The sequence below is a fragment of the Artemia sp. Qi Xiang Cuo genome, chromosome 8, assembly GCF_049724085.1.
Source record: "Artemia sp. Qi Xiang Cuo chromosome 8, ASM4972408v1, whole genome shotgun sequence".
Classification (NCBI taxonomy): Eukaryota; Metazoa; Arthropoda; class Branchiopoda; order Anostraca; family Artemiidae; genus Artemia; species Artemia sp. Qi Xiang Cuo.
Genome location: NC_142801.1, coordinates 78759659 through 78903837, shown reverse-complemented (window position 1 = coordinate 78903837; position 144179 = coordinate 78759659). Strand labels below are relative to the sequence as shown.

The following is a 144179-nucleotide window of genomic DNA, read 5'->3' as shown; positions in this document are numbered from 1 at the left end:
GCGAAAAAGAACAACATTTGACCTATTTTCATAACACTTATAATTTTACGACGAATATTTTAAAAATTATTGAATATTCTGAGAATAAGGCCTTTATCCTCCCTCTAATGATGTCCCATTGCTCACTACCTATGATCTCCACTTATTGTCACATGGTTTACAGAATAGATCATATTTTACGCCCATGCCTCCGGTTTACACCAATGAACTTAGTGCATAACTCAATGGGAACCATAGATATCGACAAAATAATACACGCATTTAAGGAAATATAATAATAATAATAATATTTCCTCAAATAGGGACTTGGGTGAATACACACTAGATACTCTATACACAAATTTAATTAAAAATGATCTTACAAAATATAAAAAAAAAACAATAGACATTAACACAGAACCGGTCACAAAAAGACTTTTGAGGTTAGCGGCTAAAAAGGCTAGATTAGCAATAAGAACGTGTTTTAAATTCATTTTTCTTTCATCTCATTGAATCGCCGTGTTTTACCTTACTTTTTATCAGTCCTGGTTGAACTTCGCTGAAGTAAGGATGCTAGGACTGCTTTGAAAAAAAAAAAATTTGGTTTTATTGGTCGTTTGTTGTGGCGAGTCTTTTTTCTTTTATATATTTTTGTCTTGATGAGGACGGCCCTTGGACATAGGGTCGAAATATTCATTAAAATTATCTCCACTGTCTTGCAAAAAGATTTCCCTATTGTTCTTCGTGCTTTTGTTGTTTGTTATGGGCATTGAATTCTCCTTAAGTGACTCTGTTCTCCCAATTGAATTAACACTTAGTCCTCGCTCTTTACGCTGAAGTTTGACTTTTTGTTACGATTATTTAAGAATGACTCATGAAACACAAGTGCCATTTAATTAGAATAATAAGCTTTTTAAAAAGTTCAGAAAAACTTTAGTGTAAAGAGCAAGGTATTAAGGAGGTGGCAACCTCCTCATATTCGTAATAATTTCTTTTAGTTTTAATGTTGATCCTTACTTTCAGTTGAAAAAACTGAAAGTACTTTCAGTTGGTGGTCTTTTAGTTAATTTTGATCGTTTTTTAAATAATACCGGGAAATCCAGCTCCCCCTCCATGGAAAATATCTTCACCATGAAAAATTCCCTCGTGGAAAGATATTCCCATGTTACCCCCAGCCAGAAGGTTCCCCCTCCCGAAAAGTAACTTTATACTTCTCAATAGCCAATAATATATGAAAACAATCGGCAAAGTTCATAGCTTGTACCCCTTTCCCCCGGGGCTGTAGGGGGTGAAGTCATCCTCAAACACATAGTTATTAGATCTTTTGACTATGCTGAACAAAAGGGTTATCTCAAAATTTTGCTCTGAAGATTTTGGGGAGAAATGGGCGTACGAGGGGGGCTAGTTGCCTTCACATCTCTTTGATCACTTAAAATGGGCACTAGAACTTTTAATGGTACTGTTCTATTAGCTGTAAAACACGTGAGACAGACACTCGAGAAAAGTAAAGACCAAATGCCTATTACCCGGTATCCTCCCATCTGACGCTGTATAAACAAGGGGTTTCGGTACTATCCCATTATAAGGGCCTCTCTAAAAAGTCAAGCTTGGTTAATGCTAATGAAATAAAATAAAATAGGATGAATATATAATAGTTTAGAAACAAATTTGTGCTATATATTTGCACATTAGGGGGGGGGGTGGGGTGTAAAGCATAATATATATTAAATACGTAACCTAACCTAACCTAGGTACCTCCCCCCCCCCCTAAACCCCAAAAAACCACAGTGTAATATCGTATTAGCAATGAAAACCTTGCTATCATTGCCTGCTCTATAACCGTTAAGACCAGTGATGCCAAACGTGGTACAATTGTACCATTTTGGTACATTTCACCTCTACTGGTACAATTTAATACAATCCCATAAAATATAGTACATTTAAAAAAATTATGGTACAATGTGGTTTAAATTCAGTATTTTTGTACCTATGTGCGTATTCTTTCATCTACAAATATTTTATTTCACCCTGATCTGTTCAGCATAGTCAAGATAAGAGACAGACAAGCAGTCACCTATTTTCCTTTTTTCGTAAACAGACACTGCGCTTCCGGCGTCCAAACGTCGCAAAACATCTTTCTGTGTATCAAGCAGGGCTTCCACTCTCGAATCTTAAAATTCGGGGACATGCCTTAAAAACTCGGGGAGTTTTCAGGGACAAGTCTTCAAGATTCGGGGAATTTTGGGGGAAAAAACACAATGGAGTTTCGTTGCGAAAACTCGGGAGTCAAAAAATTTTTTTAGCTTCGGTTTCAGTCTCATATAGGGCTTGGATCCACGTAGTAAATCAGGCCTTTTACAGAGTAGGTTTTAGAGCCAGAGCACGGGATTGGAAACAATAGCTGAAAACACTTATTGCTGATATTGCGGCAAAAATTGTAAAAAAAAAGTGAACTGTAAATACCAGTAGCAGTTTTTCATTAAGTCATTAATCTCAGCAATTCATTAATAATATTTAAAAACAAATATTGTTTGCAGTTTCTAGATATGTAAATTAAATAGACAAAATTCAACTTATAAATATGGGGAAAAATTAAAACTTAAAACAAATAAGAATTAAATTAAACAAGCAAATTTAAACTTAAATTAAAAAGGAATTTTTACTACAATTGACACATTATTGGTTTTTCATGCTGATTCTAAGGTTTTAGGTGTTTACCCCCCGGAAAATTCCCCCACGGAAACAACCGGAAAGTACTCTCCCGCTGAAAATACTTCCGCGATAAATACCCTACGGAAAAAACCCCCGCGGAAAATATCCTCTGCGGAAAGTACCCCCACTGAAAATACCATCAGAAAATACCCCCGCCCCCCCCCCCCAGCGGAAAATACCCCCTTGACACATGCATTTTTTTTTCATTGTTTGTTTCTACTATAGGCCCTTTTTTTAGCACTAATATCTCATATCTAAGATCTTACATCTTTCTGCAAAGATTGTTGTTTTTTAACTCATCTTTGTTCTAGGATCTTACAGCTCACTGATGTTAGCAAAAAGTCTGAACACCGCGACTGTTCTGCCATATAGAACAATTATGAGAGAACTTTGATGATATACTCATCATTCTTCTCATACCGCTGATCAGAGCAGAATGAGGGAAGACGTTTGCATAAAAACAACAAAAGAAGTAAGATCTTAGTTCAAAGATTTCACTTTTAAGCGTTTTCTGAAAAGAGATGCAAGATCTTAGCACATTGATGAGTGAAAAAACGGCCCTTATGCTTTCCTTTCTTTTGGTTACCTCATAATTACTATATAGTCACCGATTAACCCCCACCAACCCTGCAGCCATCCATGTTTCAAATATAGTACTTATTGCAGTCTCATTTTTATAACCAAGGCACTAGACCAGGGCACTTCGTATCGAAGGAGTTGTCATAGAAACTTGGAAAAGGACCCATTCGATTGGAATGGCTAATGACCTTTTTAATAGTGGAAAGTGATTGGAGGACAACTAATCCTCCTCAAAAACCCACCCTCCCATTTGCCCATTATGTTTAAAAACTAAATTTTGCCCTAATATTAAATCAAGATGAACTGTGTTAATGCTAATTCCCAATAAGGCATCTCAGCAGTATCCCAAGAACGACTGAGGGTATTATGTTCAAACTTTCGTGGCTACTTCTGCTCTTAAAATTTAACCAAATCAAAATAGCGTAAATGTATCCCAACCTATCAAAGAGAGTAAAAAGATTTTTTTGCTAATGATGTCAAGTTTTCTATTTCAGGTCAACTAGAGGAGGTATGAAACTAAATTAAACACTAATATTTGTGTCCAGATTTTTAAAAGGGTGTATGTTGTTAAAAATTGCTGAAAGTTTTTCTCTGGCATACAAATAGCAGGCCAAACTATAAAGTCTTAAAAAAGATAAAACATTTAAACTATTATTTTCTATTTCCCTGAAAAGACTATGTCAATATAAAACGAACCTAAATTAATAAAAAAAAAATTCACAAAATAAGTTTTTCAATAAAAAGTAAAGAACTCCATTAAACCAAAAATGAGCAAAAATAAAATAAAATAATCTACCAAGCGTGAAACTACCACAAATCAGCATCGATAAATAAATGAAACCCAAAAAGAAGAAAAATTACAATAAATAAACGAGTCAAACTCAAAGTGAGCAGAAATTAGCATGAGCAGGGCTCAAAACCCTTATGCCTTCCCAAGGCCAGAACATAATTTAGACTTACTGAAAAAAATACAAATGAAAGTGCATTGTCAGTAGTAAGCTTGTATAAGATTTGAAACCTACACGGAATCTTACACCTGCGGCATGGATATACAGTGCAGTTTGACGTGCACATTGCAAAAAGCGACCAATCCTTTTATATTATATACCTATGAAGTGAACAAACACGTTTTGGAACTATGGTTGAGAATGTATAACGCAGCCAGATTGGGTTTTGAAGCACTTTCATCATAACATTTTTTTTTTTTTTTTAATCGAAAACTAGAAGTTGTCAAATTGCGTAATCAAAGAATGGTCTCATTCTAGAAATACCGGTTTACAGTTGGTTATAATCATTTTTTTTTTTTGCTATATATATATCGAACAAATCGGTCATTTCTGGGTCAGTTGATTAATAGAAGTTGAAATAAGCATATAAGAATCAATTCACTCATTCTAAATGGACAATAAAAGAATTATATTGGTAAGTAAATATAAATTATTCGTAGACTAATATAACCTTTTTATTCATATCTATCATTTGAGTTTCACACAGAAAGGGGAACTTTCTGTAAATATGCGAGCTATAATAAGATTCATATGTTCATAACAGCTGTTTTGATTAGAAGGCTGTTTTCTCGTGAGATTACATTTCACTGCACTTTAAACAAACTTAATGAGACGAGCATTGTATGTACGCGTGTGTATTTACTAAAGGGGGTAATTATTGTTGAGAAAAAGAAAGGAGTTGGGGGAGGGGGTGAAAACTATGCTTTTTTAACTATGATAGTATTAGGCTAGAAAGCAAATAATGTTTCAGTTAAATCTTCAAAGTTTTACCTTCATGGAAAGGAAGGGATGGAGCATTTTAAATGCTCTTATTTTTGAATTCATTGATTTTATAGGTGATTAAGAGGCTTATGATTAAGGCTACAAGCTTTGCGTAATTCTAGACGGTTTGAAAAAGGCGTGAATTATGTTTTGGATCGAAAAATAAGCTATTTCCGTAAAATTTGAACTAATAAAGGTTTTTGACCGTAAACTCTAGTTTTTTGTAAGAAAATTATGGAAAATACTTTTCTCTGGCTCAAATTTGAATCTTTGGTTTGAAAAAACTCCAGTTTTGGATCGAAAAATAAGCTATTTCCGTAAAATCTGAACTAAAAAAGGTTTGTGACTGTAAAATCTATTTTTTTGCAAGAAAATTATGGAAATACATTTCTCTTGCTTAATTGTGAAACTTTGATAGGAAAAAAAAGTCCAGCTTTGGATCGAAAAATAAACTATTTCCGTAAAATCTGAACTAATAAAGGTTTTTGATCGTAAACTCTAGTTTTTTGTAAGAAAATTCTGAAAAATACATTTCTCTGGCTCAAATGTGAAAATTTGGTTAGAAAAAAGTTCAGTTTTCGATCGAAAAATAAACAATTTCCGTAAAATCTGAACTAGTAAAGGTTTTTGACCGTAAACTCTAGTTTTTTATAAGAAAATTATGGAAAATACATTTTACTGGCTCAAATGTAACTTTGGTTAGAAAAAAGTTCAGTTTTGGATCAAAAAATAAACTATTTCCGTAAGATCTGAACTAATAAGGGTTTTGACTGTAAACTCTAGTTTTTTTTAAAGAAAATTATGGAAAAATTAACCCTAATGAGAGGAGTGTTCTATTTTTAAATGTCTTTGATGAAAGCAAATAATGTTTCAGTTATATCTTCAAAGTTTTACCTTCATGGAAAGGAAGGGATGGGGCATTTTAAATGCTCTTATTTTAGAATTCATGGATTTTATAGATGATAAAGAGGCTTTTATAAAAATCTCACTAATTTCCTTTCTTCTAGAATATGATTATCATTTACTAAATTTTTCTTCTTTTTCAAGGAGGATTCCGGCATATACTCTCCCCCTTAAAAGAGAGCAAGAGGGAACGATGTCACACGGATGCAAGCTGCAAGGACCTCCATCATAAGATATACCGGCTCCTTTACACATATTCTGGGCCAGCCATTGATCACTCAACTTTTAATGCCCGGAGCCTCTGACGCCAGTGCCAGCTCTGCGCTACCTGCGCAAAGCTCTATGCAACCTGGCAGAAAATTGAAAAGAGAGTGGGCGGCTTCTCATAATGCCTCAGCCCCGTCTACTCAAGATCGCGAGGTTGCCCCCCTTCATACTTTTCCAGGACCTTCAGGTACACAAGTGCAGTCAGAATTTGGAAATGTAAGCATTTTTACCTCTCCTTTCTACTTGCTTATAGAAATATCTACCTATTTCTTTCCAACTTTTTTTTAGCCTTTTCTTTTCGCCATTTTTTCAACACTGTAAAAGTGTGTGTCAGAGATATTAAAATGTTATTTTCGCTATAATATTAATCCCCCACCCCAACCATTGTTTTAGATTTCTCTGCTCCCTCCCCTCAGAGATACCTAAATATAATGTAATTTTTTTTTTGCTTGTCAAAAAAACCGCGCTTTTGATATTAGTAAAAAAATCGCATTGTCTATGCCACACCAAACTAGCGAATATTTATCGGGGGGTGGGGGGGGGGCTTTTTAGGTGTTCAATTTTTTTTCAGTGTAATTAAAAAAAATAACTAAGTTCTATTTCGGCTACTTTATATGAAGTGAGGGGGCAAGTATTTAGTTAAAATAAAGCTAGGAGGGGGAAATTAAGTTTTGAGGGATTTTTAAAAATGGTACTTATTTAATCCTCGGTTAAAAATCTGACTTTAAATGCTTCAGGAGAAATAGTCTATTGCTTCTTTCGGAAATTTCTGGGGAGGGGGTGGGGGGAATTATTGAGTTAAAATAAAGCTAGGAAAGGGAAACTTAAGTTTTGAGGGGGGTAGAAAAATGCTACTTATTTAATACTCCTGTAAACTTCTGATTTGAATTGCTTAATGATAAATATACTTAAGCTTCTTTGCGACCTTTCTGGGGAGGGGGTGGGGGCAATTATTTAGTGAATATAATGCTAGGAAAGGGGAAATTAAGTTTTGAGGGAGGTATAACAATGCTACTTATTTAATACCCCGGTAAACAACTGACTTTAAATGCTTCATAAGAAATAGAATTATGTTTGTTTCTGAACTTTCTGGAGTTGGGGGTGGGGGAATTATTTAGTGAATATAATGCTAGTAAGGGGAAAATTAAGTTTTGAGGGGGATGTAAGAATGATACTTGTTTAATACCCTGGTAAAAATCAGATTTTAAATACCTCAAGAGAGATAAAGTTATTGCTGCTTTCTGAACAAGTCGCAGTTCTTTGACAAATATTTTCTTATTTTACTTTATTGCTATTAGTTAAAAAATTGTATTGCGTATGCCTCACCAAACTAGTGAATATTTATCGGTGCTTTTTAGATGTTCATTTTTTTCAGTTTAATTAATAACATAAAAGTAAATAGTGAAATTTAGAATTAACTAAGCTCAATTTTGGGTACTTTATATTGGGTGATGGGGTTGGTGGGCGAGTATTTAGTGAATATAATGCTAGGAGGGGAAATCGGGTTTTGAGGGTGGGGTGAAAAATTAACAAAGTTTTTTAACTTTGTAAAATAATGGTTATTTCACATAGAAAATAATCCTTTTTCTATAGATTAATGAATTAGTAGCGCCAGCAACATCAGGTCATGAAGCATCCATTTTTAGTCGACCTGAACCAATCCTCGCACCACCAATGGAGTTTAGGGATGAGCCTACACTAGTTCTTAATAATATGAAGTGGCATAGAGGTTTTTTAAATGATTGTTTAGGGAATATGGACAGCCTATATGATCTAACCTGTGACATTGACAAGGTGGAGGACCCGGAATGGACAGATAGATTTATGAGAGAACATTTAGATGACGTTAGTAGTAGTACTAGTGCATCTAAACCGGGTCCTCATAAAGAAATTCCGTCACAAGACAATACAGGCTGGCTTGATCAGCTATCCCCAGACACCCTGGAAGACATACAAACTAGCCGAGAGGATTTCATGCCTCGTCCATCCAATGCGATTGAACAGACTGGGGGTAGTGCTATTGGCAATTCTATGTCACCCCCCACCATTATGGTTATTGATACAGCTAGTACTAATAATGATATAACATCACCACAACTATCCCCACTTCCACATTTTTTTCTTTCCAACTCTGCCTTGCACCATACAAAAGTCTACAGCGCCAAATTCGGTGACCCATTTAACTCTTTGATGTCAGGGGATATAATAACACATTCCGTGGAAATTAGCCATTTTTATTTTAAAGAGATTTGAGCCATTTTTGAAAAACAGATGGGGGTGTGGGGTGGGGGTTAGTTTAATAGCATCAATGGCACTGAAAATTTTTTTTTAAATAAAAATGCGAGTGAGCTGTATTCTAAATACTTGCATTCGGAGATGTTGGCAATTCGCCCTCATTTATCAAATTATGAGGAGTTTTTCTTATATTGGGTTAATAGCATTCAAACTAAGTGGGAAAATTATAACGAGGGAGTAGCGGGTTAGTGGTTTTATTTATTAAGGTCTTAAATGTTAATTTTTTAAGATTTAAAAAAAATTTTATTTTAAAATGTGGACATGGGGGCGGGGGGACAATTGAATAAAATTATCATTCAGATTTCGAGGGATGTATAGGGATAAGACAAATCTGTTCTGATACGAGGCTACAGTGTTTCAAGTATGCATTTTAAATTGCCACATACAGACCTCTTTGAATAGATGCATCTAAGAAAAAGTTGGATGAATTGGCAGTTGATGGTAGGGAGGGTTCAAAGTTCCCCATAGTAGATTTTAATTGTTTAAATGGTCAATTTCCCGTGAAATTAAAAGGAATAGATATTTTCGAGCGGGCTAATGCATATTTAATGATTGGTGTTATGCTGTTGCAGTATAAAACAGAATTTAAGGAGGGGCACCGTTCCGATAAGAAGGGCGTATTATTTCCAGTGAGGCTCCTTCAATTGAATCAGTGGAGCATTGGGTGTGGCTTCTATACATGCCACCCACAGAGCCTGATTCAATTGGACATTTTATCTCCAATTACTGATATTAGTAGGGTGTTGGGGGAGGGTTAAAAGGGGAATGTATGTTATTACTGTCCAACATGCCTCTCAAGATTTTGCTCTAATTTAAAGTTAAAGAATCACATGAAACACTTTAAACGTCATGGATACCAGGCTGTGGAGACGGTAAGTGGAGATAGAGCGATCTTACGTTTTAAGAATTTCCAAAACACGCTCCTACAGAGCAATAAAATCGCTTTGGACTGTGAATTCCGAATCACAGACGAGTACGATTCGTCAAATCCAAATCGTGTTAAAATACATGAAGCCATAGGGGTCTCTTACGCTCATGCGCAACGAGATAGTGCTGGATGTAGTTGAGATGTTGGGCGGCGAAGACTGCATGCGCTCGGCATTGGTGAGTCTAATCAAAACAGCGAACGGTGCAATTTTGCGCCTTCGTTACACAAACTATCCTATGCTCCTATCACCAGATGACAGATTGGCCATTAAAAATCGTAAAATATGTTGGGTTTGCAAGGGGGAATTTAATGATGGTGTTGGGAATGGAGGGAGGAGGAAGGTGATCGACCACGATCATTTGTGGCAGAAAAATACATCGGGGGGAGTAGCTTTAGAGGGGTAGCACATCAGAAGTGCAATTTAAACATTAGACAGCAATATTTCGTACCTGTTTTATACACAATTCCAATTACGACTTAAAGTTTGTTCTACCGGCGTTGGCCCGCATTGCCAAGGGTGGAGTTGTAGATGACGCATGGATAGATGGTTCTTTTTTATATAATGTCATACCCAAATCATCGGAGAAGCTATTGCTGCTAGAATTCGTGTGGAAAACAGTTGACAAGGGTAACACGTGCCTGAATAAAATCCGTTTCTAAGACTCTTTGAGCTTCTTCCCCAAATCCTTAAGTAAGTTGATTCAGGAAAAGAAAAGCGAACATGTTGATAGCTTCCCCTCCTTAAACAGCACTTCCCCGGTGATAAAATGTGTGAATTTTTAACGTGTAAGGGCATATATGCGTATGATTATTACATCTCTGCCTCGAGGCTAGATGAGGTTTCATTACCGCCCATTGAAGCTTTTTACAATTCTCTTACTGAGAGTGAGTTCACCACTAGCGACTACGAATTTGCTAAGAGGGTTTGGGCAAAGGGCAGATGTAAAAATGGGTGGGATTATTGTAAACTATAATTGGCCAGTGACGTACTCACTCTTCTGGACATTGTGTGCAAAAATACCGATAAAATCTATGAGGAATTTGGGTTGGCTTTAGGTTATTATTTTTCCAGTCTTCATCTGGTGATGGACTTGATACTTAAAATCAAAAAAGAAGAAATTGGTCTGATCGCCGATGTGGATCAGCATCTGTTTGTAGAGAGATCAATGAGGGGTGGGTATGTTTTTGACGGGGATCGTATAATGAAAACTGATCCGACCGGACAGCACACCGACAAAAAGTCAGACGCAGTTTTTTTGGATATGATTTCCCTTTACCCATCGGCAATGTCTCATTAATGTTTGCCTTGTTGAAATTATAAACGGCTTAACAATACATGTGCTTCGATTTTTCCCAACATCGCTAGCTTTGTGGAGAATGGGACAGAATAATGTTTTTTTGTAATTGACGGTGAAATACCCATGAAAATCTCTGACTCTGTGAAATACTTTGTTTTCCCGTGCATGAATTGGCTAGTAGATATGAACTCTCTGAGCCCCTACAATTTATCTTTAGTAGAGGAAGGGAACATGCACTGGGTACCTTCAAAAAAAAACTAATTGCCAACCTCAACCCGAAACAGAATATCGTTGTTCAACACGTGCTATTGAAATAGATGGTGTTCAATGATTTCAAAGTCACAAAGATTCATAGAGCCCTCCAATTTAATCAAAATCCTTACATGAAAATGTTTATTGACACCTTTGTCAGTAAGCGTTCACAAGCAAAAATGAAAGTTGAAAAAGAAGTCTATAAACTCATTTTTAACTCAGCCTTCGGTAAAATGTGCGAAAGCGTACGAAACAGAACCCGATGTGACATTGTAACCAACCCCAAAGATTGTGCTCGAATCATTGCTGATCCAAACTTCACATCGTTCACAATCATAGACTCTAATATGGTTCTCCTACATCGTAAGAAGAGAAACATTGTTTCAAATAAAAATATTGCAGGCGGGATTGCAATAACTGAAATATCTAAAACACTCATGTTGTCTTTTTATTATAATGTATGCAAGGTACAGTGGCCGATTGTGGGACAAGTTCAAGTGTATTACGGGGACACTGATTCACTCCTGTTAAAAGTACAGACTGAAAATCTATTGAATGATTTGGAAAATGGCGAGTACATTCGCTCATAAATGGACTACACCAATTGGGATGAATCCCTCTACCCAGAGCTAATGAAACGCCAGGCCCCAAATCAATTGGTAATGTTAAAATCTGAAACGGGTAGCGATCTGATATCCAGTGTTGTGTTTCCTGGGCCGAAGGTATACTGTGTGGAATCGCACAACAAGGTCCCAGGAAATGCTGCAATTGTTCACTGTTCGCTCTCATCATGAACAGATTTCCGTTACTTTGGTTCTACACAATCTCTTTCATCAGAGCAAATACATGCGAATACTTGCATTGAACTGCACCTACTATATCATCTACAGATTTATTTGTGATTCTAGCTCGAAAATTACTCTCAATAAGCAGATATACCCCGGCATCCATAAATTGATGCTCTCAGCATACAATCAGGCAATTAATTATCCCTACGTGTGCATCTTAATGGATAGTTATCAAATTGCACCCGAGAATATGCGCGTACTCACATAAATTTTTGACAATGAAATTACAGTATATCTCCCCGTGAACAGCAAAAAGACCTATTAGTTGCTATCATGACACTGAAGAAACTACATGAAAATAGACATTTATTTTCAGTTCTAAGCACTTCAAAACCCTCGCTTAGGAAAGCCATACTCAAAAACGGTATTGACAATGATTTCATTAATCTAATATCTGAAATTTGTTTAAATTTGACCGAGGGCAATATTCAACTGCCAGAAGTAGTTAAGCAGCAGGCAAAGCAACATCGTTCCATTATACGTACATTGGCCTCTTAAAAGAAAGGAGAGAATTTTAAAAGGAAACTTCTTCTTCAGGCGGGCGGTTGGTTTTTCACACTTTTACTGCCAATTATTGTAGGACTTGTAAACAGTTTTCTCTAAAGAATGGCCAAACCCTATAAATTGACCCAAATAGCATTCGCTCTTTCACCCGTGGAACACTTTGAGGTCAATCTGAGTAAATTCTTGGTCAATGAGAATATTGAGGATGATAAAAAACTACTTTTACTTCAAGATGCACTTCTCCGAGTGGACAAACATAAACCTTATCGTGTGAAGACCAGTGGTATTGATCACAAAAAAGAATCATCTCCTCAGGATTCTGCTGCTGCTGCTGCTACTGGAACACAATTAATGAAGGAGGAATTGGATTCATTTGTGTTGAAAATTGAAAATCTAATGCCGCACTCATATCGTTAATAAAGAAAACGACTCCTAACATATCTCATGGAAAGTGGTCATGATCCTATTCAAGTTGATAGCAATGGAAAGGGGATTATAATTCAGGGCAAGAGCTATAATCTACTTGATTTAATCTATGATATGGTTATAAATCGTAAAGAACTATTATCATTTGACGCTCATCCATATAACTTTCTAAATAAATTAAACTTCCCCAAAAGCCTTATTAGCAATAGACAAATTCTAAAAAAATTAAATGAACATGCACCCCTCGTCATCATCAACACCATTAAAATATGAACATGAAGAAGAAGAAGAAGATTTTAAATCAATCTTAGAAAATACTAACACACCTAGTGGAAACTTGATAATGGTGAGGAGGAGGATCAGCAAACAATTGATAGCTAGACAAAAGCGAAAACGTATCAAGTCAATATCACCATCATCCCCATCGCCAACCACTAGCATACAAAAGGGTAGCGGACGTTACACTACGTGTTTACGTTCAAAATGGTTGAAGTTCTGAAAGGTGTTTATGAAAATATTGGTCAAGCGGGGAGTTTAAGTTCCCCCACCACTCTTTCCAAAGTCACTGGTGTTCACATTAAAAGTATACACGACTATCTACAAAATGAATCAAGTTACACTCTGCGCAGAAATCATAGACTTCGTGCTAATCATTATCGAAAAACTGTTCCTTTTTCCCATTGCATATAATGCAAGCAGATCTCCTAACTCTAGATGAGATTCAAAGACGTCACAATACACCGTACAAGTACATTCTACTTGCAATCAGTGTTTATAGTCGTTATGCATATGCAATTCCATTGTGGTCAAAGAGGGGCGTTGAAGTTGCTCAGGCTATAGAAAGTATTTTCGTATAGGGTTCGTTTAAAAAAATTCAAACGGATCACAGTAGTGAATTTATTAATCACTATGTTGCAAAAGTACTAGTGAAATATAGTACACTGCTCTATCATAGTCATAGCCCTATAGAGGCTGCATTGGCCGAACGACTGATAAGAACTATTCGACTTTTAATTTCAAGATATTGTACATTTAAAAATACAGCTACTTTTATTCATGATTTAGATAAAATCATTTTGATTTATAATCAACGAGCCCATCGATCATTTTCCAAATATACGCCAATGGAAGTACGTCATTCTGATCATGAAAAAATTGACAACTTTCTTAAAAAATATTCCAATGAAACAATTGTCAATAAAAAAAATGCAGTGTTGGTAATACTATTTGAATTAATAGAACCACTAATGTTTTGAAAAGGGGATTTACTTGTGGTAGACAGAACTTTTTAAAGTGACAAAAATTCTAGACACTAAACCCATAACTTATCGTCTGCGCGATACCAAAGATGAAGAAATTATCGGTGGCTTTTATGACTATGAACTACAAAAATTTAAAAATAATAGTAAAATCTATCAAATTGAAAAGATATTAAAGACTCGTACTCGCAGGGGTAAGAGACAGTTACTTGTTCGGTGGCTAGGATACAACTCTGATTTCGATACTTGGATCGGTGTTGAAGATATTGACAATGCCCAATGAATTCTATATAAGATTTTAGTCAAACGTTTCCGATCCTCTCTAAAATGATTTTAATACGACAAGTTGTTTTCGGACGAGACTCTCCCCCGTCATCAAATTCGATGATGAAGCGTATAAAGTGTCTCTTGTTGATTGTATTCTCAAAAATACCTATGACATCCTGAGAAAGGATCGTGTGTATGATATAAAAGTTATACCATTCGATTGGTCACTCTTTGTCGAGTATGAATGAGTTTAAGCACTTAAATCTAGCGAATATTCACATGTCAGATTGAAATATATTGAATATGATGATATGAGAGATTTGTGTCGCACAATCAATAGAAAAATCTCATATCGTAGGAATGGTACATTCCATTTTAATTATTCAATGGAACACGATAGGATTTACATTACCTCACCTGTTGACACTGAAATAATTATTCTCAATGATAATCTGAGAGACGTTCTTGGCTTTAAACAGAATATGATCAATGCGGAAAACAGTGACTCCGTTTACGGGATGGATCAAGTTATTTTTGCTGATTATCAACCTGGTTTTGCCTCGAACTCTTGCATATTTCTCTATGCGTCCTTTGTGGAAACATCGAGAGTTGGTAATTCAAATTTCCCCTCCTACGTGTTTTTGAACGAAAAACAACTCGCGAACTTGTTCATCACTATAATATAAAGTATCTTCGGTATGTTCCTTTAAACACTCCCTATTTGGAACTGTGTTAACGTGTTAACTGTCAGTTAACGCTAAGAAGTGAATTGGGTGATCCTTTAGCAATAACAAAAGGTTTAGCAATGATTACATGTCATTTTCGACCCATTGTCGGCGACACCAGCACCACCTAAAATGAACAATAGAAGAATTCCATTTGTCTGTCCCGATATCGATTGCTATGTTGGTGCTCTGAGTCCACGTCAAATAGGCAATGGATTGGACAATTACAAGGGGCGTACTACAATGTCTGGCTATGGTCTTGGTAGCTGGTTTGCTAGGCTATTTCGTTCTGCACCACCCCTTGCCAGAAAATATCTTGTACCAGCTGCATCAAATTTTGCTGCCTCAACACTAATGAACTGGGGTTCGGGTAAGAATTTCAAGTGTTAAGAAAAAGAGAGTGTTAAGGAAAATATTAGATCTTCAGCAAGAGCCGTTGGTGAGCAATTAAAATCTCAGAAAAATGGGAAGGGATTAAAAAGGATGCGTGTACGTCATTCACTCATCAGTCTCTACCCAAGCGGGAAGCAAGGGAGATCAACAAAGACTTTGAGGAATAAATCAAAGAAGACCAATAAGAAGAAGAGAAAGAAAAGGATTGTTAGATCAAAGAAGGAATTCTTCTCTTAAGATGACTTATCTCCCCCACAAGGAAGCACATCCTTCAATCAGTTCATCATTGGTTCTGTTCAATGCTGAAAATGTTGATGTCAGTGTCAAGTATGGCTACTATGAACAATTTCAACCCCAGCAACCCCTCTCAGAAAATATACACTTTCAAATATTTTCCAAGAAAGGCGATTTCATTGGTTTTTGATCAAAATTTATTGATTTAATTGTTGTAGTAAAGAAAAAGTCAGATAATATAGCCCCAACTGCTGCCGACGGTTTCTTCTATGAGAACTGTATTCTACACAGTAAATTCAAACAAATTAAACATATTTATTAATGGAACATGGGTGAGCACTAGCAACGATTTAGCCCACTATGCAAGCTACATACAATTTATGATCATGACACCAAAGGCATATAAGGAGTTGAGAGGACAGTCATTGGGCTATGAATATCGATCAGGTGTTGATACTGACGGTGAGTTGACTACTGCAGTGAGCCAGGAGTATCATTTAGTTGGAAAATTAAATCATGAGATATTCACTATATCCCAATTTTTGCGCCGCAATGTCAAGATTGACAAAAAGCTGCAACTGGTCTCATCAAATTTCATTTTGAGAAAAACACTTCCTGCAGCACCCGATGCAAATATCATTATCACATCGGCAATTCTCCACGTCCGAAAACAACAGGTTTTGAGCTCTGTTACATTGGCAGTGGAAAAGCTAAGTGCCAATGGCAACAACAGTAAACCTCTTGTCCCTCATACAATCACCAATCAACGTCGTATTGCCGCTGGTTCTCGTAGTTGTAGCGATTCATCATTTATCAATGGAAAAATCCCATCAAAACTCGCTTTGGCCTTTGTGAAGAGTGCAATGCCGTTGGATCCTGGACTGAATCGCCCCATGATTTTAATTTTTTCGGTGTATCTAGGCTTGTGTGCAAAGTGAATGGTATTCCACTGTACACTCTATCATTTGACAAAAAATCCTATTGAACTCTCTACGAGTTGACCATGCAATCCCTAGATCATGACTCTCAACAATTTGAAAATGGAATAACCGATTCAACGTTTTCAAAAAATCATGGCGTAACTGTTTTGGACTTGTCGGGGACCCAGGATGTGAGCATAGTACGAACAGGGAATGTACGTTTAGAGTGCACATTTGCCGATGCTTTGACTGAGAGTATCACGCTAATATCATTGAGTCAATTTGAAACCTATTGGGAAATCAACCCCGACGGTAGTGTTCTACTAGACCTAGCACCATGAACACAAACCGAATAATCAACGTATTTAATATGGATCCATACACGTCTCAGTACAAGTCCTATTGCATACCATCGGACTTCTTTGAAAAAATTCCAAGTGTTAACAATACCCTAATCATTGTTAATAGCAGTCCATCGACTTTGAAGACAGGCCATTCGCTATGCCTCTTTCAAACAGCGAAGAATATTGAAATTTTTTATCCTCTTGGCTTATCGTATAAATTCTGCACTCCATATATCAGCATCTTTATTGAAAGTGGTGGGAAAACTATTATTTAAAACCAACGAAGAGTACAGGATTTAACGACTAAGACATGTGGTTTTCATGGACTACTCTTTTTCATGTTCTGATGTCGTGGCTCTACCTACAAGCAGTGTCTCGAAATCTACGTTGACTTACCTCGATTGAACGACTTTCTAGTGTAAAATATACTTACAAACGTTTTTATTATAGAATTTAGTACTCTAAAAATAAAATATTCTAAAAATGTGTGTGAAATTGTTTATTAATAAATAAAAATGTATGTACATGATAAACACGACTTTTTCTACTCTTTAGATTTCATCTTCTACTAGGTATAGGTATTTTTCGATAACAACTAATGTGGGTAGATTATTTGAATTCACAGTATACTTATCCTGATGTGCTGCAATGTCAGGGTCTCATTTTCTACAATAAAGTGTAACTTCACTCTTGTCATATCTCTTAGTATAGTCAATGATACTATTCTCATTCATTCTGTAGAATTCACAAGTTTCAAATTGCTTGTTTGAAGCAATGTCACAAACAGTGTCCTCAAGTTGCGTATCACATTCCGTCACAGCCAAATAAAAATCAGTGGGCTTATAATCATAATACCCATTGTCTTCACAACGATGACGTAGAAACCAAATTCTTTTGTTGTTCCAACAGTTGAATCGCTGACCTGGCTCCTTCTCCCAGAACAATCTAAAACCACGACGAAACCGATCTCGTAGCAATAAACTAAAATCACGCTTAGGATACTTTCCAATCATATCAGGATATGTATTCTCTCCCTGATTGCATTTATCATACTGGCAATTCGAGCATAGGTGCCCTCTAGGATGAGAGTCACACACCTCTTCAAGACAGGAATTACAACCTTTAATTTGTACAGCATATCCGCTATGCAATTTACACGGATTACATAATCTGCACTTTTCATCATACTCATCAATCATTGTGCAATTCTCACATGATGACCAGCTGCCCAGTGTGTAAATGCATAGTGGACATGTATGGAACATTTTTTCATGTGTCGACACTCTCACTGCCACAATGAAACTGAGCAACCAACAACAACAGATTGAGTGGGATAGAGAGAGGAGTAAATCATCCTTGAACACCATCTTTCTCATGAGAAAAAAAGTCCTAAATTTCTAAACTAGTGTTTAAAAGCATATCCACAATATCATTTTGCCGTGTCGTGATTAATACATCAATAAATTGTGTAAATGCATTTAGACAACAATGTAAAAGCTTCATGCAGTAGTCTAATGATGGAGAATCAGTTTTCATTATACCGACAAGTATTCCCTGAGAAAATGTCTTCCTTTGGATAGACGGCTCTAGAAAATCATCATCTAGAATCAAACATTTTTCCATAAACACTAGATTCCCCATGATTCACTCTTTCTCAAATCTATCCATTTTTTAGAGTCCTAACACTCTCACAACCAACTTCAGACTAACCAGAATTTTTTTTCAACTCTAAAAATATACGCTAGTCTACTATAGAAAGAAAATTATCTTTGATATAGAAACAGTTTTATTGAACATAAGTACAACAATAATAATCACTGATTCAATTTGTTTTCATCAATATATTTCACTAGCGCATCTAATGCTGCCTGAAGTCTATGTATAAGCAAAGTATTCAATTTTTCAGAAAAGTATATTTGCGGTTCGAATATAAATTTGCCCAACGATAACACATATATAACGTGCATATCATCCAATTCATGAAATGGCCAAAAGCTTCCTGTTACTTCCACAGCCACGTTTAATACTCGTATATCTTTGGTGCTGCCGGCTCCACCATCTAACCCCAATAGTGTAAATGCTCCACTCATTTTCTCTACTAATATCCTCTCAAATAAACTATTCTCCCTGAATTCAATTCTCTTACTAATATGAATTGCAATGAAAATCACTCCTTTTATTCGAATCCAATTACTAATCAAGTTATCGTATATGGAGTAACCTCCGCTCTCTCTGATTGGCCCTAAAAATGGGTGTTGCCTCAAAAACCAGTCTGGTTGCGTTATACAATCTCAATTATACTTTCAAAACGTGTTTGTTCACTTTATAGGTATATAATATAAAAGGATTGAATTGAAGTTATCAAGTATTTTACAAAAGGTTGTATAGGTTGCATCAAGACGCTGGGTAACTGTAGGACAGAGAAAAGTCAAGACATATAGTCCAAGTAACTGAGAGGCAAATGTTTAAATGGCTGGGGCACGGGTAAATGGCAGGAGTATCCATGACTCTCTTATTGAACACATACTTGTCAGGTTAGTTTTTGGAAAGGCATGCCTGCCTAGAGTCTTAGGCATGCTGATTAAGAAGTCAAAAAGAGGCAAACAAGGCACACCCGCCTATGGTCTTAAGAAGGTCACGTCAAACTGCACTGTATATTCATGCCGCAGGTGTAGGTTTCCATGTAGGTTTCAAATCTTATACAAGCTTACTACTACTATTGTCAGTTTAATATACATATACTGATGTTTAGTAATCAAAATGTTAATGTTATTTGATTTATTAAAGTTATTAAAGTAAAAACATTTATATTTTCTCTGTAAAGTGCAAGTTAATTTCTGGCCTTGGGAAGGCATAGGGGTTTTGAGCCGTACTCATGTTAATTTCTGATCGTTTTGAGTTTGAAAAAGTTTGCTAAGGTTTGCCAAGTTTATAAATGGTCGTAAATGGCCAAAAAATGTAGTAAAATGTTTCTCTTGTAATATATGTTACTCCGAACAATTTCTTCAAGTATTGTCAGGAATAAAGTACTGTATTAGAAGAGAAAGAAGAAATAAAGGAATGGAGAAAGAAAGTGAACGAAAATGTCTTGTGCAAAATTTTCATAGATAGTACTTTACGTCACCGACAATCCGCGTGTTACGCGAAAAGTAACATTCGGAAAAAAATTTGGTATATGGTACATTTTTTTGTCTTCGGTACATTTTTCATGTAATTTGTGGTACATTTTGTTTTGAGGTGTTGGTAACACTGGTTAAGATGTCAAAAACGGGTTTTATTATTGCCTACTCTACAGTGATTAACCCAAGAGGCCCGCTTAATGGGATAGTACCGTGGTTTCTCACTGCGGGAACAATATTTAAACTTTAGTTTTTTGGGGTTTAGGGGGGAGGAAGGTACCTAGGTTAGGCTACGTACTTAATATTTGCTTTACTCCCTCACCCCCACCCCTCAATGTGCAAATATATAGCCGAAATTTGTTTTTAGACTAGAATATTTGTATCGTATTCTGTTTTATTTCATTAGCATTAACCAAACTTCACTTCTCGCGTGTTTTATAGCTAATAGAACAGTACCTTTGTAATTTCCGTTTAAATAAGTCCCTTCCCGATATTCTTGGTTTATTGGTTCTATGTGATCACCCCTGGGAAAAAACAACAACAAACAAACAAATAAACAATTTTTGCAGATTGGAACTTAAAACTTCTACAATAGGGTTGTTGCATACGTTAAATCAAAATATGTGATTTTCATTAAGATTTCTTAAATTTTAGTGGGCGTTTCTCTCCTTTTTCGAAATAAGGCAAATTTTCTCAGGCTCTTAGCTTTTGATGAGTAACATGAAACTTTATGAATCATATATTTTTTTGGAATCAGCATAATAAGCCAATTCGGTACTTGTTAAAAATTCAGAAAACACGTGCGAGAATTGTATTGCGAAGATCAGATAGGCATTACCCGGTATTTATATATGAGACGCTGTATAAACTAAGGGTTTCTCACTCAGGGAACTATATTTAAACTATTGTTTTTGGGGGTTTAGGGGAAATAAAAGGTATCTATTTTAGGTTAGGTTACGTATTTAATATATGTTATGATTTAGACAGACCCCCCCCCCTAATGTGCAAATGTATAGCCCAAATTTGATTCTGAACCATTATATTTTTATCCTATTTTGTTTTCTTTGATTAGTATTAACGAAACTTCCCTTCTCGCGTGTTTTCTGGATTCTAAACAAGTACCACCAATTCTTTTGAAATGTTTATTGATGTCAAAATTTAGTTTTAGACTTTTGGTTACTATTGAGCCACATCGCTCCTTCCTTACAGTTTGTTACCACGAAATGTTTGATATATTTAGCAACCTCGACAAAACCAAGAAGAAGCAAAGCAGCCTCGAAGAAGCAACTTCGACCAAACCAAGAAACGGAATAATGCATGCAAAAAATTTGATTTCAACATATATTTTTACATTAGGGGTGGGTACAGTAATGTGAAGTACTTTTTGGAATGAATTAAGTATTTGTTTAGGATTTTTAATCAGTTAGTGTCACTCGGGCCCCGATTTTGACTCCTTTTTTTAAAGGTAAAAAAAGATTTGTTGCGCAAATCAACATAATGTCAGGCCCGCTCACTCACCTTTTTCAGAAATCCCTTGATGAAAAGTGTATCTCGCAGGATTGGCGCACGGCCCACATAACCCCCATACATAAGGGTGGCAGCAAAGAAGACGAAAAGCATTACCGGCCAATCAGTGTCACCTCTGCAGTCGGGAAGCTACCAGGAGCGATTGTTAACACTGCAATCCTGAAACACTTGACAACCAATAAACTATTCTCATCATGTCAGCATGGCTTTAGGTCTGGTCGGTCGGTTGAAACAAACTTGATTGATTCTTATAATTATATCACCGATCTTCTAGACCAGGGGTTCCCAGTCGACATCATACTACTCGATTTGACAAAGGCATTTGACAAAGTCTGCCATAAAAAACTTTGAATCAAGCTCTAAGCTCTTGGGGTGAGTGGTTGTGTGGTTGAGTGGGTGATGCAGTTCTTAAGAGATAGGAAACAGACAGTTAAAGTATTTGGTGAGGATGGAGGGACGTTTTTCTCCGAGGTTGCCACTGTTGGAAGTGGTGTCCCCCAGGGCACAGTTTTGGGTCCGACTTTATTTAATATATATATAAATGACGTGCCGAAAATGACGTGCCGAAAATGACGTGCCGAGTCTTGATTGAGAGTTCAGAAGAGACACTTCTCCTGTGATTCATGTAATTTTGCAACCGAACCTGTGAACAAAAATGTAATTAATTAATGTTTTTGATAAGACTTCTCTTGTGAATTATTTATAATATGGATACCTGCAATTTTGTAACCTAACCTTTTAATAAACCGTGAATAATTCCTCTCTTTGATAAGGCTCGTGAATGCTTCGACTTTAGGTGACCCACTAATCAATTTAACTTTTTTAAAATAGTGAATATTTAATTTTTTGGCAACTGAATAGTAAACACTAAACCAGATTACTGGTACTTTTCTCGTTATTGTTGACTATTTTGAATATATTGAAAAACAATTTCTAATTAGTGTTCGAATTCGTGATTTTGAATAGCTCAAATGTTTGGAAAAAAGGAGCCTCCAAAACAACCTCCTCATAGGGATATGAGTAAGTCACCATTTCAACCATCTTCAAAAGCCCTTGCTAGAACCCCCCTAAAGCTGCGAATGTACCAGCGACCTCTCTGAAGAGTATTCATACCCTAAACATGGATACCACCCAATGTCCATCCCCCTCAACAACTGATACTGAAAAAGATGAAGAAGGCTTTAAGATAGAAACTCGGCTAAGCGTAGAAAACAAAAAACAAAAAGTCCAACAGATTCAGCAATAATACATCTAACCCATACCACGAAGAACTCTTCAAGAAACTCAGCCAATTTCCCCGCAATTATCCAACTATTTCCCGAATCTGATAATTGCATGGTTAACAACCGTGATCTACCTAAGTTGTGAATTTTCCTCTTCAAGGCCATTTGTTGCAACTTTAATATGAATATAAACAAATCAGGATCCCTAGATATCCTTTTGAACGATCCCACATCAGTGAAAAAGGTAATGGAGCTAAAAAGTGTTGAAAATGTTGTTGTCAAAGCCCACCTGTGGTCCCCAAGCCCAATAAAAACGAAGATAGTGCTCTACAATATCCCTATATCATTTCTAAACTCGGACCTGATGGAAGCATTGATGAATGAAAAAGGTGAATGCATTCCGGTCTCTAGTGTTCATACCCTTGGTCGCGAAACCACGGAAACCTCAAACTTTAAAACTGGTTTGTTTGAGCTTCAAGGACAATTTAATATTGACAAAGTGTTCCTCTTTGGCCAACAAAAATCTTTCAAGCCTTACAAAGAAAAGTCATTACAGTGTATTAAATGTCTAAAGCTTGGTCACTCAGATAAATACTGTAGAGAGGATTCCAACATTTGTAAGATTTGCCTTGGCAAGGACCATAATGAGTCAAACTGTCAATTTGACCCAATATGTACTAATTGGAAGGGCAAACACCAGTCCCTAGATAAAGGAAGCTGTCCCAAATATAAACAAAGGGTAGAGATACTAAGAATAGCAAAAGAGCAACAACTTCCAATCCTTTTTGTAGCAATGCAAGTCCCAAGGACACCAAGAGTCCCCCGTCCCCCAACAGGCCTCAGGCAACCAACAGCCCCTGAACCACCAACAGGCCCCAGGCAACCAGCAGCCCCCAGGACACCAAGAGTTCCCAATGCTTCCCCTAGTCTTGAAAGTTTTCAGAATAATCTCATCCGAGACAAAACTAATGCATGGTTCCCCTTGATAGCAAGTGCCCCCCAAAAAAAACTGAAGAACCACCTTTCGGAAAATCCTACGCAAGGAAAGACATCAAAACCGACAAAGCTACCTGGAATTACTCCCCACAGATTTCACACAGTTTCTCCAAATGCTTTGGAAGATGAATCAAACGTGTACTTTAAATTAGCCAGCTTTACAATTACCTCTATGCTCATCTCCCAATTAGAGTTACCCAATCAGTTGAAATGCATTATTCTGAAGAATTTGGCAAAAAATCACTTTGGCGAGACCATAGTTTCCGAAGCAGAAATTCAAATTGAGAGTGTTTTAAGCCAACATAGGCTGATTGAGTCACAATCAGAACGCCTGACGACTATTTAATGTGTGACTTTTCGTTTTTAACTAATTTATCCCTTTGCAATAACAGTGTTTTTAATTATCCCGATATAGATGATAATCAGCATGCCAACCCTATAAGCAGCCTCCCTGGTACCTTAACAAATGCTAGTTGTAAATACCTTGATATTTTCGATTTTGCTACTAATGTGAAGCCAAAACTAGTAAATAATAATTCCCTTAATGTTCTTTGTTTCAACATCAGAAGCATCCGGGATAAGTGGCTCAAGTTTAAAGATTTAATTTCAATTAATGGTGTCTGCCCTTTTGATGTAATAGGATTAACAGAGACATGGCTTTCCGATAATGATGACACTAGTGATTTTCTACTCCCTGGTTACCAAATAATCCATATGCCCAGGAGATTGACTAAGTGTTCTGGTGGTATCTCACTTTACATCCGTTCGAATGTAAATTTTACCAGGCTATCAGAGTGCGAATCTATTTTCTCTACACAACTAAATCTCAGATGTATTTATTCAATAATTGTTAACATAGTTATCGGCCAAAATTCCTATATACTCTCCTTATTTTATAAACCTCCTCCATTTCCGACCTCATGTTTTTGTAATCTGTTTGATGATTTTTCTAATTTTATTAACCTACCCCATAAAAAGGCAATAGTTCTTGGGGACTTTAATTGCAACCTACTTAATGTTGGTAAAAATATTGAATCTGACACTTTTTTTGAATCGGTAACCGCGAGTGGTCTTCTACCCACAATTTTTTCCCCAGTAGAGTCGATCCTGTGAGATCAAATTCAACATTAATTGACAACATTTTTGTATCCACTTCCCTGGGAAATGACCTGTCCTCAAATATAGTATTTTCGGATCTGTCAGACCATTTTTCTATTTACTTGTCTCTACCTTCGCAACCACTACCTCTACGGTCTAGAATTAATATCCCAACACCTACTCGAAACTACAGTTCTGCAAATATAAACCATTTCATCGATTGCCTAAGAACCACTGACTGGTCTGATGTCTTAAATTGTCACGAGGTAAATTCTGCCACAAATGGTTTTGCGCAAAGGCTAAGTGAGATTATCCATTCAACTTTTCCTATTCGTAAACCTAACCGGAAAAATATCCCTATTTGCCCCTGGATGTCACATAGCCTCATTGTCTCCTCATATCGTAAAAACAAATTATATAAGTTAGCCTGTAAGACCCGTAGTGATATTGACCTATCTAATTATAAACAAAATAAAAACTTATACACTAAACTCATCCGTGAAGCGAAGAAAAATTATTATTATACAAAAATTCTCAATTGCAAAGGAAATCTGAAAAAGATATGGTCCACCATTAATGATATACTTTCAAAAAATAGAAAATCAAAGTCTATACCTATTCGCCTTAAAGACACAAATGGTAGATTAATTGACCCTTTACATGCACCTGATGCATTTAATAATTATTTTTTGAATGTTCCTCATACTGACTCCCGCTCCTCCGCACAGGCTGTATTCCCTTGTTTCAATTTTAGATCCATGTTTTTCTGCCCAACTGATAGCAATGAGGTACTTCAAATCATCGGTTCTCTCCCTAATAGTTTTACTCCTGACTGTCTTGGATTAAGTAATAAGCTCCTGAAGACCATATCTCCTTTTGTCTACGAGCCCATCAAGCATATTGCCAGTCTATCTTTAACCCACGGAGTTTTCCCTGATTTACTAAAGTCAGCCATTGTTATTCCAGTTCTTAAAAAGGGCGATCCAACTGAGATAGGTAATTATCGTCCAATCTCAATTCTTCCTGTTATATCCAAAGTGCTCGAGAGAATCATCTTCAGACGTCTGTCTCCCTTTCTGTTTGACAGTCAGCATTCCGTATCCTTGATTTCTCCTCACCAATATGGCTTAAGGCCGAAATTTTCAACTTCTCATGCTCTAATTGACGCCACACAGTTCATACACTCACAACTTGACCTTAAAAAAACTGTATTGGGCTTATTTTTGTATTTTTCTAAGGCCTTTGACACGGTCGATCATAGTATTTTAATCAGTAAATTAAATAGCTACGGTATTCGTGGTGTTCCCCTCTCTTGGTTTGATTCTTATCTATCTGGAAGGGTACAGAGTGTGAGCCTAGGTGGAGTATCCTCTCAGCCCTTACCTGTTCGGAGGGGTGTCCCGCAAGGCTCCGTTCTGGGCCCTATTTTATTTCTCCTGTATATCAATGATCTTGTTATAGACCTGGGCCCTTCAGTGTATCCTGTATTATTTGCTGATGACAGCAACTTCTTCATCACTGGCACCAATCTACCATTGGCAGTAACCTCTGCCCAAGTCCTTCTGAACAGAGTCCAGGCGTGGTGCCTTACGAATAACATGACCATTAATAGCAAAAAAAGTCAAATAGTGTTATTCAGAACCCCCTACAACAAAGACGTTATTCAACCTGCTCTTGGTCTCAGGTACTCCTCCGACATCATCCCACAAGTGGAGGTTGCCAAGTTTCTTGGTGTATTTATTTACTCATGCTTGTCATTCTCTAATCATATTTCTTACATCACAGCAATAATTTTGAGACAAGTAGCTATGATTAACCGTGTGAATTTTTTTTCTTCCTCCTGACATCCTAGTTACCCTCTATTATTCCTTTATTTTTCATTACATTTCTTATTGCGGATCAGTTTGGGGAAATACAAAACAGTCCTTCACTAAAAAACTCAAATTTCCCCAAAACCGTGCCATTAAAGCAGTTTTTAGGCTTCCCCGTCTATATCCAACTCGTGATTTGTATTCAGATTTTGGCATAGCTCCACTTGATCAAATCATACAAAAACTAAATTTATCGCTTGCTTACTCTGCTTTCCACAATAATCTTCCACCTCAACTCCTAACCTATTATAATATTAATAATTCGGAAGCCCATTGTCTCCGTTCATCCAATAGAGCCTTTAAAATTCCTAAATGCGTTTCTAGTGCTGCCCAGCAATCTCCCATTTACAAATCTATTATTCAATGGAACAAAATTCCCTCCAGTGTTGAACTAGCCACAGGTTTCTGCAAGTTGTATAAAAATGTAACAAAACTTGATGGTATAATTTAATATTTCCATTTTTAACAAATTTGCTCTAATTAGCCATGTTTTATTCTTCGATTTTTTTTTTCTATTTCAGTGTTACTTTAATTTTTTTTTTCTCTTGGTCCTTAACAAGTTATCTTCTAGGATCTATATTGTTATTAATGTTTGTGTTATGTTTTTATTCGAATAAATTGAATTGAATTGAAAATCCTAAACAACAAAGTAAGCCTCTACGCTGATGACTCGAAACTTATCGGTCGTGCAGACACAGCGGAGAATATTAAGTCGATCCAACTGGACCTCGATACATTCACTCACTGGACTAATATTTGGAGGCTTGAATTCAACGCATCAAAATGCAAGACTCTACACCTTGGGAAGAAAAAACCACACACTCAGTACCATATGGATTGTAGGGATGGGTCCCGAAATGCAATTTCCAGCAGCCACGCGGAGAGAGATCTTGGTGTCCTGGTAGACGACGAATTGAAATTTCATATTCATGCACAAGCGACTATTGCGAAGGCTAGTCAGACTCTTGGCTTAATCAAAAGAACGATCACTAGCAGATCTCCAACTGTTATGACCAAGCTATACAAAAGTCTAGTTCGACCAAGGCTAGAGTTTGGAATGTGTATCGCATGCCCAATCAATAAGACAGACCAAGCAGCTCTAGAATCAGTCGAGAGGAGGGCAACGAAATGTATTAGAGACTTCTATGATGCCCCTTATCCATCCCGTCTCCGTAAGCTTAGAATACAATCTCTAACATATTGTCGCAAACGAGGCGATGTGATAACAGCATACAAGCTTCTAAATAGTGAGGCTACCATTCCTGGCCTTTTCCAACTAGACAATTCAAATAGAACTCATGGTTATTCTCAAAGGCTTTTCCGGAAATGAGCCAACACCACACTAAGGAACAAGTTCTTCTCAAATAGATTTGTCAGCTTGTGGAACTCCCTTAGAGAAAAAACAGTAACCTCTACCAGCGTGGATGCGTTCAAGTCATCAGTGGATAGGGAGTGGCTCAACAAACCGTGGTGCACCATTTGGGACGCCACAGATGATGATTAACTATTATCACTGAAGGTGGCGGACACAGGATTCGTCCTATCGCTAGCAAGTGCAATTTAAGGTAATTTAAGGTAATAGTATCTAGAGTGATTGCAGGGGTATTTGAATCGGAGTATGCAGTCAAAATTGGGTTGAAACTTTCTTAAACAAAGCACCCTGTCCATGAAGGCTGAAGAGATCTGGAGAGTTTCAACATTATTCATTGATTTAATGTGTTAACAAGCTGAGAAACTAATGTGGTTGTATTGGTTCATAACGTCCTATTGCGTAGTTATCGAAATTTTATTATTTTGGTTGTATTGAAATGTAACACGAAAAAATTCTTTTAATAAAACGGTGAACTAAGGAACGTGTATATTAAAGGGTGTCTACAGGATGAATGAAAATTGATATGAAAACCAGTTGGATTCTAGGCGATTACCTCCCCCCCCCACAGGAAAAATAGGGTTTGGTACTTGTCTAGAATCCAGAAAACACGCGAGAATGACGCCATTGAGAAAGAAAAAACATATTTTCAGAAAAAAAATATTTTCTCTGCCTTGTGAGGTGTTGCTCACTCCATGAAAAAGATTTAAACTTTAAGTTTTTGGGGTTGAAGTGGCAAAAAAAGGTATCTAGGTTAGGTTACATATTCAATATATGCTATGCATTTACCCATCATCCTCTAATGTGCAAATATATAGCCCAAATTTGTTTCTGAACTATTATAATATCATCCTATTTTGTTTTATTTCATTAGCATTAACGAAACTTCACTTCTCGCGTGTTTTCTGGATTCTAGACAAGCACGTAGGGTTTTGCCAATTTGAGAATTTTATTTGTGTTGTGTTTTTTTTTAGTTTCGTTGAGAAGATCTAAGGAAAGTGAAAAAGTGTAGTTTACACACCATAAGTATCTTAAAAATTCAGAACGAAAAAAATCACAAATCTATATTTATTGAAAGAACTTCCATGTGAACGTCTACAATTTTTGGCATTAGCGGACACCAAATTAAAAAAGAAGAAGAAGAAAAAATGTAGATGAAAAATCATCAAAATTAAGCTAAAAACATATGGCACCAAAAGTTTAAGAAGCTTTAGTTTTCCTTTGAAAGCATAGTTGGCATTGGGAACCAACACGTTCTTGTTGTTTAAGTTTTTAAAGGACGAAAACGATGTCAAATTCTACGAGTTTCTTTTATACCTTCCAAGTGTAAAACTACCCGAAATCACCATTCATAAATAAATGAAACCCAAAAACTAACATAAATTGCAATAGATAACCAAGTAAAACTCAATTCGTGCAAAAGTTAAAAAAATGGGCTGACAACCCCCGTGTCTTCTCAAGACTAGAAAATAATTTGCAATTTATAAAAAAAAACGTGGATTGTCAGTTTAATATACATATTCTTATAGTTATTCCTTAAAATCTTAATACTTCTTTATTTATTATAAGTAAAAAGGTGAAAACTTTTAAAATTTATTTTGTTTTAAGTAAAGTGCAAATTATGTTCTGTTCTTTAGAAGGCATAGGGGTTATCAGCCCTACTCATGTTCATTTTTGCTCGTTTTGAATTTGACTCGGTTATTTATTGTAACCTCTGTTTGTTTTGGGTTGATTCATTTATTGGGATTTTTTATAAGGGATTTGTGGTAAGTTTTACGCTGTGGTAGTTCCTCCGTGGAAATTTTCGTCAAAAAGAACCCCCACCCACCCACCCCCTAGTTGAAAATTGCTCCCGCAGAAAGTTCCCTCTGGAAAGTATATCCCAAGAAAAATATCCCCCCCCCATCTACAGAAAGACACTATACAATTCCAACCCAGTAAAAACTTGTACAACTCTCCTTAACATCTCCACATCTAAAATTGAGTCGGCAAGACAAATAAAAAGTTTTTAGAGGAATTCTAGAACATTCCCTCAATGTAAAATTGCCCCTGGAAAGTTCAGCTCCCGGAAACTTCCCTCCCCATGGAAAATTCTCCCTGTAGGAAATCTCCACAGGAGAAAGTTCACCCGCCCCCTTTGAAAAGTGTCTGCATACTTCTCAATAGCAAATGCTATGCGTAAACAATTGACAAACTTCATGACTTACAGACCTCTCTCCAAGGGTAGTGAGGGATCATGCTATCCCCATTCATAACAATCCATCTGCCCATTCACCTAAAATTACATAGAAACATTTTTGTTAAACATTTATTTAAAAAAACAACTATTGCTGTTCGAAAAATTTGAATATTCAAATTTTTTCCAAAATTTCAGATATAGTATAAAAGTACTCCTAATATTAACGATTAGGCTACTATATCTACGTCATATAAAATCGAACTATAACTAATTAAGCAAAAAAAATGTTTTCCAAAAAGGAAGTTTGCAAAGAAAAATCAAGTCATATTAAATCCTAACATTGGCAGAAGTAAAGTCATATAATAATTTAAACTTAAATACAACCAAATAAAAACTACTATCAATTAAAATGAAACTAAAAAGGGATTGAAACCAATATCAATAATTATATCAAACAAAGATAAAAGATACTGCCGTTTATGAATAAATGTGTGGCGATGAAATTTTTAGGGCTATAGTTATAAGAAATAGGGACTGAGCTTAATTGTGGTCATAAATATTGACCGCGTCAAATGTAATATCGTACCTTAAGGCTGCGAACTTACACTTTATAAGTTCTCCGATAGCGCCACTTATAGCGCTAAAGATTGTGCCAACTAGGCTAGCGCCGCCCTCAATTAATGGGAGAAAATAAAATGTGTAGACATATAAATTTGGCCTCTTTTTCTTGAGCTATCTGGAGATCAGATTCCCTGGGAACGTCCTTGGAGATTTTGCGAAATAATTATCTGTTTTTAGACTAGATGCAGACATATAAAATGAAATAAACACAGGTAAAACAAAATAGATTTATTGGGACTTACATATTTAGGTGCATAGCAGTGAGTCACTTCAAACGACAACAATAATGACAGAAATATAACAATCAAAGAATTGCCAAGATCGTACGCCGAGTAATTCTGTCTAAGCGGTCCTGATTCTACCTTACGAATCTCTTCAAAAAGCACTTCTACCCCACTATCAAACGTAACTTTTTTTCCTTGCGCTGTGAGAACTGGCTCACAATTGGCCCGAGTGGCCCCAAGGATGCGAACCCTTCGTTCAATAATACGTCTTAAATATTTTTGATGATTTAGACGTTCACACGGTTCTTATCGTTTAAACTTCCTTAGAAATATTGTGCTTAGCACCTTTCTTATTGCTCACGGTCTTAGCGAAATCGAAAGACTGCAGTTTTTTTTCTTTGTTGATTAAGGACTTTTCATTTTTAAAACTAGGTTTAACTTGATTATTGGAAGTTAGAATTATCTTTGGAAAGAAGAAACTTTATTTTGGTATTTTAAACAAATCTCAGTTTACTCACGGTACATATGGATCCGCAAACGAAAAATATTAAAATGAATAATAAAATGAAGCTTGAAACGATAAATAAGATTGCCATAAACAGAGGTAGGGCTATCAACCGCCGAGACCTCCAAATGCCAAAGTGTCACCTGAACTTTCTGTAAACAAAATATATTTTATAGCTGTCTGTTTATAATTATAACACTGATATTTCTAAGACTTCCAGAAACTGATATTATTATATATCAAATAACTGGTCCACTTTTATTAGTAAATTTTGATTAGCCTCGCACTATTACTTTTTGTTGTTTCGCTGTTATTGTTATGACGAATTGAAAATTGTCTGAATCACCGATAAAGCTCTTGCAAGATCTTCTTGTCTCCTAGTGAGTTAGAGACCAGGTAGCTCTAATGAGTTTAATATGGCCTTTACTTTTCTTTAGAAAACTTCTTTTTCTGCAAGTTTAAAAAAATTAATTTCTGTTCGTTTGTGATTGCCAAAGTTTAAAGTTTTTCATAATTCCCTATTTCAAAATATTATTTTTTTATTCTAAAATAAATTCTTAGTTTTGCTAAGAACTAATAAATTTAACTGAATATTGGATATACAATGATATCAATTGCTGAAAGCTCACCAGCTCAAGATTTTGTTTAACCCAGGCCAGATTCAAAGCTTTGACGCCTCTAGGCACAAGCGTTTTTGCCACTCCGTTTTTGTAAGATTTTCAGAGAAATCTCCAAAGCTTTGGGAATAGTGGAAACTGCAGGGCCTAGTGGGTCTATTAGTAAATCCTGGTCTGGTTTCACTACAATTTTCATTTTATTTTCAATATTGTAATAAGAACAAAAGAAAATATTTGTAATATTATTTCTTTAAGTAAAGCACCCAACACGTAGTAGGTCTCATATACTTTTCCCGTTAGCGAGACGGACAGTAACCAAAATGTTGTTTTTATTAATTCTACCATTCTGTAGAATTACATAACCCATACTCCCTTAAAACGACCGCAGTCTAACAACCAATCCTTAATCCTATTCTCACTTGTGTTTGAATTCTGTTCTCCCAATTATTATTTTAATAAAAAAAAAGGTAAACTAATTTTGCTGAACTGTGTAGCCACTTAAGTAAGATAATGACAATTTTAAGTAAGAGAATCGGTTATTTAAATAAGAGAATGATACTTTTATCCTTAGAGTAAGGAGCGACCCGGCTCAATAGCAAACGAAACTCTAAAAAATGTTATTTTCATATCAAATATATATCAAAAGAATCGGCCTATTATGCTGATTTCAAATATTTAAGTTACATTAAGTCTAATTATACCCATCAAAGGCTTCGAGCCTGAGAAAATGTGACTGATTTTTGAAAAAAAGGAGGAAACACCCCCTAAAAGTAATAGAATTTCTGATTCAGCGTATCAGAGACAGGAGCAGATCCAGGATTTTCTTAGGGGGGGGGCAAAATAGGTTGATCCGATAAAAAAAAATTTAGGGGAGGGTGGGGCGCAAAATAGGTTGAGCCGATAAACTTGCGTTAGGAGCAAGTTTAATTAACGCCAACTTGAGTTAATTAAGTAAATTACACTACTTTAGACTACGCTAGGGGGGAGCTTTCCCCCTAAACCCCCACCCCCTCCCCTGGATCTGCCACTGATCAGAGAACCCTACTGTAGAAGTTTGAAGCTCCTATCCGCAAAAATACGAAATTTTGTATTTTTTGCCAAAAGAAAGATCACGGATGCGTGTTTAATTGTTTTTTTTTCCAGGGGTGATCGTATCGACCCATTGGCCCTAGAACGTCGTAAAAGGGGCTTATTCAAACGGAAGTTAAAAATTTTAGTGCCTTTTTTAATTTATCAAAAAGATTGGAGGGCAACTAGGCCCCCTCCCTCACCCCTTTTTCCGCAAAATTGTATGATCAAAATTTAGAGAGAGCCATTTTGTTCATTATAGTTGAATGGACCAATAACTATGTCCTTGGATATAATATGATCCCCCCAGAGCCTCAGGGGAAGGGTCTTTAAGTTATAAAATTTGCCCATTGCTTACGTATAGTATTAGTTATTGGGAAGTATGTATACATTATTGGGTTAGGGTGGGACAAATTTTCCGCTGGGGGGTTTTCCGACTTGGGAATTTTCCATGGGAAGGTAAGTTTCCTGGGTGTGAACTTGTCAGTTGAAATTATAAACCGGAGGAATTTTCCAGAATTCATATAAATTTTTTTTTGTATGTCTTGCTTTCTCTTTTCTGTCTCAATTTTACGAGTGGAGTTGTTAAAGGTAATTGTCCGGGGTAAATTTTTACCGGCATTGAGTTGTCTAGAGGATATTTCCGTGGCGAAGGGGATTCCTCCGTGGAGGTGGGGCCAGATTTCCTTGCATTATTTAAAAAACGATCAGAAAGTAAATTTAAAAAAAAGTCTGTTCAACTGAAAGTAAGGAGCAGCACAAAAACTTAAAACAAACAGAACTTATTACGTAAATGAAGGGGTTTGCCCCCTTCCCAACACCTCGCTCTTGACACTAATTCTTTAAGAACCCAATTCTTTAAGAAACACTCCTGAAACACAAGGGTTGTTTAATTAGAACAATAAAAAGCTTTTTTAAAAGCACTAAAAAACTTTAGTGTAAAGAGTGAGGTGTTGAGGAGGGGGCATCCCTTCATATACGTAATATATTCTATTAGTTTCAAGTTTTAATGTTGCTCCTTACTTTTATTTGAAAAAAGTTGTTTTTTTTTATTTAATTTTAAGAGTAGAGACTGGCAGGGATGATTTTATGCAGCCGAAAAGCTGGAACCAAGGTGTATTTTTTTCGATTTATTCACTAACAAGATGGATAAGAAATACACACACCTTTAGAATCAGAATTTCCTCCCGAATCCAAATAGAACATTCCCTAGTGTCGTAAATGATTTATACCACCCCTCCCCGCTATATGCAAATATATACCCTGATTTGTACATATGCGATGAATTCTCCGTAATTCACTCTTTTCTTCAAATTGATTTAACAGTTTGTCAAAATAATGATAAATTAATGTCATACATAAGATTCAGGTTATATAAGTGCACATTAGGGGGTTATATTAGGGTATCCGAGCTAGCGAAAAAGCGCTAAAGCGAGGATAAACTATAATTCTGCCAATTTTTATGCATTTGACTGGGGGGGGGGGGGTCAACGGTGGTGTTCTTACACGTCATGGTCTTTTTCAAATGGTAAATACTTTCGTTTCATGTCTTTGCATTGAAAAATATTATTTCCTGGAAAAATCAAATAGTATGTTTATTTTCCGTGCATTTATTTTAGGGCAAAATTTTTTAGGGACTTTTTGTCCTTTTGGAAGATTGTTGATCTAGATAACTACAATTTTGAGGAGGGGATTTGCAACAAAAATAAGGGCTTAGCAAAATTTTTCAACCATATATCCCCTTTTCAACACTCCCTTCCCCTCAGAGCGTAAGCCTCGTTTGGTTAGTCCAACCTTCAGAAATAGATCTATAATCCAAATTTGGACCTGCAAAGGCTTCAACATTAGATTCCTTCCTTCCCTATTTTTAAGGTATGAACAATTATTTTGGTGGTACTTCTTCTGGTTTCAGCCAGTCAGACATGATGAAAAGCACAGACTCCCCCCGTACCATTTGTAACACAGTCGACAAACAACCAATATCTTGATCATCTGTTTGCGAAAATTTGTACCTGAGCCGCAATAAAGGAGCCAAATAGCCACATGTGCCTCAGTAGCAGCACATTAGGCCAACCACTGGTCTAGTCCATCATGTTTCCAAGAGCAAAAAATTCCCAGGGGCTAGAATAGTTAAAATATACAAAAAAGATCAATTTTATTTTTCAGAAACGGAATCGTTTAAATCCTTATATATCTGGACTGTGTCCAGACTATTTCCTGGACAGTTTCCCGGACACCAATCTATTTCGACAACAATCAACAATCCCTTTTAAATAATGAGGCTAAAAAGAGGCATAGTGGACAGATCACTCTTTACTAAATCAAAAATATAAATTTGAATATGACAATCCGATGTGTTTTTATATTTCCAATGTGACTTAAATATTTTTCCATCCTAACTTCTGAAGAAAGATTTTGGTTTTGCCAAACAGGTAGGTTTTTATCATTGAAATATTAATCGAAATTACAGTTTTTTTAAAGCAAAATTTTTCACTCCTACATAACATACCTTACCGTCAGTTCTAAGGATATGAGTATGTTAGAGAGGGAAGAGGGCTACCGGCCTTAAAAAAAGTAAAGACGTCGGTGCCTCGAACTCTGCAGCCTCTGTGCCTAATGATGTACACAAGTATCCCTAAAATTTCTGAGCGGGACACCAAGGCCATACAATTGTGTTCTGTGGAAGGTTAAAATATGCACCTACTCAGAAGTCACAAGTCGCAATTAGTAGCGGTAGTTGCAGCTAGTAGTAGTCACAAGTAGTCAGTAGTACTTGTAACTAGTAGTAGCAGTTGCAAGTAGTTGCACTCACAAGTAGCAGTAGTATTTGCAGCTAGTAGTAGTAGCCAATACGAAGATAGCAGTAATATCAATGTGTAGCAACAGTAGCAGTATCATTCTTTAGTAGTACTATGCATAGTGTCATTTGGTTAGTTCAACATACCCCTTAGCATAACCTGAAAATTTCATCTTAATACCCTAAACCGTTCCTGAGATATTGCTGATACACCACTTTGACTACCCCAGGGGCTCATGTTTTCTCCAAAAGCAAAATTATTTGACCTTTTGACTATTATAAACAAAATAGGTACCTCGAAAGTAATGATTAGATGTCTTTAGGTGGGGGTGGGGGTAACTAAAAATGGAAGGGAAAGTAGCTGATTACCTTCTTATCCCTTTCGAATTTTAAATCGGACACAATAATTTTTTATTTCTGATCGAAAGAGCCTCTCGGAAGTTTCTACGACCACCATTTCCATTTAAAGTAACTGAAAAAAATCAAGGCTAAACAAATAATTAATGTATTGAAGGCTAATGGGTCTTTACTACCGGGAATTACTTAAAATTCCGGTACTTTTGTCTTATAGCCACAACACTCGAGAACTTGTATCGTGAACATGAGCCAACAACTGGTTTTCACAGTTTTTATACCAGACAATTGGCTTCGCCTCGGTGGGACTCTACATTGTAGCTATACTTCAATTAAATATTTAATCGGTATTTTGGTTAGGTTAGTTTAGGTTACGTATTTAATATAATGTGATCTGGGCGGCCCCATATCATGTTTATACCATACGTTTATACCAGACATTTAGCGGTACTTTTCCATTATATGGGACTTTACAGGGAAACAAGTCACGAAAAACCCCTTTTTGACGGGTTAATTCAAGACATCGCTATACAGTAATGCAGTAATGCAACAGTTTAATACAGTATTTAAACTGTTGTTTTTTGGGGTTTATGGGGAAGAAAAAGGTACCTAGGTTAGGTTAGGTTACGTAATTAATATATGCTATGCTTTACCCCCACCTCTACCCCCTAATGTGAAAATATATAGTCCAAATTTGTTTTTAAACTGTTATATAATAATCCCATTTTATTTTATTTCATTAGCAATAAAAAAAACTTGATTTTTTAGACAGGTCCATATAATGGGAAGGTACCCAATTAGCTTTGGCTTGGTGGGACTCTACATTGTAGCTATATTTCAACTAAATATTTAATTGGTATTTTGGCTCGGTTAGTTTAGATTACGTATTTAATATAATGCGCTCTGGGCGGCCTCCTTCCATAATTCTTTTTGTCACAGTTTCCATAATTTTGTTACTAAACTATTATATTTTCATAATATTTTGTTTTATTTCATTAGCATTAACCAAACTTTGCTTCTCGACATAACTTGAGTGGGTTGGCTATAAGACATGCGGACCAAAATTCCTAAAATTCAAGGTATTTCAAAATATTAAGTTTCTGTAGTTTTTTATTTATTTTCCTTAGGAGAATAGTCCCTCCAGACCCTCTCAAATGACGTCTTCACGCTAACTTTCGTCCCTCCAAGCCGCTCACTTGTTCTACATGCATGCTTCATGTGTAGTTTTACCTAGTGCAATGCCCTTTGCAAATCAACGAAATACAGCTGAAAGCGTAATATATCAGTTTACCCTATTTTCTTTCAATATTCAAACCTTGCTTCAATACAGATAAGATATATTTCATTCGATTGCAAGTTTTGAACATCTTTCAGATAACGTATGTTTTTCAGTTGAATTGTAGTGGTTGGACAGTTAGGTTCGAGAATAAAGGAACAAAGTAAGTGATTTATGTTTTAATGGTAAATGGCTTTGTATTTTGTGGTTGAAAAACTGCTTTATTAAACATTCCTGGGTTAATTTTCGTTGTTCATATTAATGACTTATGAATAAAGTAAACATACCACTCGATGCCTTTTCTTATGCTCTTTCCAAATAGGCTATGATAATCATTTTTTTTTGGAAATGAATTTTACCACAATCCCTATATATACCAATTCAGGATATATATTTGCACATTAGGGGGGGGGGGAGTGTAAACTTACCTGTATTATATTCGGAAAGAGCATAAAAAAGGCATCGAGTCATAAGTTTACTTTATTCGTTAGTCAATAATATGAACAACGAAAAATTTACCCATTTCTGGGTAAAATTCTATTTTTGACTATCTTGGAAAGGGGTTGGGCTAGAAAATGAAACTTTAGGGGATGGGTCTACAGGCCAAATTATGTCCCGGGAAGGTATTTTGAAGTAGGCTACCTACCTCCACTCCTCCCTCTAGAGGGTCCTGACCTTTAAAAATCTGTTTGTTATAAAAGTGAAGCCTTGCAAAATAGATCTGCTTCAATGAAGTACAACACAAATATTTTCAGCTTCAGAACTTTGCTTAATCCCAATTTATAAGGTTTTCCAAATTCGAGAATTTTATTTGAGTTTTATTTTTTTATTTCCGTAGGGGGGGGGGAATTTTGGTACTTGTGTATTATGAGCCACTCATTCAACTTTAAGCTGTGTAAAATTCGGGAACACACCAGTTTTTACGTTAGTTTCTTTGTTACTTTATAAATAAATTTAGGCTATAGATTTGCATATTAGGGGCGGGGGGTAAAGTATAGTGGGTCTGCATGCAAAATGTGTTTGGTAAAAGTATTCTACATATTAGATAGATAGATAGAGAAGTGTATTTTATAGCCAAATAACATATAGCCAAGGCACAAATAACAAACTTAGATCGGCGATCATCATAAAACACTTAAATGAAACAATACATTAACCTAATAATAGTACTTAATACTTGGACAAACGGTCATTGAAAAAAAAAACACAACACATGTAAAAATCACTTAAATGAAACATTGCATTTACTTTATACTGTTTTTTTTTTTTTTTTTTTTTTTTTTTTTTTAGTTAGCAAAATTTCCAGATACCTTGCTATTCTTTTGTAATTTTTTAGTGGCCATGCCTAGAAAGAATTGTTTTCTGACTTCAAACTGTCTAAATACTTTACCCCCACCGCTCATTTGCTAATAATTATAGCCCAAATTATATATTTCCCATATATTCTGTAACTTCTTTTTGTCTTGTCTCGCGCTAAGCTGAAAAAAAACGTAATATAGAAACCGGTTTGTTCTCGAGTTTTACACAGCGTAAACTTGAGTGAGTGGTGTATAATACACAAGTACCAAAATTCCTTCCCCCTACGGAAATAAAAAAAAAACTCAAATAAAATTCTCAAATTTAAAAAGTCTTATTTTCCGCGGGGGGGGGGGGGTAAACTCCGGCCACCCTTAAGTATATAGGCCCCTTAAAGACTTTATAGACTTTTCGGGATATTTTCTGATTTACTCACTAACAAGACAAATAAGAAATATACATACCTTTAGAATCAGAACTTCTTCCTGAATCCAAATAGAACATTCCCTAGTGTCGTAAATGATTTATACCACCCCTCCCCCTATATGTAAATATATATCCTAATCTGTATATATATCCACTGAATTCTCCTTAATTCATTCTTTCCTTCAAATTAATTTAGCAGTTTGTCAAAATAATGAAAAATTCATTTCATAATACGATTCAGGCTATTAAGTGCACATTAGGAGTTGATATTAGGGTATCCGAGCTAGCAAAAGCGCTAAAGCGAGGATAAACTATAATTATGCCAATTTTTATACATTTGACTGGGGGGGGGGGTTCAACGGTGGTGTTCCTACACGTCATGGTCTTTTTAAAAGGGTAAATACTTTCGTTTCATGTCTTTGCATTGAAAAATATTGTTTCCTGGAAAAATCAAATAGTATGTTTATTTTCCGTGCATTTATTTTAGGGCAAAAATTTTTAGGGACTTTTTGTCCTTTTGGAAGATTGTTGATCTAGATAACTACAATTTTGAGGAAGGGATTTCGTTCAATCCTTATATATCTGAACTGTGTCCAGGCTTAGCAAAAATTTTCAACCTCATATCCCCTTTTCAACCCCTCCCTTCCCCTCAGAGCGTAAGCCTCGTTTGGTTAGTCCAACCTTAAAAAATATATCTATAATCCGAATTTGGACCTGCAAAGGCTTCAACATTAGATTCCTTCCTTCCCTATTTTTAAGGTATGAACAATTATATTGGTGGTACTTCTTCTGGTTTCAGCCAGTCAGACATGATGAAAAGCACAGACTCCCCCCGTACCATTTGTAACACAGTCGACAAACAACCAATATCTTGATCATCTGTTTGCGAAAATTTGTACCTGAGCCGCAATAAAGGAGCCAAATAGCCACATTTACCTCAGTAGCAGTACATTAAGCCAACCCCTGGTCTAGTCCATCATGTTTCCAAGAGCGAAAAAATTCCCTGGGGCTAGAATAGTTAAAATATACAAAAAAGATCCATTTTATTTTTCAGAAACGGAATCGTTTCAATCCTTATATATCTGAACTGTGTCCAGACTATTTCCTGGACACCAATCTATTTCGACAACAATCAACACTCCCTTTTAAATAACGAGGCTGAAAAGAGGCATAGTGGACAGATCACTCTTTACTAAATCAACAATATTAATTTGAATATGGCAATCCAATGTGTTTTAATATTTCCAATGTGACTTTAATATTTTGCCATCCTAACTTCTGAAGAAAGAATTTGGCTTTTCCAAACAGGTAGGTTTTTATCATTGAAATATTAATCGAAAATACAGTTTTTTTTAAAGCAAAATTTTTCACTCCTACATAACATACCTTACCGTCAGTTCTAAGAACAGGAGTATGTTAGAGAGGGAACGGGGCTACCGGGCTTAAAGAATGTAAAGACGTCGGTGCCACGAAATCTGCAGCCTCCGCGCCTAATGATGTACACATGTTTCCCTAAAATTTCTGAGCGGGACACCAGGGCCATACAATTGTGTTCTGTGGAAGGTTAAAAATATGCACCTACTCAGAAGTCACAAGTCGCAATTAGTAGCGGTAGTTGCAGCTAGTAGTAGTCACAAGTAGTCAGTAGTACTTGTAACTAGTAGTAGCAGTTGCAAGTAGTTGCACTCACAAGTAGCAGTAGTATTTGCAGCTAGTAGTAGTAGTCAATACGAAGATAGCAGTAGTATCAATGTGTAGCAACAGTAGCAGTACCATTCTTTAGTAGTACTATGCATAGTGTCTTTTGTTTTTTTTTAAAGCAAAATTTTTCACACCTACATAACATACCTTACCGTCAGTTCTAAGGATATGAGTATGTTAGAGAGGGAAGAGGGCTACCGGCCTTAAAGAAAGTAAAGACGTCGGTGCCTCGAACTCTGCAGCCTCCGCGCCTAATGATGTACACAAGTATCCCTAAAATTTCTGAGCGGGACACCAGGGCCATACAATTGTGTTCCGTGGAAGGCACCTACTCAGAAGTCACAAGTCGCAAGTAGCAGTGGTAGTTGCAGTTAGTAGTAGTCGCAAGTAGTAGTGGTAGTTGCAGTTAGTAGTAGTCGCAAGTAGTAGTGGTAGTTGCAGGTTAGTAGTAGTCGCAAGTTGTAGTGGTAGTTGCAGTTAGTAGTAGTCGCAAGTTGTAGTGGTAGTTGCAGTTAGTTGTAGTCGCAAGTAGTAGTGGTAGTTGCAGTTAGTAGTAGTCGCAAGTTGAAGTGGTAGTTGCAGTTAGTAGTAGTCGCAAGTTGAAGTGGTAGTTGCAGTTAGTAGTAGTCGCAAGTTGAAGTGGTAGTTGCAGTTAGTAGTAGTCGCAAGTTGTAGTGGTAGTTGCAGTTAGTAGTAGTCGCAAGTTGTAGTGGTAGTTGCAGTTAGTAGTAGTCGCAAGTTGTAGTGGTAGTTGCAGTTAGTAGTAGTCGCAAGTAGTAGTGGTAGTTGCAGTTAGTAGTAGTCGCAAGTTTTAGTGGTAGTTGCAGTTAGTAGTAGTCGCAAGTAGTAGTGGTAGTTGCAGTTAGTAGTAGTCGCAAGTAGTAGTGGTAGTTGCAGTTAGTAGTAGCCGCAAGTTGTAGTGGTAGTTGCAGTTAGTAGTAGTCGCAAGTTGTAGTGGTAGTTGCAGTTAGTAGTAGTCGCAAGTAGTAGTGGTAGTTGCAGTTAGTAGTAGTCGCAAGTAGTAGTGGTAGTTGCAGTTAGTAGTAGTCGCAAGTAGTAGTGGTAGTTGCAGTTAGTAGTAGTCGCAAGTAGTAGTGGTAGTTGCAGTTAGTAGTAGTCGCAAGTTGTAGTGGTAGTTGCAGTTAGTAGTTGTCGCAAGTTGTAGTGGTAGTTGCAGTTAGTAGTAGTCGCAAGTAGTAGTGGTAGTTGCAGTTAGTAGTAGTCGCAAGTAGTAGTGTTAGTTGCAGTTAGTAGTAGCCGCAAGTAGTAGTGGTAGTTGCAGTTAGTAGTAGTCGCAAGGAGTAGTGGTAGTTGCAGTTAGTAGTAGTCGCAAGTAGTAGTGTTAGTTGCAGTTAGTAGTAGTCGCAAGTTGTAGTGGTAGTTGCAGTTAGTAGTAGTCGCAACTAGTAAGCAGCACTTGTAACTAATAGTAGCAGTTGCAAGTAGTTGCACTCACAAGTAGCAGTAGTATTTGCAGCTAGTAGTAGTAGCCAATACGAAGATAGCAGTAGTATTACTGTGTAGCAACAGTAGCAGTACCATTCTTTAGTAGTACTATGCATAGTGTCATTTGGTTAGTTCAACATCCCCCTCAACATGCCCTGAAATTTTCATCTTAATACCTTTAACCATTCCTGAGATATTGCTGAAACGACACTTTGGCTACCCCAGGGGCTTATTTTATCACCAAAGGCAAAATAATTTTACCTTTCTAATCTTATAAACACAATTGTTCCCTCTAAATTTTTGATTAGAGGTATTTAGGTGGGGGTGGGGGCAACTAAAAATGGAATGGAAAGTAGTTGATTACCTTCTTATCCCTTTCGAATCTTGGAATCTCGCCTCTCGGAAGTTTCTACGACCACCCTTTCCATATAAAGTATCTGAAAAAAATCAAGCATAAATAAATAATTAATATATTGAAGGCTAATGGTTCTTTACTACCGGGAATTACTTAAAATTCCGGTACTTTTGTCTCATAGCCACGACACTCGGGAACTTGCATCGTGAACCTGAGCCATTAACCAGTTTTTACAGTGTTTATGCCAGACAATTAGCGGTACTTTTTCATTTTATGGGACTTTATAGGGAAACCAGTCACGAAAAACCCCCTTTTTGACGGGTAAATTCAAGTCATTGCTATACAGTAATGCAAAGCTTAGCAGGGTTTTCAATGCGTTTACCATATTTAGACTGTGGTTTTTGAGGTTCATGGGGGAGAAAAAGGTACCTAGGTTAGGTTAGGTTACGTATTTAATATATGTAATGCTTTACCCCCGCCTCCCCCTAATTTGCAAATATACAGCCCAAATTCGCTTATAAACTAGGATATATTCACCCTATTCGATTTTATTTAAACATCAGTAAAAAAAACTTGACTTTTTAGAAAGGCCCATATAACTGGAAAGTACCCAATTAGCTTCGGCTTGATGGGACTACATTGTAGCTATATTTCAAATAAATATTTAATTGGTATTTTAGTTAGGTTAGCTTAGGTTACGTATTTAATATAATGCGCTCTGGGCGGCCCCCTTCCATAATTCTTTGTTGTAGTTTCCATAATTTGGTTACTAAACTATTATATTTTCATCATATTTTGGTTTATATCATTAGTTTTAACCAAACTTCACTTCTCGACACAACATGAGTGTGGTGGCTATAAGAAATATGTACCAAAATCCCTAAAATTCAAGGTATTTCAAAATATTGAATTTCTGTAGTTTATTGTTTATTTTCCTTAGGAGAACAGTCCCTCTAGACCCCCTCAGATGACGTCTGCACGCTAACTTTCGTCCCTCCAAGCCGCTAACTTGTTTTACTTACATATTTCACGTGTACTTTTACCCAGTGCAATGCCCTTTGCGAATCATCGAAATACAGCTTGAAGCGTGATATATCAGTTTACCCTCTTTCAATATTCAAACCTTGCTTCAATACAGATAAGATATATTTCATTCGGTTGCAAGTTCTGAACGTCGTTCAGATAGTATTTTTTCAGTTGAATTGTAGTCGTTAGACTTAGACAGTCAGGTTTGAACGGTAAGGAACAAAGTAAGTGATTTCTGTTTTAATGGTATATGACCTTGTATTTCGGCTGAAAAACAGCTTTATTAAACATTTCTGGGTAAATATTTACCAAATCATATTATTGAGTTAGGAATAAAGTGAATACACCAGTAGATGCCTTTTTTATGCTCTTTACAAATATAATAATCATTTTTGTTGGAAACGAAGTTTAGCCCCCACCCATATATATACCAATTCAGGGTATATATTTGCACATTAGAAGGGCGGGGGGGAAGTTTATACTTACCTCTCATTTACATCAGAAACAAAATTTACCCCCTCCCCCCTAATGTGCAAATATATAGCCTGGATTGTATAAATATGGGTGGGGTAAAATGCAAATACATTTCCTAACTTTTGAAAAAAAAAACAACATTGATATGGCTTAAAATTTTACTCAAATAAAAGGAATTGCATTTTCAGAACTAAAGCCTGAGAAAAAGAAACTGATAACTGAAAATTAAGGTAAAATGTTGTTTGGGCAAAATTTCAACAGGTACCTGTCATGTAGGCAAATTTCAGGACCCTCTAGAGGGAGGAAGAGTGGAGGTAGGTACTTTGAAAAAAAAAACAACATTAATATGGCTTAAAATTTTACTAAAATAACAGGAATTGCATTTTCAGAACTAAATCCTGAGAAAAAGAAACTGAACTGAAAATTATGGTAAAATGTTGTTTGGTCAAAATTTCAACAGGTACCTAAGGTACCTGTCATTTAGGCAAATTTCAGGACCCTCTAGAGGGAGGAAGAGTGGAGGTAGGTACTTCAAAAGACCTTCCCGGGACATGCTTTGGAAAATATTTCGTTATTCATATTATTGACTTGCGAAAAAAGTAAACATACTACTCGATGCCTTTTTTATTCTCTTTCCAAATATAATAATCATTTTTGTTGGAAATGAATTTTACCCCTACCCCTATATATACCATTTCAGGGTATATATTTGCACGTTAGGGGGGTGAAATGGGGGCGAATAACAAAAAATTTACCTCTTTTTCGTCTTTAAATTCGCTTTTGTAGCAATTCACTCCCCCTAAACCGCGGAAAATACCTCCCCCGGTTAAATTTTTACCAAATCATATTATTGAGTTTCAAATAAAGTGAATATACCATTCGATGCCTTTTTTATGCTGATTACAAATATTTCTATCGGAAATGAATTTTAGCCCCCCCCCCTATTTATGTCAATTCAGTATATATATTTGCCCCTAGGGGGGTGGGGGTTAGGTTAGTTTAGGTTAGGGAGGGCTGAAATTCATTTCCGATAGAAATGATTATTATATTCGTAATCAGCATAAAAAAAAGGCATCGAATGGTGTATTCACTTTATTCCTAACTCAATAATATGATTTGGTAAACATTTACCTCCCCCCCTCCCTCCCGAAAATAACCCCGCGGAAAATAACCCCCCCCCGTGGAAAATAAGCCCCCGTGGAAAATAAGCCCCCGTGGAAAGTAAGGCTTTCTAAATTTGAGAATTTTATGCACCACTCACTCAAGTTTATGCTGTATAAAATTCGAGAACACACCAGTTTTTTTGTTACTTTAGAAATAAATTTGGGCCATAGATTTGCATGTTAGGGGGGGGGGGGGAAGTATAGCGGGTCTGCATGCAAAATGTGTTTGGTAAAAGTATTCTGCTTATTAGATAGATAGATAGAGAAGTGTATTTTAAAGCGAAATATACGGCTATGAACATAGTAAAATAATATAAATGAAAGGCACAAATAACATAAACTTTGATCAACCATCATCATAAAACACTTAAATGAAACAACTCATCAACCTAATAATAGTGCTTAATGCTTGGAAAAACGGTCATTGAAAAAAACGCAACACTTGGAAAAAACACCTAAATGAAAAATTACATTTACTTTATACTGGGATTTTTTTTTGTATTTTTTTTTTAGTTTAACAAAATTTCCAGATACCTCGCTATTTTCTGTAATTTTCTAGTGGCCTTACCTAGAAATTTTTTTTACTTTAAAAACTTTTTTTACTTTAAATACTTTACCCCCCTCCCCTTATGTGCAAATATATAGCCCAAATTATATATTTCCCATATATTCTGTAACTTATTTTTGTCTTGTCTCGCGCTAAGCTGAAAAAAAACGTAATATAAAAACCGGTTTGTTCTCGAGTTTTACACAGCGTAAACTTGAGTGAGTGGTGCATAATATACAAGTACCAAAATTCCTTCCCCCTACGGAAAAAAAAAAAACCTCAAATAAAATTCTCAAATTTGGAAACTTATTTTCCGCGCGGGGGGGGGGGGTAAACGCCGGCCACCCTTAAGCATATAGGCCGGTTAAAGACTTCAAAGTTACCTCTGGAATAGAAATCAGGTTACAATTCTAGTTTAGCTACTGTTTGCTATCTTGGAAAGGTGTTAGGTTAGGAAAATGTTTCCTTTAGAAATGGTCAAGCGCTAAATACGCATATACCAATTCTTCAAAACTTTTTAAGTCGGGAGTCAGTAACGGTGCGAGGCTGAATACCCTTTCTTTACCCTTGTTACATTCTGTATGTCTACAATTTTCATTTATAAAACACTAAGTTTGCCAAACTCGTCAACTGTTAGTTTTTTTGGAGAAAGTAGGGGAAGATGCCGATAATTTGAAAGGCTGTGATTTAAGGTTCAGGAATCTTCCTGAAAGTTCTGCTCACCTAAACTACTTTCGAAAATAACGAAACGATATAGCAGGAATGTATGCGAGGGGAGGCCCGGCTTCAACTCCAAAAATTTGAAATTTTCTTGATTTTTTTTACACTTATCAAGTTAAAATTTGCTTCTTTTACTGCACCCCCCCCCCTGCTGCGAAAAAATAATGGTATATAATAATGGTAAAAATATATGGTATATATTAAAACATAGTATATATTAACTACGTAACCTAACCTAACCCAGGTACCTTTTTTCCACCCTAAACCCCAAAAAACAATAGTTTAAATATTGTAAACGCAATGAAAAACCACGGTTTCCAATCCAATTGACTATTAAAAGAATCCCGTTTGACTAGTTTCTTAAGCATCTTCCCTATATAATATAGTGCGTGTGTTACAGATAGTGCATAAGTAGCAAAATAATTATGGGACGTGCCTGAGGCAATCATCCTGATGTTTTTCTTAGGAAATGACTGGAGGTTAGAGGTCTTGTTTTCTTCCTGTCATTTTAAGAAAGAATATTGTAAAAAAAAATTCATAAGTTTTGAAGTTTATAGCTATCAAACTTTAATTTGCATGGCTTTAAAGCATGGTTAGCAGTGGCGTGCTCTGATCAGAGAAACTCATGTAGCCGCTCCCCTAATTCCTGGATCTAGCACTAGGTAATATGCAAAAGCTTGCTGATTTTGCTCAAACTGTATGCTTTTATGTTTTATGATATTATGTTTTACATCTATGCTTCCTGTGAACCGGTACATACTAGTACACCCTCTGCGAACTATCGAAAAACCGTTCAAAACAAAATATTTCAATCTACCCTATTTTCCTTCAATATTTACACCTTCCTTGAACACAGATAAGATACATTTCATTCTATGAATATCTAGAGCATTATCTTGAACCTATATCTTGAATATTTTTGAATATCTAGAACATTATCTTGAAAATATATCTAACTGTGTTTTTCAACTTAAATTGGTTAAAATTATAGTTCAGGAGCTTTCTGTTATCTTGGAAACTGTTATGCTACCGTAGTATCAATATAAGAATATGAATGTGTAGAGGGGGAGGCTACTGGCTACTGGCCATACATAGTGCACAGGTTGGTGCCTCCGACCCTGCAGCCTCCTTTTATCGTGGTACATTCAAAAGTGGCCAGTGAATCTCCTTTGAATTTAGTTTTGAGATGTATCTACTGGTATCAGAATTCCGTTTTTAGACTTTTGGTTACTATTGAGCCGGGTCGCTCCTTACTTACAGTTCGTTACCAAGAACTATTTGATTATACTAGGTATTTATATTATATATGTTCATATCTATATATATATATATATATATATATATATATATATATATATATATATATATATATATATATATATATATATATATATATATATATATATATATATATATATATATATATATATATATATATATATATATATATATATATATATATATATATATATGGTACTGTTCTTATAGCTGGGAGCCGCGCAAGAAGTGACGTTTCGTTAATGCTAGTGAAATAAAACAAAATAGGATGAAAATATAATAGTTTATGAACAAATTTGGACTGTATGTTTGCACATTAGGGGGTGGGAGGGGGAGGGGTAAAGCATAAAATATTGAATACGTAACTTAACCTAGGTACCTCCCCCCCCCCCTGAACCCCCCCCCCTGAAAAATAAAGTTTAAATATTGTAAACGCAGTGAGGATGAATATATAATTGTTTAGAAACAAATTTGGGCTATATATTTGCACATCAGGGTGGGTGGAAAAGCATAGCATATATTAAACACGTAACCTAACCTAGGTACCTCCCCCCCCAAAAAAAAAAAACAACAACAAAAAACAACAAACAACACTTTAAATATCGTATACGCAATTAAAACCACGTTATTCATCTACAGCAGTGTTAAATCATCCTGTAAAACGGGTTTGTTCAAAGCGTCTTGAGTTTGAGATATAAAAAGAGTGGTATAACATAAAAGTACAATATATATATATGTATATATATACATATATATTATTTGAAAAAAACTACGTTTTCTAAAGAGTTAAAGAGGCTGAGTTACAAGGTCGAACCTTAAAACGTACAGGGATTAGGAGGAACAGTTGGGGGCTACCGCCCCCCAAACCCCCGCTTTCGCAGCCTTTAAATAAAAAAAGTTTTTTAAACTGAAAGTAAGCAGCGACATTAAATCTTAAAACGAACAGAAATTATTATGAAAGGGGCTGTGCCCTCCTCAACGCCTCGCTCTTTACGCTAAAGTTTGACTTTCTCACAACTCTTTTTTTAAACAATAAAAACTTTAGCGTAAAGAGCGAGGCGTTGAGGAGAGCACAGCCCCTTTCATATACGGAATAATTTCTGTTCGTTTTAAGATTTAATGTCGCTCCTTACTTTCAGTTTAAAAAACTTTTTTTGTTTTTATTTAAAGGCTGCGAAAGCGGGGGTTTGGGGGCGGCAGCCCCCCAACTGTGTCCATCCTAATCCCTGTACGTTTTAAGGTTCGACCTTGTAACTCAGCCTCTTTAAATCTTTAGAAAACGTAGTTTTTTTCAAATAATTTCTGCACGTTTTTGTACAGTTTATTACTTATTATTGCTTGACTAACTGTTAGATGATTGTGTATTATTCTTTTATTTCTCGACAGGGTGTTTTAAGGGTCGACCTTGTAACTCAGCCTGTTTAACTCTTTAGAAAACGTAATTTTTTTCAAATAATTTAAAAAAGAAACTGAGTTTCTTTTTTAAACTTTAAATTCAGTATATAAAAAATTTACTCTGACGGTGAATCGAACCCGGATCTTCCCCCTGACAGTCTGAAGTATCAACCGCGGTACTAAAGAGACACAATTTTAATTGTTTTTTAGTAAATGGAATCTATTTTTGACGCAAGCAAACCCCAACAAAACTTGATATTTGGTTTTTGGAAAACAGGGAAGGAGTGATCAGATTGAGCTGAAATTTAGAGGATAAGCTTCCAGGCCCCAGGGAAGCTTATCCTCTAAATTTCAGCCCGATCAGACAACGTTAAAGGGGGACTGTGGTGGGAAAAATTAACATGGGCTCTTATAGGAAAACGAGGTTTTTCGTAAATGTAAATTCGGGCGATAATTTTTTCGGTCTGAAAATATCAAAAGGCCCTAACAGGTCAAATTCTGCTTCGAATGAGTCCTCATTCACCCAGATCAGTTGCCAACTGTGGCCTGTAGGCGTGGATAACAAAAAAAAAAAAAAATTTGAACTTTAAGTGGCTATATTTGGTTTTTGGAAAACAGGGAGGCAGTGATTGGATTGAGCTGAAATTTAGAAGATAAGGTCCCGGGCCCTAGGAAAGCTTATCCTCTAAATTTCAGCCCAATCGGACAGCGTTAAAGGGGGGCTGTGGTTGGAGGGTCGAAACTTCCGGCCCACTTTTACCCATGAAGATACAGTCGGAGGGGGTTAAATTTCGCACGTTTCTTAGTTTGAGCTTGGGCTACAAAATGCAAGTGCCACTGTCTCTCTGTAACCACTACGACCAGATATTGCTTGCGTGCTTTTAAAGGAAAACGAGACCGTGTTTTCACAGGCTATTGGGGGAAAACGAGCAGAGCCAGCTTCTAGCGTATTGTTATAGGAAAACGAGCTTTTTCGTAAATTTAAATTCGGGGGATAATTTTTTCGGTCTGAAAATATCAAAAGGCCCTAACAGGTCGAATTCTGCTTCGAATGAGTTCTCATTCACCCGGATCAGTTGCCAACTGTGGCCTGTAGGCGTGGATAACAAAAAAAAAGAGAAATGAACTTTAAGTGGCTATATTTGGTTTTTTGAAAACAGGAAAGGAGTAATCGGATTGAGCTGAAGTTTCGAGGATAAGCTCCCGGGCCCTAGGAAAGCTTAACCTCTAAATTTCAGCCGAATCGGACAACGTTAAAGGGGGGATGTGGTGGGAGGGTCGAAACTTCCGGCCCAGTTTACCCCATGACAGTCGGAGGAGGATGAAATTTTGCACGTGTCTTAGTTTGAGTTTGGGCTACAAAATGCGATCACCTCCGTCTCTCTGCGACCTCTAGGGCCTGAAATCGCTTAACATTGTGGTGGGTCGCCTCTTTATAGAGGCATAAGTGTGCCTCCTTGATAATATATATATATATATATATATATATATATATATATATATATATATATATATATATATATATATATATATATATATATATATATATATATATATATATATATATATATATATATATATATATATATATATATATATATATATATATATATATATATATATATATATATATATATATATATATATATATATATATATATATATATATATATATATATATATATATATATATATATATATATATATATATATATATATATATATATATTCGACTTTGGTATTTAATCGTAGTATCTTTTTAACCGACTTCTTTTCACGAAATTTAAAAAAAGGAAAAAAGGAACGAAACTACTCTCAAACGGTATAAATCACGGACAATTAAACCTAAAACGAACAGAATCACAATAAATAACCAATTTAAACTCGAAAGGAGCAAAAACTACCAAAACGAAGAGTAGGGTTTATGCTGTTTTAAATCTAAAGACCCGTACGTAATTCCCACTTTCCTGAAAACAAAATACATTTTAAACTTTCTATTTCATAACTTCTATAAATAAAACTATTAATTCTTTCAGGAAATAATATTAGCATATATTAAACTGTCAATCCATATTAATTTGTTCGTTTCAGTTGTCTCGGTTATGATGGTGATTTTTTTTTTTTTCTTCTCATTTTTGATGTTTTGAGAAATAAAACATAGTTCGAAATAAAGATTCTTTCAGTAAAGTGTATATTACACTCCGGTCTTTAGATGTCACGGGGAGAGGGGGGGGGGGTTGCTAGCCCTACTTCTCTTTGTGGTAATATCTCCTCGTTTTGAGTTTGTTGTTATTTATTGTAATTTCTGTTCGTTTTGGGTTTTGTTTATTTGTTAATAGTGATTTATAGCAGTTTTACCCTTGAAAATGTATTGTACTTTATTTTTGAACATTTTTGATTAAACGTAGCTCTACTTTTCGTTGAAAAAATTGTGTGGAATAAGTTTTGAAATTAATCCATTACTAACATCTACGCTTCCGGTGTACATAAAGGTTCTTAATGCAATGCCCTTAGCGGAAAATCTGATGCATTTCTCAATCCCATGGTTGCTTGAATTTTCAAACCCCCCTAAACGAAGATAAGATTCATATTATTCGCTTGTGAGTTGTGACTAATTTCAGACCAACAATTTTGTTTAGTCGAATTGTAGATTTGTAGTGATTGTAGAGCCAAGGTTCAAATGCGAGTTGTTAGGTAAGAGAATTCCATTTTTGGGGGAAATGAGTTTTGTGATCTGCGGTAAAAATAAATTGCGTAATTAAACATAACAGGGTTACAACCTTATAATTCTCTTCCGAGATGAATAATTCAGGAGCTTTCTTTTGAGCTCCACTTTCCGGTTACCTGTGTCCCAGCTCCTTGTTTTATGCTTGGATTTAGCTTATGGCTATATGCAAAAGTTTTGGTACAGGTGCATTAAGTGGACACTGCTATGTACTGACGAGACGAAACCCGCCAGACGGGTTATTTTGAAGAGACCGTTATTGAGAAATGGAATGCAAAGCTTGGTTTTCATTGCGTTTACGATATTTAATCTATTGTTTTGGGGGGTTTAAGGGAGGGGAGGGAAGGTACCTAGGTTAGGTTAGGTTACGTATTTAATATATGCTATTCTTTACCCCCACCCCTAATGTGCAAATATATAGTCCAAATTTGTTTCTAGACTATTATATATTCATCCTATTTTGTTTTATTTCATTAGCATAAATCAAACTTGACTTCTTTAGCAGTGTCCCAGTACCTAAGTTTTTATATATTTAATGGTTAGTTTCTTCTAAAGGGAACATGCTAGACAAACAAAAGTAGTTCCATTAGATGCATTACTTTATGGTATTGTCGAATATAATGCTTACTTCTGACAATGCACTTTCTCCCCCTGATAGTTTCATATAGCCATAAAAGTATATTTCACCAGTTATCAGTGCCAAGTTTCTACTCTTCTGAAAGAAACATTAATAAAACAAAAGTAGTACCGTTAGGTTCTCTATTTTATGTTTTTTCAAAATATCATGATCGCTTTTCTGATAATGCAGGGAAACAGGAAGTCAATGTCAATTGTCAATGTTATGACGGATTTTGTCGATGTCCTGACGGTAGTGGTCCTGACGTGTCGATGTCACTTCCGTTCTGACGCCTGACGCCTTCCCGTTCTAACGGCTTTTCCTTGTCGACGAAATGACGTTTAGTCCTTGTGACAGTTAGATGAAATGGTAGCATCCCCAGGGAAACCCCTATTTACACAGGATCTAAGACGCAGGATTAGATCAAATTAATCGAGAATATATCATATATGTGGGACCATCGGGGGGTGGGATGTAGTGTGTTGTCAAATTAGGGACAAATCATAGGCAGCGCCCAGAGTCTCAGACAAGTGACCCAAAAATTTTTGTGGAGCTGAGCTTAGGCAATTAATAGGTACTATTTGAACGATAAAGATGGCTTTAAACGATTGTTAGCCTGTTATCTCAAGCAAATTTATGGTCCTATATCAATTCTAAATTCCTGGTCAACCTTCTTAAAACCATAGGCAAGCGTGCCTTGTTTGCCTCTCATTACAGGCAATTTAACGCTTTTATGTCAATTTTAAATTCTTGGTTAGCATGCCTGAGACTTTAGGCAGACAAAACTAACAAACAATTAACAAACAAACGATGTGGGCACAATGTGTTTTTTTTTCGGTTCTCCATACCCGGGCACTTCGTATCGAAGGAGTTGTCGTAGAAACTTCGAAAAGGGCTCATTCGATTTGAAATTGGAGTGGCTAGTGCCCTTTTTAATAGTCGAAAGTGATTGGAGGGCAACTAGCCCCCCCTCCCACGTCCATCATTCCCCCAGCACATCCAATCAAAATTTTGATATAGCCATTTTGTTCAGCGTAATTGATTTCCAGATAGACAATATGTTTTTGAGGAGTACACTCCCCCACAGCCCCCATGGCAAGGGTTGTTATGCCCTGGGGGCATAGAAGGTTTTTAAAGAAGGCGTTGTCGTAGAAACTTCAAAAAAAGCTCAATCGATTGGAAATTCAAAGGCCCCCCCCCCCGCACCCATTATTCCCCCAAACACATCCAATCAAAATTTTGAGATAGCCTTTTGTTCATCGTAGTTGATTTCCCGATGTAAAAAACATTTTTGAGGGGGACACTCCCCCCCAAACCTCAGTGCGAGCAAAATAAGATATGTCGTTTGGGCACGGAAGGTATTTATTAAAAACTTTGTCAAACAAACTTGAAAAGGGGCTTATTCAGATTGAAATTTAAAGGGCTAAGTGCCCATTTGAATGGGTGAAAGTTATTGGTGGGCAACTAACCCCCCTCTCACGCTCCCCTCTCACGCCCACCTTTCCCCCAAAACCATCCAATCAAAATTTTTAGATAGCCATTTTATGCCATTAAAAACTTAATTAGCCATTAAGTTTTGGAAGTTAGGTCTTTAAGGATGAAAACCCCTCCCCTCACAGCCTTCAGGGAAAGGGTCGTAAGTAATGCCCTGGGGTCATATAAAGTTTTTATTGAAAGCGTTGTCTTAGAAACTTCAAAAGGGCTCATTCAATTTGAAATTGAAAGGGCTAGTACCTTTTTTAAAAGTTGAAAGTGATTGGATAGTGACTAACGCCTCTCTCACGCCCACTATTTTCCCAACACATCGACTAACAATTTTGAGATATCCATTTTGTTCAACGTAGTTGAAAGTTCCGGAAATTAGGTCTTTTAGAATGAGAACCCCCTCAGAGCCTTCAGTGCGAGAGTTGTAAGTGATGCCCTGGGATATATAAAGTTTTTATTGAAAGCGCTGTTGTAGAAACAGAGCTCATTCAATTGGAAATTGAAAGGGCTAGTGTCTTTTATTCAACGTAGTTGAAAGTTTTGGAAATTAGGTGTTTAAGGATGACAACCCCTCCCCCCACAGCCCTTAGGTTAAGGGTTGTAAGTTATGCCCTGGAGCATATAAAGTTTTTATTGAAAGCGTTGTCGTAGAAACTTCAAAGGGCTCATTCAATTGGAAATTGAAAGGGCTAGTGCCTTTTTTAATAGTTGAAAGTGATTGGATAGCGACTAACGTCCCTCTCACGTCCACCATTTTCCAAAACACATCCAATCAAAAATTTTGATATCCATTTTGTTCAACGTAGTTGAACGTTCTTGAAATTAGGTCTTTCAGGATGATAACCCCCTCAGAGCCCTCAGTGCAAGTGTTTTAAGTTATGCCCTTGGGGCAGATAAAGTTTATATAGAAACTTGTTGTATAAATCATAGGCAGCACGATCGCACTGCCTAAGTAAAGAACGGGGACACTCGAGAACGAGACAAGAAACGGGGACTAAGTAAAGAGGAGTACACTCCGTCACAACCCTCAAGGCAAGGGATTTAAGTTTGCCCTGGGGGCATATAAGAAAGATGTTGACAAAATGTATTATTTATTATTTTTTTTTCTTTTTGAGCAGGCCACTTCGTATCGAAGAGGTTGTCGTAGAAACTTCAAAAACGGGTCATTAAATTGGAAATTGGAGTGGCGTGTGCCCTTTTTAATATTCGGAAGTGATTGGGTGGCGACTAACACCCCTCTCACGCCCACCATTTCCCCAAACACAGAGAGCCAGGTTGTTTAACGTAGTTGGAAGTTCTGGAAATTCGGTCTTAGAGAATGACAAGCACCCTAACAGACCTTAGGGTAAGGGTTGTAATTTATGCCCTGGGGGCATATAAAGTGTTTATAGAAAGCGTTGTCGTTTCCAAAAGGGCTCATTCGATTGGAAATCGAAAGGCCTAGTGCCCATTTTAATAGTCGAAAGTGATTGGAAGGCTTGACATTTTTATAGTAAAGATCGATGTGGGTATAATGTATTATTTTTTGTTGTTGTTGTTTAGACCAGGACACTTCGTATCCAAGGAGTTGTCGTGGGAACTTCGAAAAGGGCTCATTCGATTTAAAATAGAAAGGGCTGATGCCCTTTTTAATAGTTGAAAGTGATTGGAGGGCAACTAATCCCCCTTCCACTCCCACCCTCCTACGCCCATCCTCCCACGCCAACCCTCCCAATTCTGCTCTTAAATTTAACCAAATCAAAATAGCGTAAGTTTATCCAAGCTATCAAAGAAAGTAAGCAGATTTTTTTGCGAATGGTATCGTTTTCCATTTCAGGTCAACTAGAGGAGGTATGAAACTAAATTAAACAGTACTATTTGTGTCTGGATTTTTAAAAAGGTGTATGTTGTTGAAAATTGCTGAAAATTTTTTCTCCAGCATACAAATAGCAGGCCAAACTACAAAGTCTTAAAAAACGAAAAGATTTAAATTATTGTTTTCTTTTTCCCTGAAAAGACTATCAAACAGTTCGTGGTAACGAACTGTAAGTAAGGAGTAAACCGGCTCAATGGTAACCGAAACTCTAAAAAACGGAATTTTGATACCAATAGATACCTCAAAAGAATCAAATTTTAACGCTGATTTCAAATATATATGTTTCTTCAAGTTTAATCTTACCCATCAAAAGTTACGCGCCTGAGAAAATTTGGCTTATATTCGAAAAAAGGGAGAAAGGCCACCGAAAAGCTACAGAACCTTAATAAAAATCACACAATCATATTCAGCGTATCAGAGAACCCTACTGTAGAGGTTTCAAGCTCCTATCTACAAAAATGTGAAATTTTGCATCTTTTGCTAGAAGAAAGATCACAGATGCGTTTTTTTTTTTTTTTTTTTTTTTTTTTTTTTTTTTTTTTCAGGGGTGATCGTATTGACCCAGTGGTCCTAGAATATTGTAGGAGGGCTCATTGGAACGAAAATTAAAAGTTCTAGTGCTCTTTTTAAGTGACCAAAAAATGGAAGGCAACTAGGCCCCCTCTCACGCTCGTTTTGTTCTCAAAGTCGCCCAATTAAATTTTGAGATAGCCATTTTGTTCAATATAGTCGAAAATCTAATAAATATGTCTTTTAGGATGACTTAATCCCCCACAGTTCCCAGGGGAAGGGCTGAAAGTTATGAACTTTGCCCATTGCTTACATATTGTATTGGTTATTGGGAAGTTTACAGACATTTTTAGGAAGGATTTTTTTCTGGTGGGGGGGGGCTGGAGGAGGGGGTTACTCGGGAGAATCTCCTTGGAAGATGTTTCTTTGGGGTAAGGGATATTTCTATGAAGGGGGCGCCGGATTTCCAAGCATTATTTAAAAAACAATCAGAAATTAAATAAAAAAAACAAGTTTTTTCAACTGAAAGTAAGAAGCAACATTAGAACTTAAAACGAACAGAAATTATTACGTATGTAAGGAGGTTCGCCCCCAAGTCAGTACCTCGCTCTTTACGCTAAAGTTTTTTTTAGTGCTTTCAAAAGAGCTATCTATTCTAATTAAACGGCCTTTGTGATTCAGGGGTTTGTGAATTAAAATTTTTTTAACTTTTAACGTAAAGAGCGTGGTATTGACTAAGGAGATAACCCCCTCATATACGTAGTAACATGCGTAATAAAAAAAAACAATAAAAACAAGCGATACGGCTCAATAGTAATCGAAACTTTTAAAAACGAAATTTTGATGTCAATAAATGTATCAAAAGAATGGGCTTATAATGCTGATTCTAAATAAAAAATTTCTATTAAGTTTAGTATTACTCATCAAAGGCTACGAGCCTGAGAAGATTTACCAGATTTTTAAAGAGGGGGGAAACATCCCCTACAAGTAAAAGAATTTTAATGAAAATCACACCGTCAGATTCAGCGTATCAAAAAACCCTATTACATAGGTTTCAAGCTCATATCTGCAAAAATCTTCAACTTTATTTTTCGCCAGAAGAAAAATATACGAATATAGAAGTTCTTTACGTAAGTTAGTTTGTGAATTACGTCAAAACTAAATTTAGAGACAGCCATTTAGCAAAAGAAAAGCAAAATTTTTATGCAAATTTTGTTTACTTATTCAATGACGGTGAGCCAAAATAAAAGCTGCATTAACTAAAAAATTATCAGAAATTAAATAAAAAAAACAAGTTTTTTAAACTGAAAGTAAGGAGCGACACTAAAACTTAAAACGAACAGAAATTAATCCGTATATGAAAGGGGCTGTCCCCTCCTCAACGCCTCGCTCTTTACGCTAAAGTTTGACTCTCACAACTCTTATTTTTTTTTAAACAATGAAAAACTTTAGCGTAAAGAGCGAGGCGTTGAGGAGGGGACAGCCCCTTTCACATATGGAATAATTTCTGTTCGTTTTAAGTTTTAATGTCGCTCCTTACTTTCAATTTAAAAACTTTTTTTTTATTTAATGTCAATATAAAACGAACATAAATTAATTTAAAAAACTCTCCACAAATTAAGTTTTTCAAAGAAAAGCAAAGAACTCTGTTAAAGAAAAAATGAGCAAAAATAAAATCAAATAATCTACCAAGCGTGAAACTATCATAATTCAGCATCGATAGCTAAATGAAACCCAAAACGAACGCAAGTTACAAAAAATAACCGAGTCAAACTCAAATCGAGCAGAAATTAACATAAGTTGGGCGTAAAACCCCTATGCCTTGCCAAGGCCAGAACAAAATTTGCATTTTACTGAAAAAATATATAAATGTTTTTACTTTTATAGCATTAATAAATCAAATAATTTTTAGATTTTGATTACTAAATATCAGTATATGTATATTAAGCTGACAATGCACATTCATTTGTATTTTTTCAGTAAAGTGCAAATTTTGTTCTGGCCTTGGCAAGGCATAGGGGTTTTGCGCCCAACTTATGTTAGTTTCTGCTCGTTTTGAGTTTGACTCGGTTATTTATTGTAATTTCTGTTCGTTTTGGGAACCTTATATATTTGGAATCAGCAGAAAAAGCCAGTTCTTTTGGTGTATCTATTGATATCAAAATTGTGTATTTTAGAGTTTGTTACTACGGAGCCGAATCGCTCCTAAGTTACAGTTCGTTACCATGAACTGTTTGATCAAAGATCATATGTGAAATACGCACTTACCATATTTTGGCTGAGAAATATTGTCAGATTATTATTGAGAAATCGCTAATTGATCACTTAACAGCCACTAATCAAAAGATATCCTCCATCTCAATTCTATGAGACTGGGAGGGGGTGTTAGGTGGAGGGGATGGTTCTGGGTACCATGATTATACAATTCTGCAGACTAAACTTTTCGCACGATTCTCATTGCACCAAAATGATATTTCTACTATTTTACCCAGTGTTTATCTCTGAAGCTTTTAAGTAGACCTTTTTTCTGAATGTTCACTGAATAGGCACATTTTCTGACTTTGAATGTCCCGATTAAAAGCCAACTTGAAAAAGCTTGATTCTCTGTCATGTGTATCGAACATCTCAACGCGCTAAGAGAAGTCGCTTTCATAACGCTAAGAGCACTAAGAGAGGGGCTGGCTAACGGTACATACGCATTGAGGCAACATCTCGGCCTGTGCCCCTTGCCTTGAAATCTCAAAAGTTTTAGAGCTTTTCCTGATTTTGTTTTAAAGTTTCCATGTATTTTTGACAGTTTTTATATTTGTCTCCCCCCCCCCCCCCCTTCCATTAAAAATGTAGACCCTCTTTCGAAAAAAACTTCTGTGCACGTTCCCATTTCACTAGGACCAATTTTGCGGGGGTATTTGTCAAGCCTCCTACCCTCTCTTTATCCAGCCGTGGGTAACAATGCAGAAATGCAGTTTCATTCCATCTCTGACCAATAGTTAAAACAAATAGGGATTTTTGCTTGGAATGATCCATAATGTTTCTTCATTCTAGGTACCTAATACTAAAGTGGACTACGGCAAACAGGTTCAGACCACTTGGTTCTAAACACGGAAAACCGGTCAAATTATATTTGTAGTGGTAAGCAGCCCAGATTTATTGATCTAAGAATAAAATTTTTTTAGTCCCTCATATTTTCTTGTTTCTACTTGCCCTTGTGGATCTGGCTTGTACTAAAAATGAATGGTTCTCGCTTGTCCTTGAGCCAAAGCCGTATGTGAGAGCTGATGTGGTATTTTGTACCATATATCAAAGGACTGTCTGTGAGTTTTACGCCAAGCTTTTGTTTCTTCTAACCATCTTTCTGCTTTCCTCAAACCATCTTGAGTGGAAAGCTTTGTTTAAGGAGGGTTGCAAGATCCCACCAGTTTCAAACTGGAGAAGGAGTAAAATCATATAATGCTTAAAATGTGTGACGATTCTCTGGTCCCATTGCAAAAATATTTTCTTAACAAATAAAAAAAAAATTGAAAAAAACGAACATTTTTGCATGAGCCCAAAAATACTTCAACTAATTGTTACTGTCATTTATTTTTACGAGCCATTTCTGTCATGAAATTAAATTAGCTTTTTTGTACAAAATTCCTTGATGAGACGAACCAATTTGAAAATTAGTTCGGCGTACACCGGAAAAAAAACAGATAATGACGGCGCAAAAATAAACCAAGTTCTGATTTTGTGATAATAGAAGCAGGAGGTACAAAGTTGGTTTGTGGCCCCTCTACCCTCAATATCTCCGTTTGCTTAATAGCAGAAAGGCTGGCATGCTTACCTCTTTTGAGGGAGGATATTGGAAGCCTTTAAAATCTATGTTAGTAGGGATACAAAGTGGGCTTTTGTCCCCCTCAAATCTTCCTCGCCCGGCTTCTCACCACAGGTTTTTATTTTCTTCATTTTGTACAAGGGTAGGGATGTCGCGCATTGTTCAAACCCGACTCAACTAAGGATTTAAAATCTATGTTACTAATGAGCCAAAATGGGCCAGTGGCTCCTTCCATATTCTTTTTTTTCCATGATGCGACTTAAGGCTAAAAATTTCTTTAGACACTGAAGTAATCATCATTCCTTGTATCAATATGCTCCAGTGTATTACAGAACATACATCAGTTGATTCGTCCAACGCCAATCATTGGCAGCGCGCTAGCGCTGCCTAAGTAAAGAACGATGTGGGCACAATGTGTTTTTTTTTCTCCATACCCGGGCACTTCGTATCGAAGGAGCTGTCGTAGAAACTTAGAAAAGGACTCATTCGATTGGAAATTGAAATGGCTAGTACCCATTTGACTAGTCGAAAGTGGTCGGAGGGCCAATAGCCCCCCTCCCAAACCCCTCATTCCCCCAAACACAGCCACTCAAAATTTATAGATAGCCATTTTGTTCAGCGTAGTCGATTTCCAGATAGAAAATATGTTTTTGAGGAGGACACTCCCCCACAACCCTCAGGGCAAGAGTTTTAAGTTATACCCTGGGGCCATACAAGGTTTTTATAGAAGGCGTTGTCGTAGAAACTTCAGAAAAGGCTCATTCGATTGGAAATTCGAAGGACTAGTGCCCTTTTAAATAATCGAAAGTGATTGGAGGGCAACCCCCCCCCCACGCCCAACATTCCCCCACACACAGCCAATCAAAATTTTGATACAGCCATTTTGTTCAGCGTAGTAGATTTCCAGATAGAATATATGTTTTGAGAAGGATACTCCCCTACAGCCCTCAGGGCAAGGGTTTTAAGTTATGCCCTGGGGGCATATAAGGTTTTTATAGATGGCGTTGTCGTAAAAACTTCAAAACAGGCTCATTCGATTGGAAATTCAAAGGGCTAGTGCCCTTTTTAACAGTCGAAAGTTACTGAACGGCAACTAGCCCCCCCCCCACGCCCGTCATTCCCCCAAACACATCCAGTCAAATTTTTGAGATAGCCATTTTGTTCAAAGCAGTTTTAAGTGCTATAAATTAGACTTTTGAGTATGAGAACCTCCTCAAATCACTAATAACAAGGGTTGTATGTTATTCCATGGAGGCATATAAAGTTTTTATAGAACGCGTTTTCTTAGAAACTTCAAAAAGGGCTTATTTGATTAGAAATTGAATTAGCTTTTGCCCTTTTTAATAGTCAAAAGTAATTGGAAGGCAACTAACACCCCTTTCACCCCCACTATTTCCCCAAACACATCCAATCAAAATTTTGAGATAGCTATTTTTTTCCACGCAGTTAAAGTTCAGGAAATTATACCTTTGAGCAGGACACTCCCCCCACAGCCTTCAGAGCAAGGGTTATAAGTTATGCCTTGGGGGCATATAAGTTTGTTTTGAGATTTCTATCATAAAAACTTTAAAAAGTGCTTATTCGATTTTTAATTCAAAGATCTAGTCCCTTTTTAATAGTCGAAAGTGATTTGAGGGCAACTAGCCCCCCTTTCTCGCCTACCTTTTCCCCAAACACATCCAATAAGAATTTTTCGATAGCCATTTTATTCAGTGTTTTGGATTTCCAAATAGAAATTATGTTTTTGAGGAGGACACTGCCCCACTGCCCTCAGGGCAAGGTTTGTAAGTTATGCCCCGGGGGCATATAAGGCTTTTACTGAATGCGTCGTCGTAGAGGGCCTTTGTAATCTGTACACGAGTGCCCAGTATAGGGTCAGTTTTATTCTTTCCAGAATTGAAAAAACGTTCAGCCTCTAGTTCATTTTAGTTCATTGTTCTGTCACTGAGTCTTGGAATATCATATATGGTAGGGTGGTAAATGTTTTGTTTCATTGTTTTGTTTCAACCTGCCAATGTAAAACTTCCCACAGGAACAAGGGACTTTGTAAACAGAAAGAGGGTGGTTTGATTGGAAATGCAGATAACGATCATTGTGGTGAGTTTCCGATAGATCCAAAATTCACGATTAGGAGTTTTTTCTAGAAATAAAACATCCACGAAGAGAAAAATATCTGCTTTTAAGATTCCCTGAATCTTCCAGCTCTAATGCAAATTGAAAATTTGAATTAAAAGTTTTCAAATGGATATTAAAATTGTCTAGAGAATCATGCCCATGTTCCCAAACAGACAAATTTTCGTTAACAAAATGTAACCAGAAAGAATTTTTCAAGGTAAAAACTATTCAAAGCAGAATTTTCTATGAATCCATGTAGAAATTTGCCAAATAGGGTAGACTCATAATTGTTCCCTTCGGTAGACTCATAATTTTAAGATAATATTTGTCCCTGAGTCTAAAATATAAGGAAAATTTGTTGCAGAGGGCAAAAAATGTCATTATTATATCAATATCTAAAGTCTTATAATCCAATCAAGCAGAACTTTTTCTAATTTTCTTTTTAAAGTCTGTTCACATGTATGGGTACAAAAAGAAGCGTAAATAGAAACTGCATTGAAACTGGCTAAGATAATATTTCCGGTTATGCTTTGTTTTTTTTTTTTAACTTTTCAGCGAGCTTTCTTTGTGTAGCATTTCTGCGTACTTTAAAGAGGCTTAGAGAGGGTCCCCAAATACTTTCCTACGCTCGTAGCTGGGGAACTATATCATGCTATCATACTGTATCATACTATGGGGTATCTTTCTTAGGGATTTTGGGAAATCCCTAAAATTTGTAGGCACGGTAATTGGTTAGAATTTTCTCTATATTTGCTGGGTAATTAGTCTGTTATTTTTAAAGTGTCTAGTTATCTTCTCAATTGTATGTTTCTCTGGGGTTAGTTTTTATTTCTTTATAAGTACTTTTATCCGTCAAAAGAGCATAAGCTGTATTATCATAATCTGCCATGTCCATAATCACTACTGGCAGATTCGGCGTCCACTTTAGATTTTGTTTCTGTCTTGGCCCTCCACATTTTAAGAAATCCAGATTATTTAGTTCTTTTTGACGAGGCAACTTTAATAGCTACAACAAATTGGCTTACCACAATCTTTTAGGGAGGCAAACTGAGAAACTTTTTTTCTCAGTTTAAATTAAGATCATCTGACCGCAATTTAAAAAAAAAATTGGGCCAGCAGGCAAGCTAAGTCAATCGCTAGGCAGAGAATTCGTGCCCAATCTAATTGGTGAATGGTTTTTCATTTATTCTGGCTCAGTTTTAGGTTTGTTTGATTCAGTGTTTATTCTGGTCTGTTTGAATTTACTTTAAAGGTCATTTTTTTAGCACTGAAGACGACTTGGCGGAGATCGTTGCCGAAATATTTTCTTTTGTCCTTTTAGCTTCTTGTCTTATCAACTGGCTGATATCAGTAGAGAGGGGGGTGTTACTCGTGTCACCCACCCCTGCTGCCACCTACAACTTTTTTAACACCATATATTGACACGAGAACCACGTGGTTTATGGTTTTTGTCAGTGAGAATTTGAAAAACAGGAATTTTGTCACATTTATGTATGTTTTCTTGGGTGGTTATGTGTGTGTTGGTCGATTTATTTGATGTTTTTCATGGATGTTTAATGGTTTTTGTCAGTGAGAATTTGAAAAACAGGAACATTGTCACATTTATGGATGTCAACAGCAATTCATGTCTGTTTTATGTTTTTCTCACTGAGAATGAAAAAACAGGAATTTTCTCACTTGAAAAAACAGGAATTTTGTCACATTTATGTATGTTTTCTTGGATGGTTATGTGTGTGGGTCGATTTATTTGATGTTTTTCATGGATGTTTTATGGTTTTTGTCAGTGAGAATGGAAAAACAGAAACTTTGTCACATTTATGGATGTCAACAGCAATTTATGTATGTTTTATGGATTTTGTCAGTGAGAATTTGAAAAACAGGAATTTTCTCACATTTTTTTATGTTTTTATGGTTTTTGTCAGTGAGAATTTGAAAAACAGGAATTTTCCCACATTTTTTATGTTTTTATGGTTTTTGTCAGTGAGAATTTGAAAAAACAGGAACTTTCTCACTGAGAAAACCATAAATCAAGTGATGCTGTCACGAGTCAGAACACCTGTGCTGTCGACCTCAATTCACCTATCGTGAATCAATAATTCCCCTTAGAAACAACAAATTAATTTTCCCTTTCTTGACAGATCAATCAATCAATGACATCATCTGTCAGACTTTAAAAATTTTCGCCTAGAAACATTTCTCCAGGAATAGATCCAAAATCATTAATGTCTTTGCCACGGAAACAGCTCTACTGGTCGAATTCCAAAGGATATTAATAACCAAAGGCCAGGGAAACAATTAGGCAAGAAACATCTTAGCGATGAATTGTTTTAGCGCGCGAGAGGGTTTCATATTAATTTGAAATGCATTAGTACAGAGATGCCAATAACAAAGGAACACGCTGAATTTGCGTTTAGGGATTATTTGGGCGAAACCGTTTTAGACAGGTTATGGAACTATTTCGGCGAAACAGATAGAGACATTTTAAAAGAAGATTTTTGAAGAGATTTTAAAAGAGAATTTAAAGGTGAAACTCTGTGGTCGTTATAATACACAAGTTTCATTTGAACAGTGTTGTGAGGTCCTCTAACCCAACCCCAAAGGGTTCCAATCCTCCTACCCCAACCCCGAAGGAAGCCTCCGGTCCTCAAAAGCCCCCCCAAGCTCCCAAAGGCTCTCCACCTGTTCCCCAAATGTCCCCCAGGCCCCCAACTGTCCCCCCGGACCCTCAAAGACCCCCCAAGCTCTCAAAGGGCCACCGGCGCCCCCAAAGGCCCACCCAGACCCCCAAAGACCATCTCCGGGCCCCCCCAAGGCCCATCGAGCTCCCAAAGGACCAACGGGGTCCCAAAGGTCCTCCACCGGCCCCCAACTGCCCCAAATGCCCTCCCATGGTCCGCAAAGGTCCCCCCGGCTCCCACAGGGCCACCGGCGCCCCCCAGGGCCCACCCCCGGTCCCAAAATGTCCCCCAGGCACCCAAAAGCCCACCCAGACCCCCAAATGCCATCCCCGAAGACCCCCAAGCTCCCAAAGGGCCACCGGCGCCCCCAAAGGCCCACCCAGACCCCCAAAGACCATCTTCGGACCCCCCAAAGGCCCATCGAGCTCCCAAAGGACCAACGGGGTCCCAAAGGTCCTCCACCGGCCCCCAACTGCCCCAAATGCCCTCCCATGGTCCTCAAAGGTCCCCCGGGCACCCAAAGGGCCCCCCGCCCCCCAAAGGCCCACCACCGGTCCCCAAAAGTCCCCCAGGCACCCAAACGCCCAACCAGACCCCCAAATGCCAGCCCCGGACCCCAAAGCCCATCCCCCGGTCCCCAAAGGGCCCCCCGAGCTCCCAAAGGACCACCGGTCCTCAAGGGACCCACAGACCCTTCAAAGGCTCTCCCCGAGCACCCGTCTTTCGTTGATGTGAGTTGTCTGAAATCTATGATTTGGGATGTGTAGTTTGCTACTTCAGGCTTTTCTGAGCAGGATTTCTTAGCCATTCGTAGGTATGTGTTGACTGAAACCAATACTTTGGGATGAGTAGTTTGCTATTTCAGGCTTTTCTGAGCTAGGTTTCATAGCCTTTCGTTGGTGTGTGTTGAGTGAAACTTATGATTTGGGATATGTAGTTTGCTTTTTGGACTTTTCTTAGCTGGATTTCTTAGTCTTTCATAGGTGTGTGGTGTCTGAAACCTATGATTTGGGATGTGTAGTTTGCTATTTTCGACTTTTCTGAGCTGGATTTCTTAGCCTTTCATAGGTATGCGTTGTCAGAAAATTATGATTTGGGATGTATAGTTTGCTATTTCAGGCTTTTCTGAGCTAAGGTTTTCTAGTATTTCGTAGGTGAATGTTGTCTGAAACCAATAGTTTGGGATGAATAGTTTGCTATTTTTGACTTTTCTGAGCTACGTTTCTTAGTCTTTCATAGGTGTGTGTTGTCTGAAACCTATGATATGGGATATGTAGTTTGCTATTTTCGACTTTTCTGAGCTGGATTTCTTAGTCTTTCATAGGTGTGTGTTGTATGAAACCTATGATTTGGGATGGGTGGATTGCTACTTTTGACTTTTCTGAGCTGGATTTCTTAGCCTTTCATAGGTGTTTGTTGTCTGAAACCTATAGTTTGGGATGACTAGTTTGCTATTTTTGACTTCGCTGAGCTAGGTTTCTTAGCCGTTCATAGGTGAGTGTTGTCTGAAACCTATGATTTGGGATATGTAATTTGCTATTTCCGACTTTTCATAACCGGATTTCTTAGTCTTTCGTAGGTGTGTGGTGTCTGAAACCTACGATTTGGGATGTGTGGGTTGCTATTTTTTTTACTTTTCTGAGCTGGATTTCTTAGCCATTCGTAGGTGTGTGTTGACTGAAACCTATGATTTGGGATGGTTAATTTGCTATTTTTGACTTTTCCGAGCTAGATTTCTTAGCCTATCATATGTTTGCTCTTTCAGAAAATTATGATTTGGGAGGTATAGTTTGCTTTTTGGGCTTTTCAGAGCTAGGATTCTTAGTCACTCATAGGTGTTTGTTATCTGAAACTTCGAGTTTGGGAGGAGTAGTTGGCTATTTCAGACTTTTCTGAGCTAGGTTTCATAGTATTTCGTAGGTAAATGTTGTCTGAAACTTATGATTTGGGATATGTAAATTACTATTTTGGGCTTTTCTAAGTTAGATTTCTTGGTCTTTCATAGGTGTGTAGTGTCTGAAACCTATGATTTGGGATGTGTAGTTTGATATTTTCGACTTTTCTGAGCTAGGTTTCTTAGCCTTTCACAGGTCTTTGTTGTCAGAAAATTATGATTTGGGATGTGTGGGTTGCTATTTAAGGCTTTTCTGAGTTAGATTTCTTAGTCTTTCATTGGTATGTGTTGTCTGAAACCTATGATTTGGGATGGGTGGATTGCTACTTTTGACTTTTCTGAGCTGGATTTCTTAGCCTTTCATAGGTGTTTGTTGTCTGAAACCTATAGTTTGGGATGACTAGTTTGCTATTTTTGACTTTTCTGAGCTAGGTTTCTTAGCCGTTCATAGGTGAGTGTTGTCTGAAACCTATGATTTGGGATATGTAATTTGCTATTTCCGACTTTTCATAACCGGATTTCTTAGTCTTTCGTAGGTGTGTGGTGTCTGAAACCTATGATTTGGGATGTGTGGGTTGCTATTTTTTTGACTTTTCTGAGCTGGATTTCTTAGCCATTCGTAGGTGTGTGTCGACTGAAACCTATGATTTGGGATGGTTAATTTGCTATTTTTGACTTTTCTGAGCTAGATTTCTTAGCCTATCATATGTTTGCTCTTTCAGAAAATTATGATTTGGGAGGTATAGTTTGCTTTTTGGACTTTTCGGAGCTAGGATTCATAGTCACTCATAGGTGTTTGTTGTCTGAAACTTCGAGTTTGGGATGAGTAGTTGGCTATTTCAGACTTTTCTGAGCTAAGGTTTCTTAGTATTTCATAGGTGAATGCTGTCTGAAACTTATGATTTGGGATATGTAAATTACTATTTCGGGCTTTTCTGAGTTAGATTTCTTAGTCTTTCATAGGTGTGTAGTGTCTGAAACATATGATTTGGGATGTGTAGTTTGATATTTTCGACTTTTCTGAGCTAGGTTTCTTAGCCTTTCATAGGTCTGTGTTGTTAGAACATTATGATTTGGGATGTGTGGGTTGCTATTTCAGGCTTTTCTGAGCAGGATTTCTTAGCCATTCGTAGGTGTGTGTTGACTGAAACCTATGATTTGGGATGGTTAATTTGCTATTTTTGACTTTTCTGAGCTAGATTTCTTAGCCTTTCATAGGTGTGTCCTTTCAGAAAATTATGATTTGGGAGGTATAGTTTGCTTTTTGGACTTTTCATAGCTAGGATTCTTAGTCACTCATAGGTGTTTGTTGTCTGAAACTTCGAGTTTGGGATGAGTAGTTGGCTATTTCAGACTTTTCTGAGCTAAGGTTTCTTAGTATTTCGTAGGTGAATGTTGTCTGAAACATATGATTTGGGATCTGTAAATTACTATTTCTGTCTGTTATGAGTTGTATTTCTTAGTCTTTCATAGGTGTGTGATGTCTGAAACCTATGATTTGGGATGTTTAGTTTGCTATTTTCGACTTTTCTGAGCTAGGTTTATTAGACTTTCATAGGTATGTGTTGTCAGAAAATTATGATTTGGGATGTGTAGTTTGCTATTTCAGCATTTTCTGAGCAAAGGTTTTCTAGTATTTCGTAGGTGAATGTTGTCTGAAACCTATAGTTTGGGATGAGTAGTTTGCTATTTTTGAATTTTCTGAGCTAGGTTTCTTAGTCTTTCGTAGGTGTGTGTTGACTGAAACCTATGATTTGGGATACGTAGTTTGCTATTTTTGACTTTTCTGAGCTGGATTTATTAGCCTTTCCTAGGTGTGTGTTGACTTAAACCTATGATTGTGATGTGTGGTTTGCTATTTTTTGTCTTTTCTGAGCTAGATTTTTTAGCCGTTCATAGGTGTGTGTTGTCTGAAACTTATGATTTGGAACGTGTAGTTTGCTATTTGAACTTTTCAGAGCTATGATTCTTAGTCCGTCATAGGCGTTTGTTGTCTGAAACTTCTAGTTAGGGATGAGTAGTTTCGCTATTTCAGGCTTTTCTGAGCTAAGGTTTCTTAGTCTTTCATAGGTGAATGATGTCTGAAACCTATGATTTGGGATATGTAAATTACTATTTCGGGCTTTTCTGAGAGAGATTTCTTAGTCTTTCATAGGTGTGTGTTGTCTGAAACCTATGATTTGGGATGGGTGGATTGCTACTTTTGACTTTTCTGAACTGAATTTCTTAGCCTTTCATAGGTGTTTGTTGTCTGAAACCTTTAGTTTGGGATGACTAGTTTGCTATTTTTGACTTTTCTGAGCTAGGTTTCTTAGCCGTTCTTAGGTGTGTGTTGTCTGAAACCAAGGATTTGGAATATGTAAATTAATATTTCTGGCTTTTCTAAGCTAGATTTCTTAGTCTTTCATAGGTATGTGTTGTCTGAAACCTATGATTTGGGATGTGTGGGTTGCTATTTTTTTATTTTTCCAAGCTGGGTTTCTTACCCATTCATAGGTGAGTGCTGTCTGAAACTTGTGATTTTGGATGGTTAATTTGCTATTTCCGGCTTTTATTAGATAGGTTTCATTGCCTTTCATAGGTGTGTGTTGTCACAAAATTACGATTTGGGATGTGTAGTTTGCTATTTGAACTTTTCAGAGCTAGGATTCTTAGTCCATCATTGGTGTTTTTTGTCTGAAACCAATAGTTTGGGATGTCTAGTTTGCTATTTCAGGCTTGTTCATTTTGAATTTCTGTCATGAAATGCAAGAGTTGGAAAATTAGGGTCCTAGTCCACCAGCTCAGTATTAGGATCCCAGTCCACCAGCCTAAACTATGGAAATTCACTAGCTCAGAATTGGGGTCTTAGTCCACCAGCCTGAATGGTGGAAATCCACTAGCTCAATATTGGGGTCTCAGTCCACCAGCCTGAATGGTGGAAATTCACTAACTCCGAATTAGGGTCTTAGTCCACCAGCCCGAATGGTGGAAATTCACTAGCTCAGAATTGGGGTCTTAGTTCACCAGCCTGAATGGTTGAAATTCAAATTAGACGACACAAAAACTTACACTCAAACACAAACAAAAACTTAATTAAACAATCACTCTAAAACTTAAATTATCACACAAAATATAATACACACAAACAATTACACACACACACACAAACACAAAACTTACACACACACACACACACACACACACACACACACGAAAACTCACACACACACGCCAAAACTTACACACACACAAAAACTTACACACACACACACACACACAAACAAAAACTTACACATGAACACAAAAAAACTCACACACACACGCACAAAAACTTACACACACACACACACACACAAAACATCCACACAAAAAAACACGAAAAAAAAAACACACACACCAAAACATACACACACAAAAACACAAACACTACACACACACACACACACACACACAAACTTACACACACACACACACACACAAACTTACACAAACACACAAAAAACTTATATCCACACGCAAAAGCTTAGACACACAAAAACTTACACACACACACAAAAACTAACACACTCACTCAAAAAATTACATTAACACAAAAACTTACATTCACACAAAAACTTAAACACACACACAAAAAGTAACACACACGCACAAAAACTTACACACACACACAAAAACTAAAACACACACACACGAACACTTACACACACACACAAAAACTAGCACACACACACACAAAAACACACACACACACACACACCAAAAAACACACACACACACACACACACACACACACACACACACACACAAAAAAAAACTGACACATGCACACGAAAACTTACAAGCACACAAAAACTTATACACACACACACGAAAACTTACACACACACAACAAAACTAACACACACACGAGATTAGACACACAAAAACTTACACACACACACACACACAAAATGACACACACAAGCAAACACTTACACACACACAAACAAAAACAATTACACAAAAACACAATCACACACACACACACACACAAAAAAAAACACACACAAGCAAAAAATAACACACACACACACAAAAACTTACACACACACACTAAAACATAATCACACACAAAAACTAACAAACACTCACATAAACTTACAAACACACAAAAACTAACACACACGCACAAAAACTTACCCACAAACACACACTAAAAATTATGCACAAACACTAAAAAAAAAATATCACAGATAAATAGTATTAATTTTTCATATATCATTTTGAATTTCTATCGTGAAATGCTAGAGTTGGAATATTTCAGTAGTGACTTGCAGTGCTTTACCTTCTCACAGTTACATTCTATTGATTTTTCGAAGTTCATTTTGAATTTCTGTCATGAAATGCAAGAGTTGGAAAATTGGGGTGTTAGTCCACCAACTCAGTATTGGGGACCCAGTCCAACAGCCTGAACGGTGGAAATTCACTAGCTCAGAATTGGGGGTCATAGCCCACCAGCCTGAATGGTGGAAATCCACTAGCTCAATATTGGGGTCTCAGTCCACCAGCCTGAATGGTGGAAATTCACTAGCTCAGAATTAGGGTCATAGTCCACCAGCCTGAATGGTGGAAGTTCACTAGCTCAGAATTGGGATCTTAGTCCACCAACCTGAATGGGTGAAATTCACATTAGACGAGGTTACGTGCGCACACACACACAGAGAGAGACGACTAACACACAGGGACAACACACACAGAAAGAGACGACACCTAACCTTTTCCGGCGAGTATGGTTAGGTTAGGTTAGGCTAGATTAAGTTAGGTTAGGTTAAGTTAGGTTAGGTTAGCCCACGTACGCTTCACGTAGCTTAGCTTAGGTTAGGTGAGAGACAGGCAAAAAGTTAGGTGTACGATTAGGTTAGGTTAGGTTAGATTAAGTTAGGTTAGGTTAAGTTAGGTTAGGCTAGGTTAGCCTACGTACGCGCGCGTACGTAGACTAACCTAGCCTAACCTAACTTAACCTAACCTAACTTAATCTAACCTAACCTAACCTAATCATACACCTAACTTTTTGCCTGTCTCTCACCTAACCTAAGCTAAGCTACGTGAAGCGTACGTGGGCTAACCTAACCTACCTTAACCTAACCTAACTTAATCGAGCCTAACCTAACCTACCCCTACTCACCGGAAAAGGCTAGGTGTCGTCTCTTTCTGTGTGTGTTGTCCCTGTGTGTTAGTCGTCTCTCTCTGTGTGTGTGTGCGCACGTAACCTCGTCTAATGTGAATTTCACCCATTCAGGTTGGTGGACTAAGATCCCAATTCTGAGCTAGTGAATTTCCACCATTCAGGCTGGTGGACTATGACCCTAATTCTGAGCTAGTGAATTTCCACCATTCAGGCTGGTGGACTGAGACCCCAATATTGAGCTAGTGGATTTCCACCATTCAGGCTGGTGGGCTATGACCCCAATTCTGAGCTAGTGGATTTCCACCATTCAGGCTGGTGGACTGGGTCCCCAATACTGAGCTGGTGGACTAACACCCCAATTTTCCAACTCTTGCATTTCATGACAGAAATTCAAAATGAACTTCGAAAAATCAAGAGAATGTAACTGTGAGAAGGTAAAGCACTGCAAGTCACTACTGAAATATTCCAACTCTTGCATTTCACGATAGAAATTCAAAATGAAATTTGAAAAATTAAGACAATTTAACTGTGATATGGTAGTTTTCGTGTGTGTGCATAAGTTTTCGTGTGTGTGTGTGTGTAGTTTTTGTGCGTGTGTTTTAGTTTGTGTGTTTGTTTATTTGTGGTTTCGTGTTTTTAATTGGTTGTGGGTTCGTTTTTGGTCTATTTTTTTTGTATTTGTTTGTGTGTTTTTTTTTGTAAGTTTTTGCGGTGGTGTGTAAGTTTTTGTGTGTGTGTGTGTGTAAGTTTTTGTGTGTGTTAGTTTTTGTGTGTGTGTGTGTGTAAGTGTGTGAGTGTGGTATTATTTGTGTTTTAGGGTGTTGGTTAGTGTAAGTTTGTGTTTGTCTAAGATCTTGTGTGTGTATGTTTTGACGTGTGTGTGTTAGTTTTAATGTGTGTGTGTGTAAGTTTTTGTGTGCTTTTTAGTTTTAGTGTGCATGTGTAAGTTTGTTTGTGTGTGTGAGTTTGTGTGTGTGTGTGTGTGTGTGTGTGTGTGTGTGTGTGTGTTTGTGTGTGTGTGTGTGTGTGTGTGTGTGTGCTTGTTTTGGTGTGTGTGTGTAAGTTTTCGTGTGTGTGTGTGTAAGTTTGTGTGTGTGTGTGTAAGTTTTTGTGCGTGAGTGTAAGTTTTTGTGTGTGTGTGTAATTTTTTGTGTGCATTTAATTTTGTTTGTGAATTTAATAGTTTTCGTTAGTGTTTAAGTTTTTTTTTGTTTGTGTGTAAGTTTTTGTTTTTCTAAGCTTTTGTGTGTGGATATAAGTTTTTTGTGTGTTTGTGTAAGTTTGTGTGTGTGTGTGTGTGTGTAAGTTTGTGTGTGTGTGTGTGTGTGTGTGTGTAAGTTTGTGTGTGTGTGTGTGTGTAAGTTTTGGTGTGTTTGTGTAAGTTTTCTTGTGTGTGTGTGTGGAGTTTGTGTGTGTGTGTGTGTGTAAGTTTTTGTGCGTGTGTGTGTGAGTTTTTTGTGTTCATGTGTAAGTTTTTGTGTGTGTGTGTGTGTGTGTGTGTGTAAGTTTTTGTGTGTGTGTAAGTTTTGGCGTGTGTGTGTGAGTTTTCGTGTGTGTGTGTGTTTGTAAGTTTGTGTGTGTGTGTGTGTGTTTAAGTTTGTGTGTGCTTGTTAGTTTTTGTGTGGATGTTAGTGTTCGTGTGATTGTGTCAGTTTTTGTGTGTGTGTGTGTGTGTAAGTTTTTGTGTCGTCTAATGTGAATTTCAACCATTCAGGCTGGTGGACTAAGACCCCAATTCTGAGCTAGTGAATTTCCACCATTCGGGCTGGTGGACTAAGACCCTAATTCGGAGTTAGTAAATTTCCACCATTAAGGCTGGTGGACTGAGACCCCAATATTGAGCTAGTGGATTTCCACCATTCAGGCTGGTGGACTAAGACCCCAATTCTGAGCTAGTGAATTTCCATCGTTTAGGCTGGTGGACTGGGATCCTAATACTGAGCTGGTGGACTAAGACCCTAATTTTCCAACTCTTGCATTTCATGACAGAAATTCAAAATGAACAAGCCTGAAATAGCAAACTAGTCATCCCAAACTATTGGTTTCAGACAACAAACACCAATGATGGACTAAGAATCCTAGCTCTGAAAAGTTCAAATAGCAAACTACACACCCCAAATCGTAATTTTGTGACAAAACACACCTATGAAAGGCAATGAAACCTATCTAATAAAAGCCGGAAATAGCAAATTAACCATCCAAAATCACATGTTTCAGACAGCACTCACCTATGAATGGCTAAGAAACCCAGCTTGGAAAAATAAAAAAATAGCAACCCACACATCCCAAATCATAGGTTTCAGACAACACATACCTATGAAAGACTAAGAAATCTAGCTTAGAAAAGCCCGAAATAGTAATTTACATATCCCAAATCCTAGGTTTCAGACAACACTCACCTAAGAACGTCTAAGAAACCTAGCTCAGTAAAGTCAAAAATAGCAAACTAGTCACCCCAAACTATAGGTTTCAGACAACAAACACCTATGAAAGGCTAAGAAATTCAGCTCAGAAAAGTCAAAAGTAGCAATCCACCCATCCCAAATCATAGGTTTCAGACAACACATACCTATGAAAGACTAAGAAATCCATCTTAGAAAAGCCCGAAATAGTAATTTACATATCCCAAATCATAGGTTTCAGACATCATTCACCTATGAAAGACTAAGAAACCTTAGCTCAGAAAAGCCTGAAATAGCGAAACTACTCATCCCAAACTAGAAGTTTCAGACAACAAACGCCTATGACAGACTAAGAATCATAGCTCTGAAAAGTTCAAATAGCAAACTACACATCCCAAATCATAAGTTTCAGACAACACACACCTATGAACAGCTAAGAAATCTAGCTCAGAAAAGACAAAAATAGCAAACCACTCATCCCAATCATAGGTTTCAGTCAACACACACCTAGGAAAGGCTAATAAATCCAGCTCAGAAAAGTCAAAAATAGCAAACTATGTATCCCAAATCATAGGTTTCAGTCAACACACACCAACGAAAGACTAAGAAACCTAGCTCAGAAAAGTCAAAAATAGCAAACTACTCATCCCAAACTATTGGTTTCAGACAACATTCACCTACGAAATACTAGAAAACCTTAGCTCAGAAAAGCCTGAAATAGCAAACTACACATCCCAAATCATATTTTTCAGACACCACACACCTATGAAAGACTAAGAAACCCAGCTCAGAAAAGTCAAAAATAGCAAACTAGTCATCCCAAACCATAGGTTTCAGACAACACACACCTATGAAAGACTAAGAAATCCATCTCAGAAAAGACCGAAATAGTAATTTACATATCCCAAATCATAAGTTTCAGACAGCATTCACCTACGAAATACTAAGAAACCTTAGCTCAGAAAAGTCTGAAATAGCCAACTACTCATCCCAAACTCGAAGTTTCAGACAACAAACACCTATGAGTGACTAAGAATCCTAGCTATGAAAAGTCCAAAAAGCAAACTATACCTCCCAAATCATAATTTTCTGAAAGGACACACCTATGAAAGGCTAAGAAATCTAGCTCAGAAAAGTCAAAAATAGCAAATTAACCATCCCAAATCATAGGTTTCAGTCAACACACACCTACGAATGGCTAAGAAATCCTGCTCAGAAAAGCCTGAAATAGCAACCCACACATCCCAAATCATAATGTTCTGAAAACACATACCTATGAAATGATAATAAACCTAGCTCATAAAAGTCAAAAATAGCAAACTACACATCACAAATCATAGGTTTCAGACACTACACACCTATGAAAGACTAAGAAATCCAGCTTAGAAAAGCCAGAAATAGTAATTTACATATCCCAAATCATAAGTTTCAGACAATACTCACCTATGAAATACTAAGAAACCTCAGCTCAGAAAAGTCTGAAATAGCCAACTATTCATCCCAAACTCGAAGTTTCAGACAACAAACACCTATGAGTGACTATGAATCCTAGCTCTGTAAAGTCCAAAAAGCAAACTATACCTCCCAAAACATAACTATCTGAAAGAGCAAACATAAGATAGGCTAAGAAATCTAGCTCAGAAAAGTCAAAAATAGCAAATTAACCATCCCAAATCATAGGTTTCAGTCAACACACACCTACGAATGGCTAAGAAATTCAGCTCAGAAAATTCAAAAAAATAGCAACAAACACATCCCAAATCATAGGTTTCAGACACCACACACCTAATAAAGACTAAGAAATCCGGTTATGAAAAGTCGGAAATAGCAAATTACATATCCCAAATCATAGGTTTCAGACAACACTCACCTATGAACGGCTAAGAAACCTAGCTCAGAAAAGTCAAAAATGGCAAACTAGTCATCCCAAACTATAGGTTTCAGACAACAAACACTTATGAAAGGCTAAGAAATCCAGCTCAGAAAAGTCAAAAGTAGCAATCCACCCATCCCAAATCATATTTTTCAGACATCACACACCTATGAAAGACTAAGAAATCCAGCTCAGAAAAGCCCGAAATAGCAAACTACACATCCCAAATCATAATGTTCTGACAACACATACCTATGAAAGGCTAAGAAACCTAGCTCAGAAAAGTCGAAAATATCAAAGTACACATCCCAAATCATAGGTTTCAAACACTACACACCTATGAAAGACTAAGAAATCTAACTCAGAAAAGCCCGAAATAGTAATTTATATATCCCAAATCATAAGTTTCAGAAAGCATTCACCTATGAAATACTAAGAAACCTTAGCTCAGAAAAGTCTGAAATAGCCAACTACTCATCCCAAACTCGAAGTTTCAGACAACAAACACCTATGAGTGACTATGAATCCTAGCTCTGAAAAGTCCAAAAAGCAAACTACACCTCGCAAATCATAATTTTCTGAAAGAGCAAACATATGATAGGCTAAGAAATCTAGCTCAGAAAAGTCAAAAATAGCAAATTAACCATCCCAAATCATAGGTTTCAGTCAACACACACCTACGAATGGCTAAGAAATCCAGCTCAGAAAAGTAAAAAAAATAGCAACCCACACATCCCAAATCGTAGGTTTCAGACACCACACACCTACGAAAGACTAAGAAATCCGGTTATGAAAAGTCGGAAATAGCAAATTACATATCCCAAATCATAGGTTTCAGACAACACTCACCTATGAACGGCTAAGAAACCTAGCTCAGCGAAGTCAAAAATAGCAAACTAGTCATCCCAAACTATAGGTTTCAGACAACAAACAACTATGAAAGTCTAAGAAATCCAGCTCAGAAAAGTCAAAAGTAGCAATCCACCCATCCCAAATCATATTTTTCAGACAAGACACAACTATGAAAGACTAAGAAATCCAGCTCAGAAAAGTCAAAAATAGCAAACTACAAATCCCAAATCATCGGTTTCAGTCAACAGACACCAACGAAAGACTATGAAACGTAGCTCAGAAAAGTCAAAAATAGCAAACTATTCATCCCAAACTATTGGTTTCAGACAACATTCACCTACGAAATACTAGAAAACCTTAGCTCAGAAAAGCCTGAAATAGCAAACTATACATCCCAAATCATAATTTTCTGACAACGCATACCTATGAAAGGCTAAGAAATCCAGCTCAGAAAAGTCGAAAATAGCAAACTACACATCCCAAATCATATGTTTCAGACACCAAACACATATGAAAGAATAATAAATCCAACTCATAAAAGTCCAAAAAGCAAACTACATATCCCAAATCATAAGTTTCACTAAACACACACCAACGAAAGGCTCTGAAACCTAGCTCATAAAAGCCTGAAATAGCAAACTACTCATCCCAAAGTATTGGTTTCATTCAACACATACCTACGAATGGCTAAGAAATCCTGCTCAGAAAAGCCTGAAGTAGCAAACTCCACATCCCAAATCATAGATTTCAGACAACTCACATCACCGAATGACGGGTGCTCGGGGAGAGCCTTTGCGGGTCTTTGGGTCCCATGCGGACCGATTGGTCCTTTGGGAGCTCGGGGGGACCTTTGGTGACCGGGGGTGGGGCTTGGGGGGCGGGGGATGGCATTTGGGGGTCTGGGTGGGCTTTTGGGTGCCTGGGGGACATGGGGGGACCGGTGGATGGCCTTTGGGGCGCGGGTGGCCCTTTGGGAGCCCGGGGGACCTTTGAGGACCATGGGAGGGCATTTGGGGCAGTTGGGGGCCGGTGGAGGACCTTTGGGACCCCGTTGGTCCTTTGGGAGCTCGATGGGCCTTTGGGGGGTCCGAAGATGGTCTTTGGGGGTCTGGGTGGGCCTTGGGGGGCGCCGGTGGCCCTTTGGGAGCTTGGGGGGTCTTCGGGGATGGCATTTGGGGGTCTGGGTGGGCTTTTGGGTGCCGGGGGGACATTTGGGGACCGGTGGAGGGCCGTTGGGGGCGCCGGGGGCCCTTTGGGAGCCCGGGGGACCTTTGAGGACCAGGGGAGGGCTTTGGGGGCAGTTGGGGGCCGGTGGAGGACCTTTGGGACCCCGTTGGTCCTTTGGGAGCTCGATGGGCCTTTGGGGGGCCCGGAGATGGTCTTTGGGGGTCTGGGTGGACCTTTGGGGGGCGCCGGTGGCCCTTTGGGAGCTTGGGGGGCCTTTGAGGGTCCGGGGGGACAGTTGGGGGCCTGGGGGACATTTGGGGAACAGGTGGAGAGCCTTTGGGAGCTTGGGGGGGCTTTTGAGGACCGGGGGCTTCCTTCGGGGTTGGGGTAGGAGGATTGGAACCCTTTGGGGTTGGGTTAGAGGACCTCACAACACTGTTCAAATGAAACTTGTGTATTATAACGACCACAGAGTTTCACCTTTAAATTCTCTTTTAAAATCTCTTCAAAAATCTTCTTTTAAAATGTCTCTATCTGTTTCGCCGAAATAGTTCCATAACCTGTCTAAAACGGTTTCGCCCAAATAATCCCTAAACGCAAATTCAGCGTGTTCCTTTGTTATTGGCATCTCTGTACTAATGCATTTCAAATTAATATGAAACCCTCTCGCGCGCTAAAACAATTCATCGCTAAGATGTTTCTTGCCTAATTGTTTCCATGGCCTTGGGTTATTAATATCCTTTGGAGTTCGACCAGTAGAGCTGTTTCCGAGGCAAAGACATTAATGATTTTGGATCTATTCCTGGAGAAATGTTTCTAGGCGAAAATTTTTAAAGTCTGACAGATGATGTCATTGATTGATTGATCTGTCAAGAAAGGGAAAATTAATTTGTTGTTTCTAAGGGGAATTATTGATTCACGATAGGTGAATTGAGGTCGACAGCACAGGTGTTCTGACTCGTGACAGCATCACATGGTTTATGGTTTTCTCAGTGAGAAAGTTCCTGTTTTTTCAAATTCTCACTGACAAAAACCATAAAAACATAAAAAATTTGAGAAAATTCCTGTTTTTCAAATTCTCACTGACAAAAACCATAAAAACATAAAAAAATGTGAGAAAATTCCTGTTTTTCAAATTCTCACTGACAAAATCCATAAAACATACATAAATTGCTGTTGACATCCATAAATGTGACAAAAGTTTCTGTTTTTCCATTCTCACTGACAAAAACCATAAAACATCCATGAAAAACATCAAATAAATCGACACACACACATAACCATCCAATAAAAAATACATCCATTTTACAAACTTCATTTTTTTCCAATTTAGACAACTCCTTTTTTTTAATTCTCAGCTATAAAACCATAAAACAGACATGAATTGCTGTTGAAATCCATAAATGTGACAAAGCCCCTGTTTTTCAAATTCTCACTGACAAAAACCATTAAACATCAATGAAAAACATCAAATAAATCGACCAACACACACATAACCATCCAAGAAAACATACATAAATGTGACAAAATTCCTGTTTTTCAAATTCTCACTGACAAAAACCATAAACCACGTGGTTCTCGTGTCAATATATGGTGTTAAAAAAGTTGTAGGTGGCAGCAGGGGTGCGTGACACGAGTAACACCCCCCTCTCTACTGATATCACCCTCGTTTTCTCGGCAATCCAAATATATTATTTTTTTCTTGTTTGTTAAGTCTTATACAGGCAGTGTGGCCGTAGAATGTATTTTCGTCAAGCTTAAAATGACCAGATATCACTTTCAAAGAATAAAAATAACCCAAAACGAATAGAAATTAAAATCCATAATCCCTCCACACATAAAGGTAACAGATACTGATATAGATCAATAAATAAATCTTTAAAACGTGTAGAAATTAAAATGAAACTTCAAGTCAAATTTAGAAAGAATAGAAATTGCTACAACAGGAGTTCTGGGGGGAGGGGTGCTCTCCTATCACTTCAAAATCCCCCACAACATGTTTTGAAAGTCAAAACTTAATACTCTCAGCAGATCCTGAGTATTGGTAATATAGCCTTTTGACTACCAGCTTACATATAGTCTATTTTGATTTTGTTCAACATCCCTCTCAATATTTCCTGAAAGTTTCACCTTAATAACCTAATTTGTTTTGGAGACCCAGAATCAAACATACCCCCCCCTTTCCCAATATACCAAACCCTATATGTAAACAATGGTAAATTTGCATAACTTACACCCCTTGTCCCAGGGGGTGCTGATGGTCACTTCATTCCTGAAAGCTAGTTATTGCACTTTTACTCATATTTGGAACATGGCTACCTAAAAAAATCTGGCTATCTAAAAAAATGGCTATCTGGCTATCTAAAATATGACATCTTGAAAAAGAGCTTGAAACGCTGATGTCTACTTTTTTGTGTGTTTTGCTTCTCCAGAACTGGGCACTGGAAGCAGGGGCGAAGCTAGGGTATTGAATTTGAAGGGAGGGGGGTATACAGAATGTTTTGACTAAATCGTCCAGTGTGCCGACAAATGCGGACACATAAGCTAATTTAAGACGCCCAAAGTTCCAATTGAAAATTTGATGCATTCACCGCCAAAACCTTGACAACAAAATCTTAAAAAACTTGATTTCACTTAACGGTTAAACCCTTAAATTATGAAAACATCAATTCAGAGCTTTGCAATGTAAGTTGGAAACAAAGAGCAATGCAAGAAGTAAATTTTGAGCTTTTAATTAGCACTAGTTCAGTTTTATTCAAACCCTAATTTGAACGAGTGTTGAGTAAATGAGTCAATGATTCACATAAGGGTTGAATTAAACGATGATTGAGCTAAATGGAAAGGAGCTAAATGAGGCTTTAGTTGCATGGGAGTTGAATTAAAGGGGGTCAAGCTGAATTAGGGGTGAGTTAAATTTGGGTTAAGTTAAACAGGATTTGGACTAAACTGGCGTTGAGTTGAACTAAGATTGAGCTAAATTGGTTAAGTTGAATAGGAGTGAGTTGAACGGGGTTGAGTTACTCGTATACCATAAATGAAATCGAAAACGAAAAGAAATTACATAGTCAGGTCAATCATGAAAGTAATAGATACGAATGTAGATGAATTCCAAAACCAAGAGGAATTAAAAAATAGTGAATCTAGTCAAACTAAACAAAAAGAAATAAATTATTAAATTACTCAAAAAAATTGCTTAACAAAAAAATTCCTAACAAATAAGTGAGGTATTGTGGAGGGGGCCACCCCCTCATTTACAAAAAATTTCTGACCGTTTTAGGTTTTAATGTTGCTCCTTACTCTCAGTTGAATGTTTTGTAAATTTAATTTTGACAAATTTAATTTAATGCTGGGAAATCCAACTACCCCTTAATGGAAAATTTCTTTCCCCCTCAAAAAATATGCCATGAAAGATCCTTCCAATAACCCCACACCCAACAGAAAAATAACCCCCACCCCTCTCCCCCGAAAAATGTTTGTAGATTTCTCAATAACCAACACTATGTAAATAATGGGCAAAGTTCAGAGCTTGCAGCCTTTCCCTTGGGGACTTTTGAGGGTGAAATCATCCTCAAAGACATTGTTATCAGATGTTTTTACTATTCTGAACAAAATGAATATCCCAAAATTTTGATCGGGTGACTGGGGGAAAAGGGCGTAATAGGGGGGGGGGGGCAAGCCAACTTACAATATTTTTGGTTACTTAAAAAGTTCATTAGAACTTTTGAATTCCGATCAAATGAGTCCTCTCTCGATTTTTATGGATCACTGGTTCGATATAACTATCCCTGGGAAAAAAAAAAAAAAAAACACGAATTTGTGATTTTCTTTACGGCAAAAATTAATAAATTTCACATTTTTGTATATAGGAGCTTGAAACCTTTTTAGTAGGGTTCTCTGATATGCTGAATCTTATGGTGTGATTTTTATTAGGATCACTTGAGTTTTTTGGGGGTGTTTCTCCACCTTTCCAAAAGTGTGAAATTTTTTTTAACAGTAGCAGTACTGTTAGCCATATAGCCATGTACTTTAAAATAGTGGAAAGATCCATTAACTATGCCTCCGGGGATGACATGACCTCTTTTAACCCCTGGAGCTTTGGTTATAAGTTAAGCAAGTTTACCATTGCTCTCATCTCTGTATTGCAGTTAGGATAGTCCCCCTCCCCTATAATAGTTGTGGCTGTAACGGTGACCAAATGCGACTGCAACTACTTGCAGCGGTGAATACTTTTGATTGCGATTACCTATGATTGCGACTACTTTTGAACATGACTGCAACTACTACTATTGTGACTGTGACTATTACTACGACTGCTACTGTTAAAATGTTAAAACTGCTACATAAAACACACTATTTGCATGCAAGCTGTCAAAGGAGTCGATCAGTAGTATAATCGGGCCGGTGTCGTGTATTAAATGTCGTGTCCAAAATAATGTGAAAAATAGAGGTACATAATCATTCTACAGTTGAAAGTATCCCAACAGAGTTAGCTGCGGGAAAACATTTGAGTAAAATATAAGTATTCAGCAAAATACATGCTTTATGAATGATGATGAATTAGAAGAATCGTTCCTCTCCAAGGATACAAGTTCTTTCCCATTCTTGGCCTTCTTGAAATCTTTGCCTCCTGAGTTAAAATTATGTAAAAGTCAAGTGGGACCTAGCTATTATGTTTATCCTCTTTTCATACTGAGGATCAGGATAAAAACTAAAATGTTAAAGTTTGCTACGAAGTTTGCTTAGCTATTAGGCTATTAGGTCGAAACTTTCCGGGCATGATGAGGGGGATGTTCAACTGATAGAAACGCAAAGCTTACATTGAAAAAAAAATTATTTTACGAAAAAAAAAAATTACGACTACTCTGTAAAAAAAATTGTTTGAGATTCAACAGAAATTGTTTGTTATGTTTATCAACAAAAATCACAGAACGATTCTTGGTATTAGTTAGAAAAACATTGGATTCAGAGGGTATGTTGTGCATTGGTGTTTTTAAGAATAGTGTAGCAGCTTCACAAAGTTTCTAGGAAAAGAAAATTACAAAAGAAATGTATCATACGAAACAAAATCGCCTATAAAAGTCTTATGCAAATATAATACTTGTAGACAAATTTTTGTGTAGATACTTTGTAGACGTGTAAATTAAAATTTGTTCAACTCAATCAACCCAAATTTTATACTCTCTTTTTTACTCAAAAAGACAATTAGCTCTTTTTTTGTCTGTTGTAATTCCAACCTTGAATTTTGAATTACTATACAACATTCTACTTTAAATGTCACCTTAGTCAAATTCAATATGATATTGAAGAAAATTTGATCTAACATACAAATCCGGTGTCGGAAAAATTGGGTCCTTTTTTGACCGGTTTAAATTCCAGCAAAAAATTATTCAGAAATCAAACTTATTTTCTAGAGTGTACTACCACTCCTATTGTCGTTACTACTGCTAATACTCTTACTGCTAATACTCTTACTGCTACTACTTAGGCTATTGCGGTATTACCGTGGTATAGAGGTATTAAGGGGAAAGTTTCAGGGAATATTGAGAAAAAAATTGAACTAAACAACACACTATTTGCATGCAAGCTGTCAAAGGAGTCGATCAGTAGTATAATCGGGCCGGTGTCGTGTATTAAATTGAAAACTTATGGGATATGTTGAGGGTGCGGTTTGACTTACTCAAGAGCACTATGTACATGCTGCAACTGCTTCTACTACTACTAGTACTATTGCTACTACTGTTAATACTATTACTAACAATAACTCTTCTACTACTACTGTCAACGTCTCCTGATCTGGTACATGACCTCCTTGTACCCTCCCCCCTTTCAGGAGCCATGTATATGTGTGAAAGACAGATCTCTTAAATGTATATGTATATGGTATTCCCTTTTAATAGTTATATTAATCATTAGAAAAGTTTACTGAACTGCAGCGTAAAGCATTGTTTCAAAAAAGAAGCCATACAGAGAGGTGAAACAAATAATTGGAAAGGCCAAACAGAGGATATTTCTTCAGCTGCATTCCTTCTCCTCCAAAAAAGCAAAAAATGGTGTCCAAGACAACTAATGTCTCCCTATTATCCCAATGATAACGTAAAAGTCCAACTATAGAATCGACCTATTGATTTTTAAAAGCTTCCAAATTCTGCGGAATAAAAATAAACATGACAAATACAAAAAAAAAGATAAGGAACTTATCTTTGAAAACAAAAATATCTTGTCACAACAATCTTGATAAAACAATCAAGATTGTTGAAACAATAACGTAAAAGTCCAACTATAGAATCGACCTATTGATTTTTAAAAGCTTCCAAATTCTGCGGAATAAAAATAAACATGACAAATACAAAAAAAAAGATAAGGAACTTATCTTTGAAAACAAAAATATCTTGTCACAACAATCTTGATAAAACAATAAAAAAAATTGTCAAAACAGCTGCTTCCTCACTTACGTTGAAACCTTAGTTAAACGAACTATAACGAGAAAACAGTAAAAATTGTGGAGGTACGGCTTTTAGTTTTTCTTTTTATATGATAGTACGTGGTTCAAAAATTCATTCAAGCTAAATTCATTGAATAAAAATCAATATATCTATATGAAACTAAGTTAATTGCTTCAAAGGAATGGTTCCCGAATGCCCATGCTTTTTGGAACCCTACCATCAACTATTTCTGGCAGAAGTGCTTCAAAGAAGAATCTTTCTAGCTTTGGTAGCATTTTCTGTGACCAAAACTCCCTGTCACGAACTATTTGCTCTTTATGAATTGGACCTTTGCCAAAATATAACACAAAATATGCAATTTCGATGTCTGAAACTCAAGTTGTATCTGAATCTTGTTTAGTTTGAATGTACTATCTGGGCAAAGAAAAAAAAATACACAAATTCGTGATCTTCTTTACGGCAAAAATAAAAAAAATTCACATTTTTGTAAATAGGAGCTTGAAACCTTTTTAGTAGGGTTCTCTGATATGCTGAATCTTATGGTGTGATTTTTATTAGGATCACTTGAGTTTTTTGGCAGTTTCTCCCCCTTTCCAAAAGTGTGAAAATTTTCTCAGGCTGGTAACTTTTGATGGGCAACATTAAACTTGATCAATTTTAATTTTTTTTTTATTTTAAATTTTTCTATAATTCGATTTTTTGATGTATTTATTGTAATCAGTGCTCTGGCTTCATAGAGTTTCGGCTACTATTGAGCCGCCTCGCTTCTTATTTACAGATCATTAAACGAACGTGTTTTTTCTGTGGATTTGTATTCTATCTCATCAGTAGCAGTTATAAACTCAGTCGAAAGAATTAATAATTTTTCAAAGTAACTAAATTGTTTTCAAGAATTCAGTTTTCTAGATATATGAAACATAAGTTCGAGTAAAAAAAACTTAAGGTTATAGTAAATCTTTTGAAGTATTGACTACAAATGACGCTAAAGTACACAGGACATACAAAAAAAAAAGAAAAAATTACAAGTTCAGTTTAATCTAATCTAAGAGTTTTGTCAGATATATTGACCGAAACAAAAATACCACAGAATTTTCGACGGTAATGGGCACGTATGCACTTAAAAATACCGTACGTTTCAAATATCAATTAAATATACTAACAGTAAAATAATTTTCAGTAGGATCTATTCCTTGTAATCTGACTGAGTTTTTCAAAGTTAGGAACTGGCATGTATTTCGGTGTGCTTTTTAATACTTGTAGAGTATTACCATTTTTATCACTAGCCCATTCAAGTCATTTTGAAAAATTATATTAAAGTTTTAGTTTTTAAGTATTAGTAAAATTTTTCAGTAAATTTTCTGTGAAAAATTGAAATTAAAGCGGAACAATTTTTATTTCAAGGTGCAACCTGAAGAAAATGGAGGCAGAAGAGGCAAAGGAGACTGGCAGGATTAAGAGCCCAAATATTATTGATGGTAATGCTTCAGATATTTCTAACGCTGCAGATATTTTAGAGCAACTTTCCTGGCATAAGTCTAACACAGAAAACGAACACAGTATTATCAGGAAAAACTTTCAAGAAGAAGACCTAATAAGTAAATTCACTTTTGACTCTCCTCCAGCTAAGGATAATATCCTCTACCGGCTCCTTCACCGTCTGGACATAAATTCTTCTGATTTTTTAGATGTTGAAGATGATGAAGAAGATTTCTGGTCTGAAGTAGAAGAAACTAAAACACCAAACAAAACTGACCTTTCACATCTTTTTGCAAATTCTTTGCCTAGAGATAGCATAAATATTGTGAGACTTCTTCTTGAATCAAGATTTGCTATTCCAATATGCTCCATGGACATTTTACAACTACTGAGGGTTACGCAAAGAATAGAGGAAAATGTCTTCCTTGGAGAAGATCTAAAGCTTCCTCGGATTGGAATAATAAGTCAAGTGAAAAATAATCGTCAAAGTTACGCAGGAAAAATAATGGAAGACCTTTTCAATGTGAAAACTTCTTTTGGCCCAAGTGAGTCTTCAAATATAGAGGTTGGGCAAGGTTTAGTTGACTTTGGAAACAAGAATACGAAAAACTGCATCGTTGTACACATTCAGGGTGATTTTCAGGAAAACTGGAAATCCCTGGTTGATTTTGTTGACTACTTAGTAGTTGAGGATAAACCTTCCTCTGAATGCGACCTTGAAGACTACTTCGTTATTGGGGAAGAATCTTCTTTGCAATCTGCTAAACGATCTCATTTCATTAGCAAATATTCAAAGGAAACACTACCGCAATTCATCACAGTATGGATGAATACGAACGAAAAGAAAATTTCTGTTGATCGCCCTTTTTGCCTCATTCAAGGCTCCTACGATTATTTCATTGAGATGCAGAAGAATCGTCATTTGCGTAAGATGCTTCGAGAAGCTCCATTTCACGAAATACCTTTGCATGCAGCATTCCCTTCTGATAAACATTTAAGGCCGAAGGTAGATATCGTACAACAAATGCGCATGCACATTTTGGAAATGGAAGGTTTGGAAAATTACAGATCAAAGTTTCTGCTATTGCAAGAGAGTTTTGCTAAAGAAGGGAAATTACAAGAGAAATTGAACGAATTTAAATTTATTAACGACAGTAACGCGCGTTTTGGAATACAAAAGCAAATATCCCAAGAACAGAAATTTCGTTCCACTTTTTCTGCTGAAACTAACCCTTTGATCCTATATTTCTTGAGAAGCCTTCAAAATAAAAATATTGACGAAATTTTGCTTCATCTTCAAATTCTTGAGGATGCTATTGCGGAAAATATTAAGAAATCCAGAACGGTGGCTGAACTGGATGACGCACTGCGTGAGAATACGAAAAACTTTTCGGAAATGCTGCAAGCCTCCGTAATGGATCCAGATCACGAAAAACAGGTAGAAATAAGTAGAAAAAAGCTATTGAGGGCGAAAGAGACACGAAATAATGCTCTCCTTTCGCTGCGTCATTTATGGAGAGAAGTTTCTCTACTTTATTCATCAGGAAGAGGTGGAGAATTGGAGTATCTGCCACAAAGAGCAGCCTCTTGCCTAGTTGCTGGCGAAACGCTGGAACTTTATGATGGAGATGCTAACATGTTAAATGTCGAATGGATCACTGCTGTTTTTAAGAATTTAACTTCATTGTTGCAAGACAAAAGGGTTTTTGTATTGTCTGTTCTTGGTGAACAAAGCAGTGGAAAATCAACTTTGCTAAATACTATGTTTGGCATTCGGCTTCCTTCAAGTGTCGGTCAATGCACAAGAGGTCTTACAATGACCCTTTTGAAGACAGTAGATAGGCATCATTATGATTACGTTATGATCTTTGACACAGAAGGTGTTCGGTCCCCAGAACATAAGGGGCTTCAAGGTTGTGTGAAGCGGGATAATAAAATTGCAACCCTCTCAATATTACCATCAGATGCAACTATCCTTGTTATAAAAGGTGAGAATGACAACGCTTTGAAAGACATACTGCCTATTGTTGCACTAGCCTATAAAGGCTCAAAGTTGGCCGAAGAAAAAGAGGGGATACTTGGCTGTAAAATATTTGCTGCTTACAATCAGGTGAAAGTTGATTATGAAAACAAAAACAAGCTTCAGAACATATTTTCCCAGCTATCAGCAACACTAGTTGAATCGTTTGCGAAAGCAAATTCACTCGAGGATCTGGATGTTCATACGTCCGTAAGTTTCCCAAAAACCTTTACCAACGAACAAGATATACGAGTTTTTGGGTGCAATACTAAAGGAGATACCCCTAATGATGTGCCAAACGATGATTTCAGCCTTCAACTTATAGACTTCCGAGAGCATATTCACGAACAAGTTGTCAGTCAGTCTGGTTGGAGGGCCCGAAATATTGGGAGCTTAGAACGATATTTATGTTTAGTTTGGGACTGCTTGAAAAATGCCAACTTCGATCTATCGTTTGAAACTGTCCTTGAAAGATATGCGTACACTGAACTAGAGAATAAATATCAGTTTCTAAGAAAAGGCTTTTATGAACAATACGAGATGCAGTATAATATTTTAAAAGACAAATTTAAAACAGAGCACTATTTGAAGGAGGAAAAACCAATGTCCCTCGAATACATCTATACAGTCCTTGAAGACCTCGAAGTAAAAATGAAGCCGCATATAGACAAATTTGTAGAAGAAGTAGACAAAATCTTCGAAGGAAATCAGAATCAAAAGTGGAAAACGGAATATTCAAGGAAAGTCGACGATGTTATTCGCTTGACAACTATGCAATGGCGCCACAAGCTGGAAGTTGTGTTGAGAAATGATCTTACGTTTGACATGAAAGTTAAAGAATACGAAAAAGAAATTAGAGATAAGATAACAGAAGATTTCAGAGCAAGCAGCATAAAAGACAAATCTGAATCTGAGTTAATTGAGATGTTCAATATAACCTTTGAAGGTATTCTAAAAAGAGTTAAAGAAGAAAATCCTCCGCTCGATGTCAAAGATGCGGCTTTGAAAGCTTACAAAGAAAATTCTACGATAGGAAATTTAGGAATCGATCTTTTGTCTTATGATGATAAACCTTCATTCTTGCAATGGCTATGGGACGAAACTAAAGAAGGGGCAAAGACCTTTATTGACCCTATAGCTAAGTGGTTTACTCAGAAACAAATTAACGGAAGTCAGGTTGAAAAAATGGTTGCTCCCCTGTTACATAGGGTAGCAAATGGAAGAAAATACTACTGTGATGCAGTAGTAGACGACTTAATAACTGAAATTGAAACTTCTATCAGACGCCAAAAAGTAAAGATGGATAAAAATGAAAGAAAAAAAATACATAGAGCCGCGTATGACATGCTAGTAGTCGTTTTTGTGGTAATTCAGGCAAAGTGGGAACAGGAAAATTCTGTTTATGCACGTTACCAGTCAATGAAGGAAGTCATGCAGCGCTATTGTCTTGAAATTGCTAGTGGCTTGGAGGAAGTAGATATTGTGGCGTCAAGGCTTGAAGATTTTTTCTCAAGGCACACTGTTGAAGCTTTCAAAAGTGAAGTTGAAGTAGCTGTTTTGACAAATTTGAGAAAAAAATGTTGGCCTCAGTCACCGAAGTATGTGCAAGGTCACATGGATTTATACTTAATTGAAAAAGTGGAATCAAAAGGCATTTCTGCTGTATTATCCTATTTAAAGAATCCTGAGAAATTAAAGAAACTTACTACTGATCGACTAATCAGCTTTGAAATTAAGACAGTCCGAAAAAATCTTGTTTGGGTCGACTTCAAAAACCAGCTTGAAGCTTGCTTGAGGGACACATATGAAAATGATGCAATTGATTGGGAACCTAGGCAAAATTCTTTTTATTTTTGTCAGTTCCTTAAGTCTCTCCAAGCTTTTAAGAGCAATTATATTGCAGAGGAATTAAGGAGAGAAATGGAGAGATTTGGTTGGTCAAGTATTGAGAAAATGTCCATAAAGTTTGAAGTAAGACATATAGATGATATTGTGTTTGCTGCTTCCCTTTCCATCATGGATACAAGATGGAAAAATAGATTTAGTTTATCAACTATAATAGATTCAGTTTATTTGCAACTCAAGGAAAGTAGTCTTTTCGACGCAGCGTTTTGTACATCATGCCAAGAAAAATGCCCTGTCTGTAAAAGCTTTTGCTTTCTTGATTTTTCTCACGATGGTTGTCATGATTGTTTTCATCAGCCAGATGGTATAACAGGTTGGAGAAACTCGGTAACTCAGAAACTGAATTCCTATGCATGTAATACAAGTCTGCTAGATGATAGATTCTGGCTAACAGACGAAAAAAGATACTGCAGGTTTGCTGACTTTTCTAAGAAATTTGACAACTGGCTTCAACCTGATAGAACGCAACTTGTTTCGGAATATCGACAATATCTAATCAGCAGGTATAACAAAGAGATTGCTGAATACTATGGTGTAAACCCTTCTGATACAGTACATCCACCTGAAAGTCTGGATGTGATTACAAGCAAAATTAAAAGAAGGCTTGACTTTTTTAAAGATTTTCCACAGCAATAACTAACTAAAAGGATCTTTTTCAGTTTGATGGATCTTCCCTAATATGCGAAATTATATTCATTTCTATCATAGTAGAGCTTTAGTAGCCTACCCCTGCCTTTACATTTTTAAGTGTTCTTTTTTTTATTAAAATATTTTACCTGATAAAAATAACGTGTTAGATATGGGTAATATTTTTCACTCTTGTCTTAGCCAATGATAATCATTTTTCTAAAGAAAGCTAAGGTTCTTATGAATTTAATAAGACCCAAGCATGGGCGTACGTAGCTTCTTGTCTACGGGGGGGGGGGGAATTCATCCGATTCTGTCATGAACGATGGGGGGAGGTGAAGTTATATTAGTTGTTCACAGAACCTTATATTGCTGGTAAGTTCTATCATATTTATGAAATCTTTATTAGAAAAAAAATCATCAATAAGCTTCAGTATTAATCTTCTTGTATTAGAGCTAAATCTTTCCAAAACATTATGGATAATTGCTTCTTCTTTGACTTTTATACTGTCATTCCAGCTTTTTCAACCATCTACCTTCTATCAATTGCTTTTTTACACATCGACCTTTTTTTTCAACAGCTTTTTCAACCATCTGATTTTTCGGCCATATTTAGCATAAATTTAAAAATCTAGGGGATGCAGATGCCCCCCCCCCCCCTGTACACCCATGGACCGAAAATGCATTGCAAAAAAGAAACGAGGTTCATTACACCCTTATAACCTTCAAAAGGCATCGTTCTTATATTATCCTATTTAAAATGTCCCGAGGAAATAAAGAAGCTTACTGTTGATTGACTAATTAACTTTGAAGTTTACACAGACCTTAAAAATCATGTTTGGGATGGCTACAAAAATCAGCTTGAAGCTTGCTTAGGGGGAACATATGAAAATTCTTAAATCGATGGGGAATATGAATCGAATTCTTTCTATTTTGGTCAATTTTCTAAATCTTTGCAAGCGTTTAAGAGCAATTACATTGCTGAGGAGCTCAGGAGAGAAGTTGTGATATTTGGTTGTCGGGCTTAGAGAAAATCTCCACAAAGTTTGAATTGAGACATCAATGACATTGTAAAAAAAGAAAGAAAAAATTGTTGCTCCATTCTATCTTGGATACAAAAAGTGTAACAGAAGGAGTTTTTCTGCAATTCAAGAAAAGTAGTCGTTTGACGCTGTCTTTTGCACATCCTGCCAGGAAAAAATACCCTTTGTTGAAGCATTTGCTTTCTTGAGATTTCTCACTATGGTTGTCATGATTCGTTTCATCAGCCAATGAGTATAACAGGTTGGCATTATTAAGGCTCCCGTCGGTTCTAGGTATTTACGCCCCGGCGATTGCCCCCTCTCCGGAAAATGCCCCCGTGGAAAATACCCTCCCCCCCCCCCGTGGAAAATAGGGCTTTCCAAATTTGAGAATTTTATTTGAGTTTTTTCCCGTAGGCGGAAGGAATTTTTGTACTTGTGTATTATGCACCACTCAAGTTTACGCTGTGTAAAATTCAAGAACACGCCAGTTTTTTTGTCAGTTTCTTTGTTACTTAAGAAATATATTTGGGCTATATATTTGCATATTAGAGGGGGCGGGGTAAAGTACCGCGGGTCTGCATGCAAAATGTGTTTGGTACAATCACTCTGTATATTAGATTAAATAAAAAAAAACAAGTTTTTTAAACTGAAAGTAAGGAGCGACATTAAAACTTAAAACGAACAGAAATTATTCCGTATATGAAAGGGGCTGTCCCCTCCTCAACGCCTCGCTCTTTACGCTAAAGTTTTTTATTGTTTTAAAAAATAAAGTTGTGAGACAGAGTCAAACTTTAGCGTAAAGAGCGAGGCGTTGAGGAGGGGACAGCCCCTTTCATATACGGAATAATTTCTGTTCGTTTTAAGTTTATAGTCGCTCCTTACTTTCAGTTTAAAAAACTTGTTTTTTTTATTTAATTTCTGATTGTTTTTTAGTTAATGCAGCTTTTATTTTGGCTCGCCGTCATTGAATAAGTAAACAAAATTTGCATTAAAATTTTCCTTTTTTTGCTAAATGGCTGTCTCTAAATTTGGTTCTGACGTAGTTTACAAATTAACTTACGTAACGAACTTCTATATTCGTATATTTTTCTTCTGGCAAAAAATACAAAGTTGCAGATTTTTGCAGATACGAGCTTGAAACCTATGTTACAGAGTTTTCTGATACGCTGAATCTGACGGTGTGATTTTCATTAAAAATTTTTCACTTTTAGGGGATGTTTCCCCCCTCTTTAAAATATCAGGTGAGTTTTCTGAGGCTCTTAGCCTTTGATGAGTAATACTAAACTTAATAAAATTCATATATTTAGAATCAGCATTATGAGCCCATTCTTTTGATACATTTATTGACATCAAAGTTCCGTTTTTAAAAGTTTCGCTTACTATTGAGCCGTATCGCTTGTTTTTTTTATTGTTTTTTTTATTACGTACATGTTATTACGTATATGATGGGGTTCTCCCCTTAGTCAATACCACGCTCTTTACGTTAAAAGTTAAAAAAAATTTAATTCACAAACCCCTGAATCACAAAGGCCGTTTAATTTGAATAGATAGCTCTTTTGAAAGCACTAAAAAAAATTGTAGCGTAAAGAGCGAAGTATAAACTTGGGGGAGAACCCCCTCATATACGTAATAATTTCTGTTCATTTTAAGTTCTAATGTTGCTTCTTACTTTCAGTTGAAAGTACTTGTTTTTTTTAATTTAATTTCTGATCGTTTTTTAAATAATGCTTGGAAATCCGGCACCCCCTCCATAGAAATTTCCCTTACCCCAAAGAAACATCCTCCACGGAAAGATTCTGCCGAGTAACCTCTCCTCCAGCCCCCCTACCCCCCCACCAGAAAAAAAATTAATACTGAAAATTTCTTTATACTTACCGAAAACCAAAACAAAATTTAATCAATGGGCAGAGTTCATAACTTGCAGCCCTTACCCTGGGACCTGGGGGGGAGTAAGTCAACGTAAAAGACATATTTATTAGATTTTCCACTATGCTAAACACAATGGCTATCTCAAAATTTTAATTGGGTGACTTTGAGAAAAAAATGAGCGTGGGAGGGGGCCTAGTTGCCCTCCATTTTTTTTGGTCACTTAAAAAGGGCGCTAGAACTTTTAATTTCCGGTCCAATGAGCTCTCTTACGATATTCTAGGACCACTGGGTCAATACGATTACCCCTGGAAAAAAACAAAAACAAATGAACACGCACCCGTGATCTTTCTTCTGGCAAAAAATGCAAAATTCCACATTTTTGTAGATAGGAGCTTGAAACCTCTGCAGTACGGTTCTCTGATACGTTGAATATGATGGTGAGATTTGCCTTAAGGTTCGATCACTTTTAGGGGGTCTTTCTCCCTTTTTTTGAAAATGAGACAAATTTTCTCAGGCGCGTAACTTTTGATGGGCAAAATTAAACTTGTTGAAATTTATATATTTGAAATTAGAATTAAAATCTAATTCTTTTGATGTATCTACTGGTACCAAAATTCCGTTTTTTAGAGTTTCGGTTACCATTGAGCCGGGTCGCTCCTTAGGGGAGACTGGGGTACCTCCGCACACGGGGCACCTCCAGACATCGAACCTGTTGGCTTTGCTATCTAGCGGAAAAATTGGAAAAAAATCACAAAGATGTGCCATTTTACTGTTCATCTTGGAGGCAAGATGGCACTTCCATCAAATAGCATAGCAGTGAGTCAGTCGGTAATAAGACTTTAAAGATACAGCTGCCAATTGTTTCGCGTGATGATAAAAGTGAAATAGAGAGGTAAGTTTTATAGATACATTTAATGTAATGTTCTAGGAACAAGCAAAACGAACCCAAATATGCTTCCTCTACATAAGATTGACGTAACTCTAGGTGTTCTTTGGTTATGACTCTTTTCTTCTGAAAGGCTCCTTAGGGGCACCTCCGGACAATTTTTTTGGGGCAGGTTTGGACACTGTCCGGAGGTGCCCCGATGATTTGAGCAGCCATTGGTGTTTTTTTCTTTCATTTTTAAAAGGAAAGGAAGGATTGATGATATAATTAGATGTTTGTAATGATATAATTAGATGCCAATTTGAAACGAGGAAAGTATTCCACCCGTCAGGTTTTCACTGACGATCAAGAGGAAAAACTTAAGACTTACCTTCTTCGTTCCTGCGAACTTCACTATGGTTTGACTTTAGCACAAACTCAGAAGCTGGCATATCAATATGCAGTGAAGATGAGGGTCTCTTATCCCAAGAACTGGGATGAAAAGTGTGCCGCCACATATGACTGGTCATATGGATTTATGAAGCGTCATCCAGAGCTGAGTCTTCGGAAACCTGAGAACACCAGCCTGGCCAGGGCTTCAGGATTCAATCCCTTCAATGTAAACTCGTTCATGAATAATCTTGAAGCTTTATACAATCGGCACCGCTTCACACCTGAACGAGTGTACAACCTAGACGAAACCGGAGTAACAACTGTCATGGATAGCCCTAAAGTCATAGCGAAATCTGGTATAAAGCAAGTGGGCAAGGCCGTTGCTGCTGAGCGGGGGAGTTAGTTACAGTGTGTTGCATCGTTAATGCCATCGGGAACACCGTCCCCCCAGCGTTTGTGTTCCCACGCGTGCACTTCAGAGAACACATGCTCCATGGAGCACCACCTGGTAGCCTTGGGTTAGCTTTCCAGTCTGGTTGGATGACTGGACCGAACTTCTTAGAAGTTATGAAGCACTTCGTCAAGCACACTCGATGCGACAAGGAGAATCCGGTGTTGCTCATCCTCGATAACCATGAAAGCCATATTTATTTGGAGGCAGTTCTATATGCAAAAGAGAATGGAGTAGTGCTTCTCACATTTCCGCCACACTGCAGCCACAAAATGCAGCCCTTAGATATATCTGTCTATGGCCCGTTCAAGGCGTATCTGAGGGCTAAGTTCGGCGAGTGGCAAACAAACCATCCACACGAAAGATTTCAAATAACTCACACCGCAAACCTAGTTGGTCAAGCTTATCCCCTAGCGTTTACTCCGAACAACATCACATCGGGCTTTTCAAAACCAGGAATATGGCCATTCTCAAGATCAGCGTTCACTGATGCAGACTTCATCGCCGCTAAGGTCTCAGACAGACCAAACACCGCTGGAGAAGTAACTGATAGGGTAGAGTCTAGGAATACTTTGGAAGCAGTTGCTGACCCTGTCCTGAATTCCTCGGCCTTAGAGCAACCACCAGGGCCCAAACATGATGTCAATCCAGAAGACATTTTTCCATTCCCGAAGGCTAAACCAAGAAAGCTAACTGTGAATAGGGCTCGAGTTGGCAAAACGAGAATTTTAACGGATACGCCAGAGAAAGAAGATCTGGAGAAAAGAGCACAAGCAAAGTCAGCAAAGAAGACTGGTAGGAAAAGAGTAAAACTGGCAAAGAGCAAGGAGCACGAGTTGTCAACGATAAGAGAACCTTCCTCCCCTTCGGAAATCTCTTTCCATGACTCTTCAGATGAAAGCCTCCATGCAGGGTCAGACTGTGAAATACCTGAAACTGAAAGTGAAGTTTCATTCATTCCAGAAGAGATCAAGGTTGACGAATTTGTGCTAGTGAGGTTTCAGCTTAAGAAAGATTTTGTTCTTTATGCAGCAAAGATCTTGGAGACTGATATTATGAACAGGGAGTTTCAGGTTTCTTTTCTACGGAGAAAGAAAGACTCTGATCGATTTCACTTTTCTGATATTGAAGACAAGGCATCGGTGTCGTGTGAAGATGTCGTGAAGAAGCTGGAGGTGACTCGACACGGTGGAACTGCTCGGGTCCAAGCTACTTATGTTTTTGCAGGTCTTTGGTTGGATCATATCCGCTGAGTGATTTAAGTTTGATAACTATGAACCTTTTTTCTTTTCTATTTACTTTTGTATCCTATATCTGAAGAATACAGTATCTGAAAGCATGTCCGGAGCTACCCCCACACCTGTGCAAAGCTGCCCCTATATAGGGGCAGTTTCGGACATTTTGTGGACCCAGGGAAAACGTCAACTACTTAGCAGCGCTTGCATATTTTCGCTTTAACTCTGTCCAGGCTCTGTCCAAGTGGCTAAGCTATGCTGGTGCCAAATAAGAAGTCCCGATAGCGCGCACAAGCCGAAGCAGGTAACTTTGATTAAAAAGTGCACGGAGGTGCCCCAGTCTCCCCTACTTACAGTTCGTTACCACGAACTGTTTGATAGATAGAAAGAGAAGTGTATTTTAAAGCCAAATGTACAGCCATGAACGTAGTAAATAACATAAATGAAAGGCACAAATAACATAAGCTTTGATCAGTGATCATCATAAAACACTTAAATGAAACATTACATTAAGGTAACAATAGTACTTAATATTTGGAAAAACGATCATTGAAAAAAAAAACTTAACACTTGGAAAAAACACTTAAATGAAACTAAACTTTTTCATTTTAAATGAAACTTTTTCATTAAAATGAAAAACCAGTTTGTTCTTGAGTTTTACACAGCGTAAACTTGAGTGAGTTACTCATAATGCACAAGTACCAAAACTCCTTTCCCCTACGGAAAAAAAATAAAAATAAAATTCAAAAAAATTCTCAAATTTGGAAGGCCTTCTTTCCCACAGGGGGGGGGGATATTTTCCGGAGGGGGTATTTACCGGGAGAGTAAAGTATTTGGACAGTTTGAAGTCAGAAAATAATTCTTTGTAGATGTATAGCCACTAAAAAATTACAGAAGAATAGCGAGGTATCTGGAAATTTTGCTAACTAAAAAGAAAAAAAAATCCCAGTAAAGTAAATGTAATGTTTCATTTAAGTGTTTTTTTCAAGTGTTTAGTGTTTTTTTTTTTTTTTTTATATTTAATGACCGTTTTTCCGAGTATTAAGTACTATTGTTTGGTTAATGTAGTGTTTCATGTAAGTGTTTTATGGTGATCGCTGATCAAATAAAATATAGGCAATACTTTTTACTCTGGTCATCACCATGATTATTAAGTTCAATTTTTTCTCAAGGAGGCTAAGGTCATTTTGAATGTGATCAGATCCAAATACACTGAAAGTAAAGAAACATGTTCTATTAAAACCTTTAAAACTTTTTGTGGATGAAGTCAATCAGCGCCGTTCTAGCCTTTAAAAGAATCCCCTCAATATGAAATTAAACTTTGTTAGAGAGGTTTCCTAACCTTTTCTAAACGTTTTACCTTTGGCACAATCTTACAGAACTCAACTTTTTAAAGAATGTCAAAAATATGTGCAGTTGTAACAAAAAATAGCTGACTATTACTTAGCGAAGCCCTTAGATCGTTGGCCCAGATTGAAGTTAGTTTCAATTCACTGGTTTACATTTCTTAAAATGCTTAGGGAGTTCTTTTCATGGGCATAATTTTTAATTTGGTCGAATAACCCCTTTTAACTTTTTTTCCGTTGGGTTAGATACCAATACTCTCCTCCCCCACACGGTAATTCTGGATAAGCCCATAGACAGGACCTCGGATAAATGGGGCATCAGAGCTAAATTTTGCTTTTTTTTTAATTCTTTTTTTTATGTATACAAGCCGAGCTCAGAAGACTGCAACCAGTTACAACGATTCACAAAAGCGTAAAAGTCAGTGTTGCCGTTGTTGGTGATTTATCATCAAAAGTGGTGTTTTTTTTTTCTGATTGGTGATATTTGGTAATTTTACCTGAAAAAACTGGTGATTTTATTGTAAAATTCATAATTTTATAGTGGTATTTATTAAGAATCCAGTAGTCACGCGAGAAATACTGCGTCGAGAAAGACCGAGATACTACATGAAGAATAGGTTTTCTCTGCCTTGTGAGGTGTTGCTCACTCCGTGACAAAGATTTAAAACTTTAGTTTTTTTGCGGTTGAAGAGCAAAAAAAGGTACCTAGGTTAGTTTACATTTTTAATGGTTCTAGGCGTTAACCCCCCCCCCCTAGAAAACACCTCCCCCCCCGTGGAAAATAAGGCTTTTCAAATTTGAGAGCTTTAATTGAGTTTTTTTTTCCGTAGGGAGAAGAAATTTTGGTACTTGTGTATTATGCGCCACTCACTCAAGTTTACGCTGTGTAAAATCCTAGAACACATTGTTTTTTTCCTTAGTTTCTTCGTTACTTTAGAAATAAATTTGGGCTATAGATTTGCACATTGGGAGGGGGGAGTAAAATACAGCAGGTCTGCATACAAAATGTGTTTGGTACAATTATTCTGCATATTAGATAGATAGATAGATAAGTGTATTTTAAAGCCAAATACACGGCCATGAACAGAGTAAAATAACATAAATGAAAGGCACAAATAACATAAACTTTGATGAGCGATCATAATAAAATACTTAAATGAAACTTTAATACTTGGAAAAAACGGTAATTGAAAAAAAAAACACTAAACACTTTATTTTTTCTGTTATTTTTTAATGGCCATATACCTAGAAAGAAGTGTTTTCTGACTTCAATCTGTCCTAATACTTAAACCCCCCCTCCCTTATCTGCAAATATATAGCCCAAATTATATATTTCCCATATATTCTGTCACTTGTCTTGTTTCGCACTAAGCTGAAAAAAACTAACGAAGGAACCGGTTTGTTCTCGAGTTTTACACAGCGTAAACTTGAGTGAGTGGCCCATAATATGCAAGTTCCAAAACTCCTCCCCCCTACGGAAATAAAAAAAATCTCTAATTTGGAAAGCCTTATTTTCCACGGCGGTGGGAGGGGGGTGGTGGTAAACGCTGGCCACCGTATTTAATATATGCTATGCTTTCCCCCCTCCCCCCTCTAATGTGCAAATATATAGCCCAAATTTGTTTCTGAACTTTTATATTTTCATCCTGTTTAATTTCATTAGCATTAATGAAACTTTACTTCTGGCGTGACAACTGGATTCTTAACAAGTACCTTTAAAGTATTGGCGATACATCTGCTTGTGTTGGCACAATATTGATGTCCCTTGTCCACTCTAGTGCCCCAGCAGAGAGACAATTTTTTACACTCAAGCTCGTTAAGAGCCTCTAAGAAACAAGTTGGACCCCAACTCTTCTTATGCATATGCACAAGTTTGTAACGGATGTATCATGGGACATACTAGATGGAGTGGTCTGGAAGGGGAGAAAATAGAAATTCAAGAAGCTCAAAAAGATTAACCATTAATATTCATGTAACCTATGTTTGCACGATTGAGTGAAGTCATTGGGTTTTGTTGTCAGTTTAAAATTCATAGTTTACTATTATCTTTTTCACTTCAAAAGTTAGCATAATTTTTTGGCTTTCAATTCGGGAAGAAGTTGAAGTCCTGTTTTACTCTTCAGTTGTAAGTTCAAGAATAAATATGAAAGCTATAGACACGAGTCAAGTCCTATTTCATGTCCCCATTAAATCTTCAATTTTTTCTTCCATGAGAAATAAATGACGTGTGGGTGATAATCTATAAATTCTTCCTTTTTCATTCATTAATCTTTTGATGCAAAAGGACAGGAAAGGTTTAAAGAGTTTTTGTGTTGAAAATTGTAATTTTTTAGTATTTTACTATTTGAATATCCCTTTTTTAAGCCGAGATAGGTTTTTTGTCAAAAAGAAATAATACAATGTTGGAATGATATTTTTCCTAAATTTTCACCGGATTGTTTACCAAATCTTACTTATTTGGGATCTTTTCTAATTTACTTCTAAGCATTGAGTTCTTCACTTGCTTTTGTTGACATACTAGTTGGTAAACTTCTTAATGTAGGGTTACAAATCGAACTCAACGAATCAAATTTTTTCATCTCTTCCCCAAAATAGTCGTTAAAATTATTTTTCAACAGTGATAAATGAATGTAAATTTCATATGGTACGTCCATCTTAGGCTGCATTTGGTTTTCAATAATAAAAGTTTCCTGAAATGACAAACAGTAGACCAGCAGAAATTACTAGCAAGATAGAAATTAAACCTACTACAAGCATAAATTATGATAAACAACAAAGCCAATATTTTTGAAAAAAAACTAGTTTTCGTTACTTATCTTCCTTCATAGCTCTCCCAAAGGCTCCTTAATTACTGTTATGAATGTCTTGCTGAAAGGAAAATAAATGTATCATTTGCTGTGATATTAACAACATTGAATACACCTCAAATTTCCAAGAATCTTTGTTTTGTTTTGTACATTATTGTACTTGTACCAATCCATTTAGTCTTTTTAGTAAATTAAAACCTTCTTTTTTGAATTTTTTCAAGATAGTTTGTTTATCAAATTCGAATGTTTTTAACCGAAACCTGGGGGGGCAGTTACCCCCCTCGATACATTATCTGAAATCGTGGATGAAGATTGCAGTCTGGGGCTTGGGAAAATCCAGAAAATAATCAATGTGTAGATGGCATAATATATCAGCTTATTTTCTGGTTGTTCTTAGTCTGTTAATATTTGATATCAGTAATCCGAACACTACCTATTAAGCAAGCATATACAATCAATCACATACTATATTTTGATTTCACTTTTTTTGAACGATCTCCTTCCTATCCCTTAGGTTTAGAAAAAAGGAGCATTCCAGCGATCTTATATGCAAAGAGATGAAATCTTACATTTTATTTTCACTTTTGTTTTTAACTGGGCATCGGGATAAGAAAGCGAACTTTGGGCCCAAAGTTAGCAATGATCTAACCACATTATAAATACAGGGTGACACTTTTGAGCCATTTATTTTACTATTTTATTTTTCAGAGGCACTGAAATCATCAAATCACTATCCCGACTTTAAATCTCTTTGATTTTTGAAGTCAGCAAACTAATACATTAGACCAGGGGTTCCCAAAATTGACTGGGCCTCGACCCATCTTACAAAAATTTCTAATCTTGGGACACACCTTTTTGCTGATTTTTTTTTTATAAGTGTTATCAATATGAATGAAAGACTGTTAAAATAAGAAGCACAGCTTAAAGCTCTTTTTTTAACTTTCATAACTACACCTGTAATTTTTTTTTTACAAAGTTATTTATATGGGAAGGATATATTTGTTCCAATTTTTTTTTCATTTAAGTTTCAGCATCAACTTTGGCTTTAGTTATCTTTAATCGCTGTGAGGTTGGTATACCTAATTTATTTCTGTACTTCGTTTTAATGTAAAATATAGCCAAAAATGCGGCTCACTTAGATGTGAGCTAGTACAGAGGAGGACATTCATAGTTTCATCAAACAGGTAAGAATAGCTATCAGCAACCGAGAGCCAAAATTTCTATAATTTCTTACGATTATAATTATTTTGTCATTAAAAAATAGTCATAATCGTAAGAAATTATACAAATATATTGCAGAGGAATTGAGGAGAGAAATGGAGAGATTTGGTTGGTCAAGTATAGAGAAAATCTCAATGAAGTTTGAACTGAGACATATCAATGCTATTGTAGCTAAAATTGCTGCTTCCTTTTCCATCTTGGATAAAAAAAGTATAATACATTCAGTTTATTTGCGACTCAAGGAAAGTAATCTTTTCCACGCAGCCTTTTTCGCATCATGCCAAGAAAAATGCCCTCTGTAAAAGCTTTTGCTTTCTTGAATTTTCTCACGATGGCCGTCATGATTATTTCATCAGCCAAAAGGTATAACAGGTTGGAGAAACTCGGAAACTAAGAAACTAACTTCCCATGCATGTAACACAAGTCCGCCAGATGCTACGTTTAGACTAAAAAACGAGGACTATTTATCATCTTATTATAGGTATGCGGATTTTTCTAAGACATTTGGCAACTGGTTTCAACCAGATAGAACTCAGCTTGTTTCGGAATATCGACAGTATTTAATAAGCAGGTACAACGAAGAGATTGCCCAATATTATTCTGTAAACCCTTCTGATTTGGTAGATCCAGCTGAAAGTCTGGATGTGGTTACAAGCAAAATTAAAAGAAGGCTTGATTTTTTTAAAGATTTTCCACAGCAATAGATAACTAGAAGGATCTTTTTATTTTTGTGGATCTTCCCTATTAAGCGAAATCATATTAATTTCTATCAGTCGAATATTCTTAGTACCAGTGCTTTTACTTTTTTTAAGCGTTTTTTTTTATTAAAATATTGTATCAGAAAAAGAAAAAATGTCAGTTATATACAATATTTTTAACTATTGTCATTGTCATGATAATTAAGTTTCATTCTTCTTAAGGAAGATTGAAGCTTGCTTAAGAGAAACATGAAAATTCTCAAATTGATGGGAAATCTGAATCAAATTCTTTCTATTTTGGTCACTTCTAAATGTTTTCGAGCCTTCAAGAGTAAATATATTGCAGATGAGTTAGAAGAGAAATGGTTATATTTGGTTGTCAAACTAAGTGAACATCTCCACAAAGTTTGAACTGAGACATATCAATGCCATTGTAAAAAAAGAAAAAGTTTCTGTTTACTTTCTATCTTGGATACAAACAGTGTTATAAAAGGTTTTTTTCTGCAACTTAAGGAAAGCAGTCTTTTCGACACTGCCTCTTGAACATCCTGCCAAGAAAAATACCAAGCCTTTGCTTTCTCGAGTTTTCTCTCGATGGTTGTCATAATTGTTTCATCAGCCAGTGAGTATAACAGGTTGGCATTATCAAGGCACCCAACAATTGTTTCATAATGCATACACAACAAATCCTCCAGATGGAAGATTCCGGCTAGAAGACAAAAAAGATGCTGCAGGGATGCTGATTTTTTCCAAGAATTTTAATACTTGGCTTCTGCCGAATCGAACTCAACTTGTTTCAGAATACCGATAGTATTTAATCAGAAGGTAAAAGAAAGAGATTGCCAAATACTGTTATATAAACCATGCTGATGTGGTAGATCCAGCAAAACGGCCTATTTTTCTCAGCTAAACGTCCATTACAAGTAATAGTAAAGGAAACTATTTTAGAGGATTTTCCCTAGCAATAACTAAAAGGAAGAATCGTTTTAAGTTATGGTAGATCTTCCCTTCTAAGCAAAATCATATTCAATTTTATGGCGGTCGGATTTTATTTCGTTGTAATTTTTAATCATGCCTATTTCATAGTCAAATAGCTTTATATCCTGTGTCTTCTTTCTTGTCGTTTCGTTTTATTATTAAAAGAACATTATATCTGACAAAAAACTAATAAATATAGGCAATACTTTTGCTTTGGTCATCACCATGACAATTAAGTTCAATTTTTCTCAAGGAGGCTAAGGTCATTTTGAATGTAATTAGATCCAAATAAACTGAAAGTAAAAAAAACACATGTTTTATTAAACTCTTTCAAGCTTTTTGTTGGTGAAGTCAGTCGGCTCCCTTCTAGATTTAAAAAGAAAACGGTCAATATGAAATAAAACCTTGTTAGAGAGCTTTCCTGACCTTTCCAAAACGTTTTACTTGTGGCTGCAACGTTATTAAGAATTTCGAAAATATGGGAGGTTGTGACAAAAAAATAACTCACTATTATTAAGCATGGCCCTTCGATCTTTGGCCCTGCTTGAAGTTTGCATCAATTCACTGGTTTAGATTTCTGAAAACACCGAGGAATACTTTTCATGGGCACAATTTTTAATTTAGTAAAATAACCCCTTTTAAATTTTATCCGTTGCCTTCGACACCAACACCTTCCACCCCCTACACGGTATTTCTAGATAAGCCCATAGACAGGACCTTGGATAGACAGGGCATCAGGGCTAATTTTTTTTTTTTTTTTTTTTTTTTTTTTTCGGTTAAGACTATTCACAAAAGCATAGGAATTCAGGATTGCCACTGTTGGTGATTTATCACCAAAGTTGGTGATTTTTTCTGTTTGGTGATATTTGGTAATTTTTGGTAAAAACAGGTAATTCTATTGTAAAATTAGTGATTTTATGATATTTGCGATACAACTGCTTGTGTTTGCGCAGTATTGATTTCCCTTCTCCACTCTAGTGTCTCAGCAAAAAGACAATTTTTTCTATTCAAGCTCATTAAGAGCTTCTAAGAAACAAGTTGGACCCCAATTCTTCTTGTGCATGTGCACAAGTTTGTGATGGATTTATAATGGGACATACCAGAAGCACTGGCCTCGAAGGCGGGAAAATGGAAATTGAAGAATCTGAAAAAGATTAACCATTAATATTAATCTAGCCTATGCATTTGTTTGCACGATTGAGCGAGGTCATTGTGTTTTGTTGTCAGTTCTAAAATCATAGTTTGCCATTTTCTCTTTCAGTTCAGAAGTGAGTATACTTTTTTGCTTTCAATTCGGAGTGGAAGTTGAAGTCATGTTTTACTCTTAACCTTTGTTATATTTGGTAGATAAATCTTTATTTAAAACCTATGCACCTATAATAAAGAACACTATCAGCAAAGCAAGCAAGCATAACGCATCAAGGCAAATAAGTATAAGCACGCAATAGCAGCTGGTGCACAACCACAAGCATAAAGCAAGGCATCACATAATACTACATCCCCCTTCAGCTGTTTCCAAGGGATGACCTCCTTCTACCTCTAGGCATGGAGGCGCTAGGCTTACTCTGCTAACTGCCAATAACTTGGCAAATTTTCACTCAATACAGGACACAACAGAACACTACACCGGGAGGCACAAGGCTCACTCCCATTAGCTGCCAATGGGTTTTGGCAGACCTATACTAGACACAAGTGCTTCATTGTCACTTCCTTATTCATTATAGGTTTAGTCTCTCTGGTGGCTTCACCACTCTGCCAGATCTTGTGGCCTGAGCAGCTGTTGCTTATGCTTCAATTGTGCTAGACGGCTCACTTGCTGGCAGGTGGGGCTTAGCTAAGGCCATACCGGGCTCGGTGGTGGTAGTCGGGAATCTCTGAAATGATCTGTGCAGATTCATGCTTGTGGCAGTGTCAGGACAATCTGCAACCTGTCCCAGATTTAGTGACCTTGACACAGCCCGGGAGGGGTACTTCATGGCAGGTCTATCATCAGGTGTGAGTGGAGAAGCTGCTTTGATTAAGTGTCTTCGGTTGCGACGAAGGATTGTACCATCTTTAGTTGATAGGTAGTACGATCTAGGCTCATCTGCCTCTTTAATTATTTCCCAGCTTTTCCATGGCACTTCTGGCTGTTTTCTGAAGAAGACCTGGTCACCTCCTCTGAGTTCGGGATGTTCTCTAGTATGCCAGTCATGGTAGGATTTCTTTCTGGGTTGAGCTATCTTTCTGCTTGCCAAGAATTCAGAAGTTTGTACCGCTCTCTCTTCCAAGTGCTTTTCTGTGGACGGCAGTTTTGAGCGGAGCTGGCGGCTCACGAGGATTTGTGAGGGGGAAGCTAAACCGTCTATTGGGGTGTTACGGTATTCCAGAATTCCAAGGTATGGGTCTGATCCATTTTCACTTGCCTTGGTCATGATGCTCTTAAAAGTCTGGATAGTCTTTTCCAGTAATCCATTTGACTGGGGGTATATTGGACTTAAAGTTTTTAAATCGAATCCCCAGTCTCTGGCAAACCTCTTGAATTCTTGGAACACGAATTGTCTACCATTATCGGACATCATGACCTGGGGTATGCCATGACAGGCAAAATGCGATTTCAGTTTCAAAATGACTTCTGCATATATAAATTCACGCAACAGATTAGTTTCAAAAAAAGCGGCTATGTTAGTCCACCACTAGGAGGTAGCTGGCTCCATGCCAGGTGAATATGTCACAGGCAACTTGTTGCCAGGGGAGAACTGAAACTGGTGAGCAGATAAGTGGCTCTTTTTGCAGACTCCTGCTAATTTTTTGGCATGTGTAGCAGCTGACAATCAGATTTTCTCTGTGTGTGTTCAGTCGAGGCTAGTAGATGAACATCCTGGCTCTCTGTTTAGTTTTCTCCACTCCTAGGTGGGACGCGTATAGATTTTTTAACGTGTCGGTTCTCAGACATGCTGGTACCACTATCCTGTCTCCCTGGAATATGATTTCGTCATTGATGCACAGTTCGTGTCGGACTCCCCAAAATGGCAGTACGTGACTAGGACATAGCTTGCGGCAAACTGGCCAGCCCGTTTCTATAATTTGTCTGAGTGCAACTAGCTGAGGGTCTTCTTTAGACTGGTTGCGGATTTCTTGCAGTTTTGTATCATTCACCGGAAGTAGCTTGACAACTTGGTTTATATACGCTTCGAGTTCTCTCTGGCTTGCCTTGTCAATGTCTTACAGGTAGATCCTTGATAAAGCATCAGCAACTGGTATTTCAGTGCTAGGTTGGTAAGTGAAACTCAAGTCGTATGGCTGAATCTGGAGCATCATCCTTTGTAGTCTTGCTGGGGCCTTGTGCAAAGGCTGTCGTAAGATGGTTTCAAAAGGGCGATGATCAGTGAACACATTGACTTGCCTACCATAAATATAATGATGGAAGTATCGGCAGCCAAATACAATAGCGTAAAGTTCTTTTTCTAGCTGTGAGTATCTTTGCTCGGTAGACGTAAGGGCTCGTGAAGCATATGCTATTGCCTGTCCATTTGTTGAGATGTATGCTCCTAGCCCGTGTGATGAGGCATCGACTGTCAGGTCAATTGAGGTACTTCGTTGATCAAAGAAGTGAAGGTGCGACACAATGGAGCCCTTTATTTCCTTTAAGGCAAAATTGTGCTTTGTTTCCCAAACAAAGTCTTTTTCATTGCAAATGTCACGAAGGTCCTTGCATTTTGTCGATAGATTAGGGATGTATCTGGCTAAGTAATTTAGCATTCCTAGGAGGGATGTCAGCTCTTCTTTGTTCGCTGGCCTCGGCATTGCACTAATTGCACGTAGCTTCTCTGGATCAGGGCGCATCCCTTTTTTGCCAATCATATGGCCAAAGTATGTTACCTCTTGTACCCCAAATTTGCATTTACTGGGGTTGAACCTCACCCCTTTTGCTCGAGCCCTCTTTAAGACAGCAACAAGACGCTGATTATGCTCTTCCAGGGTTGAACTGAAAACTAGCAGATTGTCTATGATGACTATAAAGCCAGTGAGACCTTCAAACACTTGCTCAATAAGCCTCTGGAATTCGTCCTGCGCTGATATAATGCCAAACGGCATACGCTTGAAACGGTATCTTCCAAAGATAGCGTTGAATGTAGTTAGGTCTGAGGATTCCTCATCTAGCGACAATGACCAGTATCCTGAACGGGTGTCTAGCTTTGTGAAGTACTTTGCTCCACGCAAGTTGGATGTAGAGTCTTCTAGCGTTGGAATAGGGTAGTGGGGTCTTCCGGTGGATTTGTTGAGATCCACAGGGTCAATACAGAGACGGAGAGTGCCATCTTTCTTTTGAACGGTCACCATGGAGTTGACCCATTCAGTAGGGAGATTCACCTTCTCAATGACACCGTCTTTCTCCATTTTATCAAGCTCTGCTTTAAGCTTGTTGCGAAGAGCTGATGGAATTTTCCTTACAGCATGAACCTTAGGGATGGCTCTATCCTTCAAATAAAAATGGCACTTGCCATCCAGATTTCCTAGCCCTTCGAAGACATCATTAAACTCTTTAATAACCTCTGAAACAAACTTGCAGATTGGTACTTCAGTGCTTGCAGCAGAGTTGACATTCATGATCAGTTTAATAAGGTTCAGATCCAAGCTTGATCTGAAACTGATTATGGGAACAGAGTCTGCTTCTACAATGTAGAACTGCTGGTCCGAAGGCCTTGATTGTTCATAGGTGCAGTTCAAAGTACATGTTCCTCGAACGGGAATCCTGCCACCACAGTAACTAGTGAGCCTCTGCTCAGCCTTAGTTATTTCTGGCTTTGGCAAGAGCATGTCAAAATACTTGATAGGAAGGATATTTGCTTGCACTCCTGTGTCAACTTTGAAGTTCACTGGCAACTGGGCATTTATTTTGCGGGAAACTATGGCTTTTTCTTGTTATTTGTTTCTGAGACTTCATGTAGAAATATCTTGTCCTCATCATCAGAGTTTTCAAGTGTGTTGTTGGTGCCTGAAACTACATTTACGACCTTGTTGCTTCTGCAGGTGCATGCAAAATGGTTAGGCTTGCGGCACTTTGTACATGTTTTTCCTTTTGCAGGACATGCATGATTTGGGCTGTAGCTGCGTCCACAGAAGTAGCATTCTCTAGATCTTGAACTGGTTGTCTTGGACTCGTCGTTTCTTCTGCTTGGGTGGCCATTGATTTTATGAATGGAATCAACTTTTTTTTTATGCTACCCTTATCAAACGTTCTTAGCTATGCCTGGGTTGTTTCAAACATGCGACATTTCTCTATAGTTGTTTCAAGGGTTAGGGCATCCCCTTCTACTAGCAGGCGCTCTCTGATACGTGGGTTCAGTATTTCACAGACTATTCTATCTCGTACCATTTCGTCTGCGTCCCTGTAGCTACAGGCCTGAACTAAGGTTTTCACCTCTGTTATGTAGCTTTCTATATTTTCTGCCTTCAGGTTGGTCACGTTTCTGAAACACGTACCTTGCAAACACGCTGTTTGTTTTAGGTGTTGCATAATCTTTGAATTTTGTCATGTATGGCTCAAGCTTGTCCTTTTCACTCTCACTGAAGGTGAAGGTATTAAATATCTCTCTTCCCTTGTCTCTTACCCAAATAAGTAGGTAGGCGCACATGATCTTCTCAGTTTTCCCAGATAAGGGGCCAGCAAACATAAGACGAGCATGCTGCTCAAATCGTTTCCATTCATCTGGAAGACACAGCGAGTCACAACTGATACTTGGCTGGTTGACATCCATTACTGGTCACTCACTTCTGACACCATGTGATATTTGGTAGATAAATCAAACAGTTCGTGGTAACGAACTGTAAGTAAGGAGCGACCCGGCTCAATGGTAACCGAAACTCTAGAAAACGGGTTTTTGATACCAATAGATACATCAAAAGAATCAGATTTCAATGCTGATTTCAAATATATAACTTTCGTCAAGTTTAGAGCTACCCATCAAAAGTTAAGCGCCTGAGAAAATTTGGCTGATTTTCAAAAAAAAGGGGAAAGACCCCCTAAATGTTATAGAACCTTAATGAAAATCACACCATCATATTTAGAGTATCAGAGAACCCTACTGCAGAAGTTTCAAGCTCTTATCTACAAATTGGTGGAATTTTGCTTTTTTTGCGTGAAACATGATTACGGATATTTGCTTATTTGTTTTTTTTTCCCTCAGGGGTGACCATATCGACCCAGTGGGCCTAGAATATCGTGGGAAGGCTCATTCGAACAGAAACTAAAAGTTCTAGTGCCCTTTTTAAGTGATCAAAAAAAGGAGGGCAGCTAGGCCCCCTCCCACGCTCCTTTTTTTCCCAAAGTCACCCGATCAAAATTTTGAGATTGCCTTTTTGTTCAGCGTTGTCGAAAATATTATAAATATGTCTTTTAGGATGACTTAATCCCCCAAAGCTCCCGGGGGGAGGGCTAAAAGTTATGAACTTTACCCAATGTTAACATATAGTATTGGTTATTGGGAAGTATACAGAAGTTTTCAGGAGGGTTTTTTTCTGGGAGTGGGAGGGAAGGGTGGGTTGGGGGTTATGTTGGAGGATCTGTCCATGAAGGAAGTTTTCATGGGGGAAGGGAAATTGCCATGAAGGGGGCGCCGGACTTGCCAGCATTATTTATTGGTTATTGAGAAGTATACAGACATTTTCAGAAAGGATTTTTTCTTGAGGGGGGGGGGGCTAGAGGAGGGGGTTACTCTGGAGAATCTTTCCGTGGAGGATGTTTCTTTGGGTAAGGGACACTTCTATGAAGGGGGCGCCGGATTTCCTAGCATTATTTAAAAAACGATCAGAAATTAAATAAAAAAACAAGTTTTTTCAACTGAAAGTAAGAAGCAACATTAGAACTTAAAACGAACAGAAATTATAACGTATGTGAGAGGGTTCTCCCCCAAGTCAATGCCTCACTCTTTACGCTACAGTTTTTTTTAGTGCTTTCAAAAGAGCTATCTATTCTAATTAAACGGCCTTTGTGATTCAGGGGTGTGTGAATAAATTTTTTTTAACTTTTAACGTAAAGAGCATCGTATTGACTAAGGGGAGAACCCCCTCAAATACGTAATAACATATACGTAATACAAAAACAATAAAAAAATAAGCGATACGGCTCAATAGTAATCGAAAATTTTAAAACAGAATTTTGATGTCAATAAATGTATCAAAAGAATGTGGTTATAATGCTGATTCTAAATATATAAATTTAATTAAGTTTAGTATTACTCATCAAAAGCTACGAGCCTGAGAAAATTTAACCGATTTTTTAAAGAGGGGGGGGAAAGATCCCCTACAAACGAAAGAATTTAAATGAAAATCGCACCGTCACATTCAGTGTATTAGAAAACCCTATTACATAGGTTTGAAGCCCATATCTGCAAAAATCTGCAACTTTGTATTTTTTGCCAGAAGAAAAATATACGAATATAGATGTTAGTTACGTAAGTTAATTTGTAAAGACATCCATTTAGCAAAAGAAAAGTAAAATTTTTATGCAAATTTTGTTTACTTATTCAATGACGGTTAGCCAAAATAAAAGCTGCATTAACTAAAAACGATCAGAAATTAAATAAAAAAACAAACAAGTTTTTTAAACTGAAAGTAAGGAGCGACATTAAAACTTAAAACGAACAGAAATTATTCCGTATATGAAAGGGGCTGTCCCCTCCTCAACGCCTTACTCTTTACGCAAAAGTTTGATTCTGTCTCACATCTTTATTTTTTAAAACAATAACAAACTTTAGTGTAAAGATCGAGGTGTTGAGGAGGGAACAGCCCCTTTCATATACGGAATAATTTCTGTTCGTTTTAAGTTTTAATGTCGCTCCTTACTTTCAGTTTAAAAAACTTGTTTTTTTTTATTTAATTTCTTTATTTAAAACCCAGGCACCTATAATAAAGAACACTATCATCAAAGCAAGCAAGCATAACGCATCAAGGCAAATAAGCATAAGCACGCAATAGCAGCTGGTGCACAACCACAACCATAAAGCAAGGTATCACATAATGCTACAACCTTTTTCTCGTCCCCATTAAATCTTTAATTTTTTTTCTTCCATGGGAAAGAAATGATGTGTGGGTAATAATCTATGAATTCTTCCTTTTTCTTTCATTGATTTTTGATGCAAAAGGACGGGAAAGGTTTAAAGGAGTTTTGTGTAAAAAAACATAATTTTTAGTATTTTACTATTTGGATATCCTTTTTTTTTAAGCCGAGACAAGTTTTTTGTCAAAAAGAAATGATATTTCTTCGAAATTTTCACCGGAATGTTTACCAAATCTTACGTATTTGGAATCTTTTCCAATTTACGTCTAAGCAGTAAACTCAGCTAGTGGATAGTTACTGCTAAAAAAAAAACTTCCTTTCTTTTCACTTTGCCAAAAAAAGGGAAATCAGGCGATAGAAATGGCTTCAAGGTAAGGGAATATACGCGTTATCAAGAACATGGCACATTTGCAAAAACACAACATCATATATCCCCCATAAGGCTTTATGGCGGCGAATTCAGACAGAGAGAAAAAGAAAAACACACTAAGGAGGAAAATAAAAATGACACGCAACCTCATATGAATTTAATCTTGTTGAGTTGAGGCTATTTGGGTCTTTTATTGGGGTTATTACCAGCCCAATCATTTTACCTAAGCCCGGAAGAGGGGGTGGGGGATAAACTCTTAATTTTTTAAGATTTCATTATAGTGAAGCTTACTGTCTAATAAAGCACAATTTGCTACCAGTTGCTAGGTGTTAATATTACTATTTTAACTGGGATGGAGGAGAAGCGTGCGTAGCTGTGTTGGCCCAGGGCGGCTTGGTGCTGCGATAAGTTGTTTGTAGTAGTAGTAATTGCTTTGCTTGATAGACATGGAAGTATTTGGTATATTAAAGTTTCACACCGCTAATTTGTCTTTTGGTGATTTTTTCTAAAATAAAGTGGTGTTTTCTGCCTTTGGAGCAACCATGAGTAGAATTGCTGGTTAAACTTAAATAATTTATTTTGAAAAAGTTGCCAGAATACGGTATTTTTAATGAAAGTACATACTTAGGGTTTTCCCACAAGTTTTAACGGGGCAAAAAGATAGCTTGTATCGCGGGGGGGGGGTAACTGTCCCCCTAGTTTTGGTTAAGAACATTCGAATTTGATAAACAAATTATCTTGAAAAATTCAAAAAAAGAAGGTTTTAGTTAACTAAAATGACTAACTGGAAGTATAATAGTATAAAGAAAAAGATTCTTGGAAATTTGAGGTGTGTTCAAGATTGTTAATATCACAGCAAATGATGCATTTATTTTCCTTTCAGCAAGACATTCATAACAATGATAAGTGAGACTTTGGGAGAGCTAGGAAGGAAGATAAGTAATGAAAAACTTGTAATTTTCTTTTTTAATCTTGGATTCGTTATTCATCATAATTTATGTTTGTTGTAGGATAATTTCTATCTTGCTAGTAATTTCTGCTCGTTTACTGTTTGTCATCTCACGAAACTTTCATTATTGAAAACCGAGTGCAGCCTAAGATGAACGTATTCTCTGAAATTTCCAGTCATTTATCACTGTTAAAAAAATTTTGACGACTATTTTGTGGAAGAGATGAAAAAATTTGATTCGTTGAGTTGGATTTGTAATCCCACATCAAGACGATTTACCAACTAATATATCAACAAAAGCAAGTGAAGAACTCAATGACTTATAAGATATATGTCATTGAAAAATAGTTATAATCGTAAGAAATTATTGAAATTTTGTCTCTCAGTTGCTGATAACTATACTTACCTTTTTGATGAAGCTATGAAAGTCCTCCTCTGTACTAGCTCACATCTAAGTGAGCCCCATTTTTGGCTATAGTTAAAATTAAAACGAAGTACATAAATAAATTAGATATAACAACCACACCGCGATTAAATATAAATAAACCCGAAGTTTTTTTTTTTTTTTCTTTTTTCTTTTTTCTCGCATTTGGTTTATATTTTTGAGATATTGTAGTATTTTTTTTCCTTCCCTGATTTGTTTTGTGTGGATTTTGTGATTGATACGAGGTCCTATTTTTTGAGAGTATATCATTAATGGTAGACCAAATCTTTTTCAGGTTTCCTTTGCAATTGAGAATTTTTGTATAATAATAATTTTTCTTTGCTTCACGGATGAGTTTAGAGCATAATTTTTTATAATTTGATAGGTCGATATAACTACTGGTCTTACAGGCTAATTTATATAATTTGTTTTTACAATATGAGGAGACAATAAGGCTATGTGACATCCAGGGGCATATAGGGATAGTTTTCTGGTTATGTTTACGAATAGGAAAAGTTGAATGGATAATCTCACTTGAGCCTTTGCGCAAAACCATTTGTGGCAGAATTTACCTCTTGACAATTTAAAACATCGGACCGGTCAGTGGTTCTTAAGCAATCGATAAAATGGATTATATTTGCAGAGCTGTAATTTCTAGTAGGTGTTGGGGTATTAATTCTAGAGCGTAGAGGTAGTGGTTGCGAAGGTAGTAACGAGTAAAAAGGAAAGTGGTCTGACAGATCCGAATACATTATATTAGAGGTCAGATAACATCCCAGAGAAGTAGATAAGAAAATGCTGTCAATTAATGTATATGTTGATCTCACAGGATAAATCCTGCTGGGGAAAAAAAATTGTGGATAGAAAATCCTTCGCGGTCACTGATTAAAAGAAGGAATCAAATTCAACATTGTTACCAACATTGAGTAGGTTACAATTAAAGTCCCAAAGAATTATTGCCTTTTTATGGGGTAGATTAATAAAATTAGAGAAATCATCAAACAGATTACAGAAACATGAGGTCAGAAATGGAGGAGGTTTATAAAACAAGGAGAGTATATAGGAATTTATGCTGATAACTATGTTAACAATTATTGAATAAATACATATGAGATTTATTTATGTAGAGAAAATAGATTCGCACTCTGATAGCGTGGTAAAATTTACATTCGAATGGATGTAAAGTGAGATACCCCCAGAACACTTTGTCAATCTCCGGGGCATATTGATTATTTGGAACCAGGGAGTAAAAATCACTAGTGTCATCATTATCTGATGCCACTTATTCCGGGTGCTTTTGATGTTGAAACAAAGAACATTAAGGGAATTATTATTGTCTAGTTTTGGTTTCACATTGGTAGCAAAATCGAGAATATCAAAGTATTTACAACTAGTATGAGTTAAGGTACCATCGGGGCTGCTTATAGGGTTGGCATGCTGGTTACTTTCTATATCGGAATAATTAAAAGCAATGTTATTAGAAAGGGATAAATTAGTTAAGAACGAAAAATCACACATTAATTAGTCGTCAGGTATTCTTGTTGGGTATCTTATCGCTTGGTTTTGCTTTGAACATCATCCTCGCCCGAAGAGACTTCGTGAGGGGTCGTCAATTTCTGTGTTACTGTGTTAGTCGGCTTTTTTTTTTGTTTTTTTTTTTTTTTTTTTTTTTTTCGCTATGGCGTGGGGCTTCTATCATCGTTTCAGGTTCTGGTGATTCTTTCAAATTTCTGGTGGACTTGGTAACAGTTGGGATTGTAGGAAATGTTGAGTTAGAATGGCATTCCATGCCTTCTTTCAAGGTTAAAAGTTGGAGAGTAGCTTTTTGCCAGATTTCCTCTCCTAGAAGCGTAGTAATGGCTTTTTTTTAAGGATATTTTTCAGTTCAACTGGTTCACTGCCAACCTAGTAAGATGGGAAACTGTGTGGCTAACCTTTGCCATTCTTGATTATAATGATGAATAACTTGTGGATGCGATAAAACTGGAAGCTGGGAAGAGGAAGGCTGGGATTTGGCGTCAAGCAGAGGAAATTGAGTGGAACATTGGGTAAATGAGAAGCCTTTATCTATTAAGGGTGGGACCTTTTTCCTCTGGTTGTTTGAAACTTCAGTTTGGCTATTTAAGGGTCGACTTGGAGTTGGTTGTCTAAAGATTGTAGCGGCTACGACGGAGTAGGGCAAGTTCAATCTCACAGAGGTTCGGAGGATCTCGGCTCTCTTGTGATAGATCGGGCAAAGTTTCTTCTCAAGTCCCGTGTGCCCCTTATTATTAAAGTTTTACACAAGGCGTCTTTTTCGGTGCAATTTTCTGTAACTTGGCTAGGTTTACTACATTTTCGACATGATTGGAGTGACTGTTTGCAATTATTTTTGTTATGACCATGAACTAGGCAAATAGTGCATTGTAGGGGCTTTGGTTTATAGGACTTATGGCAAAGGGCCAAGCAATACAAAAAAACTTCTCTTTTCAACTTGTCTTTGCAAGCAATAAGCAGTGAGCGACTGGTTATAAGGTTACCATCATTTTTCAATTTGAGTCTTGTGGAAGTTGGTGGGTGGACGGCATGACCTGAAGAATTAATCAATGCAGCTGTAGATTTCTCTATTGGTATACCGGTTTCAACACCATAAATCACGTATTTGTACGACTTTTCTTCTACTTCCTTTAAAGTGGCAAAGACTTTGGAACCCTCAACGATTAGTTCCTTGGACCTTGAAAGGACTGAATCCGTGGCCTTGTGAGAGGTAAAATAAAGATCTATCAGACCGCCTTTCAGGAAAACTACTTCAAAAGTTGAGTTAGCTAGTGAAAATGTAAGCTTTCTAATATCCATTAATCGATCTCTAGTAAAGGGTTCACCATTGGTTTTCTTGATGGTCATAATACAATAGTATGGCTGATCTTAAGAGCTAGGTAGTGATTCAATTGGTGGGGAATCATCAGGGAGTGATATAATCTCAGGTTGGGGTTCTTCAGGGGTGATCTAATTGCATCATTTTTTCTTTTTTTACCAGGGGTTTCACCAGCACTTTTAGCTTGAAGGATGTTTAGGGCTTGTATCCCCTTAAGATGTGTGGTTGATTTAGACATAGGAGTCGGGGGGGGGGTTCTAGTTAAGCTTCTTTTTGAGGGCAGGAAAGGTGAGACATCTATGATATTTTCAGGAGGTTCCCTTATGTCAGACATGAGCTATTTGGAACTAAAAATCTCACCTCTGACTTCCTTCACTGCTTAGGAGTATAATAACCCTATAATCCAATTAACAAGAACCTAGGTCACTAATATTACTTAGGAAAGTCCAGGGACATGCACAGTCTGTAAATATTCAACTTACTCATGGCGAAATTCGACTGGAAAATATTAAGAGTGAAAACACCAATTAGATATTAACACAGCGGAAGCGAGTTCATAACTTGTGAGTTGAGAGTTTTTAGTTTTAGTTTACATTCATTTTCTTCCCCATTTGTTTTGTATATCCAAGATATATTGACACATGAATAGTTTTCGCTTTTTTTTATCCTCGGCCATCTGTTTTTCAATTTTACTTTTATTAAAGTCATAATTTGTGCCCTAGAGTCATTCCTGAAAGCTTAACCCATTCAGCTCAGCATATTTCTGAGTTGGCAAAAAAGCGTTTGGCGTAGTCTTAACACTGTGGAAAAATTTTTCACAGCGGGGTCTATCCGGCGTGATTTGAAAAACTATCAAAAATTCAATAAAAAATAAGTATTTTCTCAAATTAAATCTGGCTAAGGAGAATTTTTCAAGTGGAATTGTCCGCTGGAATTTTTTTTTTATTTATTTTTTTTGGGGGCGGGGAGAGGGGGTTGTGGGGTAATTTTTCATTGAAGAGGAGGTAAATTTTCTGGCATTATTTGAAAAAAGATCAGAAATTAAATAAAAAAAAACTATCAACTGGAAGTAAGGAGCAACATTAAATCTTAAAATAATCAAAATCATTCCGTATACGAGGGGAAATGTCCCCTCCTGAATCTCTCACTGTTTATGCAAGTACTTGATAAATTTTGCAGTACTTGAAGATAACTTTTTGTTCCAATTAAACGGATTTTGTGTTTCAGGAGTCGTTCTTAAGTAATTGGGAAAAAGTCAAACTTTAGCTTAAAGAGTGAGGGATTGAGGAGGGGGTAACTCCTCTCATATACAGAATAATTTCTGCTTATTTTAAATTGTTATGTTGCTCCTCACTTTCAGTTTCCCTGGACAAGTTTTACAGGAAACTTCCCTCGCGACAGAAATTTATTCCCGTGGAAAATTGCCTCCCGCTGAAAATCCTCCCCTCCTGTAAAATATTAGTTTAGTTCTCAATAGCAAATACTTAGTGTAAACAAAGGGCAAATTTCTTTTTACCAAGGACTCTTAAAAGGAATTCTGATTCTTTAAATTGTTTAAGTAGAATCTAACACAATCATATATATCTTTTAAAATTAGAAAAACACGTGAACTCAATTTCTAATGCAAAAGATATTTGATGCGGAAATACAGTTTCAACACTTTGTAAGTGCTTAGTTCAAAAGTGGAACTAGAGCAAGATCTTGAGGGGGGGGGGGAATGTGACAAGTGTTCCAATAATTTATCGAATTGACAAGTTTATTTAAAAAATGAGTGACAACTTTTTTTTCTGTATGTGTCTAAACTTTTTGGTTGCAATGGGCTTTGGTTTATCTTTAGTAGGCTGCTAAAGAGGCTTAGAGGGTAACATTAAAAAGGTTGGACTGTAAACCTTAGGGTTATTGGTCTTCGACCATGTAAATTTGTACGGTACCAATTTTATAATTTAGAAATAGATTTTAACAGAATATGCAAATTTTAGTAACTGGAAGGTTATTAAAAGAATTGAAGATCTGTAGTTAACTTAATGTATAAGTTAATATAATAATATATAATATTCTGTAATTTACCTCTTCTAAAAGAAATATTTGATAGCAAGTTTGCCTTGGCAGAATGATGGGTTTCTGTCTCTTATCTAAATTCCTGTATGGCAAGGCTGTATATAAAAATATTATTCTGTTGAATATGTATATGTCCTGTTCAATCTGTCTACAATGTCAGGAAATTCTCCTAAAATTTTAGCGTGCTTAAGGACATTAGTTCTTTTTTTCAAAACCTGTTTTTAAACATTTGGTGACAATGGAGTTTGGTTTATCTTTAGTAGGTTGCTAAAAAAGCTAGATGGGGTATCATTAAAAAGGTTGGACGGCAAACTTCTTGTAGCTTTTTGTTTCAAATCAACGCCATCTTAAAAGATTTCAGGCTATTTCAATATATGTATACTCTGTCTTAGGTTAAAGCTGTCACTGGGACCATAGTATATAGAAAATCTATTGAATAGGATATTTTTGTTGCTATTATACATCAATATATCACCTTCAAGTGTAGCCTAATTAAAAAGTTTTAGTAAAAAGATAAAATTGATTTCGCAATGACATTGGTATAGATGGTGAAACAATATTTAGATTAAAAAAGTAATTGAAGGCAAATTTAGACCATGTCATAAGTGGGTCCCAGGAGGAATGTCATCCTTTTTAAATTAAACAATTATTTGATCTTTTTGGAAATATTTCTTACATTGCTTTAGTTTCTCTTTTTTGATTTGAATTTAAGTTGCTTTAGGTGGCAATTACGTAACTTTTCATTATTTTTTCAATTGATAAATACAATGCTATTACCTAATATCTTTTTAAATTTAATCTTAGATCTTTTATCACATTCTTGAAGCCCTAAAAGTAAGAACAGCTTGATATACCCTCGTAAATAATTTCTGAGACCACACTGGCTAATCATGACGAAACGAAAAAAAAACTGTATAGAAGAGAGAAACGAGGATAATACAAGCGAGTGAAAAACATAGACTACAATGCAAATATTTCGTGAGACCACACAAAACGAAAAAATCATGAAAAAACGAAAAAAAAAACTGTATAGAATATATAAACGAGTATAATAAACGCGAGTTAAAACAGAGACTAAAAAGAAAATATTTCTTGAGACCACACAAAACGAAAAAATAATGAAAAAACGAAAAAAAAAAGTAAAGAAGAGAGAAAAGAGGATAATAAAAGCCAGTGAAAACATAGACTACAATGCAAATTGTAGTGATCAGCCAGTGTAGTCTCACGAAATATTTGCATTGTAGTATTTGTTTTCACTGGCTTGTATTATCCTCGTTTCTCTCTTCCATACAGTTTTTTGTTCGTTTCGTCATGATTAGCCAGTGTGGTCTCACGAAATATTTGCAGTGTAGTCTACGTTTTTCACTGGCTTGTATTATCCTCGTTTCTCTTTTCTTTACTGTTTTTTTTTTTCATTTTTTGATATACCCTCTTGGAAATACGTAATGGCATACGGTATACATAATAGGCCTACACTTTGCAGTATTTTAAGCAATAAAATCATGAATAAAGCTTTCATTCCAGGAGTTAAACCAAATTTTCCAACCTAATAGTTTTCGGTTTGGAAATTTTACTAACAGAATACAGCTAACAGAATTAACTGACAGCTGTATTTTACTTTTTCACCGTTAATGTAAATCATAATTCAAAATCCACAACTGCACTTTTAATATAGTTACATCAAAAAGACAGTTTTTGATTTTTAGCCTCCTTTTCTTAAAAAAACAAAAACAAACAGATTTCTAATGTGTTTGACTACTGAAAGAGTTGAGGCTCTGTGTTGAACTGCATTAAGGTAAAATCTGCTTTGCAGTGGTTTAAGGTCATTATTAGTGACCAGTCATGAACTCTTTGGTATTTTAGGACTCTCCTGGCTAAAATCTGTGTCGTATCCAAGTGTTATAAATTCTCATAATTTAGTTGAACTCCATTCCAAGATCTTTCATGGACTTGTCACAACTTCCGAAAATGGCTGATCTCATCACGGTTTCTGAGGATTCTTTCATTAAAAAAGGTAACCAGTCATGTTACCTTTTTTACAGAATAAAAGGAAAGCTACTTTGGTCTAATTGTCCCCTTTTTTTCTCCTTGTTCATTAAGGTTAATCTACTTAAATTCTTAACATTGAAGACACAGACCAGGTGAATTTGATACACGCCCATTTATAACCCGCTCACTAATAGATTCACCCCGTAGGGTGATTTATTCCTTGATTGTATTATGAGTATGTTGACTGAATGCTTGATCGAGAGATAATGCCAGTAAGTTGTATAACTCTAATTGAGCCTCAAATCTTGAACAAGCCCCTGATTATTTTTTGAGAGAGGGGGGGGCTTTACTTGTTAGCACGATTGTGCATGGGCTCTTTTGAACCCATCACTGTAGCAAAAAAAGAACAAGCATTGCACCGATCTATTACCCATGGTCACTAACGTGACTATTCCGTCCCCTCTCCTAGAAGCCAAGATCTAGCCCTAAGTTATGTACAAAGTTACTGATAGTCTTTTTCAAAATACATTTTTTTTTGTGCTATGAAGCCAAAGATGATGAGAAAAGCGCCAAAAATAATGCCAGCCAACAAAGGAAGTAACAGTTTTGTATAGAAATTAAATATAAAACAAGTTTTTTCAACTAAAAGTAAGGAGCAACATTAAAACTTAAAACGAATAGAAATTGTTACGTATATGAGGGGGGTTGCTACTTCTTAAAACCTCGCTCTTAACGCTAAAGTTTTTTAGTACTTTTACAAAAAAAAGCTTCTTATTGTTTTAATTAAACGAATAGTGTTTCGGGAGTCGTTCTTAAGGAATTGGGACATAATTCAAACTTTGGCGTAAAGAGTGAGGTGTTGAGGAGCATTAACCCTCCTTTTATGCGTAATAATTTCTGTTCGTTTTAAGTTTTAATGATGCTCCTTACTTTCAGTTGAAAAAACTTTTTTTTAATTTAATTACTGATCGTTTTTTAAGTAATGCCAGGAGATCTGGCAACATCTCCACAGATAAATCCCTCTTCCCCACAGATTTATTCTCTAGACAATTCAATCCTGGTGAAAATTTACCCCGGACCATTACCTTAACATCTCCACGCGTAAAAGTGAGTCGGCAATAAGAAAACAATAACTAAGAAGAATTTCGAACAGGAAACCCGGCAAATTCCCCTAGTGTAAAATTTCCCATGAAAAATTTACCCCCTGGAAACTACCATCCCCATGGAAAATGACAGCCGTGGAGAATCCCACCAGCAGAAACCCTCCCCACCATAAAAAATGTATGCAAACTTCCCAATAACAAATGCTATACATGAATAATGGGCAAATTTTGTAACGTAAAGACCTTTCCCCACGGGCTGTGGGGGACCAAGATATCTCCAAAGGCATAGTTATTTGGCCTTTTAACTATGCTGAAGAAAATGGCTATCTCAAAATTTTGATTGGACCGTTTTGCGATAAAAGGGGCGTTGGAGGGGGCCTAGTTGCCCTCCAATTTTTTTGGTTACTCAAAAAGGGCACTGGAACTTTTAATTTCTGTTTTAATGAGCCCTCTCAAGATCGTCTAGGACCAATGAGTCGATACGATCACCATTGGTAAGACTAAACTTAATCAAACTTATATATTTAAAATAAGCATAAAAATTTAATTCTTCTGATATCAATACTCCGTTTTTTAGAGTTTCGGTTACTATTGAGCCGGGTCACTTCTTACTTAAAGTTTGTTACCACGAACTGTTTGACTAGGGCTATCTCGAACCATATTTAGGAGGGGATCTAGGATACGATATTATCACGGTAGCAGCCATTACATACGGGAATAGTGTTGAATGCGAATCTATGGGTCCCATGTTTTTGCTAGTATAATGTCTAGTCCAGAAAGCAATAATTCCAGAAAGCAGATCAAAGCAATGATAAATTGTTGGATAGTCATTGAAAACCAGATAATAGCATTGGCAGACTGCCAATGGAACTATGGTCGTCATTCAGTTATCCATTTTCTAAATTAGCAAGGGTGCGGAAACCTCTTGTTTACTTTATAATTGAAATTGAAGTTCCATTTACATGTATCTAAATTATAATCCAGTCAAATCTCTTGACCCAATATAATTTTTATCCTGTTGGTTCAATATCATTAAGTCATGAATGCAGAACCAATCAATAAGCAAACCATACTTGTTTGGCTAATTTCTAAGTTCTATTATGCACCCCCCCCGCATCATATGTAGGTATAGTCAGATCAGGTTGGTGATTGAACTTTTTTAGTGAGAGGGATGTGTGCATGAATTTTTCTAGGGGAAGGCTCTAAAATAATATACAAAAATATAATAGTTTGAATAAGAAAAATGCAGAAATTTCAGGAAAAAATTAGGATTTCAGGCCTCAGGTCGATTAGGATTTCAGCTTCCAGGTCCCGAGGTCATTTGCATCTGTACAGTTTTTGTAAAGAGCCTCGGGAATAAAAACTTGACTTAACTTAATTGAATCCTCTTTACGAAAAGAAAAACAATTCTGGAAAGTAAAAAAAAGAAAGACATAAAAAATAAGATTATTACTGCTACACAGATTTAGACTAATTTTTGGCTGTTTCAATGCATGAACCCCAAAATTTGTTCAGTCTCAAATAGTCTTGAAATCTACAGTGTTTGTGAAACAGGGTCAACTTGACCCTAATAAAGACGTAACATTTAGAAGTTTGGTTGTATCAATATTAAGCGCCTAAAACTGCCCAAAATACCTTTTCCAGTTGCCTTAAACTTACAGGGCATATAGACAGGATCAATGGAGGCCCCCTTTAATCAGTATGTAAAGATAAAGAAAGTATTAATAAAAATTGATTACATTAATTTGGGACACGTGAACTTCTAAAACCTTAAATTCTCCTCTTTTTGGCTTGAAACTTACAGGGCATGAGAAAGGGACGAAGGGAGATAAATGAAAACCACCATGCTTTCTAAAAGCCAGAATATTCAGAAATTCTGTACTTTACTGAAAAAAATTCTTTTAAATGTTTTCATTTTTATAACTTTAAGAAATCAAAATTAATTAAGATTTTAAGGAATAAATATCAGCATATGTATATTAAACTGACAATGGACATTTTTTCAGTAAATTCATTTGATTTTTTCAGTAAAGTAAAATTTTATTCTGGCTTTTAGAAAGCATAGGAGTTTAGAACCCTACTCATATTAATTTCTGCTCGTTTTGAGTTTGACTCTATTATTTATTTTGATTTATGTTTCTTTTGGGTTTTATTTGTTTATTGATACTGATTTGTGGTAGTTTTATGCTTGGTAGATTATTTGACTCTATTTTTGTTCATTTTTGGTTTAATGGAGTTCTTTATTTTTTTTGAAAAACTTATTTTGTGGAAAAAGTTTTTTTAATTAATTTTGGAAAAAGTCAGTTTTTGTGTATTGATTTGCCAAACCCCAAAATGGGACAGACATTATTTTTCTTCAGTCAACTTATTTGATATTGATCAACAGTCAATATGACCGGATCAAGACCAAATTAAAGAAAAATAACGAATTTTAGAAGAAAAAATTCGGCTGTATCGATTCGTCGTAAGACAAAGTTTAGCATTCTTCCTAGCTAATTCGTAGCTAAACAACTGAACGTAAATGATAACATGGGAACCTCAATAGAAAAATAAGTCAAGAAACAAATTACTTTGAATTTTTTGTGACGTTCGAATTCTTTATTTTATCTAATTACAACAAAACAAAGTGGTTTAAAACAATCTAATTACAAAGTGGTTTAAATATATAGCTAGAACGACATAGCGAGTTCCATTGGATTTGAGAAAACGACGAAAGTCACTTTTTCCCCGGGTCTTACAAATAACATTTCAAATAGGGATAAAAAATTTTAATAGAAAGTGAAAAACGATGACAAAAAAAATACCAGATACTTGCTGATGACGGTGTCACTGTATGTGTTACCGAAATATCCGGATTTTTTTTCATTGTTTTTCACTGTCTATTAAAAGAATTTATCCCTATCTGGAATGTTATCTGAGGAAAACTTGACTTTCGTCATTTTTTAATCCAGCCTTGTGGCTACCCAAAAAATTTTAACTTCAACATATAGCTCTTCCTCTTTTAGTTACAATAATTCCTAATATTTGTTTTAACATTTCCTCTCCTTCATTTATAGTTTGATTTACCCCACAGGATACTTTTGATCGTTTAAGTTTTTATTTTCGCTCTTTTGTTACATTAAAACAACAAATTTTAAAAGCTAATATAAGAATCACCATGAGGGAGAGAAGAGGGGTCGAAAATGAAATCAGTTTTGTTTAGTATTTTTTTTGTTTTTTTTAAATTTAGCTTGTGAAACTTAGAAAAATGAATGTTTTTAATTTAGAATGTTTTTAATGGTTTTAATTTATTGTAGTTTTAATTTAGAAAATGAAATTAGTTTGGTATTAAGAGGGATAGGTTTTAATATGGTTATTAAAACCCATCGAAAGAAATTTTTTTTTCTACTCTGTAGACTTTTAAAACATATTGACAATATATTTTTGTATTTTTTTAGTTTTGAGTTTTTGTTTATTTATTGTTTTTTTTTACTCTTTTGCCTTTAAATTTTCTAGGTCCCTTTTTACCACACATGACTGGACTATACTTAAAGGGAAATACGTTTCTAGTTGTTTCAAAGAATCCATCGTCAAGCGCTTTCTCAAATGTATGTGCATTAGAATCTGAAGGAAAAGGCTTAGAAAATCAGAAAACAGGTTTGGAAAGTCGCATTCAAAGTAAAAAGTGTAGAAAATTGGAAAGATATCAAAGAACTCTTAAAGAGAAAAAGACATATAAATGTGGTGTATGTGACCAGACCTTTTCTCGAGTGCTCCATTTGAAGAGTCGCCGCAGAGTTAAATATAGGTGAGAAGCCGTTTAAATGGGATTTATGTAACAAGACGTTTTCTCACACTGCAAATTTGAATACATATCAAAGAATTCATATGCGTGAGAAATCATTTAAGTGTGATGATTGTGACCAAACCTTTTCTCAAAAGGGAAATTTGGACAGGCACCAAAGAGTTCATACGGGTGAGAAACCGTTTAAATGTGATATTTGTGACCAAACCTTTTATCAAAAGGGACATTTGGACAATCACCAAAGAATGCATACGGGTGAGAAACCCCATAAATAGGATGTATGTGACAAGACCTTTTCTCAGACACAAAATTTGAACACACATCAAAGAATTTTTATGGGTGAGAAACCGTTTAATGGTGATGTTTGTGACCAAACCTTTTCTCAAAAGGGAAATTTGGACAAGCACCATAAAATGTATACATGTCAGAAGTCGTTTAAATGCGATATATGTAAAAAGTGCTTTTCTAAACTGTGCAAATTGAAAAGGCACCAAAGAGTGCATATTGATGAGTAGCCAATTAAATGTTTTATACGTGAGAAGCGTCTAAGACTTAATAGTTATAATAAAGTATATACCGCTGACATCTGCTTGTTATTTTTTTCTCTTTTTTGACACCAATTAAGTCTTTCTTTTGATATTAGTCATTTGTATAAGTTGGGGAAGTTCTCTTAACGAGAATAGTCGTAAGATCCTCAGTTCAAGGATGCATAGCAAGCCCACCTTTTGTCAAATGTTATTTATGAATCCTTTTATAAGAAATAAGCGAGTTGCCCAAGACTCACTACCTTTATTGATGCATTTTTTCTTTTTCAGCTTCTTGGATCTTCACAATAAACTTCTGAAATGACGTGGACTTTAAAAAAAGTCCACAATGGACTTTTTAATGCCAAAATGGACCAAGGTCAGAGGAATAGTATTGGAGGTGGCCTAGTTGGAGCCTTTAGACCTCTCTTTGGAGACTAAATAGGACCCAATATATTCAAATACACATTCTCTCTATTTTGGCGTCTTTAGTTGTCATGAGAAATCTTTTGATTCCCAAAGACAACTAAACATTCCAAATTAAGCCGTATCTATCAAAATTGCACAACTACACACGTAGAACTTCTTCAGTAGAAATTTAATTTTCTCTTTTCTTTAATTCACTAAGATAAATATGGTTGTGAAAGTTTTCGTTTCTAATTAAGAAAAAGTTGTTGCTTTTTTTCGTGTCCTTAGTGCTTTAAATTTGGCGAGATGTCAATCTGCAATTTTGGGAAATCTCTATTTTAGAATCAAACCTTCCAGGTAGGTCTCTATCCCAAAAGCAATAGATTACTGAAGAAAAGAAATAATTACCCTTAGAAAAAATAGTTTTAGTTATTAACTATAAAAGAAAACAACAACAGTAAAAGAAATAATAAAAAACAGAAAAAACAAAGAAGACAATCATAAAATCCCAATTAAATACAATCAAAAATCAATTAGATATAAATTCTTTCAACTGAAGGTAAGGAGCAATATTAATACTTAAAAGAAAATGAGATTATTCTGTTTATGAGGCAGCTAACCCATCCTCAATCCCTTCGTCTGTATGTTAACGTAACTCATTTACCCCTAATTCTCTAAGAGGTGTTAACAAAACACAAGAAAAGGATTAGTAATTCTTGTTCGTTTTAATGTTGCTCTGCGCTTTCAATTGAACAATTTTTTTTATTTTTATATAAAAAATCATACCACAAAATTGACTGATGATTTCATCATCACTTTATTCATGGAATAAGCCTTCATTGAAAACCTTGTAAAAACTCAAAATAAAGGATTTGATTGAAGTAGCAATAAAAAGTCTGCTCTCTATAACTGTTAGACATAAATAAAATAACGATAAAAAATAGACGGCTGCATTTGTATTATTATATACATTTGCTGTGATTAAAACTAAAATCAAACAGTTCGTGGTAACGAACTGTAAGTAAGGAGCGACCCGGCTCAGTGGTAACCGAAACTCTAAAAAACGGGATTTTGATACCAATAGATACATCAAAAGAATCAGATTTTAATTTTGATTTCAAATATATAAGTTTCATTAAGTTTAATCTTACCCATCAAAAGTTACGTGCCTGAGAAAATTTGGCTGATTTTCGAAAAAAGGGGGAAATACCCCCTAAAAGTTATAGAACCTTAATGAAAATCACACCATCATATTCAGCGAGTCAAAGAACCCTACTGTAGAGGTTTCAAGCTCCTATCTACAAAAAAGTGGAATTTTCCATTCTTTGCCGGAAGAAAGTTCACGGATGCATGTTTATTTGTTTGTTTGTTTGTTGTTTTTTTTCCAGGGGTGATCTTATTGACCCAGTGGTCCTAAAAGATCGTCAGAGGGCTTATTCGAACAAAAATTAAAAGTTCTAGTGCCCTTTTTAAGCGACCAAAAAAAATGGAGGCCACCTAGGCCCCCTCCCACGCTCATTTTTTTCCCAAAGTCACCCGATCAAAATTTTGAGATTGCCATTTTGTTCAGCATGGTCAAAAATATGATAAAAATGTCTTTTAGGATGACTTGATCCCCCAAAGTCCCCAGGGGGAGGGCTGAAAGTTATGAACTTTACTCAATGTTAACATATAGTATTGGTTATTGGGAAGTATACAGACTTTTTCAGAGGAGATTTTGTCGGGGAGGTGGGGGAAGGAGAGGGTCGGGGGCTATATGGAAGGATCTTTCCATGAAGGAAGTGTTCATGGGGGAAGGGACATTGCTATGAAGGGGGCGCCGGATTTCCCAGCATTATTAAAGAAAAAGATCAGGAATTAAATAAAAAAACAAGTTTTTCAACTGATCAACTGATTGTGATTAAGAGGTCATTTTTAAAGAACTGGAAAAAAAATTCGAACTATAGTTTAAAGAGCAGGGTATTGACTAGGGGGCGAACCCCCTAATATACGTGTTAAAAATTTATGAATATAGAAGGACGTTACGTAAGTTAATTCTAAGTTACGTATATTTATTACTAATAAAAACGTTCGTAAATAAAATTAAACAAGTTTCGAGAAAGCCATTTAACCAAATATAATATGCAAATTTTGTTTTAATTATTCATGTACGGTGAGCCAAAATCAAAACCTGCATTAATTCAAAAACGTTCAAAAATTAAATAAAAAAACAAGTTTTTTTAACTGAAAGTAAGGAACGACGTTAAAACTTAAAACGAACAGAAATTATTATGTATATGAAGGGGCTGTCTCCTCAACGCCTCGCTTTTTACGCTATAGTTTGACTTTCTCACAACTGTATTTTTTAAAACAATAAAAAAACTTTAGCGTAAAGAGCGAGGCGTTGAGGAGGGGACAGCCCCCTTCATATACATAATAATTTCTGTTCGTTTTAAGTTTTAACGTCGTTCCTTACTTTCAGTTAAAAAAACTTGTTTTTTTTATTTAATCAAGTAACTAAGCTGAAAGGTTAACTCAAATTGAAGGTAAAAACATGCTTAAATTAGACTTGGAAATCATTAGTTTTATTTTCGACAGGTAATTCAGTTACTATGAGTTCATTGTTTGGTTAAGGCTAGGCTAGGCATTGTTTGGTTAGTTTTAAATCTCGTTTAAAACTAAAAATATAATCTTTCCTTAACTTTACATTTTTGCTCCTTCCTGGCCTAATTTTTCAAAATAAGTAAAGGTATAGATTTCCAAGCATTTTCTTTGTGTTGAATTGACGAATGTTGATTCAGTTTATGGGTATTGGATTGAAACAAAAGAGTTGTGTACTGCAAGATACATAAGAAATATATAATTGGGCTTGGCTGTATATTTGTACATTAGCAAGGGTTAGGGGTTTAAGTAATATGGGGCACTTAGTAATGTTATATGTAAGTATTTTAGGGCCTTCTTTAAGGTTGAAGCAGTATCAATACAATAAAGAAACAGAAAAATGCAATAGAAATACTTAAATTGGTTTTTAAATTTGAACACTAAGGAGGGTTGAGGAGTAAAGTAAAGCAAAGCTTATTTAGGAAAACGTTAAGTATTTTTACATATTTTAAGTCGTTTTCAGAATTTAATAGTGTTTTCTTCTGATGACACTGAATTGTGCACTTATAGCATGTTTTATTCTTAGAAGGACTAGTTCTGCATTTGCACGAAATATTTCTGTGGTTCATCAATGCAGTCGTACCTCCTAGCTCCTATGCCTCCTACGTTAAATTGGTTATTTTCTCAGTTTTAAATTTATTTGATTTCAGTCAATAAACATTAATTTACCGAGTGGTTCCTATTAATTTACCAAATGGCTCCCATGTTTTCCCTCACATGAATTATTGCCTCGTCCTCTTCTGAACCCATAACGAACAAGCCGGGCCAGTCTTATCTTTAAAATCCTTGCTTACGGTTTACATCAAGATACGTAATGTAATCCCGGTTGAGATATTTCTGAACAAAAATATTCAGTCAGTTTTTGTTAGGTCCAATTAGACTTGCAGAGCCAACCCCAGTTTATTTGCGTCCCAGTCCACTCCTCTCCCTGTATATAGCCCAAATCTAGAATGTGACACTATAGATAGGCGGCTCTACTCCTCATATACGGTATAGTTTCGGTTCTTTGCAAGTTTTAATGTTGCAGCCCGTTGTAAACATATGTTTTTTAATTTAATTTCTGATCATTTTTTCAAATCAAGCCAAGATCTAACCAAGATATGGTGTTTGGGTACCAGCCCTATAAACCCCTAATTTCTTGCTGATGAATTGTATAAATAAATGATTTCAATTGATTAATAGCGTCCCGCTTTCTCAGCTTTCTGCGTCAAAATCAATATGTTCGATTGTAATTAAAATTTGGAAAAATTTGAATATTTAGTGGAAAATTTTTATGAACAGCAGTTTTTTTTAATAACTTCTTAATAATTTTTTAAAAAAAATTTTTGGATAGATGAAAAAGGGTATTAGTGTTCGTATGAACGGAAATTATATGTGAATTTTAATCTTCTACACGGCTGAATCAATCATGATTTCTACAACAGGGTTCTCTCATGTTAAAATACAGTAGGAACACACGTTTAAATACATTGAAACATTGTATATAAACAGGAAAAGAGAAATAATACCATTTAAAATCGCTGAAAACAGAACTTGTGGTAGCAATTGCCGCCCCATAAAGAAATTTCCTGGTAAGGCTCACGATGCTTTGCCTCGCTTTTTTCACCTTTGTGCCAGTAGACACGTAAATTTAATATCTTATGTACATAGATTAAGATTGTCGTATTGGAACCAGTTCTGTTCGATTAAGGGAGGGGGGCAATCGGATCAAGCTATCCCTGGCCATGTTGCTGGGGGGCGGAACGCTGCGGCTGGGGGCTGCCCAATTTGGTCTAATTTGTCCCCCTGATTTGGCTTTTTGACTTATATCTGGGTACTTACGTATTATACCGACCACACGGCTGTTCTTGATCTGTTTAAAACCTGTTTATCTGTCTCTACTTTGAGATAATCAGCATAGCCTGAGTGAGATAACCTGCTTTGCAGGTATTTTTCAATTAAATATTTTATATGTAGATTTGGTTAGGTTACGTTAATTGAGGTATTTAATATAATGCGTTCTGGGTGACCGGCTTTCCATAATTCTCTGTTGTAGTTTCCATAATTTTGTTTCTGAAATATTATATTTTATCAGATTTTGGCATATTTCATTATGATTAAATTATCTTAATATTAAACTACCGTCCTAGCGAGTGGATTGGTGCGCTGGATCTACGATTCTTTGTCCGAGATGGTGAGGGTTCAAATCCTAGTGTATCCAATTATTTGGTTCGGGACGGGGGTCAGTAGCGTGACTCTGTAAGCTCAGCCACAGTCGATCCAGCTCTAAATGGGTACCTGAAGAAATCTGGGGAAGGTAGACAGGAAGGGTTTGCGAAAGCACATGATGGTTTGCCCCCGACCCCCCATTGCACTTCCTGGCTGAAGGGCCAAGAAATAGAGATCAGCACCGCCGGTAGGGACTGTAAAGTCTAATGCCGTATTCTTTACCTTTACCTTTTATCTTCACTTCCTGAGTGTGGTCAAGTTGTCCAAGACAGAACAAGTTTTGAAAAAAATGAGCCGGTACGATCTTGACATCCTCGCTCTGTCCGTGGTACGATGGCCTGGTTCAGGCCTCAAAAAGTTGCCAAGTAGACACAGCATCATATTCTGTGGACCAGAGTCAAGGAGAGAATGCGGAGTTTCCCTTATGATGACGATAAAAACCGTACTATCCCTTTTAAGGTGACAGCAGATTCATACAGAATTCTTAACGCTAGTTTGCCAGCCAGCATTTAAAACTGTCTGTGGAAGTCTGTTACGCCCTCACAAAAGAAAGAAAGCGATGATATAAGGAAAGAATTCTACAGAACCCTGCAGTCAGTTGCCATTGATATACTTTGACATGACATAGCCTGTTTTGTCGGTGATTTCAATGCAAAAATTGATGACGACTGAGAATATTGTCCTCAGTCTATGGGTTGCCATATCCTCGGTAATCGGAACGAACCTGATGAGCTTCTGATCGATTTTGTACTCTCGAAGTTGGCGTCACCAGAAATCAGATCTACCACTGCCTAGTGAGTCGCGAATGGTGCACTATTCTCATAGACGTACGTTCACATAGAGAATCTGATTTAGGGTCAGATCATAACCTTATGATTGTCAAATTTAAAGTCAAACTGAAGAAAAAAGTTAAAGAAGTACCCTATGCAAACCCACTTTTTGACTCGGATAAACTACTTCATAGCCCACTAAAAAGAAACATCGTGATCGAACTTTCAAATAGATTCGAATCACTTTCCGTGCCAGAAAATCCAGACCAAGAAGAGCTGTGGGAAGCCACGAAAACCCCCTCCATATGGTGGCGAAAGAAATACTGGGGTACAAGAAACGTCCTGAAGACCAATGGCTCTCTGACCGAACTTGGAATCTCATAAGGGAGGAAACTCATAGAACAAACCATTCTTCAAAGCCAAACATTAGGCTGTTTAACCTTGAAAAACGTACGCTACCGCGAAGCACACAAATCCGTAAAGAAGAAAGCAAGGAATGACCACCGAACCCTGATTGAAAACAAAGCCAAACTTGCTGAAGAAGCAGCCAAGGGAAGAAATCCTAGAGCCCTCTATCAGATCACAAGTGACATCATTTGAAAGAAGCGTACCGTCAACGGCCCAGTTCGGGACCCATCTGGTGTATTTGTGACAGAACCAGCAGCAGTGAATGATTTAAAGGCATCCCACTTGAAAAAACTTCAATAGGCCACCACCCGATGAGCCACTCGACATTCCCGCAACGTCATCCTTCTCCCTAAACATTAGTGTGGAAGTGCTAAGTGCTGTTGACTAGAGATTCAAGCAGCTGCCAAGAGATTGAAGAATAGTAAATCCCCAGGAGAAGACCGTATATCAACAGAGATGATAAAGGTCTTATTTGCAGAAATAAAAACATTCTGGGTCGCCTTCTTCACTACAATATGGGAAAAGGAAAAGGTACCAGTTGATTGGAAGCGCAGCATACTAATATGCTTGTTCAAAAAGGGTGATGCCGCTGTCCCAAGAAAATGGCGAGAAATGAGCTTGATTTTGATTCTCGGTAAACTACTGTGACATGCTATTCTGCAGAGGATCCAAAATGAGCTCAAAAAGCACCTAAGGGATGAACAGTACGGGTTCCACCCGACCCGTTCTTATATTTATTATGCGAGTCCTCACTGAAGAAAGTCGGGAATGGCGTTCAAATATTTACATGATTTTTATATACTTTGAAAAGGCCTTTGACTCTGTACATCGGGCAAGTTTGCGGAAGATTCTTTTTTATTACAGGATTCCAAGTAAAATCATCGCAAGTATCATTGCTCTTTACGAGGACAGCGAGTGCAGCATCAAGACACCCGAAGGCCAAACCCGATACTTTCAAATTCTATCTGGCGTCAAACAAGGCTGTGTACTATCGTCGTTACTGTTCGTGATAATCAAGGACTTCATTCTCCGCAACTCCGTTACCGATGGTATCCAACTATATGCTGAAGTGACAGTTGGTGACCTTACAGATGACATTACAATGCTACAGTCGTGCAAGCAACGTCTGCTAGAGCCTCTAAACTGAGTCAGCGAAAAAACCAGCCAACTTGGCCTAAGATTAAATTTGAGCAAAATCAAAACAATGGTGACTACTGATTCCCCACTTCATATCAGATGTGGAAATTAGAAAATTGAACAGGTCGTTGAATTCAAGCACTTTGGAAACATAGTGGAGAATGCCAGATAAACATCCAAAGAAATAATGACCAGAATAGTTCAGGCAAACGCCGCCTTCAATAGTCTCAAGCGCATATTGAAGTCGAAAAACTACTCGGCCCGGCTTAAGTTACGCCTGTTCAACAGCAACGTCATCACAGTTCTCCTTTACGCAGCCGAAACCTGGAGTTTAAACCAACAGCAGGAGAGGAGAATCCTTGCATTTGAGAATAATTTTCTTCGACGAATTTTAAATATTCATTGGGCAGACACAATCAGAAAGGAAAAAGTTCGCAAACTTGCCAACCAGTCTATGGTGACTGAATCATTAGATCTCGGGGGTGGAGATAATTGGGCCATGTTTTCCAAATGCAGGACACTCAGATCCCAAAATCCGATTTACATTGGCACCCAAACGGAAGTCGAAGAGGGGGAAGACCTTGGAAAACTTTGCGACGAACATACCATCTGATCTACGTAATTACCATGCTTCTCTCCAACCCAATTGGGAAGACATATACGCAGCTGCCCAATTCAGAAAAAGATTGGCGAAGTCTCGTGGTTGCCCTGGGTGCCTCTGGTGGTACCGGTGGATCTAAGGTAAGATCTGTATAGTACGAAAGTACCACCAAGATTTTGGTATATTTCATTATGACTAACCTAACTTCACTTCTTGTGTGTGGTACCTTAAGTGTAAGTACCCATACTTGACCTGGGAGGGGGCGTTGTAATTAAATTTTCCCCAGGCACCACCAACACTAAAAACGGCTCTGAATGGAAGGGGTACTATTCATGGGCGTAGGGAAGGGGGGGGGGGCAGGGGGGGCAGCTACCCCCCCCCCTAGAACTTCAAATTTACGATAGATATTAGTGAGAACTTTCCGTATGTTCGAATTTTTTGTTGGATGTTACCTGGTAGATGGTTAAAAAAGCTCGAAATAAACAGAAATTTCCAAATATCATTTGCGATATCAACATTTACGTTTCGATCTTCAATATTGATTTTCGGTCCGCTATATAGATAGGAGACTGGCCCACGGTCGGCTGATTTTGACTTGTTTAATTCTCCATGAATTGATTCAAGCGATAAGAAGTTGCTGATCATGTCAAATCAAAAGTAACTCATTCAATACCATCCTTGAAAAAGACAATTAGAAATACTCTGCCATTTTTCCACCTGGATGCCTCTCTATCCAAGTGGTCAGGAGTACCAAACCTGGGCCATCCCGGCACTGGTTCGGTCGTCTCTGCCTTAAGTTTGGCCACCGGACAAAAGAAAAAGAAAAATGACCAGGGGAACATTAAAGCTTGTTTTTCGGCTATAAAATTAAGAAAGAATATGGTCAGCATAAAAAACTACAAAATGAATTCCATTAAGGTTTTAAAAAAAATAAAGAGTATTAATTTCAAATTATATATTGACTGATCAACACCAAAAGTAAGCCGCTCCACTAATCTTGGTGTTCTACCTTTCAGTGGTGGCAGTTTTATTTCAACTTCTGTCTTTAAGACACTATTCATCTCGTCAGTTAGCGCAAAGTCTCTTGCTCCAGTCTTCTTCCAAAAGTGGACCTTAAGTTCTTCAGTTGCTACTTTTGATAATGATAACATTGTGAACATAATTCCCTTTCTTGCTCTTCAGCTCAAGCAGAATGTAATAACCAGCCTTGACTTTCCCAGTGTCAAATTAGAAGTTGCTGATTGGGGGCTTGTCTTCAATGTCTATGCTTGGGTCTGAAGATTTGTTGTATACAGGATCATCTACGTCAGAATGGTCACTCTGACTGTAACTCTTGTTGCCAGAGACACGCCTTTTGCTTTTTAGTCTTTTCACTTTTCTGACTTTCTTCCGTTCCAGGACTAAGGCTTTTAGGCAGATACAGCTTTTATCCTAGAAGTAATGCATTCTTTCATAGGGGTGTCAGTGAGCACTTCTGACTTTTTCATATTTTTTTCCTTTTGATTTTTTGGGTTTGACTTGATTGATAAAATGCTGCAAGTAAAGCAAAGAATGAGAGACAGTTATCCAGCCAGAAGTATTTTCTGAGCTGATCATGATGATTCCTGGTAAAACTCCCCTGAGTAAAATTTCCGGACACTGTTTTTGTGGGGAAATAAGTAGAGGAGGGACTGTGTTCCCAACACATTAACACCAGCACCAATCATGGTCAACTGACCTCTTTCTGCTGACATGGCCTTCCCTACTTACTTCTGGCCTCGCTGTGCAATGATTTTACCAGGCTTGTGGATTTTTTCAGACCTGATTTGTCAAAACTTCAAATGTCTTGTTGTCTGAACATGTATTTATATAGGCCTCAATCCAGGTTGTTAAATAAAGCTCCTACACTGTGACAGTTGAAAGCAGTTGTCCGTCATAAGCTTGTACTTATTGGTGTTCTTACTGATAGAGTTTTAAGTCAATCCATAAATCCACGGTACCAATCTTTACCTGTAATTCCTCCACTGTTTCCACTGCCTTTGCAGTTCCGTTATCCGGTACTTTTAGCTCTTAATAATGGCATAAGAGTATGCAAATTTACATGCTTCTAGGGGAATACAGTCGAAAGCATATCAGCTATCGTTTTCAAGTAAGTTTTTAGTCTTTTTGCTTGTTCCTCTTCAAATATTGATCATGGGTTGTAACAGGGTGGAAGGAAATTCATGTCCAGACTTTTTAGAGGGATATTCAGCTTCTCAACTTTTTTTTATGTAGTCTTGCATCGTTTCTCTAGGGACACCCATGGTACTTCCAGATAATCCAACTGACTTCTTGTAGAACAAGACAGAAAAAACTGCTATTTTATTTTCTTCTGGATCACAGCCACCTTTCTTTCTTTTCTCTTCTGTTTTACTTATAATCATTTTATCTTGAATGAAGTTTAACAGGAAAAAAAGAACTTCAGTTTACCTACTGTTCTGACAGGATTAAATAACGCCAGAAATAACACAGTTTTCGGTATTAAGCTTGCCTTCAACCTCTAAATATTCTGTTTACACAGCTTTTACAAGCATAGCCTACTTTTGGACACCTTGGTACGGAATGCCGAATTTACCCTGGGTATTGTGGCCGAACATGGGAGTTCACTATCCCACAGGATGAAAAAATACTAACAGCAAACTGGTGAAGATGGCACGTCTCGGAAGCTGCCAAAAACAGGCAAATGATAAGAGAATACAATGTGAGTTTACAATGCGAGTTTTCTAGTATTCGTAATTAGGCGTAGGCTTTCAGACAAAATTGAACAAAATTCCAGAGTTAATCACCATAAAACCTGATCCAATCTGAAATTTTTGGTAAAAATATTAATTAAGGTCAGACTTTAAAAAAAAAACACATTGCAATCTGTCAGAGCGTTTATAATCCACCAGAAGCCCCATAGGTTTTTGTATTGAAACTGTTTGCTTTGGCGAGACGTGGGCTGGTCTCCCCTATACCAATTTTAATATTTAATTTTGCCCAAATGTAAACTTTTGAGTTTAATTCTTAGAAGAAGCTGTTATCTAACCATAATGTGATTTGTGTCAAATCGCTTTTGTGGTGTTTATGTTTTCTGGAAATTGGAAGTAGGATATTGGGTCTCTTATGTTATACCTGTTGCAGGAAAAGTAGAAGATGGAAAATGCTAAAGGCCGAGTTTTAGTGAAATTTAGAATGACTAGTTTCTAAATACCTATATTCAAAGGACCTCGGGAAGTATTAGTAAGATCCCTCCCCCTCCATCACAGAAGCGGCTGCCCCCCCCCCCTACAAAAGATGCTGCGTACGCTCATGGTACTATTGTCCTGCTCTTTAGTATCAATGATAAAGACTTAGACCAAAAATTATTTCTGGGGATCAAGAAGGATTAGATACCTATTTCTACCAACTCCACTTCTCCAAAACTCATTCTATATTTATCTGAATACTAAATGAGAGTTTGGATATTTGGACATTAAAATAAAGTCTTTGAGGGATCTCCCCCCTAACTATCAAATGACCCTCCGCTCCTTCGTCAAAATAGTTAATCAAACAGTTCGTGGTAACGAACTGTAAGTAAGGAGCGACCCGGCTCAATGGTAACCGAAACTCTAGACAACGGGTTTTTGATACCAATAGATATATCAAAAGAATCAGATTTCAATGCTGATTTCAAATATATAACTTTCATCAAGTTTAGAGCTACCCATCAAAAGTTACGCGCCTGAGAAAATTTGGCTGATTTTCAAAAAAAGGGGGACAAACCCCCTAAAAGTTATAGAACCTTAATGAAAATCACACCATCATATTCAGCGTATCAGAGAACCCTACTGTAGAGGTTTCAAGCTCCTATCTACAAAAATGTGGATTTTTGCATTTTTTGCCAGAAGAAAGATCACGGATGCGTGTTTATTTGTTTGTTTGTTTGTTTATTTGTTTGTTTTGTTTTTTTTTTTCCCAGGGGTGATTGTATCGACCCAGTAGTCCTAGAATATCGTGGGAGAGCTCATTTTAACGGAAATTAAAAGTTTTAGTGGCGTTTTCAGGTGACCAAAAAAAATGGAGTGCAGCTAGGCTCCCTCCCACACTTATTTTTTTCACAAAGTCACCCGATCAAAATTTTGAGATAGCCATTTTGTTCAGCATGGTCGAAAATATGATAAAAATGTCTTTTAGGATGACTTGATCCCCCAAAGTCCCCGGGGGGAGGGCTGAAAGTTATTAACTTTACTCAATTTTAACATATAGTTTTGGTTATTGGTAAGTATCCAGACTTTTGCAGTGGAGTTTGGGTCGGGTAGGGGGGGGCAGGCGCGGGGCGGGGGCGATATGGAAGGATCTTTCCATGAAGGAAGTTTTCATGGGGGAAGGGACATTGCTATGAAGGGGGCGCCGGATTTCCCAGCATTATTAAAGAAAAAGATCAGGAATTAAATAAAAAAAACAAGTTTTTCAACTGATCAACTGATTGTGATTAAGAGGTCATTTTTAAAGAACTGGAAAAAAAATTCGAACTATAGTTTAAAGAGCAGGGTATTGACTAGGGGCGAACCCCCTAATATACGTGTTAAAAATTTATGAATATAGAAGTTCGTTACGTAAGTTAATTCTAAGTTACGTATATTTATTACAAATAAAAACGTCCTTAAATAAAATTAAACAAGTTTCGAGAAAACCATTTAACAAAATATAATAATCAAATTTTGTTGTAATTATTCATGTACGGTGAGCCAAAATCAAAACCTGTATTAATTCAAGAACGTTCAAAACTTAAATAAAAAAAAAACAAGTTTTTTTAAATGAAAGTATGGAGCGACGTTAAAATTTAAAACGAACAGAAATTATTCCGTATATGAAGGGGCTGTCCCCTCCTCAATGCCTTGCTCTTTACGCTAAAGTTTGACTTTCTCACAACTCTATTTTTTTAAACAACAAAAAAACTTTAGCGTAAAGAGCGAGGCGTTGAGGAGGGGACAGCCCCCTTCATATACGGAATAATTTCTGTTCGTTTTAAGTTTTAACGTCGTTCCTTACTTTCAGTTAAAAAAACTTGTTTTTTTTATTTAATATGCACTTAAAAACCACTGTTTATAATTTTATGAAATAGGAAATAAATCACTTTAGCTAAATGAAAGCCTCAAAATAGACAAATTTTTGTCAGTTAAACAATTTTCTTAAATAAAAAGGAAGGTATCTGCCCTCTCCCTTCCCCACATATTATGACCCACCACTCCTTCGTCAAAATAGCTGATGCGCAATTATGTATCACTAAACATAGTTTCATGAAAGATTAAATAAAAAAAACAAGTTTTTTAAACTGAAAGTAAGGAGCGACATTAAAACTTAAAACGAACAGAAATTAGTCCGTATATAAAAGGGGATGTCCCCACCTCAAAGCCTCGCTCTTTACGCTAACCTTTTTATTGTTTAAGAAATTAGAGGTCTAAGAAAGAGTCATACTTTAGCGTAAAGGGCGAGGTGCTGTGGAGGGGACAGCCGCTTTCGTATACAGACTAATTTCTGTTCAGTTTAAGTTTTAGTATTATTCCTTACTTTGAATTTAAAAAACTTGTTTTTTTATTTAATTTATGATCGTTTTTTAGTTAATGCAGCTTTTATTTTGGCTCACCGTCATTGAATAAGTAAACAAAATTTGCATAAAAATTTTACTTTTCTTTTGCTAAGTGGATGTCTCTAAATTTGGTTATGACGTAATTTACAAATTAACTTACGTAACTAACTTCTATATTCGTATATTTTTCTCCTGGCAAAAAATACAAAGTTACAGATTTTTGCAGATATGAGCTTGAAACTTATCTAAAAGGGTTTTCTGATACGCTGAATCTGACGTTGTGATTTTCATTAAAATTCTTTCACTTGTAGGGGATGTTTCCCCCCTCTTTAGCCGTATCGCTTGTTTTTTTTTTATTACGTATATGTTATTAAGTACATGAGGGGGTTCTCCCCTTTGTCAATACCACGCTCTTTACGTTAAAAGTTACAAAAATTTTTAATTCACAAACCCCTGAATCACAAAGGCCGTTTAATTAGAATAGATAGCTCTTTTGAAAGCACTAAAAAAAACTGTAGCGTAAAGAGCGAGGTATTGACTTGGGAGAGAACCCCCTCGTATACGTTATAATTTCTGTTCGTTTTAAGTTCTAATGTTGCTTCTTACTTTCAGTTGAAAAAACTTGTTTTTTTTTATTTAGTTTCTGATCGTTTTTTGAATAATGCTTGGAAATCCGGCACCCCCTTCATAGAAATGTCCCTTACCCCAAAGAAACATCCTCCACGGAAAGATTATCCCGAGTAACCCCCTCCTCCAGCCCCGTCCTCCAGGAAAAAAATCCTTCCTGAAAATGTCTGTATACTTCCCAATAACCAATAAATAATGCTGGCAAGTCCGGCGCCCCCTTCATGGCAATTTCCCTTCCCCCATGAAAACTCCATTCATGGACAGATCCTCCAACATAACCCCGACCCCCCCCACCCCCTCACTACCAGAAAAAAACCCTCCTGAAAACGTCTGTATATTTCCCTATAACCAATACTATATGTTAACATTGGGTAGAGTTCATAACTTTTAGCCCTCCCCCCGGGGACTTTGGGGAATTAAGTCATCCTAAAAGACATATTTATCATATTTTCGACCATGCTGAACGAAATGGCTATCTCAAAATTTTGATCGGGTGACTTTGGGAAAAAATGAGTGTGGTAGGGGGCCTAGTTGCCCTCCATTTTTTGGTCACTTAATAAGGGCACTAGAACTTTTAATTTCAGTTCTAATGAGCCCTCCCACGATACTCTAGGACCACTGGGTGAATACAATCACCCCTAGGAAAAAAAAACAACAAAAAAAAAACAAATAAACACGCATCCGTGATCTTTCTTCTTGCAAAAAAATACAAAATTTCACATTTTTGTAGATAGGTGCTTGAAACCTCTACAGTAGGGTTCTCTGGTACCCTGAATATGAAGGTGTGATTTTCATTAAGGTTGTGTAACTTTTAGGGGGTCTTTCCATCTTTTTTTGAAAATCAGCCAAATTTTCTCAGGCGCGTAACTTTTGATGGGTAGCACTAAACTTGATGAAGGTTATATATTTGAAATCAGCATTGAAATTTGATTCTTTTGATGTATCTATTGGTATCAAATATCCGTTTTCTAGAGTTTCGGTTACCATTGAGCCGGGTTGCTCCTTACTTACAGTTCGTTACCACGAACCATTATAAACATTTATCTTGTATAGACAAGGTAATGCTAATTCATGGTGACACAGACTTGCTTGTACGTATTATGGTTAAGAAAACATAGGTTATGTTTGGTTTTATATTTTCGGGCAAAATATCAAAGATCTTTAAAGTCGTTCCTACAGAACATGAAAAAAAGTCAAACTTAACCGTAAAATTGTGGAGGTTGAGGAGCGGGCAGCTCCCTAATTTACCGAATATTACATGTTCACTTTGACTTTTAATGCCATTCTTTATTTTTATCTGACAAAACTCATATTTTACTTAATATCTTTCTGTGTTTAATATTATATCCAAGGTTTCCCAAATTGCGAAGTGGCTTACCCGCATCCACAAAACTCGATTTTGTAAGTCAAAATTTTGCTTTTGTACTAAAATGCTTCGAATTTATCAATTCCTGTTTGTAAAATTATGCCCATTTTTCATGTGCTAATAACAATAATGAGCAACTTTGGAATTAATGGATTTTGGATATTTATCCTGGGCATGAATTATAGATTTTGTTGTAGCATATATTTTAGTCATAACTTTGTTTTATGGTTTCGGTTTCTATTGACAAGGATGTCTCTTTAATTGGAGTTTGTTAGGTAGCGTGGTGTTTGAACATGGCTCTCTTTATTGGGAAGGAGACTGCTAAACCTTCCTTAAAGCTTCGTCAACCCCCTTTTTTTACACTTAGGTATAAGGTTTATATAACGATGAGTCGAGAATAATAATAATTATTCCTGAAGAAATATACTCCTTAAAATGCTTACTAAGAGGTGTTTTTGTAACACCTATGGTGGAATAGATGGCAGCACTAGGAGACGCCGCTTGGATTTGCTACATTTATAGTGGAATAGATGACAACACTGTGGGGTGCCATTCGGATTTGTTATGCCTATTGTGGAATATATGGCAGTACTTGTATTTGGGCTCCACTTGTATTTGTTACTCCTATAGTGGAATAGATGACAGCACTAGGGGGCACTATTTGGACGTATTATGGCCTTATTTCTCCAAAGTTAGAGCCAATTCCTCCAAATCAAATGAAACCGACAGTGAAAAATGGAAAATGAGTCTCATGGTACCATAAAGGCATAAATATACTCAAGAAAACTGTTGCCTTTCTCCGGATGCCTAAATTATGCAGGCTTATCTCAGTTTTGACAAGATTTTTGAAGAAACTAAATTTCAGATGGGGTGGGGGGAGGGCAAACTGTGGTCGGGGTGAACTGGGGTCTGGAGGGAGCAGTTGCCCCTGCCTCATGGCAAATTATGCCACCGTCTGTAAACCATCTTGTCTGTTTCTTTTTTAATTATTTTTCTATCTGACAAAAAGGTGAATTTGGCTCAATTAGAGCCTGTCAAAGTCTTTTGGGAGTAAGTACTCACTTATATTATCTCATTCAACTGCAATTTATTAAGCCTTTCCGATAAACAGTATTTAGTTAAACTCTGCAGTAGATTTATTGAATTCAATTAAGGTAATATGGTTTTATATAAATTTGCTTATGTAAGCTGAATTTGGGCCATTTGACAAAAAAGTCACATTTACTAGATTACGAGTGAGTGAACTTGTTCTTCGCGAGAAAGATGCTTAGAGTTATGCCGGAAATCAGCTTCTAGTTTAGGGGTTTTTGCAATCTTGGTAAGTAGTCAAGTTAGGTGAATGAAACGATCGATATTGCATCCAGAGCCTTAATTATTTCCCGGGAAGATATTTTGAAGTTGCCATCTCCACTCCTTCTCCCTCCAGAGAGCTGATCTTTGACAACATTTTTCTTATAAAAGTGAAACCCTACAAAATAGATCTTTTACTCATATGAGCTACAAAAAAGGGCTTGGAGCCTCATACTTTTGCTCATTCTCAATCTATAAGGCTGTAAAGATAGGTAAATCTATGTCCTAAGTTTTGGGAAACCCTGGGATTGGTATGATATTCTACTGAAATGACACGAAAATTGCATTTCCAAAAGCAAAACTCAATTTAAGAGACATTTAAAACTCAAAATGTGGGCAAAATATTTTCTGTTAGAATTCAGGTAACACGAGGTAGACCTATAGACTTGTCATCTTTGCAACCTTTAAAGCTGTAGAAATAAGAACAGGGTAGACATAGTATGTTGGCAATGCCTTTTCCGGATATATTTCTGGCCCTGGAATCATTTCTGAAAAATCCATTCAGCCAACTGAACTATTATTCAAGGTAGCAACAAGCCCCTAAATCAGAATTTTACCACAGTGTTTATTTAATAGAATAGAATAGAATATGATTTATTGGCTAAAATAGCACAAAAGCTAGCATAAGCACGTCAGAATTACCATAACAAAACAAATGTTATGTGATAAACATAAAACAAAAAATTGAATCAATAATAAAACAGATGTCAGGGGAAAAGTTATATCAATTACTAAAATAGGAAACAAAATAGGGGACAAAAGAGTTTTTGTATCTCATGGTCAACATTTGGGGATACAGGTCCAGTTGGGTATTTGGAGCTCTAAGAGCATTGCGCCTTGTATTAGGAAGGGTTGGGGGATTTTCTTTAAAGGGAGGGAGAAAGCGTCGATGATAGTCAGAATTAAGGCACTTGAGACCAAAGTTCATGGTA

The 144179-nt window shown here is 36.7% G+C and overlaps 2 protein-coding genes across 2 annotated transcripts in view; both read left to right on the top strand.

Annotated features, from left to right (window-relative positions):
- LOC148949828 (uncharacterized) overlaps positions 1-6247 on the top strand; it is a 133463-nt gene extending 127216 nt beyond the window's left edge. The window contains exon 6 of the mRNA XM_089092796.1: positions 6087-6247. Within this exon, the coding sequence (XP_088948922.1) occupies positions 6087-6247 (161 nt within the window). The remainder of the gene's footprint in view (positions 1-6086) is intronic.
- A 31601-nt stretch (positions 6248-37848) lies between these two features.
- LOC148949827 (interferon-induced very large GTPase 1-like) lies at positions 37849-91327 on the top strand. The gene is made up of 3 exons (XM_089093788.1): positions 37849-37909; positions 59810-59896; positions 86553-91327. Exon 3 carries the CDS (start codon positions 86569-86571, stop codon positions 91186-91188), a length of 4620 nt encoding a protein of 1539 aa, XP_088949914.1. The 5' UTR covers positions 37849-37909; positions 59810-59896; positions 86553-86568; the 3' UTR covers positions 91189-91327.
- The last annotated feature ends 52852 nt before the right edge of the window (positions 91328-144179 follow it).

Bases quoted from the DNA above. Each gene is read 5' to 3' on its own strand.
- LOC148949827 (XM_089093788.1), top strand. From the start codon at position 86,569: ATGGAGGCAGAAGAGGCAAAGGAGACTGGCAGGATTAAGAGCCCAAAT.